Below are 110,087 nucleotides of genomic sequence, written 5' to 3'. Positions count from 1 at the left end.
AACCACCACCTCCCCTAAAATAGGAGTCCTGGCTTTTCGAGATTACACAGGTAATCTATGATCACAGCATTTGAATTAGAAAATATGTATAAAATAGAGCAAATATCACCCATGATCTCACCTTTCAAAGATAACTATATATAACATTAAGTTACCTTTCTGATATTAAAAATAAAACTGGCCATAACGGTACCATGTGTAGGTCAGTAGGGTGTTGTTTTTTTTTAAGTTTTGGATTTACAGTAAAATTTGAGAAGAAAGTTCCAATGTACCACGTGTGCCCACACATGAATGGCCTCCCCCACTATCAATACCCAGTACCAGAGTGGTATATTTGTTACAGTTAAACATACACTGACAAGACACCCAAAGTCCATAGGTTACATTGGGGTTCACGCTGGGCCTTGAACGTTCTATGGGTTTTGCCAAACATATGGTGACATGTATCCACCACCATAGTATCACACAGAGTAGTTTTACTGCACACAAATTCCCCTGTGCTCCATCTATTCATCCCTCCCTCCCTCTCCCTAAGTCCCTGAAAGTCACTGACCTTTGTACTGTACTGCTAGGATTATTACCGAGTCCAAGCTGCACAGAAGACCAATAACTCAACAGACAAGTTGATGGGGCAAGGAGTAGCGACTGAACTGGGAAACCAAGCAGACCAAGAAGATGATGAACTCATGTCCCAAAGAACCATCTTGCCTACTTTTGGATTCAGGCATCCTTTATACATCCCCTAAAAGGGGAGGGAGTGGAGTCAAACAGTTCCTGGTTCCCGGCAGCCTCTGGAAGGGATATATTAATTTCTTCTTTGTGCAGTTATTCACAGGTGGGCCTGGTCAAGGTGCTTCCAGTGAGCTGAAGAAAGGTATTTTAGCCTAATGCACGTCACCTGGGAAGCAGTGTTCCCAGAGATGGGTGATTATGTATAATGTAAGCTTTTAGGCAATATCCCTTTAGTGATTAAGTTGTAATAGAATACAAAATTTGGTCCCTATTACAGTTGTCTTTTTCAGAATGTCATATAGTTAGAATCATTCAGTTTGTAGCCTTTTCAAGTTGGTTTCTTTCACTTAGTAATATGCATTTAAAGTTCCTACCTGTCTTTTCATGGCTTGTCAGTTCATTTCTTTTTAGCAGTGAATAATATTTCATTGTCTGCACGTACCGCCATTTTATCTACCCACTCAGCAACTGAAAGACATCTTGGCTGCTTCCAAGTTTTGACAATTATAAAAGCTTCTATAAGCATCCCTGTGCAGTGTTTTGCATGGAAATAAAATGTTTCTCATTTGTGTAAATGTCAAGGAACACAATTATTAGGTTGTATAGTGACAATATAGTTTTGTAGAAACTACCAGACTGTCTTCTAGACTAGCTGTACCATTTTGCATCCCCACCAGCAATGAATGAGTTCCTGTTGCTTCACATCCCTGTCAGCTTTTGCTGTTGTCGGTGTTGTGGACTTTGACCATGCTAATAGGTGTGTAGTGGAAGCAACCAGTTTTCAATTAAACAATATAAGGTCGCAAAATCTACTGTTATTGAACCAGACCTAGGTCTGTATGCACACAATGAAGCCAATATATGATGCCAGGTTGTGGTAAACAAAAGTGCAGAGTTTATTGTGAGGCCAAGCAAGGCGTAGGGTCAGATACTGCTTCAAAGAATGGAATTCCTTGATGTCTTTCAGGGAAAATTTTTTAAAGACAGGATGGGGCTTCCCTGGTGGTCTAGTGGTTGAGAGTCCACCTGCCAATGCAGGGGACACGGGCTTGACCCCTGGTGCGGGAAGATCCCATGTGCTGTGGAACAACTATGGCCGTGCAACACAGCTACTGTGCCAGGGCTCTAGAGCCTCTAGCCTCAACTTCTGAAACCTGAGCCCTTGAGAGCCTGGGCACCACTAGTGAAGCCACCACAGTGAGAAGCCCACGCGCAGCTAGAGAGGAGCCCCCGCCCTCAGCAACTAGAGAAAGCCCACACGCAGCAGTGAAGACCCCCACAGCCAAAAGTATATAAATACATCAATCTTAAAAAAAACAAAGGCACGGTGAAGGAGAGGGTTGTGGGGTAATCAGCTCATGGACATTTTTACGATTGACTGGTGATGAAGTAATCAGGAGTCTACCTTGATTGACTCACCAACCTTCTGGTTTCAACCGGTCTGGGCTCTACATGTTTGTGGTCAACATTTAGTTAACTTCTTCCACCTGGTGGAGGTTTCAGAAAGTAGCTCAAGGACATGGTTCACAATATTATCTATAGCCCTTGAGGAGTAACTAAAGGTCCCTGAATTTGTTTAATAGTTAAACAATTATTATTTTGACTTGCTTGACTGTTTTTGTATGTTTGTATTTCTTGGATTAAATTTGCTCCTTGAACCTTGGGGAAAGCCTACAAGACAAAAGTTTTCTTCAAGCAAGAGGCAGGCAGAGGGGACTTCCATGATGATCCAATGGTTAAGAATCCACCTTGCAAAACAGGGGATATAGGTTCCATCCGTGGCAGGGAACTAAGACCCCCACATGCAACCAAGCCTGAGCCCATCTGCTTGCCGCCACGAAAGATCCAGCATGAAGAACAAAGAGCCCGTATGCTGCAACTAAAAGACGCGATGCACCTAAAGAAATATTTTCAAAATGTTTTCTCTTTACTCAAAATCAAAGAAAAGCAATATGATAACACATGTATTATCATTTTGACCTATCAGCTTGGACAATTTTTAAAAGAGTAAGGATATCCAAGGTTGGAACAACTTGGCAAAAAAAAATTTTAATGTGTCTTCATTCATTTTATTATTTAGTTTTGGCTGTGATGGGCCTTCGTTGCTACACACGGGCTTTCTCTAGTTGTGAGCGGGGTTCTCACTGCGGTGACTTCTCTTGTTATAGAGCGCGGGCTATAGACTTGTGGGCTCAGTAGTTGCGGCTCACAGGCTCCAGAGTGAAGACTTAGTAGCTGCAGCTCGCAGGCTTAGTTACTGCGCCACAGCACGCGGGATCCTCCCAGACCAAGGACTGAACTGGTGTCCCTTGCATTAAAGGCAGATTCTTAACCACTGGACCACCAGGGAAGCCCCGAAAAAAAAAAATTTTATACAATTCTAGTAGGACTATAATGCATAAAATCTTTCTGAAGGCCTTATTGTATCAAAAGTTAAAATTTTTAAATTATAGATTTTAATCTTGTACAACGATGTATATACGTGAATGTTCTCATACTGCAGCCTATATCTGCTACAAAACACTGGAAAAATCTAAAAATCTTTCGGTAGATGTAATTAAAATAATCATAATAGGTAAATGGAATTTGGGGAGACATTGAAAATGATAATGCATGCTAACTCCATTGGGCTTCTCTGGTGGCTCAGTGGTAAGGAATCCGCCTGCCAGTGCAAGAGACGTGGGTTCAATCCCTGGGTCGGGAAGATCCCCTGGAGAAGGAGATGGCAACCCACTCCAGTACTCTTGCCTGGGAAATCACATTGACAGAGGAGTCTGGCAGGCTGCAGTCTGTGTATGGGGTTGCAAAGAGCTGGACACGACTGAGCAATTGAGCACACACACATGCTAACTCCATGGGGGAGGTGTCTGACGCATTCAGAAATGAAAAATTGCAGATCACACAGATTATGTAGCGTGTGAGCCTATTTTTGTAAAAAATTATACATCTTTTAAAAAGACTAAATACTTAAATGTATGAAAAGAATAAATATGCACTCTTCCCCAGTGAGTTAAATTCCACACACATGAGTTAAATTCCCAACTGCCTCACGCAACGATGTGGAGTACTGTGTTTGGGGTTGTTTCTGAAGACCTTGCGCATTATTCTTTGTTAATTTCCTCTTAGGAACAAAGGGAAAGTGTGGAAGATTTAAAAAAACATATTGCAAATTTTAATTTAAATGTTGCCTTTAATTCTTTTGACCTTCCACTAAGGTTTCACACTCTTTCTCAGTCAGCTACCCAGCATGTCCTAGTGGCTGTTTCATCTTTCCAGCAAGTTGTAGCATCAGCTTCCTTTCCAACAAGCGCCTAACAGTAACTACATGCTTGGACGGCACTGTTATTGGATTCAAAAAGACTTTGTTATAATAGTGACTGTTGAGAGTGGAGCAAATATTCCAAACCACATAAATAAAGTGTGGTTTGTTCCTGCGTGCTTGCGTGCTGAGTTGCTTCAGTCGTGTCCTACTCTCTGGCGACCCTATGGACCAGAGCCCACCAGGCTCCTCTGCTCCTCTGTCTATGGGTTTATTCTTAGATACTGGCAAAAAATTTTATTTTTGTTCATTTGATCAGATGACATTCCCATGGGGCACAGATCCTAGATCATCCAATTTTATCAAACAACTTGTGTACTCTGTTACATTAAAATTCACTGGTCTTTCTTGCACTTTGAATGGATCCTTTATCTCAAATCCATGAGTTTGTCATGTCATACCCTGGCCACTTGAAAAATACTGGCTTCCTGAGTCCTAAAGATCTTTAAAATGTTGATACATTTTATTGCATAGTATCAAATGACCGTAATAACATCACCACTGGTCTCAACAGAAAAGCTTTCCTAAGTTTTAGGAAGCAGAATCAGGTTTTTGCCAACATTCAAATTTTCACTTGAAAGATAATTTTACCATTGAGCAACAACTTGTAGCCACTTGTTTTTCTTGAAATGACAGCTCACTTCATTCATTTTTGAGACAATGTCTGCCAAACACCCAGCCTTGGATTGACTGTAAGCCATTCAAGTAAAAATGTTTCATGCGAAAAGCAGCTAGTTCCACTCATGACTCAAACAGCAGCACAAGTGGTTTTCCTGGAGACAACACCGCCTCTCTGTGTGCAGCAGAAGCATTATACTCTGCACGTACTTCCTGTTTCATCAGACAGAATATTAAAAAGGCGAGCGCTGAAAGGTTGAGACAAGCACAATTAATCATTTTTACTGCTCTACTGAAGTCAGTCTTCAGTGAAACTGGCTTCTTTCCTGTAACTGTGTGAGACTGCAGAAAGCAGGGACTACCAGGGACTTCCCTTGTGGTCTGGTGGTTAGGACTCTGTGCTTCCGCTGCATGGGGCACAGGTTCTGCCCCTGGTCCGGGAACTACTACCCTGCGCGCCTCAGCACAGCCCAAAAACACTAAAACAGGGCAGTGACTGCCAGTGCGGTTCGGTGCCACTGTCTGGAATCCCCAGGAGGCTCCCCAGCATGTAATTTTTTAAAAGTGACCTTGACCTCCTGGATCCTCAGCAAGGGTCTTGGAGACCTCAGGGATCTGTGGGTCATACTTAAAGCACAGTCACTGTGCACTATTATCACACCTAAAAATTGCACTACTGCTAAGTCACTTCAGTCGTGTCCGACTCCGTGCGACTCCATAGACGGCAGCCCACCAGGCTCCCCCGTCCCTGGGATTCTCTAGGCAAGAACACTGGAGTGGGTTGCCATGTCCTTCTCCAATGCATGAAAGTGAAAAGTGAAAGGGAAGTCGCTCAGTCGTGTCTGAAGCTTAGCAAGGACTGCAGCCTACTAGGCTCCTCCATCCATGGGATTTTCCAGGCAAGAGTACTGGAGTGGGGTGCCATTGCCTTCTCCAAAAATTGCACAGTATTTCCTAAATACTATTCAAATATCCAGTTGGTGTTCACATTTCCAACTTGTTTCCATGAACATCATACATTTCTTCAAATTTTTCAAACTCAAGATCCAGTCGGGGACTTCCCTGGTCCAGTGGCTAAGACTCCTAACTCCCAACGCAGTGGGCCCAGGTTTGATCACTGATCAGGGAACTAGATCCCACGTGATGCAACTGAGAGTTTTGGAGAAGGAAATGGCAACCCACTCCAGTATTCTTGTCTGGAGAATCCCATGGACAGAGGCGCCTGGTAGGCTATAGTCCATGGGGTTGCAACCACCAAATTTACATGCTATCTTAATACTACCTCATAACTTATAAAGAAAATAGAAATCATCACTCATGAGCAACTGAGAGTTTGCATGCCGAAACTAAAGTTCCTGCATGCTCTAAGACCTGGCACAGCCAAATAAATAAATATTTTTTTAAAAATCCTAATGAATCCATGGCCCAGGATTAATGTCCTTTAATACATAGGTCCTTCCTTCATATCTTTTTTTCCCCTTTGTCACTTACATGCTAGAAACACTGGATTGTCTAATCTGAAGAACTTCCACATGGTCTGGACTGTCTTGATCACCTTAAATTTTAATTGTCAATTTTCTCTTCCTTCATCTGAACTCTGAACCTGAGGTCAAGGTTTAAGAAGAAATTTTAGCCAAATATTACCAGTGATTCCTTACTCCTTTCCAGGTCTTGGAATAATTCTTTTTCTGAATAAGTTTAACTTTTCCCCCAAGTGTCTTTATTTTCTACTCCTTTATTCGCATTCCTGCCATCGTTTATCAAGCACCTGCTGGCGGCAGGCACCTGTGTGGACACAGCTCTGAGTGACCCAGAGCCGTCTCCTTCCGAGCTTCCATTCTACTTGGAGACACAGGCAATAAACAAGTAAAACAGAGCCTGTCAGATGGCGTTTACTGCTAAGAAGGTCATATCTTCCCTGGTGGTCCAGTGGTTAAGACTCTGCAATTCCACTGCAGGGGGCAAGGGTCAGGGAACCAAGATCCTACACCCTACTTGGCATGCCCCCCCAAAAGAAGTTGTATCAAGAGCGTGTGGAGGGGTGCGTTTTTGAGCAGAATGGCTAGTGAAGGCTTTACTCAGCAGGTTAGGTTTGAGCCAAGACTCTCTTAGACTCCATAATTCCTATAATCATAACTCTAAGACTCCATAATCAGACCCCTACCGGTGGACATTCCTTCCTTGTATTATTTCCAGTGTCTGACCACACCGCTCCATCTGGTCCCCAATTTCTCCCAGCTAGCTGACCAGCCTCTCTCTTTTTTATAGCCAAGATAATGGGAAAGGAATGATATCTAATCACAAGCTTTTCCCTCCTCGTTTGGGGCTCTGAGAAGTGACCTTCAATTTACTTTTTTCAAGGCAAAATTACAAAGTAGGGACCCTGCAAAAATTCTTCTAATTTGTAGCAAAGTTGAATGTATTATGCTATCTTTCCTTTATTTTTTTTTAAATTATTTGGTTGCATCCGGTTTTCGTTGCAGCACGTGGGATCTTCGTTCCGTTATGCGGGATCTTTCGTTGGAGGTACTGACCCTCTAGCTGTGGGGTGCGGCCTCAGTAGTTGTAGCAACAGGCTTAGTTGCTCTGGAGCATGGAGCTTCCCAGGCGGCTCAGGGGTAAAAGAATCCACCTGCCAATGCAGGAGACGCAGGACGCACTGGTTCAGTCCCTGGGTGGGGAAGATCCCCTGGAGGAGGAAATGGCAACCCACTCCACTGTTCTTGCCTGGAGAATCCCCATGGACAGAGGAGCCTGGCGGGCTGCAGTTCATAGGGCTGCAGAGTCAGACAAGACTGAGCTCACACGCACACATGCACGTGGGGTCTTAGTTCCCTGACTAGGGATTGCAAGGTGGCTTCTTAACCACTGGACCACCAGGGGGGTTTCTTTCCTTTATTTTTAACATAAATGAACTCTGGGAAATGGAACCAACCTGAGCCTCAAAAAAATTATCTTATTTGAGTGCTTGACAAGGCCATCTTCATCCTCAGTGAACGAAGGGGTCTTTCAAGGTCAGGGGCTGAGATCCAGGGACCCTCTGTGCATTTGAGGACTGTCTGTCTCGTTTGTCATGGCCTTTCCCGCACTGTGCTTGATGTAGATGAGGAGAGAGTGAAGACTGGGGCAGGAAGTAGTCACGCTTGACACCCAGCTACGGCCAGTACCGAGCACGTCTGTCCACCTGAGGGCACCAAGGGCGGCCTGCGCATCGCGCATCCTGCTGGAGTGGGCAGCTTCCAGCATCACCCAACTTTTCGGGGCTGCCCACCTCAGTGGGCCAGCAGTGCCTCCGCAACACACCAGGGCAGGTAGCTGCTCCTCTGGCCCTTCTCTCGGGCTGCCCAGGTCTTGGGATTGTAAAGAACTCCAGCTGTTTCCTCGCTCTCTCTCCTCTTTGTGAAGAGACACCTAAAGACTACACTAAAAATAGAAGAAAAAAAGATTTCCCTGGTAGCCCAGTGGTGAAGAATCTGCCTTGCAATGCAGAGGACAAGGGTTGGATACCTGCTCAGAGAGCTCAGAATCTAATGTCCCACATGCCGCAGAGCAACTAAGCCTGAGTGTCACATCTAGGATGTGTGTACTACATCTAGGAGATCCCACGTGACGGAACGACGATCACAAGGGCTGCAACTAAGACGTGAATCAGCCAAAATAAATAAATAATTAAATAAGTTAAAAAAAGAATATCCTATTTATCCCACCTTAGGGGAAAAAAAATCATAGTCATTCTGAATCAGGTTTAATTTTGGGCACATTGGTTTTTATGGAGAATTTAGAGACAACTGCATACAAGTCAGAAAGACATAGGTTTGAATATTATTGGACACAGTCTTATTCTTTTAAAAAGCAAATATTCTGAACTTGTTTTATTTCTTCTGTTGGCCTTAGTCTTTTTTTAATATTTATTTTTAATTGGAGGATAATTGCTTTACAATGTTGTGTTGGTTTCTGCCACACATCAACACCATTCAGCCACAGGAATACACGTCCCCTCCTTCTTGTATCTCCTTCCCACCTCCCACCCCATCCCACCCCATCCCACCCCTCTAGGTTGTCCCTGAGCACCAGGCTGAGCTCCCTGCACTATACAGCAACTTCCCATTAGCTATTGATTTCACACGTGGTAATGTACATATTTCAATGTTACTTCATCCCACCCTCTCCATCCCCCATTGGACAAAGTATTATTGCAAAATAAGCAACTGAATCAAAGCTTCCTCTATTTTAAGAGCTAGATCCATAAATATTAACAGAACAGATCAGGACTCCATTTGTCTAAATACCCGTTCACAAAGGGAAAAAGCCTGAAGAAGCCAACAAGTTTTAATTCTGACAAAGATAAGCTGTTTATGGCTTCATAATGATAGTATGACTGTTTTAGGGGCTCCCCCAGGCCACGTTCAGGTTCAATTTTTCCTTAGAAGGACACAGAACTCAGTAAGCTGTTATACTCGTGACGACATTTTACTTCAGTGAAAGGATACAGATTAAAATCAGCAATGGAAAATGCACAAAGGCCAAGGTCCAGAAGACGCAAGGCGCAAGATTCCAGCTGTCCTCTCTCAGCGGTGTCGTGCACACAGCACTTGATTCTCCTGGCAATGGTGTGTGACATCATATGTGGAGTATAGCTAACCCTAAGCTCAGCTGAACCTTGGTATCCAGGGTCTTTCCTGGAGGTTGATCATATGGGCATGTCTGACTGCCCACACGGCTGACCTTAGTCTCCAGCCCCTTCCCAGGTCAAGCTGATACCCTGGGATAAAAAAAAAGAATAAATGTTTATTGTTTTATGCCATGGAGTTTTAGGTGTTTGTTATACTATAGAAACAGCTAACTGATTCAGTGGGGTACTAAACAGAGCGACGAAAGTACTTTTTGAAATTAAAGTGTACTGACACAAAGCAGACAACTGCTGAGACACACTTTCGCAACACACTGCTGTCAAGCAAACATTTCTGGTTCTAAATGTGACAATGAAGTGTCAGCAATGCTTTTTCTTTGGTTTAAAAAGTGGTTCTTAGGGGATATAAGTATACCTATGGCTGATTCATGTTGAGGTTTGACAGAAAACAGCAAGATTCTGTAAACCAATTATCCTTCAATAAAAAATTAATTTAAAAAAATGGTTCTTGCATCATTTTCCTTGTCGGCTAGATCTTTAACATTTTTAAATTAAACTATTGTTTTAAGTGTAAGAACACTTGGGACCCCCCTGGTGGCCCAGTGGCTAAGACTTGGAGCTCCCAATGCAGGGGACGTGGTCGAGGAACTAGATCCCACACGCCCCAGCTAAGAGCTCACATGCTGCAACTAAAACAGAAACTTGGTGCCGCAACAAAGGTGGGTGTGCAACTAAGCCCCGTGCAGCCAAATAAATTAACAAATATATTTTTTTTAATGTAAGGACACTCAACATGAGCTCTATCTCCGCAGCAGATTTTTAAGTGTACTGTGCAGTAGTGTTTTGCACGAGCACGGTGTGGTGCAGTAGATTTCTAGAATTCATTCATTTTGTATAACAGAAATTTTAAACCTGTAATTAGTAACCTACGGGGTCAACACATTTAAAAGACGCCATTTTCGAGCTTCCCTGGTGGTCCAGTAGTAAGAATCCCCCTTGCCATGCAGGGACACCGGTTAGATCCCTGGCCCAGGAAGATCCCACATGCTGCAGAGCACTAAGCCCGCGCACCGCAACTACTGAGCCTTCGCGCCCTAGCACCAGGGCTCTGCAACAGAAGCCCCTGCAGTAAGAAGCCCGAACACTGCACCCAGATAGTAGCTCCCACTCTGTGCAACTAGAGAAAGCCCTTGAGCAGCAATGAAGACCCAGCCTGGCCAAAAATAAGTAAAGACATAATACCATTTTCTTCTAATACTTTTATGATGTCACTTATTTACATTTAAATATTTTATCTCTTTGGTATTTATTTTGGATATGGATCCAACTTTATTTTTCTGCCTGATACCATGGGTTAATAAGTCCATCTTTACTACACTGACTTTCAGCTCAGTTCAGTCACTCAGTCATGTCTGACTCTTTGCAACCCCATGAATCGCAGCACGCCAGGCCTCCCTGTCCATCACCAACTCCCGGAGTTCACCCAAACTCATGTCCATCGAGTCAGTGATGCCATCCAGCCATCTCATCCTCTGTCGTCCCCTTCTCCTCCTGCCCTCAATCCCTCCCAATATCCGAGTCTTTTCCAATGAGTCATTGACTTTAGGTGCCACCTTTATCAAACATAAAATATTTGTAATTGGTTACACTTCTGAACTTTCTATTTCTGTTCCACTGGTCTGTCTATTCGTGCAACAATGTCACACTTATTATCACTGTGTCTTATGGTATGTTTAATTACTAGGATCCAATGCCCCCTCATTAATCCCCCTTTCTATTTGTATTTTTATTAATAGACTTTTTTTTCAGGAAAGTTTTATATTTACCAAATATTGAGCAGATAGCAGAGCTCCATATCTCCCCCAACAAGAGAACAGTTTTCCTCTATTATTAACATCTTACATTAATTAGTATGGTTCATTTGTTATAATTAATGAACCAATGCATGTGAGTGCTAAGTTGCTTCAGTCGTGTTTGACTCTCTGCGACCCTAATGGGCTGCAGCCCTCCAGGCTCCTCTGTCCATGGGATGCTCCAGGAATACTGGAGTGGGTTACCATGCCCTCCTCCAGGGGATCTTCCTGATTCAGGGTTCAAACCCAAATCTCTTATGTCTCCTGCAGTGGCAGGCAGGTTTTTACCAAGGACCACCTGGGAAGCCCAATGAATCAATAATAGCATACTATTAACTAAAAGCCATAGTTTTTCAGATTTCCTTATTTACTGACTACTTTTTCTGTTACCAGATTCTATCCAGGAGGCTACATTTAGTCTTCACGTCTCCTTAGGCTTTGCTACAGACTGAATGTTTGTGTCTCCATAAAATTGATAGGTTGAAAACTAACCCCCGATGTGATGGTACTTAAAGGTAGGGTCTTTACGGGGAGGATTACATCAGGAGGGTGAATCCATCATGAATGTGCTTAGTCTAGAAAGCTCCCTCGTCCCCTCCACTATGCGAGGACTCATCTAGAAGACAGCTCTCTGATCCAGGAAGTGGTTATCAGACGCCAGATCTGCCCATGCCTTGAGCATGACACCCCAGCTTCCAGAACTGTGAGAAGTAAATGTTATGTAAGCCAGTAAATGTTGCTGTTAATGGGTTACTGAAGTCCATTCAGCAATGGACTTCAGCAACGAAATCCGAATGAACTGAGATGGACTCCCTTGGTTGTAGCTTTTTCAGACTTTCCTTGTTTTTGATGACTTGGACAGCTTTGAGTACTGTCGGGCATTCTGATATTCCTCTATTGGTGAGTGTCTGATGTTTCTGTCATGGTTAGACTGGGGTTATAGGTTTTGGGGAGGAAGACATCAGAGGTAAAAAGAACCATTTTTATCCTATCCTATCAAGGGCAGTATATTAGCTTCCTCGGGCTGTTATAAAATTTAAAAAAAAGTATCACAAACTGAGTGACTGAAAACAACACAGACTTGTCCTTTCACAGTTCTTGATTCTGAAATCAAAGTGTTGGCAAGACCATGCAGTGTCTGAAACCCACAGTGAGGAATCCTCCATTGCTCTTCCCAGCCTCTGAGATGCCCAGGTGCAGCCCCTTCACCGCTGCCTCCATGGCCACGTGACATTCTCCTCTCCCGTCTCCGTGTCTCTTCTCCCCTTCTTATGACACCAGCCACACTGGACTAAAGGCCAGCCCTACGCAGTAGGACACCATCTTAACTGATTATATCTGCAACAACCCAGTTTTCAAATATAGTCCGCTCTGAGGTCCTGGGAAGGACATGAATTTTGAGAGGATGCTATTCAACGCAGAACAGGCACCGTCAACATGATTTGACTGTGGGTGTTGATTTTGATCATCAGGCTGGAGTAGCACTTGCCAGGCCTCTCCACTATAACATGACCCTTTTCCTTTCCCCCTTTCCATACTGTCACTTCAGAAGGAAGTCACTAGGAGCAGCCCACAATTAGGAAGTGGGAAGTTATGCTTCCTCCCTTTAGGGGGAAAGTTCTACATAATTTATTTACAATTCTTCTGCACAGGAGACTTGTCTGTTTTCCCTACTTATTAATTTAGCCAATCTATCCAGTTACACGTAAAGCCGATTCAGAAGTGTTAACTCGTCTCCCGGTGGGAAACAACTTGACCGACTCGAGGACAGTGCTTATGGGCAATTCCTTTTGCCTTTAGTCTAACTGAAAACTCCATTCATGTAAGTCAGCACCTGTTTCCTCCACCCTCTTCAGAGAGGTCGCTTTATATGTTTAGAAAGATAGATTCTCTTGTCGCAGTCTTCATTCTTGCCTGGGATCCACCAACCTCCTAAAAGATCTTTTAGAAATCTGCCTCCACTAAGGCTCACTCTTGGTGTTGTAAAGTTTTATAGGTTGTGAAAAATGTGTAATGTCAGGTATCCACCATATAAGTTATCAGAGTACAGAGGCTAGAGAAATACCTTAAGCAATCCCACAAGAATGCAATCATCCAAAAACTAAATGTGGAAAATTCTACAGAACAAGCATCCTAGTTTCTTTAACAAGCAAATGGCATGGAAAAATGGGGGAGAGGGAAACTGTTGGAGATTAAGAGAGGCTTATGAGACACATTAACCAGTTGCTCTGTGACGGCTTTCCCTAGATCTTGATTTGAACTAACCAACTGTAAAAGAGACTTTTTGATTTTTCTTTTTAAAATTTTTGGCAGTGTGACGTGTGGGATCTTAGTTCCCTGACCAGGGGTTGAACCTGCATCCCCTGCACTGGAAAGCTTGAGTCTTAACCACTGGGTCACCAGGGAGTTACAAAGAGACAACTTTTGAGATGCCAGTTAAGCAACACATTGAAAGTGGACACATGGATTCATTTCCAATGTGGCTGGGGAGAAAGACCCAAGTAGGAGTTTGCATTCCTGGTTTGACTGGGAAGGAAAACAAAACAAGAATAGCTTTATCTCAGTAAAGTTACAACACGTTTTTTCAGTTTCTGTAGAAAACCAAGCTTGGAATAGCTTCAAGAGCAGCAGCCACATCACTCCCCAAGATCCTGGGATATGCCCAATGGGAGAGTGGAGACAAAGGGATGCAACTGGTTTCCCTTCACTTACCTGGTAAATTGCTGTTCTTCCTTAGGACTCCTCTTCCAGGAATTCTTCCTGGCTTGCCTTACTGCAATAGCCCACCCCATGCCCCAAGAGCCACCCTGTGCTTTCCTTCTCAGAGCCCCATCAAGACGCACTCTGTGACACTGGAGCTGGGCCTTGTGCGATGAGAAAGCTCAAGGGTATCTGCCAAGCCCCTGAGCCTGGCTGGAGCTCTGGGTACTTGGACCACAAGAAGTCATTGCATAATCTCCTTCAAGAAGTACTGACTCAGCAAGGTCTGGCAGGGCCACCTTAAGGCTGCACCACCTTAAGCAGCCCCGCCCCCAGCACAACCAATAGCCTGGGGTGGTAACTGGCGACTGCACAGCTATGGCCGGCCTGCTCCGGCCTGCAACTTGGGGACTGTTCTCCTGGAGGGGCTACTGCTCCAGGGGGACGCAGGTGGGTAGGAGGGGAGGGGCCCCTTAGAGGGTGGGGGGCCCAGCCCGGTGCTGCCCCAGCATTGGGAGATCTCCGGGGTGGGGGGGGGGGGGCGGGGATCGCTGGTTTCACCCCATGTCAGATGTGGGCGTTGAGTGAGGGGGGCTGAAGCCCCAGCATCTACTGTGAGGGGGCCTGGAGGGTTTCAACTCCAGAGCGCCCCTTTGGGGCTCCGAAACACACACACAGTTTGAAAGAATGCCTGGGAGGCAGGAAGCTGGTTCTAGGCCAGGTCCTGTCATGGATTCGATGGCCTCTTTTCCCCGTCAGTAAAATGGGAAGAAATACTCAGAAGGGCTCCAAGAGCCCTAGGAGGCCCCGGCCAACGTTCACAGGCAATGAAGCCCCACCCCTCCCCTCCCACCAGCCAGGGGGCCCCAGATATCTCCGAGTGACCCTGCCAACGCGTGTTCCTGCCCTGTAGGGCAGACTCAGCGCCGGCTTTGTGGAGGCCCTGAAGGCAGTCGTGGGGAGCCCGCACGTGTCCACTGCGGCTGCGGTCCGAGAGCAGCACGGGCACGATGAGTCCATGCACAGGTGGGTTCCCCTCCGCATCGGAAGCCCCCGGGAGCGAGGGCCCTGGAGTGTCTTCGGCCCCCTTTTGGGCGCTCCGGCATTCTCCACCTCTCCTCTATGCCCCCAGAAGGGTGTTCTCTACCCACTGCGCAGCCTCAGGCCCTGCAGTACCTACACACACGAGCAGGACCTGAAGGTGCCACACACCCCTACACTGCTGAGGGTCTGGTTGCAGGTGCCAGCCTCCGGACGCCGTGGTGTGGCCCCAGGATGCGGAGCAGGTCGGCCGGCTGGCAGCCCTGTGCTATGGCCAAGGCGTGCCCATCATCCCCTTCGGCACAGGCACCGGGCTGGAGGGTGGAGTCTGCGCGGTCCAGGTACGCGCTGCGGCTGGCCTCCTCGGCGGCCGGGCTCTCCCGTCACACTTGTCCCAGGGGTGGCGGCCTCCTCCACCACGCGCAGCGCCCCTTACCAGCCATCCTGCTGGGAGGTTGGCCACGAGCTGAGGTCCTCCTGGAGGAAGACCTAGGGCAGCCATCCTTTGAATGCCTCCCGCCAGGGTGGCGTCTGTATCAACCTGACCCGTATGGACCGAATCCTGGAGCTGAATCCCGAAGACTTCTCTGTGGTGGTAGAACCCGGCGTCACCCGCAAAGCTCTCAACACCCACCTGCGGGACCGCGGCCTCTGGTTCCCTGTGGGTAGGCTGGGGTCTTTCCCCGGGCCTGGCGGGCTCCCTGGGAGCGGGGTGTTTCTGAGGCTCGGTGGGACCCCTCTGCGGGCCCCAAGCTGCCCTCTGCCCTCCAGACCCAGGTGCAGACGCCTCTCTCTGCGGCATGGCGGCCACTGGAGCCTCGGGCACCAACTCTGTGCGCTACGGCACCATGCGCGACAACGTGCTGAACCTGGAGGTGGTGCTGCCCAGCGGGCAGCGGCTGCACACCGCGGGCCGCGGCCGGCGCTTCCGGTGAGCGCCCTCTACGGGACCAGCCGGCGCCTCCTGTGAGCGCCCTCTCCCGGCCGCGGCCCCAGGCGAGGCGCGACAGGAGACGGTCCTGTGGCCCAAGCTGGTGGTCCAGTGGTGGGGGTTGTGCCAGGGAACGGCAGGGCTTCCCCGGCAGCTCAAGCTTAGAGAATCCGCCTGCGAGGCAGGAGCCCCAGGAGCCGCAGGTTCCATCCCTGGGCGGGGAAGATCCCCAGAGGCGGGCACGGCAGCCCCCTCCAGGGCTCTGGAGGATCCCAGGGACAGAGGAGCCTTGTCCACGGAGTCGCAGAAAGCTGGCCAGGACTGAAGCGACTTAGCAGGCGCGTAGGGGAGCAGCTGCCTGGGGGGTAGTCTGTGCAGAGGGCGGGCAGCCCAGACCTCGGGCTCTACTCCCTTCTGGCCTCTAGCCAGAGATCTGGCGACATGTAGCCTGGGCGCTCATCTGCCTTGTGTCCCCGGGCCCAGGAAGAGCGCAGCTGGCTACAACCTCACCGGGCTCTTTGTGGGCTCCGAGGGAACGCTAGGTCTCATCACAGCCGCCACTCTGCGCCTGCATCCTGTCCCTGAGGCCACTGTGGCCGCCACCTGTGCCTTCCCCACCGTCCAGGCGGCGGTGGACAGCACCGTACACATCCTCCAGGCTGCAGTACCTGTGGCCCGAATTGGTGAGCAGTCCAGGTGGGCTCCCCGGGGGAGGCCCCCTTTAAAGCTTCACTTCACCTGGCCTCTCCTTGGCCCCAGAGTTCCTAGATGAGGTCATGATGGATGCCTGCAACAGGCACAGCAAGCTGAACTGCTGCGTGGCACCCACGCTCTTCCTCGAGTTCCACGGCTCCGAGCAGGCGCTGGCAGAGCAGGTGCAGCGCACAGGTGTGTGGGGGTGCTGTGGGCACGGGGCACAGGCTGCCCCCAGAGTAGAGCTTGGTGTAACTCCCCCCGTCCCCCACAGAGGAAATCATCCGTCATAACGGAGGCTCCCACTTCTCCTGGGCCAAGGAGGCAGAGGAGCGCAGCCGCCTCTGGGCAGCCCGGCACAACGCCTGGTACGCAAGCCTGGCCCTGCGGCCGGGCTGCAAGGTGAGCAGGCTGGGATGCAGGCAGGAGCCTTTCCTCGGCCTGGCACCCTGTTGTCCAGGGTGGCCAGCCGAGGCCCTGGCAGGCAAGACTGCCACATCCTTGGGAGGGAGCCCCTTCCTTGAGCCAGGCCCTGGGTGCAGGGACCGAGCAGTGGCAGCATGGTGCCCTTAGGAGTTTGAACACAGAAGGCAGACTTCCTGGAGGAATAGGTGGTGAAGATGGGGTGGTAGCTTATGGGAAGGGGAGGCAGGGCCCCAGGCAGCCAGTGCTGGGGTGCCTGATCGGGGGTGGGGAGCAGGCGGAGCGCCCTGGGAGCCTATCTGGGCCAGTCCTCTTGTTCCCCAGGGGAAACTGAGGCTTAGAGACGGAGCAGACACATGCATGCGAGAGGCCGAGCTCCCTGAGCCCATCTGTAGCCTTGGCCCCTTACCTTCTGGGCACACCGGGAGAGGGGGGATCGCTTACGGAGCTGCCACAACTCAGGGCTATTCTACCGACGTGTGTGTGCCCATCTCCCGGCTGCCGGAGATCCTGGTGCAGACCAAAGAGGACCTGGAGGCCTGGAGACTCACAGGTTCCGCCAGCCCCCTGCGGGTGCGTGGGGCAGGGCAGGGGGGAGGCCAGGGCCACAGCTCTGTCCTCTGGGCCCCCAGGAACCATCGTAGGGCATGTGGGCGACGGGAATTTCCACTGCATCCTGTTGGTAGACCCCGAGGACCCTGAGGAGCTCCTCAGGGTCCAGGCCTTTGCAGAGCAACTGGGCAGGTAAGGGCGAAGCGGGAGGCAGGGCAGGAAGGCGGTGACAGGGGCGGGGCGAGGGAGGGGGAGCTCTCGCCGAGGGTCCCTTCCGGTTGCCTCCCAGGCGCGCACTGGCGCTCCACGGCACGTGCACCGGGGAACACGGCATCGGGCTGGGCAAGCGGCAGCTGCTGCTCGAGGAAGTGGGCGCGGTGGGCATGCAGACCATGCGGCAGCTCAAGGCCACGCTGGACCCCCGAGGCCTCATGAACCCAGGCAAGGTGCTGTGAGGGGCTCTGGGCACCTGGCCCACAAGCCCCCACAGAGTGGCACCTCCCGTTCTGGAGCCTGTTTTCAAGCCCCCAGACTCTGCAGGGGTCTTCCCCAGCTGGAAAGGTCTTCACCTGTCTTTTTAAATGCACCTGAGGCCATGGGGAGGAGAGAGAAGCTTGGACAGGCCTCCGGCTTCTCCCCAGCTCTCTTGCTGTCCTCAGGAGCCTTTGCTTCAATAAAATTGCTGGGGGTCATTCCCAGTGAAGCAGCTTCCTCTCTGCTCTGATACATCCGGGCCTGGGTGGGCACCATGGGGCACCCCAAAGACTAGGTCCACTCCTCTCCTCGGCCTCCACAGCCCAGGACAGGAGGACAAAAGCTGGGGACACAGCACCCATAGCCCAGCTCCATCTGCCTGGTGAGGGGAACGCCCCTTTGCTGGTGGGGAAGGGAAGTTCTGCTCCACGTTCTCAATCCTGAGCTCTCCCCCACCCCAAATAAACTTGACCCCCACTTGCAGCTATCTGGAGATGAGGAAGCTGCAGCTGTGAATGGCCTCCTGTGCCTGCCCACCTCTCCTCCTCCAGATTCTCTGTCCTTCCGTGATGCCCTCATCCCTCACCCGGCCTCTGCTCTTTGACCTGTTGCAGTCTGAGGAGGGGACAATGCTCAGGTTGCAGGAGGAAGGTCACTTAAGGGGACTCAGGTCCCTGTCCCAGTTGCTCTGCCCGTGAGAACCCCAGGACCTGAGGATTAAACCGTGGCCATCCTCACTTACTATAGACTTCCCCCACTGAGCCCCCAGACTGGGCTCTAGAACACTCTGATCATGTCCTTCAAGTGGCTGCTACCAAGCACTGGAAATGGAAGTGATTTTCCTGGTCCCACATCTGTCCACGGTGTGGGATGTTTCTCTACCAGCTTTCTTGACTCTCAACATCAGGCTCTGTCCCCCCTGAGGCCTGCCCCAGGCTTGGTCACAATTTCCAGCCAGAGCTCCTCGTCCAGGGTGCCTGGTAGTTGTTCCCCCTAAGCCCACGCGAGGGCGCCTGACACCACAAAGTTCAGACACCAGTACCGCCTGGGGTGTCTGCTCCCCTCGCAGGGACTTACAGCTCTCAGCTCTGGGCCCCCCATTTCCCAGCGTACAGCAGATGCCTGGAGCCCAGGAAACAGATCTCCAAGCTCCCACCCACCTGCAGGTCCCAGGAGCCTCTGGTGCAGGCCCACCTCCCTCCCTGGTAGCCTTGGCCCTCAGGAAAGAGGCTGAGCAAGGGGTGCAGGGGAGCCAGCATCACCCTCCAACTCACTTCACTCCTATCCTCCTAAGACCCTGCCTCCAACCCCATCACCCATCAACTGTTCAGGCCCCCAGCAGAGGCAGCCCCTCTAACTGAGACAAGCTTGGTTCGAACGACTCCTCTGCTAACACCAGGCTGAGCCCCGAGTTCGCTCTTCTGACATTTCTGTCCCTTGGATGTACATGTCCCCCCACTCCCCAATAAAGGAAACAGCAACACTCTATCCATCAGCCACATGAACTCACTGGTGCCTCCCCTCCACGCAGGCTGCCTCCTGCCAGCAGTCCTCCAGGGGCAGCATTCTGCAGGGCCAAGGCTCCTCCCTGGTGTGCCACCCCACCCCCCAGTGCCTGGCAACTAGTAGGTGCTCAGGGAATGGCCATTTCCCCACAGTTCTTTATAAGGAGAAGCTCCAAACATGCAGGAGAGTTGAAAGAACAAGTACACTGTTCACTGAAGATTCAACAATGAATATTCTTACCTGGTTTGCTTCATGTGTATCGTTGGAAAATCATTTGGAATTGAGTTACAAATTTTTTTCACGTCATTCACCTATACAATTCAGCATGTTTCCTAGAAATAAGGACCTAAAAACCTCCACATGATTAAATGGCTACTGTGCGTGCTAACTTGCTTCAGTTGTGTCTGACTCTTTGGGAGCCCATGGACTATAGCCTGCCAGGCTTCTCTATGGTATTCTCCAGGCAAGAACACTGGAGTGGGTTGCCATGCCCTCCTCCAGGGGATTTTCCTGACTCAGGGATTGAACCTGAGTCTCATTACGTCTCCCGCATTGGTAGGCGGTAGTCCCACGAGTGCTGCCTGGGACTACTAGATGACTAGTTTTAGTGAGGTGCCCTTTGCCCAGGAAGCCACCCTCTCCAAGTGTGCAATCCACTTGGCAATCCTCCAATAGCAACCCACTCCAGTATTCCTGCCTGGAAAATCTCATGGACAGAGGAGCCTGGCGGGGTACAGCTCATGGGGTCACAAAGAGTCAGACATAACTTAAACAGCCGAGTGTGCTGAGCCCTTGGCAGAGGGAGTGGGTGGAACCCACCTCCTAGTTCCTGCCAATCCCCGCTGCCCTCAGAAAGGCAGAGCTCGGGAGAACCGTTTGGCTGGAGGATGACAGACACCAGTTCCATCTGGGAAGTCAGGACCCCACCCCACCCCCACCCAGAAGCTGGCAATCTGGGGCTGAATTCAGAGGACACGGCCACCAGCAGAGGGCTGTAGTGAGCCGGGTGGGAGTGAAGTCCCTGGGGGTGGGATAAACGCCAGCACAGGAGCCTGGAATAGCACCCGGGGCGTGGGCTCCAGCCCTCCTCTCACCCAGCTCACCCAGGGTGCTGCCAAGGCTGCCAGGTCTAAGCCACCGAGGTGGGCACATGGTTCCCCCCTGCCTGCAGGCCTAGGGGTCAGGCAAGGAGACGTTCAGGGCCAGCTTTGCTGGAGGAATTAAATATAGAACAGGGAGACACAGTTGCCAGGCAGAAGCAGGAGGTGCTGTGAACAGAACAGTGCTTTCTGTGGCGACAAAGCCATGAGAGAGCCTGCTATGCGTGTGCCAAGGCTTCTGGGCAGGTCCTCTGACCCTCACGGTGACCTCTGAGCTGTGACTTTGTTCCCACTTCACCTGTGGGGCATCTGAGGTTTAGATGGGAGTCCTTTCCCCAAACATGGTTCTGCCAGGCAGAGAAGCCCCATCCAGACAATTTAGAGCCCAGGTTCCTGCCACCATGGCAACTGCAGGTTTCTGGGGTCACCACCCCACCAGCTTGGACCCAAACTCTCTCTCGAGTTTTTCTCTGGAACGCTGGACATGCTGGGGCCTTGGCTCACAGCTGCCCACCAGCCTGCAATGCACAGAGCAGGTGCTTCAGCAAGCATCTGACAGAACACGACTGTAGGGCCTTGGTGGGGTCAGAGCCCACACGCAGGGGGCTGGAGGCCGGCAGAGCACGTGTCCCCCTCCTGAGCTGCCCTCGCAGGCTCTGCAGTGCCTCTCCGGGAGCAGGTCTGGCGCAGAGACAGAGGCCAGGTGGGCACTGGTACCCCCTGCCCTACGCTTCCCACCCTGCCCAAGGTGTGCCAACTCTGGTGAGCCCAGAGTGGCTGGTTCTAATTCAAGGGCTCTGAGCTGGCTCAGCTCCAAAGCAAGGCCTCTTTCTGGGCCTCAATGAAGCATGCCCGTGAGTCAGCATGGAGACTCGGCCGGAGCAACAGGAAGGGCAGGGTGCAGAATGGGGAGCCAAGTATGGTGGTAGGGGGGGAGGTAATGCCTGGAAGAACGCGAGTCCCTGCAGCCTCCACTGGCTGCAAGATCCTTGCCCAGCAGATTTTTCCAGAAAAGTTCTGTCACAACCACGCCACGGGTGACGGCAGATAGATTCCATGAGGCTTGAGCGGGTTTGTAAACCTGTGGGACTCCAGCCTGCCCTGCCCTGTTCCCTCACCCATGAATCCCTGCTGACACACTAGTAGCCCCAACACTAGCCTGAAGGAAGGCTAAGGCGGGTGGGCGAGAGACCAGGGACAGAGACCTTCAATGCTCACTTCTTGGTTGTGTAATAACACTTGATTAAAATGAAGTCACACAGTGCATCTTTTATTAGACATTATTTTAATACCATATCAAAACACCTTGACTATTGAAGAAAGCCTTTTCCCCCAGCTTTGAACATTTTTTTAAACATTTTATAAGGTTTTTTTTTGTTTTGGATTTTAATATATAAATACAGAAACCTATCTTGCCGGAACTGATGTCACACGTGAACATCAACAGCTAAAATGTTCTCAGACAGAATGCCTGAGCACAGGGGCAGCTGCACATACCCTTTTAGTCTTTTGTTTGTCTAAGTTTTCTGGAAAAAAGAAAACACACAGGGGTCTAGGAAAAACGTTCAGGCATTTTTGCAGGACACTTGTGATTGTTAAATCCTCTGAACTGACCAGAACCAGGAGGGAAGTAGGAAGGAGAAATGGGAAGAAGGGAGAGAAGGTCCTGATGGACTCGTTTTTGGCAATGAAGTCAAGATATTGGGGTCCCCAGGGGAGAAAAGTGCAAAATCAAGCCAGAAAAATGGGCGGGGGGGATCGAACTAACAAAAAAACCAAGGCAGAGTGGTTGATGGAGAGGCTGCTGGATGCCGGGCACAGGAGGGCTGTGAGCTCGCTCCGCGCCCTTGGGACTTGAGTGGCAAGAACCCGGCTCTGTTCATTTGTCACTGAGTGGGTTCTGGCCGGGCAGCAGACAACGATCTGTAAACATCACGAGGGAAAACACCAGTCGACACTAGACTTTTTGCTTTTTTTATAATTTTTTTTTTTGTAAACACTTTAGAGACAGACCCACAATGCCTTTCAAAAGTGAAAAAGAAAATGCCCTTTCCCTCCTGGGATGAGGATGAGGGGAAGGATAGTGGGTGATTCTTTCTTCTCTCAAACTGGCTCTCATCCAATCTGGTGTCCTCGGGGAGAAAGGGGGACCATTCTCTGGAAGTCAGTGCAGGAGGGCGCCCTGTTCCCACTGCTGTCCCCAGCTCAGCTCTGCCCCAGTGTCTGAAGCCTCCTCTCAGGAACGGGGCCCTGGCTGTCCCTGTGGGGACCGGAAGATGTCAGTCGCGCTTGGTGGGCCCGAGGCCGGCCGTGTGTGTCCTGCGGAGGCCAGGCTGGGGCGCCCCCTGAACCGGACGTCATGCTGGGAATCGGGACTTGCAGCCGGTGCCAGGCTCCATGCCCTCTGCCTCTTTCTTCCCCTCGCGTTTTCTTCACCCCACGTCCTCAGTTTTTGAGGAGAAGGTAAAAAGAGCAAGTGTCCCTGAATAGTTTGACATCGTCAGCTGTTCTGGGGGTTTACTTGGGATAAATGAAACAAACCTAACAAAGAACAAAAGAAAACAAAAAAACAAGAGAAAGAGGGAGACGAAGAGAGAGCGAGAAAGAGAAAGACAGAACGGAAAGAGGGCCCTGAACCCCTGGGTGTGAGATGAGGTGGGTTTTGGTTCCTCTGGGGGTGTCGTCTGTTTGACGGAAGGGACAAGTAGGATGGAGACAGGAGAGGACATTCAGCAGTAAAGAAAGGTGCCCGAGGGACACACGGGCTACACAATGGTTACAGGGTGGGAAATGCCCACCACCTGATGGGTACTCCCCTATCTGGGGAGGAAGCTGGCTGGGCTGGTCTGCAGTACAGTCAGGGACCTGGGCTGTGGTGGTGGGGCCCCAAGTCTGACTCATCTGAAGGGGGTGAGGGAGGGGGCCAGAGGAGGGAAGAACCTGGTGAGGTGACTGCTGACAAGTGCTGCAGGGACAATGCGAGGTCCTGTTCAATGACCGTGATGTCCACGTGGGAGTGCAAGCGAGATGTCCCCATCCCCAAAGAAGCAGGACCCCCCACCCCCACCCGGGTGAGGACCTGCTCCACAGCCCAGGGAGCACAAGGCACAGCACTGGTCCCAGGCTTCCCCCACTCAGCACTTTGTGAGGCTCCTGCTGAACCTCCTTCAGGGAGATTTGCCCTCAACGTCTGGATCACACTGATCTTTTCCCAACTCCACCTCCACTCTTCTGGACGACCATGCAAGAGTGGACTCTCAGGCTTCCCAGGAACCACTCCCACCTCACAGAAGCACTGCTGCTTAGACCCTCTTCCCTCGACCCCTTTCAGTGGGGAGCGGGGGCGGTGTCTGAGGGCAGCTCAGCAACGCCCTCCCCACTCCAGGGCCCCAATCACTGGCTCACCATTGAGAGGAGTCAGCAAGCGAGCCCAGCAGGGTCAGTCCGCAGGGTGTTCTGGACAAGATCTGTTCACTTCAAACCACGAGTCTATGCAACTGAGCGGGGAGACGGCAAGGGGAATGCGTCACCGGCTGAGCAGCGGTCTCGGAGCAGGATTCCTACGTCTCACCCGCGAGGACCCGACACCCACTGTCTACTGGCAGGAAGGAGCAGAGCACTCAGATGGGTGCTGGCTCAGCCGGAGGCCCCGTGCCGTGAGGCGGGGTGGCGTGGGCCTAGGCCCACAGGAAGCGGGGAGCGCGGCCTCGAGAGGGATGAGGCCTCGGGGGCGTGGAGCACGGGAACACGGCACAACTACCAGAGAGACGGCGAGTGCGGGGGGCTGCGAGGGGCGGCCAGGCGGCCGTCTCCAAGGCTTGAAGGGCAAGGAAGGCTGGGCAGCGCCCTGAGCGGGCCGTCTCCTGAGGCTCTCTGCCCGGCTGTGGCGGGCAGCCAGCAGCCAGCCCTCCCGGGAGAAGGTGGCCCGGGGGGTGGAACTCAGGAGCGCCAGGCAGAGGCCGGCAGTGAAGTCCTGGAGTCACAGAAAGGGCTGGCCAAGCCTGTCTTTTTGAAACAGGAGCCACACTGGCTATTTGCATATGTCTCCCCGAGAGCTAGAGGGTCCCGTCCCCAGTTCTGGACGCGGGCGGCCTGGCGCTGGGCCCGGGCCCAAACCCTCCCCGGCCCTCACTCGCGCCCTCCCCGCACCAGCCGCATCCACGTGCGGCCCCGTGGCCGGCGGCCCTAGCCAGGCTTCAGGAAAGCCTGCATCAGGAAGCGGCTCCGGGGCCGAGGGGCCGAGAGCAGTGGCGGCCCGAGTGAGGCGTCTTCTCTCCAGTTGGAAACAAGACAAAGGCCGGAGCTGGAGCCCGAGGACGAATCTCGGCCCTATTATGGAGCGCCCCGCCCCACAGGTAGTGAATATGGGCGGGGCCTGGGAGGAGCCTCCGGGCCGATGGGGCGGGGCCTGGGGCCGAGGGCGGGGCCTGGGGCCGAGGGGCGGGGCCTGGGGCCGAGGCAGCCAGCAACGCCCTCCGTGCAGGCCCCGCGGCACAGACCAGGGTCTGCACACTGCGCAGCAGTGGGGGCTCGTGGAGACACACGCAGACCCAACCTTCCAGGGGGCCGGGGATCCACAGGCCTCCCCGGCTCTGCGCCCCGCACGTCCAGACGTCCCCGCGGGCTGGCCTCTGCTTCGACGCCGCCCAGGGTCCTCCTGAAGGCTGGCTCTCTCCTCCCACCACAGGGAAGGAGCCCTCTGGGGTCGGTGTGGCTGAGCCGGGCCTGCCAGCTCCCTCGTACCTTTTGTGATAAATGCACAGGCAGGGCAGCCTGGCTATCGTGTCCCCCTGAAGCAGCTCCTCCAGGCAGATCACACACTCACCCGCGTCTTTAGTCAGCACGTCATCTGCAGAGAGGGGACAGTGGGAGAGGACGGGGGTCAGTCACCAGCTGGCCGGGCTCTGAGAGCCGGGTGGGACGGCGTGGGCCGCCTGAGTGGGTGAAAGCCTGAGGCGGACCTTGACGTGAAGGTCCTCACTGCAGACGCCAGACATGTAAACCACATGCCAACTATCTGAGGACAAAATGGGATTAATCACCAAATACACAGCCCAGGAGACAGAGGATGAAAATGGACGGGAGAGGGAGACACCGGGAGCTGGGCAGCAGGAGACAGACTGGCTCCCTGGACAGACTTTCCTCTAAACATACACACAGGCCAGGGAAAAAAAATGGTGATGAAGAGAGTTGGGCTAGGCAAGAATGAGGGGGAAAAGCAGGCACTCTAGCCAATATAAGTGCACACAGGATTATTCACAACAGCGGGTGGGAAATGTCCACTAGCTGATGGAGAAATGAACCGTGTGGACCCACGCAGTGGAGTATCGCTGAGCCAGGAAAGGTGAAGGGCTGATGTGGGCCGCAACACGGACGCACCTCGACAACATGGTGTGAATGAAAGAAGCTAGACGCAAAAGGCCACCGGCTGTACGATTCCCTTCATGCGAAATGTCCAGAAGAGCAAAGTTTAGAGACAAAAAGTTAGGTCAGGGGGCACTGGAGACTGCGTGCTTCATGACTAAGGGATTTTCCTCCTTTTTTTGTGGTAACATGAGATGTACCCTCCTGATAAAAATATAAGAGTACAGTACACTACTGCTGCGGGCATCATGTTGCAGAGCAGACCGCGAGACTTCTCCATCTCACGTAACTGAAACTCTCTACCTGTTGAAAAGCAATTGTCTGTTTCGCTCTCCTCTGCCATCCACCCTTCTGCTCTCCGGTTCTATGGAGTCGACTGTTGATGCCTTTAGATCCTTCATTTAAGTGGAATCATACAACGAGGTCCTTCCGGGGTGATGAAATGTTTGCAACTAGACAGAGACGGTGGTTGCACAATGTTGTGAATGTCCTAAATGCTACGACACTGTTACTTGCGTGTTAAACACGTTTTAACTCAATTAAATAAGGGAAAATCTTTGGCCACCTCATGTGAAGAGCTGACTCATTGGGAAAGACTCTGGTGGTGGGAGGGATTGGGGGCAGGAGGAGAAGGGGATGACAGAGGATGAGATGGCTGGGTGGCATCACCGACTCGATGGACGTGAGTTTGAGTGAACTCCGGGAGTTGGTGATGGACAGGGAGGCCTGGCGTGCTGCAATTCATGGGGTCGCAAAGAGTCAGACATGACTGAGTGACTGAACTGAACTGAACTGGGGGAAAAAAAAAAAAAAGGACACCTTACGCTCCCACCAGAAAAGAATGAATGGAAGGAAGCTGCTGCGCATGGCCCCAGGTGAAGCCGTAAGCACAACAGCACAAGCAGAGCTGGGGGCAAGGCCAACACCCTCTAGGACGTTCCTGTGACATTCTGGACACTGGCGACTCAAGTGAATAAGCCATGGTCTCAGGACTCAGGAAACTCACAGCCCAGCAGGGGAGGGTGAACAAGACGGAAATGAACAGCATGGGGATTCCTGGAAGTCTTAGGACACACACACATCCAGATGTGAGAGGTGTGGGAAGCGCCTGGGCGGGGTGGGGATGGCTCAGGGAGTCCAGGCGAGGGGACAGCCTCTGTGCACCTGGGGGGAAGGACGCTGCTGCAGAGTCGTGGGGCCACGGGGAGAGGAGAGACCAACTTCCTGAGGACAGGCTTGGGACCTGCATTCTGCTGTGGGGCCTGGGCTTTCGCTGGTTCACTGAGGGGCCCTCGAGTCGTGCTCTGATCACATCTGGTCTTCCGAAACCACTAGAAGTGACTGGAAGAGCCCTCGGTGGGCAGCCCGCTCGGGAGGCTGATGCAGCCTGGCAGGAGAGGGGAACTCAAGGCCAGCGCCAGCACTGGGGGCGGGAGGCTGACAAGAACTGAGGCAGCTGGGCAAATAGAGGGGTGGGGCACAGGCGGGCGCTCATCATGAAGAGAGGGAGCCCAGGAGGAGGGGGCCAGCTTGGGACTGAAAGATGAGCTCAGCGCTGGGTGGGAGGTGCTGAGCGGGAATCTTTCCGGGGACACGGCCACGGAAACCTCCCGGAATTCGCACAAGTCCAGATCTGGGGTTTAGAGGAGAGATGTGGGCCACAGCGGGAGGTGGGGGATACAGAGCTTAGACAAACCCAGAGGGCAAATGACTGAACCAGGTGAACTCTAGTAATTGAAAGGCAGGTGAAAAGAGGTGAAGTCAGCAAAAGGCGACCTAGACGTTCTCAAACCCACAGGAGAAATATCCAGAGGGTGGCTTCTGGATATGAAAACAGCAGAGCCTGAAGCAGGAGAATTCCTCACTCCTGAAAGATTTTAATTGATCGTGGACACGGCCAGTGATACACACGGAGATTTCACATGTGTGTGTTCAATGAGCCTCAGGGTCTTACAAGCCAGGCAGGACACCTGGTTTATTCCTGACTGGCAAACAGGAACAATGCAGCCAGAGAACCAGACACCTTGCTGAAGTCAGAGGGCATGAATGGGGAGCGGGCTGGGGACCCTGGGAGCTTGGGGAAGCAGGCGGTGCCCACATGCAGCACAGAGCCCAGGAAGCGGCATCTCCCCACTGCTGAAGGGAGGAGGAGCCCAAATCCGGCAACAAGTCTGAGTGGGTTGAGTAAAACTTCCTGTCCCAATCCTCAGGGTGCTAGGAATCAGCAGCCCCCAGGTATCCCTGAGTGCCCAGCAGGGGCGGGAACACAGCTGAAGCTGAAGTCTGGCCACCACCCAGATCCTACAGGACTTCTGCTCTCTCATGCTGGGAGCCCGCCGTCAGCTGCCAGGGGACCTCGCCGCCCAAAGGAGAGGACCCTGAACCATGCTGAGATTACTATGCAGATGGACTCCGATGCCTCTGGGCTGGGCACCCCGAGGTCCCCAGAGCAGGGGGGCTTGACCAATCCTGGTCAATGAGAACACAGAACCAAGCTGTTCTTTCTCTTCAAGCCCCACAAGCCCCAGCTTCCTGACACCACGTGCAAAGCCAGGGTCTCTGGCTTGGGAGGAAGCGTGGAAGTGGTGCTGACAGGGCCAATGCTCGGCTCTAAGGCAGATCAGAGACGCAGCCCAGGGTGGCGGGCAGTGCGTCCTGCTGCCGGGGCGGGGGTGAGAAGTGGTGGCACACTTCTGCCCGTCCCTGACAGCTGCCGTTCATCAAAGAGGAGCGGCTGAGGAGGAGAAGAGGGAGCCCTCGCTTCTCTGGGGCCAGCTCCAGGCCACCAGTGTCACACACACAGCCCGCTGAACCCCAAAGACACCGCGGGGTCAGGGCTGCAGCTTAGGCTGTGGGTAGCAGCCAGGATCCCCACGCTGCTCCTTCCACTTGGCCAACCTGCTCCCGTCCTTCAGAGACCAGGCGACAGTCTCTCCTCTGGAGCTGGAAACCAGCACCCACCTCACCTATGGCTGCAGCCCTCCCTTCGGGTGGGGGGAGGAGCCTGTCTGCAGGGAGCACAGGCCCAACGTCACCCAGTGGGACTCTGGAGGGGCACAGAGGTGGGTGTGGACACTGGGGGCTGAACCCACGTCCCCGGGCCTGTGGTGCTCACAGCCCTGGTGAGCAGGACGGTGGGAGCCAGAGGGACAAGCCTCACACACGTCCCAGACAGGCTCTACCCGGCCTCACCTCCAGGCCAGGTGCCCAAGAGCCAGGCACTGCAGCCTCCTGAGGGCCGGGAGGGGGCAGTGCCACCCACGCCAGGCTATGTCAGCTCCCTTCCTGGGGAATTTCCAGGTGAAGGGGAGACTCCGAGTGGAGCGCTCCCCTACCAGCAGCAGTGTCCCACCCCAGCCCCCGGACTGCCAGCGCTGCCCAGGTGGGCTGGGTTTCCATCATGACAAGCAGACGGGGGTCCTCAGGCCCAAGGGGCTTCATTTTACAGAGGCTGCCCTGGGGCCCTCTCCCCTCTCCCCAGGGCTCCCTCTCACCCACGCCTCATGCACCGGCAGCCAGGAGCCCTCTCCTGCCATCCCCCTGCAGGAAGGGCACCTGCACAGACACCCCCAGACAGACCCCAGGCCATCAGACTCAGCCACTACTAGCATCAATAACAGCTCCCAGCAGCGGCCCCACTAGCTTGGGCAAACTCCTAAGCCAGGACCTGGCTGCCCAAGGCCCAAGAAAAGGCACTTCCATCCCAACCACGGGGTCCCTGAGAGCAGAGACACAGGCCAAACAAGCACCATGGACACAAGTCTGCTGGCGGGGGGTAAACGAGCAGGAGGCACACCTACTTTGAGGGGAGCCAGAGTCCCTTTCGTTTAGAGAAACCTTGTGTGACATTCAGCATTTAGCTGGAGGCAATGACCTTTGGCAGAGAGGAGGGGTGGGCAGGCAGGACCTAAGAAGCAGGGCAAGGGTCTGTGCCCCAGAAGAAAGCTAAGCAGACAGGAGCTTTTAAAGCTGCTCTGACAGCCACCAAGCTTGCTGAATACTGCTGGCAAAAGAGCCTGCCACACGCCAGGCTCTCCCAGAGCCAAGGAGCCCTGCTGGTCGCGAAATCGGGGCCTCCTCGGTCCCTGGACTGGGACCCTTCTGTTCATGGCAGAACCAGGCTCCTCACCTCCAGATTCATTCTACTAGCTGACCAACATGAAGGTCAAAACCTGAGTGTGTGTTCTTGAGGATGCCAGTCTCAGAAACACAGAGAGACACTGGAAAGGGAGAGAGATTACAAGACCCCGTCAAGCTGGCCACATGTATCCAAGCAAATGGGTTCCCAACTCCATTCTCACCCTTGAGGCGTCCATTCTGGGTTCAGAGCTGCCCTCAGAGGAGAAGAGAGGGCAGGAGGGTCTGTGCTCTGGGGTGCATGCCCACCGCATCACTGTGTCATCCCGACTCACGGGCCAGGTGCCCGTGCGGGAGCACCAGCTCCTGGTCTTTACGGTTCTCCTGAGCACTGGGTGAACCAGTTAAACTAGTCGTGCCCTTCCTAAACTGGCCTTTTTTAAAAATAAAGTCTGGCAGGCGGCTACTGGAGGGCTTCCAACCCACGGCTCAGGCCAACCCTCATAATAAGAAAAATACTACTTTCTATCAGTCTCATTTAGGAGGTTTCTTCCCCCCACCCCGCCTCTTTGGTGGTTAATTTCACCTTATATAACTGCTATCAATTTCCTTAAAATTTCCCCAATTGGTGCTAGCATCTACAGAAAGGGTGTGTGTGTGTAGATGGGGAATCTCCCGGGAGTGACCAGGAATTTCAGTGAATCTTCATAAGAAAACAGCACATACCCACTAAGAAAGTCTCAGATCATCCCCTTCCCAGAAAGACTGAGAGTTTTACACCTCACAAATGCCTTAAATCTCTTCTTTTTTCCCTTTTTGGTAGAAAAGACAAAGTAGGATGATAAGAAGTCATTGGTAAAATATGACCTAGAGGTCTGAACTGGGATTTTGGCTTAAGGCCCCAGAAGGCCTGTGCCATATCTCAGAACAGGCCCCAGACCAACCCTGGAGACTCTCACTCCATATACAGACCCCAGGTGGCAAATGCCTTCTTCATACCTGTAAGGTTTAGGTGTCCTTAGACAAAGACTGCCTGTGTTAACAGTGCACGCAGAGGGGCGAGGCACCTTCTTTGCCTTAAGAGAAATTCCACTGATGGGACCAGAAGCAACATGCTGCTCTTTGCCTTGGGTGATTAAGGACTGGCTTTTGCAAAAGAGGTCCTCCCATTCACACTCACACACACACATTCTCTCATGCACCCCACCCCCCTCCCCTGGCCCCAAAGAGATGGCTTTTCAACTGTGTGTATGTCAGCTGCTCAACCGTGTCTGACTCTTTGCGACCCCATAGACTGTAACCCGCCAGGCTCCGCTGTCCATGGGATTCTCCAGGCAAGAATCCTGTAGTGAGTTGCCATTTCCTCCTCCTCTTCCAAATGCAGGGATCGAACCTGGGTCTCCCACATTGCAGTCAGATTCTTTACCATCTAAGCCACCAGGGAAGCTCCCAAGTGAAAGTCGCTCCATCGAGTCCCACTCTTTGCAACCCCATGGGCAGTAGCCCACCAGATTCCTCTGTCCATAGAATTCTCCAGGCAAGAGTACTGTTCCCCCTTCTCCAGGGGATGTTCCCAACCCAGGGATCGAACCCATGTCTGCCACATCGCAGGTGGCTACTTTACCGTCTGTCTGAGCCACCAGGGAAGGCTTTTCAACTAGAGGAGGGAGAAAATGGGAACAGACCAAGAACAGTCACAGCAGGCCTCTGGCTGGCTGGCTAACCTCTGCTCCCTCTGAGGGGACGCTCAGTGTGAGTGTGGCTGAGTGAGGCCAGGAGGCCACACAGGGCAACACGGGCACACCCATGCCAGGGCAAGACACTTGGGTTTGATCCCTAGGAAATGGCAGCCCACCCCAGTATGCTGGCCCGGAGAGTTCCCTGGACAGAGGAGCCTGGTGGGCTAGAGTCCATGAGGTCCCAAAGAGTGGGCCATGACTGAGGCGACCGAGAACGCACCCAAGTCTGTGCATAGCACGCTAGGCAGGTGTTCACTTTCATTCCGTCCACGGGGTGTCGTGGTGGGGGACTGGGGTTTCATGGAGTCCCTCGAAGTACTCATGCTCAGCCCCAAGGTGGCAGGTCAGTTCTTAGTCCCCAAAGGTGCCCACACATCACATCTATTCTGCCCCGGACAGTCAGGCTTAAGCAGGTCGTGCAAAGCTCGGCCAGGACTCCCCTCCCCCACAGAGAGCTGGTGCTCCCGCAGACCTTCCGCTGTCAGCTGTGTGAGACCAAGGCCTGTCTCCCGACCAGAGGCAAGAGGAGCTAAGCGGGTGGCAGAAAGGACGGGGCGCACTAGCCTCCTGAGGGACTCCCTCCCTGGCCCACTGCCCTTGCCCTTCCCTCTTGGAAGGCAGGGTGCAGAAGCTGCCCAGAGGCCACCCCCCTGCCTCCTGCCCCAGCCAAGCCCTCACCGTTGTAGGAGAGACGAGGTTTGCTCAGACACATTATAAAGTGCATTTCCATCTCATCAGAAGCCACGGACTTGGAGCAAATGGGGCACTTGAAACCTGAAAGAGAGAACAGAAGGAAATGTTTTGTTTTGTTTCCCCAAACCAAGCATATCCATAATAAAGGTGGAAACTCTTGTGTGACTCTGGCCGTGTGGGCTCAGAATCAACACAGAGAATGACGGTCTAGACACAGCCCACAACTGACTTCTGCATTAAGGCAACCAACATTTCATTTTTTTGTTATAGCCTCCAACTCCCATTTTTTTCATGGAGGCTCACCCTTAGCAGAGACACTACTTTGCCAACAAAGGTCCATCTAGTCAAGGCTATGGTTTTTCCAGTGGTCATGTATGGATGTGAGAGTCGGACTATAAAGAAAGCTGAGCCCCAAAGAATTGATGCTTTTGAAGTGTGGTGTTGGAGAAGACTCTTGAGAGTCCCTTGGACTGCAAGGAGATCCAACCAGTCTTCTATAGGAGATCAGTCCTGGGTGTTCGTTGGAAGAACTGATGCTGAAGCTGAAACTCCAGTACTTTGGCCACCTCATGCGAAGAGCTGACTCACTTGAAAAGACCCTGATGCAGGGAAAGATTGAAGGCGGGAGGAGAAGGGGACAACACAGGATGAGATGGTTGGATGGCATCACTGACTCAAAAGGACATGGGTTTGGGTGAGCTCCGGGAGTTGGTGATGGACAGGGAGGCCTGGTGTGCTGCGGCTCATGAGGTCGCAAAGAGTTGGACACAACTGAGCGACTGAACTGAACTGCACACCCTTGCCATGCCCCTCGCCGATGCCTACCAGCCATCTCTGGCACCAGACTTGAGTTTTCTTTGCATTCAGATCCTTTCCCAAGGGGGTCTAGTGGGCAGTGGGGACAGGGAGTCATTGAGCGAATCAAGGTGACTGAACAGTCTGTCTTTAAATATCAAAGAGTTAACATCCTTCCTGGGGAAGGAACCCCTACAGGTGTGGGCACCTCCACCCCTCAGCCTGCGCACCTCCCCTCCCACAGCCCCCGCAGCTGTCCTTGGAGAGTGCGCGCAGTGGGGTGGCCCTGCAGAGCACTCCCGAATGCCGCACATGCCTTGGCCATATGCCTCCAAGAGTGACAGCTGTTTCACAACCACAGGCGACTGACCCTGCCGTTTTATTCTCCAGGAAGTTTATTCATTACACACCTGGGGAGTTTCATCAAAGCGTATCAGCACTGGGTATTTTGGCAGAGAACCTTTTGAGCTGAACTCCATTATGCATTGATCGCTTTTTTATAAATTATCTTTTGACCGATTTTTACAGATAAATACAGATTTTTACAGATAAATACAAATCTTTCCAATTTTCCCCATTTTACTTTTATTAAAATTACTTTTCAAAGGGGGAACTCCCTCCCCGGCGCGCCAGTGGCTGAGACGCTTGTGCTTCCAGCGCAGGGGGACTGGATTCCGTCTCTGGGCCAGGGAACTAGATCTTGCATGCTGAAAGTAAAGATCCCAGACGCCTCAGTGAAGACATGGTGCAGCCAAATAAGTAAATATTGTAAAACAAAACAAATGGGAAATTCCCTGGTGGTCCAGTGGTTAGGATTCTGCTTCCCCAGGTTTGATCACTGGACAGGGAACTATACCCTAAGCTCCACAGGCTGCACAGTGGAGGGAAAAAAAAAAAACCTACTGGTTTCAAATAGAATACTTCACTTCCATTCTACTAAAAAGACTGAAAAGTCATCTATTTATTTGTCCACATCAAATTTTAAGTCTCCCTTATTGCGACCATAACCCCTACTTTCCCAGTCTGGAGTTTCCAGGTCAAATACAGACGTCTAAATACTGGGGTGAAGATTTGACCCTTCTGTTAATTTTCAGCCTAAGTGTCCACACACAGTTTCACTGGACGTGGGAGCAGTATCTACCATGAGGAGAGGGTTCAAGGCAAAGAGGAGCTCACAGCTTCCCCAGTGTCCTTCCTGAGGGGGCCCACTTACTCTGCAGGGCAGCCCCTGACCTGGACAGCTGGCGGTGCTGAGCCAGGAAGCGGGCCGGCTCCCAGGCAGGGCACAGACTCTTGGCATGAAGTCTTCTCTGAACCCTCCTCTCTTCAGGGACAGGGCTCTGAGCTCCAGAACCAGACAGAACACCCACAGTCCAGCCCACTCCGGGCAAAGCGGACCTCAGACTCTGCGGCACCGACCCCATTCCCCCAGCCCTTTTCCTCAGAGATACTCAGCATCTACGTGCGTTGGCTAAAAAGTCCTGGAAGTGCTGTCATCTCAAGGACTCTGGCTGAGCTTTGAGAAAGGGCTGTATTTTCTGATCTCTGGGTGGTTATGCATCCATTAAAGACAACACCAGAACACAGAAAGGAAACTTGAGAGGGGAGGGTCCATCCTGCGTCCTAGCACAGGTGAGTCATGAACTCGAGTCTGGAACGGTGAGAATGCTCTTCTAACCTCGTCCTTCTGTCTCCCTGAGTCTGCCCTCAGGCCTGTGCCCTGCAAATACACCAATACTTGTACTCAGTAACATTTCACAGAATGACCAGCCACTGGGAGACTAGTTGTTCACCCTTCTTTCTCACTCAAAAGACCAAGGTTTTGCGACGCTTTAAGTGACTACAAGATGCTTACACTTTAAACTTGCCAAGTCAGGACCCTGCCTGCAGGCTGAGGGCGCAGGGCTGAGGGGAGGCCAGGATGGGCCTGACAGGCCCTCAGATACCACGTCCTGATGCGGCCACTGGGAGGTGGTACAGGGACTGCTCACTAAAGAAAAGCCCTTCACCTTGTACATTACTCACATCTCTGATTACTTAGCACAGTCATTGTTACAATGGCATCATTCAAACCTTTGCACCCCACCGTGATTCCCTGAGTATCCGAGAAGGGTCAAGTCACAGCTACGATGCTGGGAACAAGGGACGCCCCGCAAGAAAGGTGTAGGAGGAAACGTCACTGGGCATTTATGTCCTCAGAAAAAACAAGCTGAGATTCACAGGTTTAGGCCGATCCTCTCGTCGTACAGATAAAGAAAGAGACCCTGGGAGGCCAACAGTCAAGCAACTGAGGGGCTGAGCTGAGACCAGAATCAGATTTCTCAGCTACCAACCTAAAGTCCTCGCCGTTGGAGAAGAAAGAGTTGACTGCAGGTGTGATATTGTGATTTCTAATCAGAAGCATATATGTGGCCTTTGTCCTGTTTCTGGCCCAGAGCTAAACTAAAACCCTCGGAATCCATTAACGTAAGGCCAGCAGCATTTGGGCTTTTGTCGTCACTTCCTGAAACAGCTCCAGAACCAAAGGGGAGAGAGTTAAAGGAGTGTTTATTCATAAGCATCCCCTTTGAGGTGACTTTTGGAAAGTCCCTAGATGATAACCTAAGGATGGGGTCCGGTTGCCAAGAGAACCAACCACGTGATTAGAAGACTGGAACTTCCAGCCCCACCCCTGACCTAGAGGCTCGACCAGTCACCAGTGGCCAGGGATTAATCGACCATGCCTATGTGACGAAGTCCCCATCAAACCTCGAAGGAGAGGGTCTGGAGCTCTCTGGCTGGAGGTCTGGGGAGAGCGGTGTGCCTGGAGCCAGTGTGGCTCTGCCGTTCCCCGCCCCCACGACCCCAACGCCCCCACCCCGCCCACCCCACCGCCCCCATCCGCCACTCCCCACCCCGCCCACCGCCCCCAGCCCCCCCACCCTCCCAACCTGACACTGTGCACCTCTCTCGCTGGGCTGTTTCTGAGTTACATCTTTGCATAATAAACCGTTCTTCTAGTGAGTGAAATGTTTCTGAGGTCTGGGAGAGGAAGGGGGCATGGGAAACTCCAATTAACAGGCAGCTGGACAGAAGCGGAGGTGACAACCTGGGCTTGTGACTGGCCTTGCAAGTGGGGGCTGTCCTGGGGGGCTGAGCCTGTGGGATCAGATGCCATCTCCAGGTAGATACCCTCAGAATTAAGTTAATTGCTTGGTGGTGTTGGGAAACACACCTCAGAACAGAGTTTTCAAAAAGAGGCGGGCTGGGAAATACTAGGTCTTGGAGGAAGCGCCACTATGGTAGGAGAGACCTATATTCTAATGAAAGCAGGGTCAGTACCACTTCCGTCACCCACCTCTGCATTTGTGTGTGTGTGTGTAAGGCTAAAAAAACAAAAACCTCAGGGTCTGTTGTCATGTGAGTGGGGAAGGCCAAGATGACCCGGGTTTTCCAGCCTCAAGACCTTGGCAAGTTATCTACTCTCCCTGGACCTCAGTTCCTCATCTGAAAAAGAGACACATCTACTTCCCTTTGGAGGATCAAATAGGAAATCTGAAAGCGGGCTAAAACGGCGCTGACCAAGGCACACCATCAGCAAGCCAGGCAGTGAGTTCGAGGAAGAACGCGGGGGACGGCGAGGGATGGGGGAGACGGGGCAGCAGGGCACCCTGGCCACAGGTCATGCAGAAGGGAGCTGGGCCCGTCTCTTCAGAGCACAGGACTCTGGAGCACTGTGAACGGCGCTTCCTGTGCAGCCGACAGGGAACGGCACACACCAGGCCCCTAGCCTCTAAGGCACCGACTCTTGCAGGTGATCACGGACTGCACTTCCGCTCATCTGGGCAGCTTTGCAGGTCTTCTCATTTGCTGGGAATATGAGGCGGGTCAGCATTAGCGTTAACTCTGGTTTGCAGACGAGGACACCAGGGTAGGTCACCTGCCCAGGTAACGCAGCCAGAGGGCCAGGGCTGGCACCCAACAGCCAGGGAGTCTCGCCTCCCAGCAAGCACTGTGTTCCCAGGACCGTGGGACAGGCCGACCGGTACAGGAGGGTCACACAGCAAAAGGGATGTGAGATGCTGCGCGCGCGCACGCACACACACACACACACACACACACGCGCGCGCGACATCCTCAAGCATTCACCTCAAGGCTCCCACATCGTCCCAGCAATGCCCTCTGAAGCAACCGTGGTCCTGGATAATCCCACACACTGTACCAAGTGATAAGTTTATTTTCCCCTGGGAGTTCTATTAATACGGAAGGACCGAGTTCTGCTTTCCTCCTGGCACTGAGCCTGTAGCATTGGCTGTAAGATGCTGAGTTTGCAAACTACCTTTTAAATGGAATGTGAAGGGCAAAAGGTGAAATATGGAGAGCCTGGGGGGTGGGGGGACTAGTGACCCCCTGCTCCCTTCCTGAAAGGTCCAGGTGATCAGGATGGACACTGCTGCTTGCTGCCCCAGGCACTGCGTGGGACTGCGCAGTCATGGCTCAGCACCAACAGCCCTGCGGATGACAAGTACTGTGATCTTTTTCATGTGAAATGGCTGATTTTTAAACGCCTCTTTAATTTTTATTGACTGCCCTGGGTCTCCATTGCTGCAAGGGCCTCTCTAGTTGCCCTGAAGTCGGGCTTAGATCCGCTGCAGCACGTGGGGGTCTTAGTTCCCTGACCAGGGACTGAACTCCGGTCCCCTGCACTATGATCTCTATGAGCCATCTGACAAGTTAAAAAAAAATCTAGGAAATTTTGATACCACTTTGAAAAAGAAGTCCCAACTGAACTAAAATCAGCCCAGCAAACAAAGATCAAACAGTGGTCCCTGCAGTCATCCAACTGACATGATTTCCGTCAGCTTCATGCGACCTCATCAGCACTCAGGAAATTCGGGAAAGAGATGCTCTCTTGTCCTTCACGGGGAAGCAAGCTCCAGGTGGGACTCTTGAGGACTCTGCCCAGCGAGCCCTAGAAGCGGGGTGAGCAGACAGCATGCGCCCACTGCCGCCCCCTCTGTCTAATCTCTCTTCGGAGGGCCCTGCCCGCATTGTGTCTTCGTCTGCCGGAGAGAGGAGGCACTGCTAGCTTGGGCTGGCCAACCACGTCTGCCAGCAGCTCCCGAGCCTGTCTGCCCCCCAAGGCTGTGGCAGAGGCAGGGGCCCAGGACAGAGCACCGCCGGGGACTCGTCTCCGCCCCAGGCCTGTGCTGGGGGGCTCCACCGAATGAACACTGCTACAGGGCTCTTCCACCCCCCCAGTCAAGAGGGAGATCCTTACGGAGACCCCGTCTTCCTTCTTCCTCTTGGCATCAGATCAGCCCAGGGTTACGTAGAGGTGAAGGCCAGAGCCCAGTTGCTTCCTGTCGTTCGACAACCGTCTGGCCTGAGTGGGAGGAATCCTCGCTGGACCGAAGATCGGAGCTCCCGGGACAGGACAAGCCTCCACCTGGTGAGGGGCTGTCCCCTGCTATCCTGGGTTAAAGGGAGGTGGTGTCAGTGAGCCCCCCTGCAGAGAACCAAGGGGGAGCCAGGAACACACACGTGGTCATGCACGTCCAGCATCTTCCTGGACAGGGTTAACTGGGCCCCTTGGACTTGACCCAGTTGCTTCCATCTGACCGTCAGAGCAACTGAGGAAAGACTGGGGAAACCAGCTCAAGTTACAACTCCCTCGTGCCTCTACAGCATTTATCTTGCAATACAAAGGAAAGCTTTTCTCATTTTCCAAAACTGCAACCTTCCCCTTTAAGACCTGATTTCTTGGGCAGGCAGAACGCGTGCTCTCACGTTGCCCCAGTTCCCTTCCGGACCCTCCCTCTAAGCTGATGCGCTATTTTAGCCCTGCCCCAGTTCTGCCTGTCTCTGGGATCACCTAAAGGGAGAAGACGCAAAAGCAGCAGCCAGGGAAAAGGAAGCCAGGCAGGCCCTCCATCCTGGTGGGGGGCTGAAGGAATTCCTCCCACCGAGGGGCGCAGGACGCACCCCCCACTCTGTCCCTACCAGCCAGGGCCCGGTGTCCTGCCAGATTCCTCCCTCTTATATTCTTGTGGTGCCTAATGTCTGTTAAATGAGACTTGACCGCATGAATTCTATTAAATGGGATTTATTACAATGAAAGGCCAAGGGGTAACGCTGGATGACTTACTTTTCTATACCGAAGAAACGTGTCCCCGAAGAGCACATGAGTAAGTATCACATTTTTAACACACACTGACTGTCTCTCTCTCCCTCCCTCCATCAGAGAAACAACTGGAAACCAATGCAGTTTATCAGTGGTTGATGTCTGGGCCATTCTCTCCTGCAGAACATCCTGGACTAGGGAAAGGCCACCAGTTTTGACTGCTGCCTCTTTCGACACACCTCTTCTGGACTCAGCCTCTAGACTCCGTTCCAGAGTCTGGGGCTCACCTACTGTCCCAGGAGCCAACAGAATTCTCATAGCAAGTATCAGGAGACAGCCTAAGGATAGATACTTGAAATCAATTTAATACCAAGTGTGTCTCTGTGTATGTACTTAATGTATCTGTTTTGTTGGTTAATTTTGTGTTTACTGGGTCATGGGGTACACAGATATTTGGTTACACATTATATCTGGGAGTTTCTGAATGAGATTAACATTTGAGTTCAAAGAGTGAGTAAAGCAGATTGACCTCCCCAGTATGGGTTGGCATCATCCAATTTGTGGAAGCCCTGAAGAGAATACAAAGGCAGAGCAACGGAAATATATATATATAATATATCCCAGTGATTTGGTTTCTCTGGAGAACTCAAATACGTTTCTTTATTAGCATGTCAAATGTTCAAGTTTAAAAGACTGACAGCAACAAACGTTGGTGAGGATATGGGGCAACTGGAACGCTCATATTCCTGGAGGGAGTATAAGACACAGTCATTGTGTGAAAAGGTCTGGTAGTTCTTTGTAAGACAAAACACACACTTAGCCTAACCTAAGAGGTTGTTGTGCACAGTTGCTCAATCACGTCCTACTCTTTGTGGCCCCAGACTGTAGCCCACCATGCTCCTCTGTTCATGGAATTTTCCTGGCATGAACACTAAGCGCAGAGAGGAGCTACCCCACATCAGACGTCAGGGGCAGCGGCCTAGAGTGCCAGGCTGCAACGGCGCAGGAACGGCTGAGAGGAGCTACCCTGCATCCGAGGTCAGCGGCGGCGGCTGGGAGGAGCTACCCGCGTCCGAGGTCAGGGGCAGAAGCCGAGAGGAGCTAGCGGCCGGGAGGAGCATCCGAGGAGTGGTGGCCATGTGGGCGCAGGAGGGCCTAGAGGAGCCATCCCACATTGAAGGTCAGGAACAGCGGCGGTAAGGAGATACCCCTCGTCCAAGGGAAGGAGCAGCGGCTGTGCTTTGCTGGAGCAGCCGTGAAGAGATACCCCCACGCCCAAGGTAAGAGAAACCCAAGTAAGATGGTAGGTGTTGCAAGAGGGCACCAGAGGGCAGACACTCTGAGACCATACTCACAGAAAACTAGTCAATCTAATCACACTAGGACCACAGCCTCCTCTAACTCAATGAAACTAAGCCATGCCCGCGGGGCAACCCAAGAAGGGCAGGTCATGGTGGAGAGGCCTGACAGAACGTGGCTCACTGGAGAAGGGAATGGCAAACCACTTCAGTATTCTTGCCTTGAGAACCCCATGAACAGTATGAAAAGGCAAAATGATAGGATACTGAAAGAGGAACTCCCCAGGCCAATATGCTACTGGAGATCAGTGGAGAAATAACTCCAGAAAGAATGAAGGGATGGAGCCAAAGCAAAAACAACACCCAGTTGTGGATGTGACTGGTGATAGAAGCAGGGTCCGATGCTGTAAAGAGCAGTATTGCATAGGAACCTGGAATGTCAGGTCCATGAATCAAGGCAAATTGGAAGTGGTCAAACAGGGAATGGCAAGAGTGAACGTTGACATTCTAGGAATCCCTGAACTAAGATGGACTGGAATGGGTGAATTTAACTCAGATGACCATTATATCTACTACTGCAGGCAGGAATCCCTCAGAAGAAATGGAGTAGTCCTCACGGTCAACAAAAGAGTCCGAAATGCAGTACTTGGATGCAATCTCAAAAATGACAGAATGATCTCTGTTCATCTCCAAGGCAAACCATTCAATACCACAGTTATCCAAGTCTATGCCCCAACCAGTAACGCTGAAGAAGCTGAAGTTGAACGGTTTTATGAAGACCTACAAGACCTTTTAGAACTAACACCCAAAAAAGATGTCCTTTTCATTATAGGGGACTGGAATGCAAAAGTAGGAAGTCAAGAAACACCTGGAGTAACAGGCAAATTTGGCCTTGGAATGTGGAATGAAGCAGGGCAAAGACTAATAGAGTTTTGCCAAGAAAATGCACTGGTCATAGCAAACACCCTCTTCCAACAACACAAGAGAAGACTCTACACATGGACATCACCAGATGGTCAACACCAAAATCAGATTGATTATATTCTTTGCAGCCAAAGATGGAGAAGCTCTATACAGTCAACAAAAACAAGACTAGGAGCTGACTGTGGCTCAGATCATGAACTCCTTATTACCAAATTCAGACTGAAATTGAAGAAAGTAGGGAAAACCGCTAGACCATTCAGGTATGACCTAAATCAAATCCCTTATGATTATACAGTGGAAGTGAGAAATAGATTTAAGGACCTGGATCTGATAGATAGAGTGCCTGATGAACTATGGAATGAGGTTCATGACATTGTACAGGAGACAGGGATCAAGAGCATCCCCATGGAAAAGAAATGCAAAAAAGCAAAATGGCTGTCTGGGGAGGCCTTACAAATAGCCGTGAGAAGAAGAGAAGCAAAAAGCAAAGGAGAAAAGGAAAGATATAAGCATCTGAATGCAGAGTTCCAAAGAATGGCAAGGAGAGATAAGAAAGCCTTCTTCAGTGATCAATGCAAAGAAATAGAGGAAAACAACAGAATGGGAAAGACTAGAGATGTCTTCAAAAAATTAGAGATACCAAGGGAACATTTCATGCAAAGATGGGCTTGATAAAGGACAGAAACGGTATGGACCTAACAGAAGCAGAAGATATTAAGAAGAGGTGGCAAGAATACACAGAAGACTGTACAAAAAGATCTTCATGACCCAGATAATCACGATGGTGTGACACTCATCTAGAGCCAGACATCCTGAATGTGAAGTCAAGTGGGCCTTAGAACGCATCATTATGAACAAAGCTAGTGGAGGTGATGGGATTCCAGTTGAGCTGTTTCAAATCCTGAAAGATGAGCCTGTGAAAGTGCTGCATTCAATATGCCAGCAAATTTGGAAAACTCAGCAGTGGCCACAGGACTGGAAAAGGTCAGTTTTCAACCCAATCCCAAAGAAAGGCAATGCCAAAGAATGCTCAAACTACCACACAATTGCACTCATCTCACATGCTAGTAAAGTAATGCTCAAAATTCTCCAAGCCAGGCTTCAGCAATATGTGAACCGTGAACTCCCTGATGTTCAAGCTGGTTTTAGAAAAGGCAGAGGAACCAGAGATCAAATTGCCAACATCCGCTGGATCATGGAAAAAGCAAGAGAGTTCCAGAAAAACATCTATTTCTGCTTTATTGACTATGCCAAAGCCTTTGACTGTGTGGATCACAACAAACTGTGGAAAATTCTGAAAGAGATGGGAATACCATACCACCTGACCTGCCTCTTGAAAAATCTGTATGCAGGTCAGGAAGCAACAGTTAGAACTGGACATGGAACAAGAGACTGGTTCCAAATAGGAAAAGGAGTACGTCAAGGATGTATATTGTCACGCTGCTTATTTAACTTCTATGCAGAGTGATTCATGAGAAATGCTGGACTGGAAGAAACACAAGCTGGAATCAAGACTGCCAGGAGAAATATCAATAACCTCAGATACGCAGATGACATCACCCTTATGGCAGAAAGAGAAGAACTAAAGAGCCTCTTGATGAAAGTGGAGAGTGAAAAAGCTGGCTTAAAATTTAACATTCAGAAAACTAAGACCATGGTATCCAGTCTCATCACTTTATGACGAATAGATGGGGGAACAATGGAAACAGTGTCAGACTTTATTTTGGGGGGGCTCCAAAATCACTGCAAATGGTGACTGCAGCCATGAAATTAAAAGACACTTGCTCCTTGGAAGAAATGCTATGACCAACCTAGACAGTATATTAAAAAGCAGAGACATTATTTTGTCAACAAAGGTCTGTCTAGTCAAAACTATGGTTTTTCCAGTAGTCACGTATGGATGAGAGAGTTGAACTATAGAGAAAGCTGAGCACCGAAGAATTGATGCTTTTGAACTGTGATGCTGGAGAAGACTCTTGAGAGTCCCTTGGACTGCAAGGAGATCCAACCAGTCCATCCTAAAGGAAAGCAGTCCTGAATGTTCATTGGATGGACTGACGCTGAAGCTGAAACTCCAATACTTTGGCCACCTGATGTGAAGAACTGACTCCCTGGAAATGACCCTGATGCTGGGAAAGCTTGAAGGCAGGAGAAGGGGACGACAAAGGATGAGAGGATTGGATGGCATCACCGACTTGATTTTTGGTCATGGACAGGGAGGCCTGGCGTGCTGCAGTCCATGGGGTTGCAAAGAGTCAGACATGACTGAGCAATTGAACTGAACTAAACCATGTTAGATAAATGTTTGCCTGGGTATATGATTCTTGAGTTGCCCTCCTTTCTTCCTCAGTGGTCTGCAGATAAAATTCTATCATTTTTTAGCTTCCTGGAGTTGCAAATAGAAAATCTGACGCCAGCGTGGTTCTTTTTCCTTTGTAAATGGTATGTTCCTTTGGCCTGAAAGCCGGAAAGATTTTTCTTTCCATCCTAAGAGTTAAGCAATATTACTAGGATACTCTTAGATGTATCTTAGTTTTTTCCCTTCACGGTAGGTCAGGAGTGCTGTTTACCAAATATTTCCAGCTTTCCTCCTTCCGGCTGTATGGCAGGAACATATGCGCCTCCCTCTGAAGTTAACAGTGGGATTGTGATTTGCTTTGGTGAATAAAAGAGAAGTGCTATGTGCACTTCCAGGCCAACTTTAAGTGCTATTAACAGTTCATGATTCAAAGGCTCTGTCAGCTTTTGTTCCTGGACAACAAAAACCAGCAAAACCCCCTCCTCCCGTACCTATACCGGCCACCGCATCATGCGGGGAAAATAAACTTGTTGAGTTAAACCACTGACCGTATGGACTGTCTGCTATTACACTTTAACCTACTTCTAACCTGTCCTCACTGATACCCCCTTCCTCTCCCTTGTTCTCCTCTGAGGGCCCCTACTACTTGCATGTCAAGCGCCTTGGTTCCATCTTCCAGCTGGGTCTCGTCTCCTCTTCCGTAACTTCTCTACCTTAGCATCTGCTCAGGAGTTCAGCCTTCATGACTCCTCCAGGCCCTGTCTGTCCCTGCCTGCTGGAAGAGGTCAATGGTTGGCAGCAGAATCAAAGCAATGAGACATGCATTCTGGTTAGAATCCTCTCTGCCCAGATATCCATAGTTCCCTCTTTTAAATATACAGTCTCTTTGTATCAGTAACAGTCCACATACGTGTTATTCTCAATGCCTCTGCGTTCTACAGTAATCAGATATTGTGTTTAGCCATCTTCTTCTGTGGGTGTTTAGATTCCCAATTGTTGCCTACTATAAAGATTCTCTCAGGGTAGTGATCTCCATTCTCTACTCTAAGCAAGGAAAACAAACCAATGTATTTTTGCTGTTTCTGGATTCTAGGCTGACTCCTAATAAGGAGTCAGAAGAAACAGGTTCGCTTTATCACTAGACAGGTGGCCTTGTACCAGCTCCTCAGTAATATATGCATAGGATAGCACCCTGCCTTCTTTCCAATATAGTTCTAAAATCCAACCAACAGTGGATACGCAAGTGCTCTGTGCAGAGCAAAGTCATGTGAAATATGAGGCGCCCATTTTACTTGGCTGCACCTAGTGCAACGTGAATATACAGAGACTTGCTAGTAAATCTGCCTATTTGGGGAAATATACAAATTCTTTGGGCAAAGAAGTGAAAAATGAGCTGATCCTACGTAATGTATTTTTGTGAGCTCTAAGATGCCATCAATTTTTTTTTCCAATTGGAGTGTAATTGCTTTACAATGCTGTTCCAGTTTCTACTGTACAACAGTGTGAATCAGCTACAAGTATACACAAATCCCCTCCCTCTAGAACCTCCCTCCTAGCCCCCAAGGTCCCACCTCTCCAGGTCGCCACAGAGCACAGAGCTGTGTTCCCTGTTCTGCACAGCAGGCTTCTGCTCATTATCTGTTTTACACACAGCAGTGTATACATGTCAATGCTATTCTCTCGACTTGTCTCCCTCTCTGCCATCATTTTAAGGGGCACCATTATGAACCTCCAAGAAAGAGAAACAAGCTGTCAGTCATAATTTGAGTGATATGACACACCCCGATTTCAGAGTTAGATTGTGTTCAGTTGTTAAATTGTGAAGTGCACGTGCCTTAGAATCAATGGATGCATGAAAACACATACGTAAATATTTTTAAAATATACAGGCTGAGTCCCAATCAGTACCTCTATCCCGTTCATTGGCTAAAAATGACAACAGGCTCAATGGAGTGCCTCTCATGGGCACAAAGGCAAGAGCTGCAGGCTGTGCATGTGGGCGTGAGCCCGGTGACTGCAAATTCGCCCACGGCCACGGCAAGGTCCGGCTGCGCTCCTGCCAGGTGGGGCCCGACACCAGCGCTCCAGCCAAGAGAAGAGCGGGAAAAGCATTTGCCAGGAGCAGGAGCTATGCTGGTAACTGGTCCCATTCCCCTTGACCCTCTAACCCATTTCTTCCATAAAGAGGCCCTGGAAGGACTATCTAGGAGAAGGATTACTGGGTGGAGGGAAGCAAGAAGGGGCATGACAGTCTGATGACCTGGGCCTAAGCAAGGACAAATACAAAAAGGATGAAAGGCTCCGTGTGAGAGTGTTCCAGTCACCAGCCACTGACCAGGAAACACTACTGTCAAATGATAACCCCTCACCACATGGCTAGCATGCTCCGGCCAAACTCAGGGGCGGCCAATCATGACTCAGTGTGGATGTGGTCTCCAGATGAACATCTGGCTCTTAGTTTGGAGATGTCTTAATTAAAGGATAGCTCATCTGTTCAAAGAGGAAGATGGCCCAGGACCCAAAGGATCAAGGCAGAATTCCTTCAGATTCTTGGATATTAGGCTTATCTATAAGCTAGGCAATAGGACAGACAAGGCTGGCCGGGAAATGTCCAGTTACTCAGCCAAGTACCAAGCTCTCCTCTCAGTGGCGGTCCTGCCTCCATTCCAAGTCCCAGCATAGCACAGGCCCACATCCTCTGGAGGAGCCAGCACCACAGCCGTGGTTAGAGGGGGCTCTCTGGAGTCTGGGCAATGCTGCAGTGCACCTGTGGAACAGGCAGGACTGCTCACGCTTCTCCTCTTTCACTCAATTGCATCAAGCAGGGCCAAGGAGCCCCCTCCCTCAGAAGAGACAAAGGGAACGTAACATCCGGGTTTTAGGCAGAAAGGGCAGTTTCCACCCCCAGAGATATGGGGACTGTCTCCACAGTGACAGCAGACGCGAGCCTCGCTTCTTCCGGTTCCGAGGGGGTGCTGTCTGAGCAGGATACGCACCATGCAGGCCTACCCTCACACCTAACAGGTGCCCTCCGCTGACTTTCCCAGAGAAACGTGACTATACTTGGAATCACCCTATTGTCAGCCCACACTCTTCCAAGTCCTGGGATCCTGACTGATATACTTAAAATTCCCAACTTTAAAGTAACTTTTAAAAAATGGTGTGTGTGAGAGAGAGAAGGTGGAGTTGGAGGAGAGAAGGAGAGTTAGCAAAGAGAAAAGGACAAAGATGGAAATTTTTGCACAAAACCCATGCAGGACCAAGAGTTTATTTCTGGGTTTCTGAAGGCACTGTCCATCCCGATGCACACAAGCCTGATAGAGATTTTTCACTTACAAGAAAGGAAACGCTTAAACACACCATGAGATCATGTTCAGCCAGCATCTGACTCACCCGGCGAATGGACATGACACCCTCATCTGAGTGACCGCTCATTCTGAAAAACGCCACTTGCCTAGCACTGGGGAACCTGCGTCTACTCATGCTGACAGCCCTGTCCTCCGTGTCACTGGAGGTCTGCCGGAAGACCCCTCCACAGGCCCCAGTATCGTCTCAGGACGCGGATCTCACGCTGCTGTACACGCTCCACAGAAACCATTCGCTCAGGTCGGGCCCTGCCACGCGCCCACACGGCAGGCTGAGCTGGGTTATCTGCAAGGATGAGTGCTGGCTGGCGTCTCGCCTGGGCCTAGAGACCTGGCCCCTTCTCAGCAGGGCGTCCGCTGCTCATCTGCACCTCCAACACAGAAGGAGATGCAGGCAGGAACTCGGCGGACACGATCCCGCCGGCCACAACTGTGCTTTGAAATGGCTTCTAAAGAGGAAGAAGAAGCCAGAAGAATAGAAGGAGGCCGTTTTGAGAGCTCAAGAGCAGTGGCGCGATCAACCCTGTGGAAGAGAACTGTCAGGGCAAGAGAAGACCTTCGTGCTTCAGCCCTTGATTTCCTGTCATCCGCAGCTTTGAGGACCAGAGAGAGAGGTGAGGAGACGGGAGAGAGCTACGAGGTACTGACCAATGAGTTAGAAAGGATTTCCCGGGACCCTCCAGACACAAAGCGCGGGCAGGAAGGGCCACCAATTCTAAGATCCCTGAAACAGCGAATGACCCCTATCAAGATGTGTAAAGTGTGCTACTATACTGATGGCTTGGAGTCTAGGAGACAAAAATGGGAGAGGTCGGTGTGGGGCAGCAAAGAGGGCAAAGAGGGCAGAGACTCCAGTGTAGCAGCAGCAACACGGCAAAAGCGCCTCATCTTGCCTCATAACAGTTCCAAGGTTAAAGAAGTCAGAGATCGCCTAATGATACATAATCTGGCTGGCTGGCAAGCGAAATATTAGTAACATGCTGTAACATGAAAATCAAGTATATGTCAGCGGACAAACTATTAAGCCGCTAAGCAGTCTCTGTATTGGACCTTACACATGAATGCTGATGAGAAATGGGAAAGCCATGCAAACTGGAATTAAATTCTTTCTTCACTTTGGTCTTTTGCTGTGATAACCACGATTACATAGGTTTTGACATTTCCTTATTTCACTGAGTCAGCACATCAACTTCCCCAAATACTGGTATCAGGAACATAATACTAACAAATATCACTAACTGAAATCCATGGAAGATATGAGAATTAAAACACGAGCAGCCAAGCAGAATGGAACAAGGTGGTTAGGACTCAGAATTCCAGCACTCAAGTCATGAATTTTGGAGCCCAGGGGAAATTCTGAGCTTCCATTTTCTCACCTGTAAACCAGGAATAATTTTACCAACCGAGCCTCTGAATGAGAACATATGTGTAAATAGCTATAGAAGTGTTTGGCTGGCAGAATAACAGTCCCTAAAAGGTGTCCACACCCTAACCTCTGGAAGCTGCAAATGTTACCTTTTTTATATAAAAATATACTTTTTATTGTAGTACAATTACTTTATGTAAATATTCTCTTGTGTGGAGAAAAGGGCATTACAGATGGGATAAATTAAGGATTTTTAAATGGAAGACTATCCTGGATCATTCGGGGGGGCCCAATGTGGTTACAGATTCTTTACAAGGTAAAGGAGATAGCCCGGGAATCAGATGTCAGAGAGACGTTTGAAAATGCTAGCTGCAGGCTCTGCAGACAAAGGAATGCGCCAGGAGCCAAGGAGAGCGGGTGGCCTCCAGAAGCTCCAAAAGGCAAGGAAATGGCTTCTCTGGAACCGCCACAAGAAATGCAATCCTGGCGAAACCTTGGCCATTTCAGGAATTTTATCCTCCAAAAATGTAAGACAATAAATTTGTGTTGTGATCATTTGTCACACCCGTAACAGGAAACCAACACAAAATATAACAGGAGGCCTGGTTATTTTCCCAAAGGAACAACTTGTTACAGGGGAGCTTGACAGGAAGTTACTGAGGCATGGTGTCCTGTCTCGGGCGTCAGTGAGGACTGCACGGCCAGCCGCGCCCACACTCACGCGGGGAGCGGCCACGTGAGGCAGGCAGTCTGTCTCCTCGCTCTTACTCCAGTCACTAAGCGTAACAAACAAGGCAAAACATTACATTGCCTTTACCCTCAAGGAACTGACGATCTCCTTGGGAAGAAGAGACAAGCAAGTTTTCCCTGCCAGTTCCAGAGCCTTCAGGGACTGATGGCCTTGGGAACGTATGTGACGTGTAGCCTCTTGACCTGGGTGCTCCTGGAACAGACGTCAGAGGATCCATCAACCTCCCTAAACAACATGACAGGAGTGTTTTTCTTGGGTATGAATGTAGATTTAGACTGTCAGAAGGGTTTGGGTTTAAAACCCCAAAGTTCAGAACCATTTGGACAGCAACAGAGAGATTACAAATACATGGAACCAGGCCCTCCAGGGCTCTTCCTTACGATCAGGGTCTTTACAACACGTCCCATTAAGTGCACTTTCCCTGTCCACCGAGTCTGCACGCGCGGGCCAGGCACCCGGCCAACACAAGCCTCTCTCAGGTCCACTTCCACCATTGCAAAGCAGCAACTGCCTCACGTACCATGGAAAGCTCCTGCAAAGAAGCTGTCTGCAATGGTCTTCACTCCCCCTGCTTCCATGCCTTCCTGCGCTACTCTAAACCCCCAACTGCCCTCAGCAAGGTTAACAACGACTCCCAGGCGGGGGTATCTGCAAGCTGCTTCTCCAACCATCACCGGTGTCTGAGAAAGCGACTCTCCTGCTCCTGTCCCACGGGGCTGCACTGGCTTTCCGGCCCCCGTAAGGACCCTCTCCCTGATGATGTCTGTTCCCCCACACCATCTCAGACGACCCTCCTGAACACCCAGCCCTCTCCAGCAGCACCCTGTCTGCGCTCCCGGCCGTCGCGCCTGCGTCACTCCCATGCCACCGCATGCTCCCTGGAGGCCCCTCTACTGCTGTGTCCCCAGGGGGTGGGCTCCTGAAAACATCCGTCAGGTGAACAAACACCGCACTTTGCGGAACTGGGTGAGAAGGCTCCAGCTGTATGACCGGGGGCAGACAGCAAGGGGAGGCTACACCAGACTGTGAGCCGGTTCCCAGCAGAGGTTCACCCGCTGCCACCCGGGGCTCCAGCAGCTGCCACACCGCGGCGAGCGCCACGTGGGGTCACAGTGGGCGAGACGGAACGTCGGTTGGAGCCCACTGCGGTCACGCCGCTTCCTGCCCACGCCTGTGGTCCCCGTGAGGGCACCCAAGGTAATCACACGGGTGTGTGCACAGGCTGCAGGTGGCCTGCCACCCAGCACTGTGGGGTGCAGCGGATGTGGGGCTTTGGCTGCCACCTGGGCAGGCCTTGAAAGCTCTGGGGGCAGGGAAAAGGTCAGCCCTGCCCCCACGCTGCCCCCAGACCAAGCCTCGCTGAGCTAGAACTCCCTCAAGTTCCCACTGCTTCGAGCAACAAGGACAGGCAGAGGCCCCCCACCTGCTGCCGCCCCCTCGGGGCAGTGCCCAGGGGCAGCAGAAGAGCAGCAGCTGGTGACCTGGGTCTTCTACCCCGGGGTGAGGGCTGCCAGGAACCCAGGGGCCATTTCCCAGACAGGCTTGATAGTCTGATAGATACATTTCCTTTTACAAAGCCTTTTTATCATGGAGAATTTCAGACAAACAGAAAACAGGATATAATGAGCTCCCAGGAACTCACCACCCAGCTTCAGCAGTGATTAACTCAGATCCAGTCTCTTTTTCCCCTGGGGCGGCCATGTCTTGGTGTGTGGAGACAATCACGGTTTAAGCCTGGCGTCCTAACGGAACTACTAGCCCCGTTGTATCCGTCTGCGGTGCAGGAGACTTGGGTTCAATCCCTGGGTGGGGAAGATCCCCTGGAGGAGGGAATGGCCACCCACTCCAGGATTCTGGCCTGGCACAACCGAGTGACTCTTACTTTCACTTTCAGTCTCAGACATGCCGAGGCCTGGACAGCAAAGTAGACAGCACCTGACCTTTACCCCACCCACCTGGATTATCTCAAAGTCAATTTCAGATAAGTCTGTGCATGAATATTTCAACATGTGTTCCAAAAAGTAATACAGCTCAACACTCCAGGTATCGACCTGCCCACCCTGAAAGGTTCTGTGCACTTGGGTCCTCGATACCCACTTTGTGGGCTGACCACAGAATTCCAGCTCATGCACGGGGCAGCCAAGCGCACGGAGAAGCCAAATGTGCACTGACTCAAGCTGGGGACTCTGCTGGGTGGCCCCCTTCCACTGCCTCCAGGCAGAGGTCAAGAAAAGCCGTCGACAATGGGACAACCCCAGCACCGTGGATCGTTTTCCACGTGGACACCGAAGGGGCAGAGTGAGTCTGAACTTTTCAGAGTAAAGGAATTCATACTTCACACCGACCCACAAGAGAATAGAGCCCCAACCTTTGTCTCTGTTTCCTGGATGGTATCGTTGCAAGGTTTCAGAGGCAGGCTAAAAGCTGGGGCAGTCTACACAACATACTTTCTTAACACTTAGGAAAGAAAACGGAGAGAAGTGGGATACAATCACTTCTTTTGAATCTTTAGAAGAAATGACAGGAGAAAGTTCACTGCTCTATGACCGAGTGAGCCCATTTCTGGTAGGTTTCCCTGAGAAACCCTCCTCCAGGCCCATTAGAAAAAGGCTCGGAAGTTGCCCACTGCACCCAGCAGGGCGGCAGGGAGCTGCAGGCAGCCGGGATGAAGAGCGGGACAGGTGAGTGCCATGCCAGTGTGGGCTCTATGCCGTGTTTGTGTGCAGCAAGCATCAGCAATGGACCGAACGCGCACACAGCAGAAATCTGAACCCAGTGCCAACTGGAGAAATGATACAAAAGGATCTGGAGCAGCAAGCCATTTAAGGTAAAAACATATATGTGGTCACTGAAATCCAAAACAAAAATAAAAACACAGCACACGATGCAACAATTCCTAATGCAACAGTGAGAGAATACATACGAAACGCATTTGCATGGTTGGCTACAAGGGCAGGAGAACGGAGAACAGGAATAGAAGGAAACTGACATACGCTCAACGAGAGCCAAGAGGACAGCCTCACGCAGACCAGCGACAACATGCCACAAACTGAAGGGCAGCGTCATTAACGCACCCTCTGCACCAGACAGAGGTCTAAGGAGAAAGGGGGGAGGCTCATGGTTAACAAAAGCTGGCAAATGATGAACCTGAGAAGGGAAGCCTGGTCTCCATTTCTGAAGTGCCTTCTTTACCTAGATAACTGGCTGACATGGTCCAGGACCGGGCAGGGAGAGAGCAGAGGGCCTGAAAGGGCACCTCATTCCTGCTCACTGCTGGCGCTTGGGGAGGGCGTATGGATGGCAGTGCCCGAGCTCATCACTGAGGCAACAGGATCCTGGCTCAAAGGCAAGGGCAGGGGGCCCATCTGCTGCAGGCCTGGGGCTGCAGCTCCCAGAGGCTCCAGCTTCCGGCTGGACGACTCATGCCACAGCTCGCCTTACAACCTTTACCTGCAAAAGCAGGGGGCGGACAGGACAGTCAAAACCTAAAACTGCTCCCTGCTCTAATTCTTGGTGCCTGTGTGTGTGTTACAACATTGCTAGTCCTGTGTGTCACTGTTAATGCTCAATTCTGTGCATAAAACACAGTCTCCAGTGGGGGGGACACTGAAAGATGAATCCATTTTCAACAGTTACGCGGTTGCTGTGGATTTTCAGGCCAAGGATGCTGTGGGTGGGGGGCCAGGCTGCGTTGCTGCTGGCCAACCTGGGGAAACATTATTAGGGTCCCCTGTGCCTCTGGACTCACTGCCCAATGGGCCATCTGGTGGATTTAGAATCCAAAAAGGACATCTGGTTGACTCAACTCTGAACAATTATTTACTTTGATTACTGAGTTTTTTGGTGTCTCCTCACACTTCGTGCCCAATCCTGGTGTAAAAGCATATGGATTAAAAATGATCTCCAACGAGTTCATTCTCCTGGATTTTTATTTTTTAATCTTAGAAGTCAGAGGACTGGGTGCACAAGCATTCATAGTTAAAAAATGATGCTGAGGTTTCTGGCTTCAGAAACTAAGACGACCGTGGTTTTCACAGATATACAAATCCTAAGGAGATTGGCCAACAGAAAGCGGGCAGGAAAGATGACAGCTCAGCTGGGATGTGACGTGAGCAAGACGGAGGTAGAGCCGATGGTGTGCCTGGTGCAAGGAACTGGGGTCCCGAGAGAAGACCTACCCTGGAGATATGGATTAAGGCAGACACAGTTAGGGAAAAAACCCACGGAACAGATACGCCCCGTCTAGGAGACTGTGTGAACATTCAAGTCAGAGCCTTGAGGGAAAATAACACTGATGGGACCACACTGAAATACACGGGAACATATGGCGGAGACTGGAAGTAAAATGGGACAGCTAAGAACACCTTATTCATAGTTTATATCCTTGGGATCCGGAACAAAAAGCAAAGACGCACATGACGCTCCCAAACAGTAGATGCCTATCCGCCGGGCAATCTTCCTGCCTTCCTCCTTCTTGCTCCTCTTCAACTCCCTCTTCCCAGCCCCATCGTCCCCCTCGGGCATCACCTTGATTCCATCCATTTGCTGAATGAAACCAGGGAGGAGGGAGTGGACGTCCGTGTTGGTGAGAGAGCTTCAGGTCCATTTCACAAAGAGGACAAAGGTCCAGACAAATACGGAAATAAACACACGGTAAAAAGGCGAGTGTGCTCTTACAGCCTTGGTCACCAGGGACAACTCCTAAGCACAGATTAGGGTGATTATATTTCGTGCCCTGGAGGGAGGCAAGATTCGAGGCTGGAGACCTGGAGCCTGCTGTGCAGACTCCAGACCCTAGAGCCACCCTTGGCATCACTCATCCCTGAAGCTGGTGTTGGAGGCCCTCGCACACTCCTGGGGCACCCTTCCTCCAAAGGTCTCACGCTTCAAAATGAGATCTCTGGGCCTTTTAACTTTTTGGACAGAGAAGTGTGTGAGCTTGGCTTTAATAGGCAAGACCAATCAACCACATCATCCATAAAAAAGGAACAGCAGGCACGGATCAGAACCCAGCTTGGCCTCCTGAGAAAGGATTCGTCTTGGGGGCTGCTGCCTTACTGCCTGCCCTCCGCACAGAATGAGACCCCCTGGTCTGGCGAGCCACTTCCTTCTGTTCCACTGCCGGGGATGGTGTCATGTGTGAGGATTTTTTTTTTCTTCCCAGTCCCTTAAGCACGTTACAAAATGTCCACCAGTCCTAACTGCCACCCTCCTCCTGCTCAAGGCTTCCCCAGTGTACTGCACTCCTGGAGAAAGCTGACTCAACTCTAAACTTTGGGGCCCATTTTATGTGACAGAGAAGGGTTTTATTTTTAAAATATATTTCTGGATTATATGTTGAGACTTTTTTTTTTTTGGTATCTACACTATTCTGAAATCTACTTTTTTCATTTTTAAATACATTTTCTTCTATGGAAATGATATAATCTCCCTCATCTGTTTCAAAAGCGGTTATGCAGTATCCTACTGTGCGCGCGTGCACAGTCGCTAAGTCATATCCAACTCTTTTGAGACCCCATGGACTACAGCCTGCCAGCCAGGCTCCTCTGTCTGCAGTCTCCCAGGCAAGAACACTGGAGTGTGTTGCCATATCCTCCTCCAGGGGGTCTTCCCAACCCAGGGACTGAGCCTGCGTCTCCCACACTGGCAGGTGGGTTCTTTACCACTAGAGCCAACTGCGAACCCCAGGAGTCTACCAACTGGAGACATAACTTTCCCTGGTGGCTCAGACGGTAAAGCATCTGTCTATGATGCGGGAGACCCGGGTTCGACCCCTGGGTTGGGAAGATCCCCTGGAGAAGGAAGTGGCAATCCACTCCAGTACTATGGCCTGGAAAATCCTAGGGACAGAGGAGCCTGGTAGGCTACAGCCCATGGGGTCGCAAAGAGTCGGACACGACTGAGCGACTTCACGTTCACGTTCAGACTAAATTTAGGGTGTCTTGGCAGCACCTGTGCGGTTTCATCCTTGGGTGAATTTCACAGAGTGAAACTGCTCAGTTAATACACAGATACTTCACAAAAACTATAGCTCCAAAAGAGTACAAGGGAAAAAGGTAAAGTCCCCAGGTTCAACTCCGCGGAGGTGATTATCGACGATTACATTTCAAGACCTGGCGAATGGCTTTATTCTACCCTCACACGTCTGTCAGTGGAGGCTGACTGACTGGTTACGCCACAGGTCTCTTCCCTGACCTGTTTCAATCTTTCGGTGCACCCACTGATTGGATCACACCACACGATTCCCGGCACTCAGGTCTGAGCGAGGCCTTTTTCTTGTGTCCTTTCAGTTCCCAAGGGTCATTCCATTCTCCGCTCTGCAGACCTTTTCCCTGGGAGCAACCATTTCAACCTACTTCACACACTTCCTCTGGTTTATAGGTGTTCTTGCAAAATGCGGACTGATATTTTGCATATTATTTTTTTTCTCTTTATCATCCTCTTCAGCCAACAAATAGGCTAGTATTTCTCCAGTTTTGGAAAAATGCCTTGATTCCGCTTCAACTGACAGCTATCTCTCCATTTCTTCTCATGGTTTTCTATCAAAAACACTTCTGCAAGGTTGTCTATATTCAATAACGCCTTTCTTCCCTCTCACCCCAAGCCCACTCCAACCAGATTTTTGCCTTCAGGGCTGCACTGAAACTGCTTTGTCAAGGGCACCATGGCATGCAGGCCACCACACCTAGCAGTCACCTTGCGGTCCTGTCCGCCTGAGCTCTCCCGGGAGCAGGGCCAGGTCGGCGCGCCCACCTCTGTGACTCACCTTCTCCACTTGGCTTCTAACCTGGACTCTCTCGGTTTTCCTCTTACTCCGCTGGTTGCGCTGTCTACTATTCTATTTCCTCTTCTTCCTCCCAACCACAAGCACAGACATAATAATGGTCTATGCTTCCAGGCTCAGTCCCGACTCCCCTATTATTCTCTTTCTACATCCTCTCCCTTCTGAGTCTCAGGTTTTAAATACCATCTGTGTTTTTTGCCTTATTTGTGCTTTACAATACTCCTCCTGGCTCCTGTGACACAGAGATACTCTATGCTCCTCCCTACTTTTCTATAATCCCTTATCTGCAAACCTTGGGGCCAAAGGAGTTTTGGAATTCAGACTGTTCCAGACTTGAGAAAGGTGTTATCATGTGATACTCCTAGTTAAAGTCTAGAACAGCACATATTACACACATTAATAGTTCTGAAGTGACCCACCAAGGAAATAATTAAGGTAAGGGTCACCAATGGATAATAAAGCCATCAGGTATTATCATCAGAACACTAAAATAATTTGGACATTGGAGAACAGGATATTTGCAAGTCACCAATGAATTGCCCAGAAAGTAACTGGCTAACTGCAAGGAGGGAAGAAAAAAAAAGGGGGGTTTTTACAAGGGAAATTTCTGGTAGTCACCATGTTAACCAAATTATCAAACTTAACAGAACTAGGGTGGAAAAACCTGACATTTCATTATGTGTTTCCTTACATCACATATATGAAGTACATAGCAACAACACCTGGATTCTTGCCAAAAATGTTCAAATGGAAATTATTCCAGACCTCACTTTCAGCTTATAAAGAGATGCAAGGGATAGTTGGTATCTAGAGAAACAGGTTAAACGACACCGTGAGAAAATCAGACAAATCCAGAATGCTGCTGCTGCTAAGTCGCTTCTGTCGTGTCTGATTCTGTGGGACCCCATAGACCGCAGCCCACCAGGCTCCCCCATCCCTGGGATTCTCCAGGCAAGAACACTGGAGTGAGTTGCCATTTCCTTCTCCAATGCATGAAAGTGAAAAGTGAAAGTGAAGTCGCTCAGTCGTGTCCAGCTCTTCGTGACCCCAGGGACTGCAGCCCACCAGGCTCCTCCGTCCATGTATTTTCCAGGCAAGAGTACTGGAGTGGGGTGCCACTGCCTTCTCCAAATCCAGAATGAGGGCCATTCTATATGTCAGTTGGTTTTGGTCTTTACAGGAATTCAATGTCTCTCTCTTTCACACACACACACACACACACACACACACACACACACACACACACTCTCTCTCTCTCTCTCTCTCTCTCGCTCTCGCTCTCTCGCTCTCGCTCTCGCTCTCTCGCTCTCGCTCTCTCGCTCTTCTGGATCAACAGAAATGAATGAAATATACTAACCAAACATAATGGCTGGAATCCTGGCTGGATCTTAGTTCAATAAACCCATCTAAAAAAGTAAATTTTTGGTTTAAGGCCAAATATCCCTCAAATTAGAATCACATTAAGGTGTGAACAGAGAGAGAATGAGTTAGGACCAGGAAAAGAAGTCAGCTATTCTCCCAGCAAAGCTATAGCAGGAGGAAGGCCCCTCCAGCAGAAATCAATGATTCCTTGCTTAGTCCTTCCAGAGTTTTGTTTCTGCCAGCACTATGGTGTTTACTGCAGCCTGTCCTGCATCATATTTTTTTTTTGGATGTATGGTTGTTATACGTTTGTTTCTCCAAAACTAGATTGTTCCCAAGGACAGCAAACATGTCTCAATTTATTTCTGTATTTTATGGAGTGACCTCAATAGCAGGTGTTCAACAATGTTCACTAAACATTAAACAAATAATGCTCAAATGCTCAATAAACACATGCTGAGTGGGGAAAAACATGTGGGGGATAACTGGACAGGTATGAATGTGGGTACTATATGATATTACAGAATTATTGTTAATTTTTTAAAATGTTGACTACTGTAAGTTTTCACAGTAAGTTTGATGAAACATTGCAGTTAAATGTGTGATATTCACATTCAGCAGGACAAGGAAATGTACAAAACATTTCACCTCAAGTTTTCCTGCCTTGTGGGTTATGAAAGAGCTTTTAGTTTTCAGAGCTTCTTGGATTTCACATTTGTGGATAAAGGAGAGTGGGCCTCTATTAATTCTGTGGTGTTACCACTTTCATTTAGGCCTTTAATCCTTTCAGAATCCACCATCGTATGTGATATTACATGGTAAACTGGTTTATGTTTTTCCAACTGATGAGCAGTTTTCCCAACACTGTCTACCAAGCAATTCATCCTTTCTTCATTGATCTGTGGTGCCTTTTGATTGTTTTTTAAAATATTCACTTACTTCTTTTGGCTGCGCCAGGTCTTACTTGCAGTGTGTGGGACCTCCCCTCTTCATCCTTGCAGCTTGCCAGATGCAGGACTTTTAGTTGCAGCATGTGGGGGCTAGTGGCCAGTGGGCAAACCCGGGCCCCCTGCACTGGGTTGAGTCTTGGCCTCTGGACCACCAGACAAGTTCCCTGGGGTACCTTTTTATAGTATATTAAGTTCCCACATATACATGGGTCTATTTCTGAGACCTTTACTCTCTTTCATTTTTGTCTATCACCTATTCTGGCATAGATACCATACTTCTTTTATTACTACGGCTTGTTAGCTTGTATCTGATGTTTAAGTTCCCTTTTTCTTTGTAAAAGCTGATTTTGCTATTTCAAATGCATTTAAGAATAAAAGCTGTCCCCCTAAAAATGCAGTTTAATGGAACTGCAGCTCTGGCAGCCTCTATTTTCCAAAGATGGCTACACCAGCACATGCTTTATCCCACACACTCTTTCTTCAACGATATTAACATTCTCTTATCGATATACGGGCTTTATGTTCCCTTCTCTTCTACCTAGAGTGACCTTTGCAACCTGCCTGAATCAATAATGTGCAGAGGTGATGCCATGTGACTTCCAAGGCTGCGACAAAAAAGGCCCCTGGTTCTCTCTTGGGACAAGGGAATGTGGAAGCCCTGAGCCACCTAGTAAGAAGCCCCGCTGCCTGGAAGGCACCATGCTGGTGAGATCACAGGAGAAGCCTGCACCCAGAGATGCCCGAGGATCCCCAGCTGTTCAAGCCCCAAATGCTTGAGTCTTTCCAGACCAGGCCCTGGCGCATGAGTGAAGCACCTCTGTGATGGTCCCATCCACAGCTACCACCTGACTGCATACTCATACAAACCCAAAAGACGAAAGTACCTGCGAGAGCTGCTCCCCAATCACTGGCTCATCAAAGCTGTGAGAGAGACTGGGTTTCAAGCTATTCAGTTTTGGAGTAATTTGCTACTCCATAGTTACTGGAATAGCACTGTTTATAAATCAGTGTGAAAGGCAGGTTATGATCTGTACAATAACAGATCTCATGCAAGAATACAGACTGTCTTCCCATTTGGCCTTCCCATGGAGGTTCTATATATGTTTGTTTTTTGTTAAATACCAGAAACTATATGGTTTCTTCTGCTATTATTTCTTAAATTTCTAGTTGATCCCTGCTAGCACAGGGATATAAAACTTAAACTAATAGATTCATCTTGTATCTGATTACATCATGTGAAAATGTTTTTTTCCTTCCAGTTCTTACACTGAATTTCTTCTTTCCTTAATCTGTTGATCAAGATCTCCAGTAAATCAAACCATTTCTTCAGTTAAATACAACGTCTGTTATAGAGTTCTGTTCTATAACTTCTGTCAAATTAAGTTCTTTTAATCATTATTTTATTGAGTATTTAAAACAAAAAATGCTGAGATCCCAGTTTCCTTCCTTTCGTCTATTGATATTACAGATTTTTTGATGCTGAACCATCCCTGTATGGTGGGGTGGGGCGGGGGCAGGGAACAGTACTTGTTTGTACACGTTTTCAATACACTATTGAATTGGATTGCTGACCTCTTATTTGGGGACTTTGGTAATAGGAATGTCAGTTTCTTCAAGTACAGAGCCTTCAGACTTGCACCCCTACTGTAGGGGTTCTGGAACTAAACAGGCAAGGAAGTCTGGAGCCTCCGGGTACAATGTGGATTCTCATCTGATCCTCCTACCTCTGGCTTGGTACCTCACTCCCACCTTCCCTTCTTTGGGGTCTGCCCAAGTCCATAAACTCCCGCTTAGTTTCTCCAGAGACAATACCTCCCAACTGCGGCAGAGCTGGAAGGGCTACCGGATGGAGAAGGGGTGCCAAGTGGCCCTTATTCAGACTTTCTCTATTTTCAAGGTTAACGTAAGTCTGGTGAACAATCTGTGGAACGTCCATGTGATGGGCTAGTGGACAATTAAAATTTTAAAAAAGTTCTAAATATTAATATCTGTACACAAATTTCAAAAAAGTTGCAGAACGATACGTAGAGTGTGACACCCTCAGAAAACAAAGACACCCACACATGCCTGCAGCGCGAGCTTGGACATATGTCTGCAGACACAGCCGTGTGTGACAGGGTCTACCCGCTTACCCACAGACCAGAGGCTGCCACGGGAGAAGGGACACAAGCTTCTACTTTCAACCCTCTGCAGTATTTGACCCTGTGATAAGGAACTCAAATTACTTTCAGAGTTATAAGAACCAAAGCAGACTTTTTTGTTACGTCCTCCCACTCCCTAACCCCCACCCCAATTATCCCTGGTACTCGGTGAAAATCACAGTGATTGAGATTGCTATTTATTAAGAGGGCAAAACCAGTGGTCCAGGCCTGACAACGACTCGCGCTGAAAAACCCAGGGTGAGTCTGTACGAGGGAGCACCAGGGGCCTGCAGCACGCGGCAGTACTGTAACGGTGAAGGAGCAAACAGAACAGGCTCCGTCTTGGGCCGGACTGTGGACTTTGAGCTCTATGCCCAGTGTCTCGGAGAAGGCAATGGCACCCCACTCCAGTACTCTTGCCTGGAAAATCCCATGGACAGAGGAGCCTGGTAGGCTGCAGTCCATGGGGTCGCTAGGAGTCGGACACGACTGAGCAACTTCACTTTTACGTTTCACTTTCATGAACTGGAGAAAGAAATGGCAACCCACTCCAGTGTTCTTGCCTGGAGAATCCCAGGGATGGGGGAGCCTGGTGGGCTGCCGTCTATGGGGTCGCACAGAGTCGGACACAACTGAGGCGACTTAGCAGCAGCAGCAGCAGCCCAGTATCTACGGAAACAACATACCAACTGGAAAACCAGACCCCGCCCCCGATGGAAGAACCCCACGGCTCATACCTAGACTCTCCACTGCCTAAAAGAATACCCGAATTATCTGTGTAACCAAATAGAATCATAAATTCTATTATACTTATTGGGGTATGACCACAGGCCTATGGATAACTGTCCACCTAGGCTGAAGGCATATGAATCACAGGTTAACTTTGACTTTATCTTTCTTTTCCTTTGTTCAGACTAGTTTCAGGGAATCTGGGGAGGTGGGTTTGGGCACGTATGCTTAGTGTATATACTACTACTACTACTAAGTCGCTTCAGTCGTGTCCGACTCTGTGCGACCCCAGAGACGGCAGCCCACCAGGCTCCCCCGTCCCTGGGATTCTGCAGGCAAGAACACTGGAGTGGGTTGCCATTTCCTTCTCCAATGCATGAAAGTGAAAAGTGAAAGTGAAGTCGCTCAGTCGTGTCTGACCCTCGGCGACCCCATGGACTGCAGCCTTCCAGGCTCCTCTGTCCATGGGATTTTCCAGGCAAGAGTACTAGAGTGGGGTGCCATTGCCTTCTCCGTAGTGTATATAAGGTTTTCACAAAAACTGGTCAGGGTCCTTGGCTAGGAGGAGACTCTGCCTCGGGCCTGCCGTTGTAATAACCTGCATGTCATTATCTGCATCACCCTTCTGAGGGAGCTTGTTTCCTGGAACGCGTGGCTACAGTGGGACTGGTACAGTTCCTCGCTCTATGAAAGCGCACTCCTTTCTCCCCTATGAAAGCGCACTCCTTTCTCCCCTATGAAAGCGCACTCCTTTCTCCCCTATTTGAAGGCACAAGAGCTACTGAGCAAGGGCCACAGGAGCCAAATCCCCCTGCAATCGCATGAGATAAGGTGAGAAACACCCCATGTCTCCAAGAAGAGCAGCTGCGTCACCTCAATTCACCGAATACCACACTCCTGGGCGACCAGCTCTGAGCTCCGCGCACCAGCGGGAACTCCAAGCACCTTATGTGGGGTCCTCTTTGGGGAGTGGACAGAGGACGCACAGTGAGCTGAGGGGAGGGTGGGGCACTCAGTCCTTCCAAAGAGCCTCTTTGGCTCTCACCAACGCAAGACACGCGGGTGCCAAGCGCAGCCTGGAAAGGTCTCCATGCTCTTGCCGCAGCAGCTCTGCACCGGCTGCTCAGGGGTCTCCATCCATCCAGGAGGTGGGCAGGAGGGGAAGGGGGAGAGGAGGGCAGGGAAGCAAGAACAGAGGCACGCGCTCCTGGAGCCGAGCCTGGCACAGGTGCTGGGCGCTTTATTTGCATGACTACACTTAAGCCCTTGGACCTCTGTGCTGGGCACTGCGATTAGTTCTAATTTACAGGGGAGGAAACTGAGGCACCGAGACATGAAGCCAGACAGAATGGGGCAGCGCTGAATCCCAGCCCAGGCAGGCTGACCCCAGAGCCACACGGAGAACCGGATGCACAAGTGGGACGGGGGGCCCACCAAGGCTCTGGCTGTTTCCTCCTTGTCAATCAAGGAAGAGCAACTGAGTCTGGGATTAAAATCAGGCCTTCTGTCCAAGACTGCCCAACGTGAGACTCGAGGTAGGGGAGAAGTTTTCATGAATAACGCTCCTATACTCCCTGGGGTGACCTGGAAATACAGAGGTTTCCAGAACTATAATGGTATTGGGGAACGGACCCATGTTTCAGCAGAATCCTGAGATGGAAGACAACCTCCATTTCTCCTCCAGCTCTCCCCCCGGCAGGAGGGAGGCAGACACACACAGGCAGGTCACAGCCCGCCTGTCCCCAGCTTTCTACCGAGGACAAAAGCAGTGACTGGGCCCAGAGCTTCCCCTCTTCATTCTTCAGGAACGGGGCCCTCCCTCATCTGCGGAGCTGGTGGCAGGAGGGCCGCCTTGCTGACAGCCACACAGCTTCAGAGCTCAGAAAGGGGCCTCACAGGCATCAGAACCCCCTCTCAAACCACCGGCCTGTTGTCTCCACTCAAGGGTCGCTGATGAAGATCTTAGGGCTGAGATTTAAAATAAACATACGAGATCCCACCATACATATCCAAGGCAAATGGTGAGGCCAGCGGGGTGGGGTGGGAGGAGAGCTGGAGATGAAGGGAGCCTGGCTGTCAATGCCTGTCCCAGGCCAGGCTGGGATCCACCCGGGCCTCCAGGAACGCGAACACACCTCAGCACCCAGGCTGGAGGCTCCTTCCGCCCTCCCTGAAGGCAGGCCTGTGTATCTCCTGGCTCCCAGGGCCAGCCTGCAGCCTCTGCCGGGGGAAAGGGACTACGCAGGAAGCTAAATTACGTGCATTCTTATCAGGGTTATAAATCGTGATGTTCCTGAGTCTCCACTTTTTCACCTGTGAGGTGAGGAAACGGGCTTATGCCTCTAAGATTCGTTCTTAATTCTAAGGCTCACGAATTTGAAATTAGCGACAACTGGGGGTGCTCTTCAGTTCAGTTTTTTCTTGTGGGATCAGATCTTAGGTCCCCGACCAGGCAGTGAAGGCGCGGAGACCTAACAGTTGGACCGCCAGGGATTTCCCAACACCCTTGGTTTCTACTGCCCCTGAAGAAAAGCAGTACTATTTTCAGGTGAGCTGAAACAGTTAGGAAGCCTCAGGCCTCACACATGGTAAATATTCTAAAATACTTTCAGAATTGATATTCCTGTTTAAAAGAAGAGAGAGCCCCTATTAGAAAAGGCAAGGAAATATTTGTTTTTCACCTGCTGACTGCTAAACCTCAGAAGATTCCCCTGAGAACCCTCCACGGACCCCTGCACAGCATCCTTCCCCCAGCCCTCCCTCACAAAACCTCCAACACCTACAGCGGCCTGGGGAGAGACACCAAAGAACTCAGGTGCGTGCGGCCAAAGCTGCTGGGAAAAGGTAAAGACTGTTCCATGTTAGCACTCCCTTCTACTTAAGCTCTTTTAATCGACCCTTTCTGATAAATAATTCACCTCACCTTGGCAACTGTCAACTTCAGTTGAAGGTCAAAGCATTACCCTTGGGCCGCTGTTGGAGGGAACTTCTCCAGCTGCCTTCGGAGAGGCCTAGAGAGGTTCTGAGGAGAGAGCAGTTATTTCCCACATGACTAAGAAATGCATTTTTCTGGAGAGGCATGGGGTGTCTGCCTGTCACCCTAACCTCCCAAGTGCTTAGGAACAACTACAAGGCACTACCTTCTTCTGAGATGCTCTCAAACAAACAAGGTTCCAAGCGTGTTATTATAAATGAGATGTAACGAGGCTGTCAAAGCAGCTTCTTTAAACTGTCTCGATTCTTCTGAAGCTGCTGAACAGACATTTGCTTAGATCCTTCTGAGCAGGGCAGCAGCGAGAACACTGACACTCTGTCAAGTCAAAAGTATAATTTTATGTTTCACAGATTAACTTGAGAGGAAACACGATGTAAACCAGTGTCTTCCAGTGTCTCAGCAGCCAGGCTCTTCCGAAGGGCAGTCTCTCACGGTAATACTGCACTTAGGCCAATTTTTCATTAAAAGGCCTCAGCCAGGTCAGAAGCTGTGACAAAACGAATTCCTTGAATTGATACTTTAAACCGAGCTGGTGACAAGTGATTAATTCTGTGAAAGAAAACTGGGGGAGTGAAAGTTATACTCAGTACAGGGATATTCCCCACGTCCTCCCTCCCCGATTACTTCTGACTAAATCCATCACAAAGCCCTCAGTGTGAACACAAGAACCATCACTGCAGGTCTGAATTCACTGTGTCCCCCTGAAAGGTCGTCACCCTTGGGCAGTCTTCCTGAGATCTTGCCTCACTTTCTTAGCCTCCTCCTTCATGTAGTTAAGAAGCTCCAGCACCCTCAGAGTACAGAGGAGAAATGGAGAGAGAACTTCAGAAGTCTTCCCCCAGATCAAGAGGGCAGCCAAGACTAATACCCAGGGGTCTGGACTCCTAAACTCTCCTGAGGCTGGTGTGATAGGGAGAGTTTCATGGCCCTGGTGCTCAAATGAATAGACATTAATAGAGTTTATCCCTCTTGTTTTGGTCCAGGTAGGATCAGCCTAACTCACCCAGCTGTCTAGTCAAAGAGACCTTCCCCAACTGTCTACATCGCTGGACTCTGTAAGCACCAAGGAGAGATGGGAGAAATGGTGGGGGGCATGGGGGTAGGGTGGAGAGGAAGGAAGATAAAGGTGACTGTCAGGGGTCAGATGAAACAAAGCCAGCCTGAAGGAGAAGGGGGAGCTGTCAGATCTACCAGCCTAAGATCTTCAGTCCATTTTAAAGCTGATTCAGGCAACTTCTAGTCAGCACGGGCAGAGTAGAAAGACTCAAGCTCTGGGCTCCAAACACTTCTCTGCTCACAGCTGGGAGGGTCAAATAAGACCTAAGGACAAACATCAAGAACCAGAGTCTTCTGATGGCAGAAAAACTGGTTTTCTCTGATACCAGAGGTTTATCGTGCTCCATCTTGATTTATGATGCTGTTCTTTCTCAAATCCCACAGATATCTGAGCCAAGCCTGCAAAAGGGAAGGTAACCGCCAAGCGTCTATATTGAGTCCAGCATCCGAGCCCAAGACAGCCGAGAGTGGGACCTTCCAGCAGGGCCAGGTTGGGGACGTTTCCAGGGCTCCCTTCACAGATCCCAAACAATACACAGCTGGAGATCAAAGCCAGGATCCAGTTATTTATACTCAAACGGGGAAAACCAACTGGGCAGCGGTAAGTAGAGACTTGGTTTATTTAAAGGAGAAAAGGAAAGGAAACACTCTGGATCCAACCAGCAAAAGCTGTACCCAAAGCAAGCCTAGTACTGAGAGTTACTGCGATCTAACATCTTAGCATTCTTGGGCTTCTCCCGTGGCTCAGCTGGTCAAGATCCGCCTGCAATGAGGGAGACCTGGGTTCGACCCTTGGGCTGCAAAGATGCACTGGAGAAGGGAACGCTACCCACTCCAGTATCCTGGCCTGGAGAATCCCATGGAAAGTCAGCCCATGGGGCCACAAAGAGCTGGACACTGAGTAATGTCACCTTCACTTTCAACGTCTTAGACATTATCAAACTCAGTCTAAACGTTTCCGTCCAAAGCAGCGTGACGAGAAGTACACGCGAAGGGCTGGGACCCCCATCGTCCGACAGGGCTCCGACTCCCCTAACTGCAGCCGCACCTCTCACTCTTGCGTGAGGCCTTGGCTGCTTTCCTTCCCGTAGCCTCTCCTGCTTGCGGTGCTGCTGGGCCAGCAGGCATGGAGAAATAAAACCTGGGCTTCACTGTTTCTGTGGTGCTATTCTCAGAATGCCCCTTGCAACACGGCCACTGAGAAGCCAAAACAGGAAAAAGCTGCCCACCCCTGCTGACAGCAGCCCACCTAAGGGGACGTCCCCGGCTACCACCAGGTCCATACCCTCCTGCAGAGAAAGGAAAGGAGGGCAGGCAGGTCAAGTTTCAGAGGATTTACAGAACCAGACACACGAACAAAGGCTCTGCCCTTCGGGCCCCACGCGTGCTGAGGCGCCAACAGTGGCTCTGCCCGCCCCACCCCAACACGCAACGCAAGGCTAACCCTCAGTTCCCAAGGCAAGCAGACAGCACCGCCTTCCTCGCAGAGCAGCTGTGGATGACCGTCCTGAGGCCTGGGGTGATGAATCCCTTGTTGATGAAGTTTTCATTTGCTCCTGTAAAGTTATTTTCAATCCTACTTCCTGAGACTTCTGACTCTGGAACTTGAACTAGAAGGTTCAAAACTGACAGAGACCCAGAGGAATGATAAGGAATGAAGCTACCTCGATGCCCTGAATCAGCCAACCTCTGGGGCTAAGGGAAGGCTTCTAGTCTCAGGGCCCTCTCAGTCAAGGACCAAATTAAATCATTTAAAAGGGGGTTTTCTCTGGTGGTCCAGTGGTCAGGACTCCCTGCTTTCCTTGCTGAAGGCCCAGGTTCAATCCCTGGGTGGGGAACTAAGATCCCACAAGCTGTGTGGCAGAGTCAAAAAATTAAAAAATAAAATCGACACTTTCCCAACGAAAATCCTTTTAAAAAAATCTCCAGATATTGATCAAACCTGGTGATTCTTGCTGAGCAAACAGAACTCTATCGCCAACTCTATTTGTACTGGAATAACCCACCAGAATCTGTTTAGATCAGAAATCTGCTTGCCCCGAAAAGAAACAGAAGCATTTGGGTTACACAGGAGTCAGAGGAGTGGGGAGATGGAGGAGGAGGCTGGCAAAATGGAATTTTTCAGAGACCCTGGAGCCATCGGATTCTGAATGAAGGAAAACACCAGGAGACTCTGAACGAATCTGAAAGAAAAGACAGAGCGTTGACTCTAAGGAGAAACGGCATGATGACAAGAACCCCACGTCTTGAGTTCCAACAAGCCAAGTAACTGAACCGGAAGAAGCCACGGGACTGGACAAATGCTCCGGGGAAGGAAAGCTGGCCCTCTTTTTCTGGCAAGAGGATGGCCAGAGCCAGAGAGCTCTGGGTTTTCTAGCTGCTTCTCAAGGGAATCTCCAAAGTGGACGGCTGAACTCACTGGTATTAAAGGTCTCGTCCATGAGATAAGAACATGGTGATTCCTCCTCCCTCGCGCTACATGGGAACTCCGGCCCCTTTAAGTCTGTACAGGGACACAGTCCCCGTTCTCATTAGGGTGCCCACCCTGCCTTTTTTCTTTAACCCAGAAAGGTTAACGCCGACATCGGAAAGAACTGTCTACCTGGCTTTGAACTCTGCCCTGGCCATAACCATTGCTAGAACTGACGAGCAGCCCGTCATCAGAAAGGAAGGGCTGCTCAGCCCAGCGCCTCTTTCCAAGGCCTCTGACCAGAGCCGCCGAATAGCACGCGAACGCACATTACAGCCACTGTGACCCACGGAAGTAGACCGTCCTTCACAGTCAACCTCCAACTGCGCCGACCGCTGAGGACGAAGATTCTGGCCCATCTTCACGGATCCTTCTCTTTCTTTCTGTTACTGGCCACGTGGCACATGGGATCTCAGTTCCCTGACCAGGGGCTGAACCCGCGCTCCCTGCACTGATGGTGCGAAGTCTTAATCACTGGACAGCCAGGACAGTCCTATGGATCCTTCTATTTCAAACAGATATTTTTTTAAAGAAGGCTTTTGAAGTGAAATGGTAAGGGGGACCTATAAAAATAACCACCAGCTATTAGTAGCTGAAATGGCTGCAGCCCTCAGAATTTTCTAAAGCAACAAATAGTCCTGATTACACATAAATATAACCTGCCAGCTCAGCAAGGATGGATCTAGATTCTGAGCGCTCCGGAATGGTTCGGGGTCAATTCCAAGAAAAATGTCTGTACTGAGGAAAGACCGGGGCAGAAACTCTTCTTGATTTCTTCAAAGCTTGTGATACGAGAGACCCCATCTGGCCCTTCGAGGACACGTACTGTTAAGAGACGAGGCTGACTCTCCCAGGGCAAGCTCAGTTCGCTAGGAAGGGCAATAACCACCCCTATGGACAATGTGTTTATGCTGCTTTTCTTCTGTAAAATCAAGGTCCTTTGTCTCCAAGCTCACTTGAAGAGGTCATGAGCGTCATTTCCACGCCTTTCCAGCAGAAGTGTCTCCCCACAGGCCAGAAGCAAGGGCTTTCTGGTGCCAGGTGGCAGCTGCTGAGTCCACAGTGCCTCTGGCTCTGTGCATAGAGGAAAGGCTCTCCCCGCAGCGGGAGCGGCCGTGCCATCATGAAGCCCACAGCCTTCCCAAGAGGAAAGTGGGCCTGCAGCAGGCCCAGGGAATGGCAAGTGTGAGGACCAAGTTCTTCCCCAAGAGACACCAAGAGCCTGAAATCAGGGCCCTGGTTCTGCACACAAAGGGCAAAACTCTCCAACCGCAGGTGAGGGGCCGGGAAAGCCGACAGAGTACACACCAAGGGCCTTCACTCCTGTTAGCCAGCGCTGCCGTTCGTTCAAGCCAGAAAAACGGCTCCTGTAGAAAACACCGACGTGGAAGCAGCAGGGAAGAGGCCAAGCGACGCTCCCACACTTGCCCACCCTCTCCTCGCACCACCGCAGCCCAGGGCCCCTCCTGGGACGGCAGCCCCGCAGATGCGCGAGGACCCCGCCCTGCCGCCACCTCAGCCTTCTCTCTGCCTTTGCTCTGGGAAGCGGGACGATCAGAGGAGCAGGCTCATCCGGACGCCCTCCTCCTTTACTACCCTTCTGAAACAAGAGAGCTACACAGATCAGACCGGGAAGAGACTCGGGCTCTCTCGTTCCGACTTGACCACTACGAAAGGCCACGTATGAGAGAGCAGGAGGGCTGAGACCGTCCAGCAGACGGGGCAGTGAAAGCCAAGGACCATCGCCAAGAGCTGGTCTCCCGCTCCAGGAGACGTGACGGTCCACGTGAAGAGGTGGGGCCAGCCCCCAGGGGAGTTTATCAGGAGAGGAACCAGGGCGCGATGTGGTAGCGCCATCACAGGACGCAGACGCAGGAGACGGCCAGGGACGCGCAGGACGCTGCTACACCTGACCGGTAGATTACGAATTACTTCTTAAAGAAGAAAGCAATGGTTCTAGATCTTTAATTAGACACGTGTGATTCAGAGGTCAGAGTCAGGGCTGAAAGCCCAACATAAGACCCGAGAAGCCCCCAGGGATCTCCGTGCCGGCTCCACTGTGCCCTCCCCACACTTTCTCTCTGCCTAGGATCTGAGACCAGGGGCCCCAAGCCAGCACCCAGCTTGTCCCCAGGCTCACGGAGGCCAGCAAGGTGGAAGGACAGCCAGGGCATCAGGAAGGCAATGGGGGGTCAGGTGCCCCCAGCTTGTCCCCAGGCTTACGGAGGCCAGCAAGGTGGAAGGACAGCCAGGGCATCAGGAAGGCACTGGGGGGTCAGGTGCCCCCAGCTTGTCCCCAGACTCACGGAGGCCAGCAAGGTAGAAGGACAGCCAGGGCATCAGGAAGGCACTGGGGGGTCAGGTGCCCCAGCAGGACCGGGGCTGGAAGTCCAGAACCAGACCCTGAAAGTCCCCTGCCGCTCACAACACTTGCTGGGTTTTCGTTTCCTTCCTCAAACCAGGAACCACATTTTTGGATCAATACGGTTAACAAGACCCTTCACACCCTGGAAGGCAAAAACGCGCCCATGAAAACGCTGTGCCTCTGAAACACACAGCAGGCCGATTATTCTCCACATGGGCAATGCCGTCTCCACCAGGGACCCCAAGCCCAGAAGGAACCAAGTGGTCCTGCTGAGTGCAGACGGAGCACAAAGCGACTGTCAGCCAGGAGGGAAGGGTGGAGCAAACCTGAGAGAGGAAGGAGGAGACACAGACTTAATCCAAGCAAAGCCAAGTTTTGCCCTGGGCTTGGGAGGACACTGGCCACTGAAAGGAACGTAACAGAAGAATGTGAGCTACCAGGACGAGCCAGACAAGCCAGTGGACGACGCTACAGCAGAGGCTACGGCCTGAACAGGAGCCCACGAGCCCCAGACAGATCCAGAAACCCCAGAAGAAATACCTCTGGAGTCCAGATTTTCTTGAAAATGTGACAGGTCATCTCAACGCAAGAAATGAAAAGGTATCATCTGAGGGCATGAGGGAAATCTCCGTTTCTGTGAGTCAAGTCTGCTTATTCAATATGTCCCTTGCGTTTTGCACGAGGCATCCCTGTGATGGGAATTACAGACGCAAAGAACGGGAAGACCTCCAGGCCCAAAGGTAGCTGCCTTGACGGCTACAGTTTTCCTCTCTCCAGCTGGAGTCCTCAAGTTGGAGAATATAATTCTTTTCTGACCCTCGGTTCCCATTTTACATGTATATCTAGATAATCGGTGTTTAATGTTAAGGTTGTAGCCACCCACCTGAACTAATTTAGTTTTAAAAGCTGGGATGGACAGTGAGAGAAAGCCTCGCGATTTCCTCCGGGATCTACGAACATAGGTTCAGGAAGGCCACTGGCCGACCTGGAGCGGGGCTGTAAGAGAGGTGCACTTCCTCGGGAGGGAGGTTCCGCCTTCATCCCCAGCACGCATGCCTCGTGGAGCAGTGGTGGGACGTCCGGCCTTGGGAACACATGTGTCTTAGCCCTGACGGCAGCAAACGAAAATGCTTTTCCCATCTGCAGGCTCAGATTCCCCTCATTTTCACATGGGTCACCAACTCTGCCTTAATTTTAAAAGCTGGTGCCACAAAGGAGCAGAATCATGGAGAGATTAAAACTGCGTTTAACCTTATTTACAAAAGAGCAGCAGAGTCATGGATGTAGAAAATGAACTTGTGGTTACCACGGGATGGGAACGGGAGGGATAAACTGGGAGACTGGGGCTGACATACACACTACCATACACAAAAGAGATAACTAGCAAGCACCTGCTCTGTAGCAGAGGGAACTTCACTCAATACCCTGCAATGGCCTATATGGGGAAAAAAATCTAAAAAAAAACAAACCAGTGTATATATGTGTGCTGCTGCTGCTGCTGCCAAGTCGCTTCAGTCGCGTCCGACTCTGTGCGACCCCACAGATGGCAGCCCACCAGGCTCCCCCATCCCTGGGATTCTCTAGGCAAGAACACTGGAGTGGGTTGCCATTTCCTTCTCCAATGCATGGAAGTGAAAAGTGTATATGTATAGGTATATGTATAACTGATTCACTTTGCTGTATACTTAAAACTAGCACATTATAAATCAACTATACTCCAATAGAAATAAAAACAAAACCCTGCATTTGGTGAAATGCATCAGAACAATAAAATGGACTGCACTGATGAGTTCATGATAAAGCAAAGGTAGGGAAATGTTGATCGTGGAGTCTGGCTGGTGGTTATATGGATGTTCACGGCACAGTTCTCTCAACTGTGCTGCCTCTGGTGGGTCCGTCTGCTTGAGGATGGAGGTGGCCTTGAAGGAATGAGGAAATTGCTCACATATGTGAGATCAGAAGACCTGGCCTCACCTTAAACATGCTTGCTGGCCTGAAGGCTGCTTGTCAAGTCACCAAGGACTCTTTACAAGGGCATACGTCAGAACCAGCCTCCTCAAAGTTGGGGACCTTCGCAAACGACTAATGCTTGGGCCTCATTGTAAGTCCTGACCCACAAGCTGAGGCTGGCAGAGTGGTATAATTTTTTTATCTTGGTGGAGGTTTGTGTTGTTCCTGTGTATACACTGTCAAAACTCAGTGAACATATATACTTCACATGTGTGCATCTCACTCTGTGTAGAATTTCACGCCAAGGGAAACTGTGAACAAACACTAAAACCAGCTAATGGTATGCACGTTGAAATATTCAGAGGGAAGCATGCAGATAACTGCATTTACTTTGAGATGCATCAAAAAATAAGACTGCGTGGCGAGATGAAAAGAAAAGAAATGTGGTGATAACAAGCAGAGTAAAAAGACGTGTTTCGGGTAGGTAGTGGTGGTTGCAGTGATATGACTATACCAGCAGAACAAGTATTTTTTTGGAAGTTCCTCAAGCGGGTTAAACAAGTTGCGGTGGAATACTACGCAACAACAACAATAACAACAAAAACAGGAATGAATTACTGATAAACACAACCTGGAAAGGGAACTATGCTGAATGTAAAGAGTTAATCCTAAAAGTTATGTACCTGTGTGATTCATTTATACAGCAGTAACAAAATCACCAAATTACAGAGACAGAGGACAAGTCGGCACAGTTGCCAGACACTAAGGAATGCGGCGGGGTGGTGGTGGAGTGTGACAATAAAGGGGAGTATTAGAGAACTCAGTGGTGACGGAACATTCTATGGCTTGATTGTGGTGATGAGCACTCCAGCTGACACATGTGATATAACTACACACACACACACACACACACACACACACACACACACACACCACACCCATGGCGCATGTCAAACGGTGAAATGTGAATAAGGTCTGTGGGCCGTCCCAAAGGTACCAAAGCAGATGTCCTCATTTTGATATAATGCCACAGCTACATAAGATATACACCACTGCGGGCAACTATATGAAGGTGTATGGGATCACTACTATTTTTACAACTTCCTGCAAATCTAAACAAAAGTTCCTCAGACAATTCCATTTAGTCTAATCACTGACTATAGAGAAGAAAAATCAAAATGCTATAGAGTTCTCTCAATCACAAAAAAGTTTACCTTCTAATTCTAAAACTAAACTTAATCAGGTACCAGAAATGTTTGTCGAAACTTCTAAACCAACAGTGTCTGAATACACCCCCTTCCTTCCCTCGGACAGGCATTCTTGGCATTACATGTAATATCAGGATTGAGATCATCCACATGGGTAATCTGGGGGAAAAGAGGTAGGTCAAGTGGACCAACAGAAGAGGGAAAAAAAAAGATGCTAGGTTACAAGGAGCAGCTGCAAATGTGCAAACTAAAAATTACAGGGAAGGTTTAAGAAAACTGAGTGTTTCACAACCAAGCCAAGGTTTGTCAAAAGGGGTTTCTCTTAGCTTTCAGAGTTCCCAAGCCATTATTTGCTAGTAAATTTCATGAGAAGCAGAGGGGGACATGCTCCAGACACAGCTGTTTCCATCTGTTGTTGAAAATAAGATCCTGCCTAAAAAAAGAAAATGTTAAAAAAGTCATAAATCCTCCAAACTATAACCTCAGCAGAGGAGTGAACCATGATTCTTAAAATGTGATAACTTTGCTCCTGCTTGAGCACACTGAAAAGGCAACCATTCTGACACATTTAAATGCTGATGTGCTGATGCCCCTAAGAACTGGAAGATTAAGCAAAACAGGACACACTTGGAGCTTCTACAGCTTAACAGCTTCACTGTCCTTCCTGCTGCTTTCCACCACTCCATCCCTTCTCCAACCCCCAACCATTAAGAAAAAATAACCCGTAAGATTTTTGTAATCGGGATTAACAATAAGCTGGAAGCGAAGATTCTGGGATCTGTTAAACTGTGAGAAAGGTGACAACTTGAGTCACTTGCTAAAAGTTCACAGAATAAACCTAAGCCTTAAAAATGATCTAAAGTGCCGAGTCTCTCAATTGTGAAAATCAAAACCAGGGGAACTTCCAGTTACAGTAATATGATAAACCAGAAAACCCTATTGCTGCAAATACCTGATATTACTGGAGAACAAAAAGAAAGAACTGGAAATCCCCAAGCACCAGAAACCAAGAGAACTGAAAAGAGAAAGTGAGGGTGGGGAGGAGGCTGGTCTCCTCATGGTGCAGAGAAAAAAGGCCTCTCCTGAGCTCTGCAGCTGCAGGCCTGCACCTCCTACTCTGGCGCCCATGAGCTCGCAGTCAAAAGTTACAACACACACGGGAAAACCACCCACCAAGGACAGGGCACCAACACAGTACAATCTGACAGATACTGCGGATACGTACACCTTAACTTTTAAATTGCTCAGGAAAAATTATACATGAGAGAGGTAAGGGCGTGAGAAGGAAGAGAGTTCAAATATGACAAAACATTAATTGGCTCGATCTAGGTGAGGGGAATGAACATAGGTGTTGGCAGTCCTGTTCTTTAAGTCTTCTGTGGGACTGAAATTTTTCAAAATAACAAGTTGGGGAAAAGAAAAGCATCATCTTCCACCTTTATAAACTTTTATGCTTATAAAATGTGCGTATCAAGGTGAGTGAATACGGTAATGAGTGTGGGGTTAGAAAAGAATGGAAGAACTGGAAGCGATTGATGGAAGATTCAATGTGGTTTCAATCCAACTAACTTATAGAAAAAAAGCAGTCCCCAGGAGATCATTTGAGGGAGAGTTAGTTCATTTACTTCAGGAGATCTCATTTCCATACTACTTAAGACAGAGCTGATAAAAGTATGCATTTGTGTCGGATCATCTAAGGAAATGTAATTGCCAACTTCACCAAAAGATCTAAGAATAATGTTTTCACTAGATATTCTACAGCCATGAATCCCGAATACTAAATTAGCAAAAGCCTTCCTATGTGAATGTGGAAGTGATTTTTTAAGAAAGAAACAGCATAAGAGGATAAAAAAATAATTTCTTCTACGGATTAAAAGACTTGTGGGACAGCAAAGCAGAACCTGGGACAGGCAACTCTATGCAGGAAGTAGACTGCTTAATGCTGGGAGACTTGGTCGGCGGGTGGGAGAGAAGACGGGAGGCATGGAGCTTCTTTTGGGGGTTAAGCTGATGGTGATGATGGCTGCACAATTCTGAAAATACTAATAGAACTGTATACTTCAAATAGATGAACTATATATAAACTGTATCTCAATAAAGTTGTGAAAATGCATATACTAGAAAACAAAAATAATGGAAAATCGTTCGCGAGAGTGTCCAACTCAAAAACCTAGGAAAGAACTATAGAGTAAACCCAAACAGAAGGAAAGGGAGGACAAACGTGCCAAAAAAAAAAAAAAAAAAGCACTCGGCAGAAAACAACCATGGTGTTTAGGCAGAAAAAAGATTAGTGGTGGCAGGGTAACTTGGAGAGAAGCTAAGCTTCTGAGCACAAGGCCACACACAGCACGGCGCAAGCGGACCGACAAGGAGCCTCCCGCCTCGGGACACTCGAGAAAAGCACCACCATCGCACCACCCACACCCTACCCCAATGCCATTAACTTGCTAGAATTTGACCCGTCCGTACACCGCCTCCATGGCCTCAAGTTGCTCTTTCCAAATTAGCCCTTGGACGGGGCCCAGGTCATCTCTCTGGACCCTGCTGTGAGGAGAGCCAGGTATTCAAGTTTTCTGAGCTCTAACTGATGAAAGCAGGCCCTCATTGGTTTGGAAAGTCTCCAGCCTCCACTCCTCAGAGCAAAGACGGCTCTGAGAGGACCTTCTCGAGCCCAGGGAAAGCATCTACAAGTCACAGCAACGAGCACTTTCAGAGGCGAAAGTTTACGAACATTCCCCTTAAAATCCCTCTGTGGTCAGGAACAAATCAAGGACACCCGCTGTAACTACTTCCGTTCAGTGGTGTGTGAGCCAGCTGAGACAGCACAGTGTTAAAGGCTGGAGCGTGGCCCTCCTAAGTCCCATGTGGAAGTCTGAACGCCCAGTAACCCTTAATATGATTGTCTTTGGAGTCGGGGCGGTGAAGGGGGTCACTAAGGTAAAATCAGGTCATTAGCATGGGCCCTAGTCCAACATGAGTAGTGTCCGTATGCCAAGTGGGACCAGCGCGCACACACACAGGGAAGGCCATGTAAAGACGCAGACCATCCATAAGCCATGGGGCGAGGGTCAGAAGAAAGCAACCCCGTGGACATCTTGATCATAAACCTCCAGCCTCTGGAACTGTAATAAACTGCTGTCTAAGCCGCTCAGTTGGTGGTGCCTTGCTATGGCAGCCCTAGCAACCTAACATGGTGAGAAAGAGACAAAAGATACAAGGACAAGAAGGGAAGAGACACCACTGTAGTATGATTACCTGCATGAGGAAGGCAGGCGAATCTACAAACGGCGAGAACTAAGAAATGCTAAGAAAAGCTGCCAGATGTGAGATCCACACGCAAGAAAGTCAACAGCACTCCTCCCAAAGCGCTAACGACAGTTAGAGAACAAACAGGTACCTTAATTAACTGTCCCTCACTGTGCAAATGGGTAAAGAAACTGAACTATACTTATCCACAGATCAAGGGGACACTACAAAACAGTTATCTCTAAAATAAAGAGGCTGGATTTGCACAGATATATCTCAAAAACACAACTCTGAATTAAAAACAAAAACAACCAAAAGCAAGTTACAAAGAAATGGATACATTCTATCTATTCATTTTTAATACCCACAAATCATGGAGATGCATGTAAGTACAAGCAGATAAACCCACAGGCAGGGTGTTTATGTTAGACATTTCATCTTGGTGACAGGCACACAGATGTTTGCCATATCATTTTCTGTACTGTTCTATATATTTGAAAGGCTTCATTTTTTGGATAGAAATAGACTCTTTGAGGTCCAGATAAATGCAAACTTAAAAAACTTCTAAGGAGTTCATGATTTTGAAAGACCCACAGTACTCTTCTCTACTATCTGTACACATATGCTTTCTTAGGAGACTCTTAAAGCTCACTCCCATACTGTTCCTACCCAGCAGGAAGATAAAACCAGCAGAGAAAACAATTTAAGGTTTCAAGACATCTCATTTTTAAGTCAGAATAAAAACCAACTTTAGGCAGTGCCCTTGCTCGTGGCTAGTGTGATCGCCGATAATCTGAAAGGTGCCAGGGATATAAATACACCACATTCTCCACTTGGGAGGCTCAGTGAGGCCATTAAAGAGAATTTTCAGCCAAGCCAAAGGATTACAGGCACCAGGTTCATGTCAAATCAGGACCATAACTGGGATACCTTGGATGAAGCCAGGGACTGATAATGTCAAGGAATCTTTATAGCTAGGTTAAAAAAGAAATCTTGGACCCAGGAAAACCTGCACTGGCCCCTCCTATGCTTATTAGCAGTCACCATTCCCGGCTTATCCATCCTCTCTCTATGCCTAGGATAATGACTTCAGTGCCTACTTCCCAGCCTTTTCCTAAGGGGGGGAAAAAAAATCAAGAATGCCTAATAAAAAACTGTAATGCAAAGGGCAGAGAGAGTTCATGCGTTTAATTTTAGGTCAGTTACCAGGTTTTTCTTGAGCTCTGGCCAGGGTTATTCTGGTACTGGCATGGAGAAACCAATTTTGCATGGGTGCGGGTTAGATTAAAAACAAAGAAACAAAAGTCTCACAACAGGCGCTCAAACTACACATCCCTCATGGAGTCCCTGAGGCCTCCAGACTGAGCCAGCCAGGGCATCTGCCAGAGACCCTGCTAAAGACGAGGGTTTCCCATGGTACAGAGGGGGACAAGGGAGGCAGCTCATAGAACCACTGTTTCAAATCCTCTGCCACTGCCTCCTTCAGACAAAGTACTAAGCAAAGGTGGAGAAAAAACATCTCACAATGCTGGAGAAAAAAAAAAAAAATCCCACTTTCAACAGGCCACTGGGTGACAGAGAACATGTTAAGCTCACCTTGAAGAATAAAATATGAAATAACAGATAACGTCCTTAAAATATCGTTACTGCATATGTCACTCTTGGTTCATTCATTACATATACAGCCCTTTTTTCCAAGGGAAAACAGAATGTCCATCAAACAATTTGATCCTCGCAAAATCAGTGGCGGCAAACTGACTCACCAGGATAAGGGGCCTGTTCTTTACCCAGCAAGGCTGATGGTTAAACCATGCAAGAGACTTCTAAGGATTAAATTCTGAAAGTCAAGATCTGGGTTTTAAAACATGCAACGGTGCCTTCTGATTCATGCAGATTCTTTGGAAACCAGTACTCCATTCGACCCCGAGATCCTCCTCTCTCCTATCTGCTCCGTTCTATACTGTCTCTCTGAGTAGAGCATAAACTCCATGAGGGCCAGAACCACGTTTTATCCATTTTTGCAGATCTATTAGGGCCTAGAAGGATACCCTGCCTATAGTCAAATGCTCAAACAAACATAAGCTGGATTTAAGCAAATCTGGCCCAAAGAGGCCTGATGAAAGGGAAGGAAGATAAAAACTACTGTCTGGAAGGCAGCCTGTTCAAAAGAACTACACATTTAAAACATTAAAAGATGAACAGCCATCCTCTGCAAGACACAGATAAAGTGTTCCTCTAAGTTAAATTGAGGAAGGGAAATACCAGTTTCCTCTGGCAAGCTTCTGAAAAGATAAAAGCATCTCTGCTTTGAGTGATAATGTGTTACAGGCTTAGGCAACAGGTGAAAAAAAAAAAAAAATCTGATAAAACCATGAAGCTGCTGGTAACTCAATGAAGGGGGAACCGGAACTGGCCGGGCCACTTCACAACTCATGGCTGCAAAGGGCGGCTTTAACATAAGGAAGGCTCAAAAAGAACAGAGAAGATAAAGCCATTACCCTCAACTTGTCCTTTATTGCAGATGCTCTCTTACCCCTATTAAGCACTTATGGAGTGCCAGCTACTGGTGAGACATCCAGGTGAAGGGAAACACCCCAGCTATCACTGTTCTGGAGCTGGCCTTGGCTTGTGTTCTCATTAGCTGCTCAACCTGCCGTACGCCTAAGCTGGAGAGAGGCCAGCACAGCAAGCGTCTCTCAGGAGTCATTCATCATAACCTATCAAAGAGCAGAGTCAGTGTCACTTTCTCTCTGAGAAGTCACAAAGACTCCTGAACGAAAAATATCAGGATTCAAAAACAGAGGACTGTTTTGCAGAAATCGAGAAGCTGATCCTAAAAATCTGGATGGAGATACAAGGACCTGCTACTGCCAAAATGACTTTGAAAAAGAACAAATTGGAAGAACATCCACTACCAGATTTCAAAACGTCACCATAAAGCTGTACGTTAACTGGGATAATGGCAGACATATAAGTCAATCTAGAAATGCCCCTTTACATTTACAGCCAGTTGATTTTGCCAAGGGAATTCAGTGGGGAGAAAGAACGGCCTTTTCAACAAATGGTGCTAAGATCACTGAATGTACAAGTGGCTCTTGAAAAAAACCACAGAACTTGCACCTGTACTTCGCACTACACCCCAATATTAACTCAGAAGGGAGCAGAAACATATGTAAGAGCTGAGACTATAAAACTCCCAGATGAACACACAGGAGAAAAATCTCAGTGACCGTGAACTAGGCAAAGATCTTTCTACATATGACATCAAAAGCATGATCAATAGAAGAAAAACCTTGATAAACTGGACTCAATCAAAATCTGAAATACTTGCTCTTTAAAAAACACCATAAGAAAATGAAAGGACAACTCACATATTGGGAGAAAATATCAAATCGCATATCCAGAATACACAGGGAATTCAGTGTACAACTCAATAAGACGACAGACAACCCAACTGAAAAACCAGATAAACAAATGGGCAAAGATATGAGTAGACATTTCACCAAAGAACATATATGAATTGACATGAAGCACATGAGAAGAGACTCAACACCATCAGTCACCGGAGAAACGCAAATTAAAACCACGCTAAGACGCCACTCGCCATCTACTGGAATAGCTATAAACTCGTACGGCTGACGACGCCAGGGGTTTTGAGGATGTCGCAGAATTGGCATACCCCCCACCCCAATCCATTGGCTGGAACGTACAGCCACTCTGGAAGAGTCTGTCAGATTCCTAAAAGGTTAAACAAAGAACTGCCACGTGGAAACACATGTCCACACAAGAACCTATGCATAAATGTTCACAGTAGCACCATTCATAACTGCCTTAAAGCAAAAACAACCCAAGTGTCCACCACCTGATGAATCAACAAAATGCGGTAAATTCACACAATGGAATACTACTTAGCAATAAGGAGGAACAACAGCCTCAATGTGGATAAACCTAAAAGAAGGAAGCCAAATGCAAAAGTGCATACTGAATGATTTCATTTACAGGAAATTTCCAGAGAACACCAGTCCAGGGCAGCAGGTCAGCGGGACTGAGCAGGGATTGACTGTAAGCAGATAGAATGTTTAGGGGGATAGAAATGTTACAAAATTGGATTTCAGTGATAGCTACACAACTCTGTCAGTTTACTAAAAAAATCTCAAAATTGTACACCACATAAAATTCGTAAGCTTTAGCATGAAACATGTAAGAATCACCTGGAAACCTGTTAAAACCCAGATACCCAGATAGCCTCCCATCCCAGATATGGATTCAGCAGGTCTGCGATGGGACCCATGAATGTCCAATTCTAAGAAGCTCCTGGAACATGCATGCAGTAAAAATAGATCCCAAAGTCCCATCAGAGGTCTACTACACAGAATCTTTAGGAAAGGAGGCCCAGGCATATCTCCACCTCTTACAGGCACAGCCGTCCCTCAGTACCCGTCCACGGGGACTAGTTCCAGGACACGGCACCCCTTCGTGGATACCCAAAGCCACGGACGCTCCAGTCCCTCACAGAAGATGCACAAAATTAAACACAGCCTCACCCATACACTTCAAACCATCTCGAGATTATTTATAATACTTAATACAATCTAAACGCTATGCAAACAGTTGCCAGGGAGTGGCAAATTCAAGTTTTGCTTTTTGGAACTTTCTGGAATTTTTTCCCAGATATTTTCGATCCACAGTTTGTTGAATCCATGGATTGGGAACCTGGGGACAAGGAGAGCCAACTGCACGGGAGAAGCTCCTGCTCAGTCTCATGGTTCAGCACTTCATGAGCTATACCACTCTCATACACAATTAATTCCAATGGCTTGAAGTAGTTCCAAGAGTAAATCTGTGTGCTCTTATTTTGAAAACGACGAAGTAAACGTCCTATATTTTTACATGGTTCAAAATCAGATGGGGTTCTGCCTTAGGCCTTTCTAAATAAAGTAATTTGCAGAGAAGTAAACTGTATTCATTCAAGGTATTCTAAATATGGCTCCACATTTTTAAAAAATTTCTCCTTTAAAAATGTTTAGGCTACTTTTCGGGTTGAATCTGTTTCAAATCTGTTTAGGTGCACGATCACATGTTTTTCTGAATTCTTAACAAGGATGTGTAATTGATCTATAGGATCACAATTCTGACTGCCATGGATAACATTCAACAGCACTGGTGCCATTTTTAATGGTTCAGTTCAGTAACTAGTGGAGTCTAATGCTCAGCTATCACAGAAGACCTGGTTCACACTGGGAATTAACCATACTTTTTAAAATCATAAAAACAATAGCACCCAACATCAGTGAGTGCAGAAACGGGAAATTTTTACAGAGGACTGTGTTCTAGGAAAGAAAAGAAAAGCACTTAAATTATTTTCAACTTCTCTTCTAGGGAAAAAAAAAAAGCGCTTAAATTATTTTCAACTTCTCTTATCGGTATGGCTCAAAAGCGTGGGAGTGGCCTTGCACACGGGATACCACATCGCACAGGCCAGAAGCAGCCAGAGCGCTGAGCACAGCACACGCGGGACTCCCTCAGAGCGCCTCGCCTCACTGTTTCAGATTCTGACTGAGACGGCCTGGGGTGGGGCTCAAGCTCTCCAGGGCAAGGATTCCATGTTTCTGAAGACAGTCCCAACAATGCAGTCCATCCCACAGGCTTCTCTGCAACGGCCCCTCTCCTAGCCCTGACTCCTGTTACTGACCCACAGAATATGGAGGGGATGACAGCAAGTCACTTCCCAGGCTAAACCGTAAGAGAGCTACAGACAGCTGTGTGTCCCCTGCCTGGAAGGCTTGCTCTCGGAATCCAGCTGCCATGTAATGAAACCCAAGCTAGACAAGAAGTGGGAAAGCCCCACAGAAAGGGAAAAATCCTTGCCTCCCAGCCACGCCAACCAGCGTCCCTGCGGTGTGAGTGAAGGGATGCCCTGCTCCAGCCCAGCCCCGTCACTACCTACCACCCCAGGAGACGCCCCGCCTGCGGCCACACAGATGAGAACCTCCCGGCTGAGCCTGCCTCAGTTCCTGCGCCACAGCATTGTGAGCAAGGAGAAAGCGGCTGTGGGCTCAATGAAGCCGTCACATTTGGGGGTAGGTCTTGCTCCCTAACAAGAGAAAACAAAAACAGGTTTCAAGTTTGCTCTCAAATGTTCTTGGTAAATGGGCAGACATTAGTCAACATGAACGGACTTGGTCTCTACACCTCAGGGGTGAGAAGAGCCTGAAAGCCAGTTTCCAGGAAAGAAAATAAGTGACCATAAGCAAGACTCAATCTGCTTCAAAGACTTTTCCAAATCGGCTGGCAAAAGATTTTGCTGCTTCCCAGTTTTTGTACTGAAGAATCAGTACATGAGTTTCGTGCTTTTCTAAAGGCCGAATCAGGCACAGTACTGCCGTACACACCAACCGTGATTCCACTTATCTTAGGAGTTTACTGAAACAAAACAAAAGACCCTAAGGTTGTAGTCTTCTACAGTCCATCCGTTCGTTTCTCCCCTCTACATACCAGCACGTGCGGTGCTCAGTCCCTTCAGTCGTGTCCGACTCTTTGCGACCCCGTGGACTGTAGCCCACCAGGCTCCTCTGTCCACGGGATTCTCCAGGCAAGAGCACTGGAGTGGGTTGCGTGCCCTCCTCCAGGGCATCTTCCCGACCCAGGGATCAAACCCGGGTCTCCTGCACCTCCTGCACTGGCAGGCGGGTTCTTCACCGCCAGCGCCACCTGGGAAGCCCCGTTATACCGGAACCCCCTGTCAATCTTACAACAGGGAAGTGAGTTTAAACCCGATCGTATCTGAGATGCGAAAGCGGACGCCCAGTCAGGCTTGGTCTTTTCCCATCTAACAGATGGGAGGTTTGCACTGAACTAGCACTCGGGAAATGTCAGGTTCGCGTTTACTCTCTCTTCCCTCCCAAATCAATGCAGCTAAACCTGTAAAGTATTGCAGAGCCCAAGGGTTTTCTTGAAGGCACTCTAAGCAAACACAATAAAGAAACTGAATCACATACGGCTCAGTTCATAGCGCTCAGGGAGATTAAACATAAGTATCCAAGTACACTGAATAAATCTTACTCATCCAAGTACCATACAGGTATTACCATCCCTTTTAAGTGGTTATAATCTCAACATCTGAGAAAGAAAATTAGTGAAGTTGCTTCCACATTTCTGAACAGGTTGACCAAAATTCTTTAGACAACAGAGAAGATAACTTAGCTGCCAGAGAACAGGCCGTGCTTGTCCAGAGATAGATCCTTAAAAGGAGAAGTGCAGAGATGCGCTCTGAGCCTAAAGCAGCTATGCAAGTCTTAATGATCCCAACTCAAAGCTGGCTAGTGAACGCTTCAGTGCTGGAAAGTAGTATCTTAAGAGAGAAGAAGGCTTTGGTTGAAACAGGACAAAGTCTTCATATTCAGAAGAATGCCAGCAGGTACAGAGCTTAGTTCTGCTAGGGTTTAGGAGACCAAGGACTTCCAATAGGATCCTTCTTGCTTCTTACATAAGACAGCAAGTTGAATCTTCTCATCACTGCCATTAAATTGACACTAGCAGCCTCCTACTAATTATAGCCCAATCGTCACCAGCCTCTTTTATACTCAGATCTCCCTCACTCTTCTATCCACTTGAACCACGAACCAGAAAAATAAGACTGCATGTGCTTTTCAGGTCGCAGTACGGTTTGCTCGAATCCTATAATTCTGCTATATGAACTGTGAAATCGCAGTTTTATTATTTAGGGCCTACTCACTCACCCCTCCTCTCTCAGTGGCTGAACCTGAGACCTTGAGGCAGACGTAGAGGACTCAGAAATCTTCTGCTGGAGGCAAATGAATGGAAGAATACCGCTGGGAGGTTCTTACCCTGTACATTAAATGTGCTGTGCTGTGCTTAGTCACTCAGTCGTGTCCGACTCTTTGCAATCCCACGGACTGTAGCCCACCAGACTCTTCTGTCCACAGGATTCTCCAGGCAAGAATACTGGAGTGGGTTACCATGCTCTCCTCCAGGGGATCAAACCCAGGTCTACTGCACTGCAGGCGAATTCTTCGCCTAGGGAGCCACTAGGGAAGCCCATACATTAGATACTATAAAAGAGACTGAAGGTATGCTATGATAAGTTAAAGATGTTCAATGCAAAACCTAGACTAACCACTAAAACAATAAGCCCATATGTAAAAAGCTAACAAGCCCAAGTGCTAAGATGACTGTGCTCAGTCCCTCAGTCGTGTTGGACTCTCTGTGATCCCACGGACTGTAGCCCACCCGGGTCCTCTGTCCACAGGACTTTCCTGCAGAGAATACTGGAGTAGGTTGCCACTGCCTCCTCCAGGGGATCTTCCTGACCCAGAGACTGAACCCATGTCTCCTGTATTGGCAGGCAGATTCTTTACCACAGAGCCACCTGGGGATCCCAAACAGCCCATAGTGAAGATAAAATAGAATTAAAAAAAAGGAAAAAGCCAGAATATATAAAGAACTTCTACAACCACAAGAAACAAACAGCCCAAATTTTAAGATGGACAGAAGATGTGAACAGAATTTCTCCAAAGAAGATATATAAATAGTCAACAAGCACTCAAAAAGATGCTCAACGTCATTAATCATGAGGGAAATACAAATCAAAACCACAGTGAGTTGTCCCCTTATACCTGTCAGGACGTCTATTATCCATAAGAAAAGAAATAACAAATGCTGGTAACTGTGGAGAAAAGGGAATCCTTCTATACTGTCAGAGGGAATGTAAACTGTACAGTCACTATGGGAAATTGTATGGCAATTTCTCAAAAAATTAAAAATACCATATGGTCCAGCAATACCACTTCTGGGTATACATAAACTGAAAACAAGGTTTCAAAGAGATGGATGTATACCTATGTTTATAGCAGTTTATTCACAATAGTCAACAGATGGGAGCGACCCAAGTGTCCATCAATGAATGAATGGTTAAACAAGATGGGATACATCTGCAACAGAATATTAGCCAGCCTTAAAATAGAAACAAACTCTGGTACTTGCTATAATGGATGAACTTTGAGGAGATCATGTTAGGTGAAATCAGCCAGTTACAGAAAGACAAATAACATGATTTTACTTATGTGAGGTAGCAAGAGTCGTCAAAACTCAGCAACAGAAGCAGATGGTGGTTGCCAAGGTCAGGGGAGGGAAAAATGGGAGCTGCTGTTTAAAGGGCACAGAGTTTCAGTTTCTCAAGGTGACAAAGTTCTGGCTAACACACTTAACACTGCTGAACTGAACCCTTAAAAATGATTACGATGCTAAATTTTTTGTGTCTGTTTACCACAACTTTTTAATTTTAGAGTGAAATTCTTAGAGATAAATGTTTAAAAATGTGTGCAAGACCTTTACTCTAAAACTGTAAAACACTGCTGAGAGGGATTAAAGATCACTTACATAAATGCAGAGAAATACTATTTTCACAGATTTGAGGTTGCAGTATTTAAATTTATTCATAAATTTCACTTGATCTCAATCAAAATTCCTGTAGGCTTTTTTCCTGGAAACTTACAAGCTGATTCTAAAATGTACACAGAAATTCAAAGGATAGCGAATACTCTAAAAAATTATTTAGAAGAATCACACTGCTTTGATTTCAAGACTTACTATACCACCACAATAATCAAAAGCGTGTGGAACTGGCGTAAGGACAGACATACAGAGCAGGACAGAATGCAGAGAAGTAGACCCACCACGTAAACGATGGTGAAGTTTCTCTCCCTTATTCCTTTCTTTTTTTGCACTAACACGGGTTTACAACATGGTGCAAGCTTCACGTGTACCACTGTATATTTCTACGTCTGTGCGCTATAGCGTACTCACCAGCAGAACCTTGGTTTCCGCCCACGTCCGCAATCAATCCCGCTGACCAGTTTCACCCCCCCCCCCCACCTCTGGCAACCACTACTCTTCTCTATCTATGCACGGATTCTCGCCTGGTTTCTTCATTTTGTCTGTTTGTTCTTTGCACTCCACATTATGAGTGAAATCAAATATTTATGTTTCTCTGACATTTCATTTAGCATAGTACTCTAGAGTCCATCTATTGTAGCAAATGGCTGAGTAGTATTCCATTGTATATACACATTTTCTTTATCTGTAAATAGAATCAACAATCCAACAGGGGAAAGCATAGTCTTTTCAACACCTGGTGCTGGAACAACTAGGATGGAAAATGAACTATGAAAGCAAAGATAGGGCTTGCACATGGAAAACTACAAAACAGCTGAAACAAATCAAGGAAGACCTAAAAAACAGAAAGACATCCCATTCAAGTCCATACATTAGAAGACTTTAGGACTATTTAGATGTTAATACTCCCCAAATTGATCTAAAGATTCAATGCAATCCCTAACAAAATCTCAATTGCCTTCTTCACAGAAATGGATAAAATGAGTCTAAAATTCAAATGAAGCTGCAAGCAACCCCAGTCTTGAAAAAGAACAAAGCTGAAGGGCTCATACTGCCCAACTTCAAAATCAACTACAGAGCTGTAGCAATCAAAACAGCACTGGCACAGGAGAAGCACGCAGACCAGCAGAACAGAGAGACAGAAGTGAGTGCACGCGCCTGCGGCCAGTCGGCAAGGGCACTAAGGCCGCTCGACTAGGGAAGATTCGTGTTTTCAACAGATGGCGCGGGGACAACTGGGTGTCTCCATGCAAGAAGGATGAAGGTGGACCTCCACCTCACACTACAGATAAAAATCAAGAGATCAAACACCTAAAACTATAAAACTCTTAGAAGTAAACACAGGTAAATCTTTCTGATCGGAAATTAGGCAACAGTTTTTTTTAAAGTATAGGAAACAAATGAAAAAAAAAAACAAATCGGGCTTCATCAAATAAAAAACTTGTGCGCCTCAAAGGACACTATCAAGAAAATGAAAAACCAACAGAACGGGTAAATTTTTGCAAATCATGTATCTGACAAGACATTAGGATCCAAAATACATACAGAAAACTTACAGTTCAACAACAACAAAAAACAATCCAAATAAAAAGTTGTCTAAGGACATGAATGGACATTTCTCCGAAGAAGATATACTAAGAGGCAACAAACGAGAAAAGATGCCCAACATTCTTGGAAGTGAAAGTGGAAATGAAAGTCGTGCAGTCATGCCAGACTCTTTGTGACCCCATGGACTATACAGTCACAGAATTCTCCATGACAGAATCCTGGAGTGGGTAGACAGTTCCCTTTTCCAGGGGATCTTCCCAACCCAGGGATCGAACCCAGGTCCCCTGCACTGCAGACAGAGTCTTTACCAGCTGGGCCACCAGGGACATCCCCCGACACCCCTGGGGAAATGCAAATCACAACCACACTGAGATACCACTTTACAACCACCAGGATGGGTATTATCAAGAAAACATAATAACATGTACTGGACAAGATGCAAAGAAATTAGAGCCCTCATATACTGTGGGGGAGAATATGAAATGGAATATTTCCTTTGGAAAACAATCTGGAGTTTCTAAAAAACATCAAACATAGTAACCATATGACCCAGCAATTTCACTCCAAGGTATCTAACACTGGTGAAATGAAGACATATCCACACAAATACTTGCACCTGAATGTCCTCAGCAGTACTGTTTTTAATGCCCCCAAAGTGGAAACAAAGCAAATACCCATCGACAGATGAATGGACAGACAAAAGGTAATATACTCACACAGTGGAACACAGTGCTGACACACACCGCAACCTGGGTGCACCGTAAAGACGCCAGGCTAAGTGAGAGAGTGACATGCACAGAGTCACACCCTGCACAGTGCCACCCTCATTACACGTCCACAACAGGCAAATACACACAGTGGAAGGCAGATTACTAATCGTCTGGGGTTGAGGTAGACTGAGAGAAGTTGAGTTACTGCTAATGGTTACGGGGATCCTTTCGGGGCAATGAAAATGCTCTAAAATGTATTATGGTGATCACTGCACAACTCTCAATACACTAAAAACCACTGAATTGTACACTGAAAATCTGTAATTGGTGTGGCATGCGAATTACCTCTCAATAAAGCAGTTAAAAAAATAGGTCGAAGGAGAAACTGAGCTAGACAGGTAAATTTCGGAGTTGTCAGCATATATACAGTATTTATAACCAGTATTCTCAAAGACTTCTCCAGGGTTTTGCTGTACAAAAAAAATGAGAAGTGGCCCAAGGACTACGCCTCCATTTTCTTCAACACTGGAGGGAGAGTGATCAATGAGAGGCAACAAGAAAATCAGGTGAGTGTGGTATCCTGGAAGCATGTGAACCAAGTGTTTCAAGGAGATCAACCTGTGGAATGCATCTGGCTTTCCCAAGCTGAGTACTGAGATGCAAGCACTGACGGTGCTGACATGAAGGTTCTCAGAGACCTTGAGAAGAACAGTTTTGACAGAGAAGTGCGGACAAACACGCCTGATTAGAGTGGGTTCAAGGAGACTAGAAGGAGAAAAATCAGAGAATCAAGGAGAGAGAGGTTTTTCTTAGTTTTTTGGTCGTGCCCACATGGGATCTTCCCGGACCGGGGACCAAACCTGCGCCCCATGCACCTCTGCCTGGCTCTGAGTAAGCCATAAAGAAATGTCTGCCATTAGCAGCACTGCTTTACATACTACTTAAAGATTGTACATGTTCCTAATTTTTAAAAACTGCAATAACCAACAAAAAACAGACTGTTATAAAAGGAACAGTCTACTCAGTAGGGCGAAGTTCAAAGACTCAAGTATGAAGCCTGGCTCAGGCTCAAGTCATTACAGAATTCTTCCAAGTACTTCCACTCTGCTCCTGTTTCTCCACTTCCTGGGAACATGGGAGAAATAACATGTGCCGTCCAATAGGGCTGTGAGCTCACAGGAACTCCATAAACATTAACTGTGCTGTTGGGTAATGGGTTCAACTTCAACTGAAACTCAATTTCTAAGTTCTGTGCCAGCTTCCTGCTCACATAGGTGGCCTTGATAGTCATATGGAATAGCAACATCTTTAAAAAAAAACAACACCCTAGGAAAGGGTGTTTTTTTAATTTAGGAACATTCCACAATGTCCATTTAAGAGAGACCAGACTTCTTCTACAGTTCAAATAAGATGCCTGGTTACTGGTCATTTTATTGCTCCACATGTCACTGGAAGGAGGAGGAGAATCAGTTATTCACCTGCCTGTCACCTGACAGACTCCTCTGTGGGACCCCCCCCAGGGTCGGGTCCCAGTGGGTTGCTGCAGGCGCCACTGGCATGCTGCCTGTATGACAGTCTGTTTGCAGAACCCCGAGGAAGCAAAAGCACCCGCCGAGTGCAGAGCCCTGCGATTAGCTGCCTCACACAGGCCTGGCTTGACATGTTTCCACCCTGGCCCCCACCTGTTGTTTTCTTTTATGGCAGCTCAGATTGTGCATCCAAGGTAAAAATTTCTTATGCTCTAAGTCCAGCTACTGGCAGAACCAATTATCACATCAGAAGTAAAAATGGGAAGAAGCCGTGAACTTGGGAACAAGCTGGACATACTCGGATTACTTCAGAATTGAAGGCTGGGAGAGAGCGGGGCCCTGTGAAGCCTGCTGCCTGGAGTTGTCTACTCACCAAATGCTCTCGGTGCTTGGTGCTGAGCTCTGGTTCTTTCTAGTCTATAATTTAATTGCTCTACCGAGAACAAAGTAAATTTACAGGAAGGGCTATGTGATCTTTTCCTGTGACATCCCATTAACAACTTACAGTTAAGGAAGTCTGACCAAATGAGAGGCACGGTCTCTAGCAAAGAGGTAAAAGGGTAAAAGCTCTTTGGGGGCAAACTTCCTGGGCATCAACCTGTGACATTATGAGTTCACTCAAAGAAGTGCAACAGCTGGAAGGGGGAGGGGAAGAGATCCACTTTGAATAGGCTCCCCCTCCACAGGCACAGGTTTCTGGAAATTACAACAGAGACAAAAACAAAACAAAATCCAGGAGTGACATGGGACAATGAAGAAAAAATTAAATGAAAGACAAAAGTTGTGAAATGAGATAAGCAGAATGTGATTTCTAACATATTAGTCCACAGGGGCAAGCAAAAACCTGGAGAAACGCTTACCAACGAGATCATAGAGAGCTTTCACTTTCTGTATCAATGTTTGTAGTCCGATTATTTCCGTGACAAGGGGAAAAAAGGCCTAGGAAGAACCTATGCTTCCAGATTCGCTTGAAAAACAGAAACCTGCTAATCTAGAGGCCACAAGTCTGTTCACTTCCGTTTCTGCCAAGTGCCTGTTAGTGCATCCTCTGCAGCTTCTTCCATCCTTTCCAGCCTGTCATAGGACGCTTCCCTCTTTTACAACCTTTTTCCTTCCAGAAATGCCATCTCTGAATTCTTTCTAAACCCCTCCCAGTCATCTTACAAGCCATCTTTTTCTTTCAGATTAATTTCTTCCAAAAAGTCACCTCTAAGCTAGTTTTGCCAACCCTACAAAATCCACCAGGATGAACTAATAAGTAATGGATTCTTTCCCATAAAAATCACCTTTATCTTCACCTCTAAAATTAACATCCTTTTCTCATATGTGTGTTCACTAAACAACTTTTATTTAGGTACCTAGCAACAGTTAGAACTGGACGTGGAACAACAGACTGGTTCCAAATAGGAAAAGGAGTACATCAAGGCTGTATATTGTCACCCTGCTTATTTAACTGCTATGCAGAGTACATCATGAGAAACGCTGGTCTGGAAGAAACACAAGCTGGAATCAAGATTGCTGGGAGAAATATCAATAACCTCAGATATGCAGATGACACCACCCTTATGGCAGAATGTGAAGAGGAACTAAAAAGCCTCTTGATGAGAGTGAAAGAGGAGAGTGAAAAAGTTGGCTTAAAGCTCAACATTCAGAAAACGAAGATCATGGCATCTGGTCCCATCACTTCATGGCAAATAGATGGGGAAACAGTGGAAACAGTGTCAGACTATTTTTTGGGGGCTCCAAAATCACTGCAGATGGTGACTGCAGCCATGAAATTAAAAGACGCTTACTCCTTGGAAGAAAAGTTATGACAACCTAGATAGCATATTCAAAAGCAGAGACATTACTTTGCCAACAAAGGTCCGTCTAGTCAAGGCTATGGTTTTTCCAGTGGTCATGTATGGATATGAGAGTTGGACTGTGAAGAAAGCTAAGAACCGAAGAATTGATGCTTTTGAACTGTGGTGTTGGAGAAGACTCTTGAGAGTCCCTTGGACTGCAAGGAGATCCAACCAGTCCATTCAAAGGAGATCAGCCCTGGGTGTTCTTTGGAAGGAATGATGCTAAAGCTGAAACTCCAGTACTTTGGCCACCTCATGCGAAAAGCTGACTCATTGGAAAAGACTCTGATGCTGGCAGGGATTGCGGACAGGAGGAGAAGGGGACGACCGAGGATGAGATGGCTGGATGGCATCATGGACTCGATGGACGTGAGTCTGAGTGAACTCCGGGAGATGGTGATGGACAGGGAGGCCTGGTGTGCTGCGATTCATGGGGTCGCAACGAGTCGGACACGACTGAGCGACTGAACTGAACTATACCATAAGCCATGCATACTCCAGATAGAATTTAAAAAATTTCTCAACTACCATATCTAGCTCATAATAGGTACTCTGCAATCAACCAGAACAATGCTCCTTCTCAGAATAGGAAACCTCAAGTTCAAATCCTAGCAAACAACAGGCTTAGTCTCACATGCCAACTCCAGCTAGTTAGTCTGAACTGGGCACCTGAGCACTATGTTGAGGATGCTGAGTGCTTGCAGCCTCCATAATAAAGACTGAGTATGTTTTGGGATTTTTTAAACACTTATTTGGCTGTGCCAGGTATTAGTCACAGCATGTGCGATCTTTAGTTCTGGCATGTGGGATCTAGTTCCCTGTCCAGGGATCGATTCCCGTCTGCATTGGGAATGCAGAGTCTTGGCCACTGAACCACCAAGGAAGTCCTGTAAGTATGTTTTCAGCAGTTCTTTTTCACAGGCAAAAAACAAGGTTAGGGTCACTGGCTCTTTCCCTCTCTTTACAACCTGCTGGGGCCAGGCTAGTATGACCCACATTGTTCTTATTTTTGGTCTATCTTGAGTCCAGTCACTGTGAAATGTTGCTAAATTTGAAGAAGGTGTGGGTGTGTGTATGTGGTGGGGAGAGGGGGTGGAGAAAGGAGGTACCTCTTTTCTTGAGAATCCTGAAGGTTCTACTGCAACTCAAAGGAAAATGAGATGGCAATTTAAGGGGGTGGAGAAAGATGGTTTCATTACCAGGAATTTCCAGTCTGATTCAAACTTCAAGTAATAAGACCTTGGTCTGGTTTTCTCCATTCACAATCCATCTTCCCTATTCTCAGTTTAATCACAACTGCATAAAATCAATAGACCCATGCAGTAATCCTTTTCCATGTTCCCCAAAGTTTATTGAACATTAGGTTCATTTCACTTCTCTACTTAACTCTCTCCCCATGGTATCAAATTACAGGTAAGACAAGTAAGCTTGGGTTTACCACTTCACCCCGTAAATCATTCTCAGAGCGCAACACCCTTTCTGTACTCTTCCCACATACTGATAGTACAGAATGGGGATGACTCGAAGGAAAGACTTCCAGGTTCTGATTATCAACAAGTTGACTTTGTGAAACTACATTTACCCATTCTGTCTACCGTAAGAATACTATGGAAGAGTTCAGAACAGCCCTGTCCGGGACAACTTTCTGCTACAATGAAAATGTTCTGTATCTGTGCTGTCCAGCTGTAGTCGTCACTAGCAATCTGTGGCTACTGGGCACCTGAAATATGGCTAGTGGGACTCAAAGGAAATTCCAAACTTTACTTGATGGTAATTTAAATAGCCATATGTGACTAGAGGCTACTATACTGGACGGTGCTACTATACCGGACAGAAGAAAGAGAATATATCCAGCCTCATGAAGAAAAAAAATGGAAAGCTCTAAAAGTTTACCCTGTAACTTCCCTCTGCATACCCCGAGGACAGAGAAAGAGTTAGGTCCTCTACTGCCATAGAAACAGACCCCCGCCAGCGCTGTGAGCCCCCAAGAGGCACAGCGCCGAAAGTCTGCCCTATGTGACTCAGGAGGCACTCTTCCTCTGGGAGCAGAGAACAAAATGAAGATGGGCTTCCAGTTTCCCTAGCGTTCACTCAACAGTATGATGCCACTGATAGGGCTTTACGGAACTTCTGAGCAGGAAGAGAGAAGAGAACACAGCTAGCTAACCCCACTGATTTTCTGAAAGAGAAAAACTAGAACCAGAAAAGACGATTTACTCGTGAAAAAGTCTTTTTACACAATTGAAGGGAAAAAAGTAAACAACCTACAAGGAATTTAAAATGTAGTCCAATGAAACATAAAACTCAATGAGCAGGTTAAAAAAAAAGTAGGTAAGAAAGAATTACTGTACTGAAAGGTCAATCAGTGCTTAGTTCTGTTTGACTCTGCGACCCCATGAACTGCAGCCCGCCAGGCTCCTCTGTCCATGGGGATTCTCCAGGCAAGATTACTGGAGTGGGCTGCCATGCCCTCCTCCAGGGGATCTTCCTGACGCAGGGATCAAACCCAGGTGTCCCTCATTGCAGGCGGATGCTTTACTGTCTGAGCCACCAGGGAAGCAATAAGAAACAGAGCAGCATACAGAAATAAAGAGTTGGAAAATATGGAACTGTTTAAGAAACACAAAGGCTAGAAGAAAAAGGTCCGATACATGACTTCTAAGATTCTCAAAAGCAAAGCCGGGAGACAATAAAACAAAGGCGAAATATGAAGGGATGCATGGCTGAGTACTTCTCGCACATTTTGAAAGACATGAACGCTCATACTCAAAGACAAAAAGCAAGCAAGAAATATAGAAACAGATCAAACCCTGGACACACAACAGTAAATCTGCAGAATACCAGGAACAAAGATTATAAAGCAGTTAAGAGAAAACACAAGTTAACTGCTTCGAGCTGAGAATCAGAATTCTCAACTGCAAAATCAAAAGCTAGAAGATAATGAAGTGGAATAACATGGCCCAACTGCTAAGAAAAAAATTACTGCCAAAACAGATTTTTATACTCTGCTAAATTATCACTCAATAGTTACAGCAAATAAAAACTTTTTTTTTTTTTTTTTTGCAAGCAAAAAAGGGAGTGTTTAGGAACTTCCCTGGTGGTCTAGCAGTTAAGAATCCACCTGCCAGGACTTTCCTGGTATTCCAGTGGCTAAGACTCTGCGCTCCCAACACAAGGGGCCTGGGTTCGATCCCTGGTCAGGAAACTAGATCCCACATACCACAACTAAAAAGATCCTACACTCCAAAACTAAAACCTGGCAGTCAAATAAATAATTGTTTAAAAAAGAAGAATCCCCCTGTAACGCAGGAGACATGGGTTCGATCCCTGGTCCAGGAGCTAAGACCCCACATGCTACGGGCTTTTAGCACAGCTGCTGACCCTGTGCTCTGGAGCCTGTGTGCCACACCCACTGAGCCTGCACACCACAACGACTGAAGCTAGGCAGTGCCCAGAAGCCCATGCTCTGCAACAAAAGAAGCTGCCGCAGGAAGCCCATGTCCCCTGCAACTAGAGGAAGCTCATGCGCTGCAACGAGGACCCGGCATAGGCAAAAATACATAAATAAAAATTTTACACAGTGTTTAACATATTCTCACTGAAAAAATGTAATGCCTACCTCTACAAGAAGGAAATTAACTCAGAAGGATGAAGTACGATGAAAGAAGGGACAGGAGGCAAAAAATGTGCTAAGCAGGTGGGTGACTCCAACCAAGCAGACATTATCAAATAAGAGGCTAATTCTAGAGTATAAAAACAGAATGAAGTGGAATTAGAATACTGAATCTCAACAATGTTTAAGACAAACTGCGGGTTCTTTTTTATTTGGGAAGAGAGAAGTGATATTAATTTAACATTAGATTATTTTCAAACATGCAGGCCTAAAATTTAAGAGGAGCCTCTAAAAGAATTGAAAGCTCCCAAATGGAGATAAAGAAAACTTATATAGTAGAAGGAAGGAAAGCAGAAAAACGCAAACAGAAAACATGCTATATAACACAAAATAACTATATATAGTAAGATATTAAATTAACATATAGTTGTATTCACAGTATTTTTTAAATGAATTAAATTTGCCAATTAAAAGTCTCAGATTAGCTTGAAAAAGAATCCAACTATCTGTCATTTAAAGAAGATACATCTAAGACATGAGGACACAGGGACTGAAAATAAAAGGACAGGAAAAGATCCCAGCAAACAGTTACAAAAAGAACACTGACGTTAATACCAGACAAGACAGACCAGAAGAAAAAGTACCCGAAATAATAAGGAAGAACAATCTGAACAAATGCAAGGGAAAATCTGATACAATAGCCATTTGAAATACTTAATCTAACAAATTAAGAACACAAGGGAATTCACCTTTGAGGGATCGAACGCTATCCAACAAAAACACAGACAAAGCTTTTAATGCAAGAAGCACTTTCTTCACTAGGAGGAAAACAAGAACACGCATGGTTACAGAGATTCAAATAGGCTTTTTAACACAGGAAGCTGTCAGCAACCCTAAAGTAGGAAAGAGGACTGACACACGGAGGAATTAGAAAAGAAGAAACAAAACAGCTATTGTTTACCAACCTGGCTCGCCTGGGTTTTCTCTGTAGATGCCTTCCATTAAAACTATCAGACCTACAAGAGTTCAGCAAGTCTGCTGAATATGCCAGAAACCTGAAATTGTTATAAAAACATTTCAAATGTTACTTACAGCAATAACAAAAACTATAAGGTGCCTACGGATAAATCTAATGAAAAAAGATTTGAGATCTTTAGATAATTACTCAGCTTTACCCAGAGACATTCAGTAGTTTCTTTTACTGATCACTTACTACCCTCTGGGCACTGTTTTGAGAAAGATGGATATGTCAATAAGCTCAAATTGATACAAAGTACATATGAAAGATATAATTATTTTAAGTCTCACTTAACCTTAACCACCACCCCACACTGCCTCTCCCAAGAAGAGGTGTCTCGTGCGTACTGGTGATGCACTGGTAAGCATAGTCGTCTTCCAGGAAGGGGTGTCTCACTGCAGGCATCCCCCATACAGGAACCTCTGACTCGAAGTCAAGGCGCCAAAAGACATTCTCAGGTGATACTGAGGCACACTTGACCGGAATTACCCAGCCTCTAGCTGTCTTAAGACTCAACTGAAAGCAAGAAGCCCCTCTTTTAGCAGAGATCACAGCACAGCACACACTGGGCGAGCAGAGACTGGGGCCTGATTACATCAAATCACATAAAGACACAGACCAACTCGGAAGAAAGCAGATCTCCGTGTGAGGCCTAGCCGCCCCTTCAGACATCACCCCACTTTAACATCATGTGGTTCTCCCATCCCTAGCAACAGACCAATGTAGATTCCTTAGACTTGAGATGCTTCGTGTATTAGGACTTTAAGCTGCTTTGCAAAGTCAAGAACTTGGTGGATATTCAACTGCTTAAGTCTTTTCAGTAACATTTGAACATTCTGGCTAATGGAAATGCAATATTTATTCTGCATTTTGCCACTTTTCTATAAGTCTGCTGTTGCTGCTGCTGCTAAGTTGCTTCAGTGGTGTCTGACTCTGCGACCCCAGAGACGGCAGCCTAGCAGGCTCCCCCGTCCCTGGGATTCTCCAGGCAAGAACACTGGAGTGGGTTGCCATTTCCTTCTCCAATGCATGAAAGTTAAAGTGAAGTGGCTCAGTCGTGTCCCAATCTTCGCAACCCCATGGATTGCAGCCCACCAGGCTCCTCTGTCCATGGGATTTTCCAGGCAAGAGTACTGGAGTGGGTCTCCACTGGCTTCTTCTATGAGTCTGAAATTATTTCAAAGTTTAAAAAAAGTAAAAAAAAAAGAAAAATTCTTTTATCTGTTAGGTCCATTCCCATCAGGTTCATGGGTAGACCCAACTGAACCAATTGAAAGACGGCAATTGATAAACTCAACGTAAAACTCCAATAAATATCCTAACAGTTCCTTCCCCACAAAAGCTGTCAAAGCTGATTTTAAATTTTATATGGATGCAAAAAGCACCAAAAATAACTAACCAGTTTGTGTTGTTTTTATTGTTGTTGTCTGTAACATACAGAACTGTTTATTCTGCTGCTTACAATACAAAGACATAGGGAAATGATATTGTTTGTGCAATATAGTAGGGGAAAAAATTTGTAACTGCCCACTAGGGTCAGTTTGCCAGATGTCCTGTCACTAAGAAAAACAGCTATAAACAGAGCAGTTCCTGGTACTCTGTAGTTCATTTTGCTGATTCTATCCGGATTCCCTTCTTTGTCCCCTAGAAAGCTTTATTTAGACAACACAGCTTTGAAAGAGAATAAATAACAAGTTGAAAGGATTTGCCCTTCCACACAGCAAGACAAAACTACAGTAATTAAGAAAGTATTAGCACAAGGATAGACAACTTGGCCAATGGAACAGAACAAAAAGCCCAGGATCAAACCTATGCCTGGAAGGAAACTTGATTATCTGGATAGAGGTATTTGGAAACTTGATAAAGGTAGCTTTGCGAATCAGTAGGAAAAGGCTTTACCATTCTTCACTTGCTGTTGGGAGAGCTGGCTATCCATATGGAAGAAGGAAAAGATATCCTTATCTTATCCCATTCAAACAACTTAATTCTCCATAGCTTAAGGACGGAAATATGAAAGACAAAAATTCAGAAACTTTCAGAAGATAATGTAAGATATCTCTTCTGACCTCAGGGAAAGACAACCTTTCTTAAGACACAAAATGCATAAGCCATGAGGGAAAACATTGGAATATTATATTAAAGATAAATTAACCATAAGAAAGCGCAAAAAGAATAAAGAGGTAACCCAAAAACTGGGAGACAGACATCTGTATAACATATGCTTCAGATGTGTATCTGGAAACAAACGAAACAAAAACACAAATTCATATTAAAAGGAGGAACCATCCAATATAAATATGGATAAAAGACATGAACAAGCATGATAATTAAAAATATACTAGCATATTAATTTATATGTATATAAATAACAAAAATCACAATGATACACCATCTCGCACTTACTAGAGCTTGCCAAAAATTCAGGTATAACAATATCCGGTTTCGGCAAGAACATGGAACAAGTGAATCTATGCTATCTGGGGGGTATAAAATTGGTACCAGCACACTGGTCATCTACTGGGTAGTATTCAATCAAGAGTTGGAGCCTCTTGATGAGCCTATGACCCAGCGATCTCATGACTAAGACTGTACTCTAGAAAAACTCTCACTCAAATATGCAAGCAAACAGCAAAATATTCTCGAAGTAACTGAAAATAACTTTAATATCCACTGATATCCAAGAGAATGGATGGATAAACGGTGATATCTGTGCGATATTCATACAATAGAGAAGAGCAGCAAAGATGAACGTGTTAGAGCAGCAAATAGTGCAGTGGATTTACAGATCCCAAATCCAACCTTGAGGTCTATCTACAGACAGAGATATAAAAAGACGAGACACCATGAAGTTTAAATTGAACACTGCAAATACTATTTTAGACAGAAACAGGGAGTAAAAAGCAGCCACATATATAGGCTGATCAACAGGAGAATCAGGGCAGAGGTTACCTTTGGGAAGGGAAGGAGAAACCTATGACTCGCATGAGGTCCATACAATTACATCTATAATGTTCTATTTACTTATCTGCTTGGTAGGTTACCACATTCTCTCTTGGATGCCTGAAACAGCTCATTTTTGAAAAGATTCCAAGAGACAAGAATTCCTATTCAGAGCCACACTATTTGATTTCCTAAAATATGCAAGTGAAACCAAAACTGAAATAGCACAAACCCCTGTGACCCTTCCATCTTGCAGTCACAGGACTGGGACTTCACAGAGTTCATCTAGTGTGAATGGACAGGAAAAGGAAGGGTCAGGCTCCAGCCTGGATCCCATGACAAGATGTACCCTGGGGACCCTCCAGGGAAAGAGAGGAAAGTTATTCCGCTATTTAATAAAAGCGATAATCATTTTTTAGAAATTGTTTGGAACTCCTTAGGGAAAAGGTATTTTGTAATCATGCCATCAATTAAAAATATTGAGCCCCACTATACCATCGAAGAGAAATTTGAATTCTCAGAACAGAGGTTCCTACTGGTTTTTCCTTGTTTGAGCAAGTTGGTTAAAGTCATCTCTGCAGGATGCATCTATGATCCTAGAGGCCTGGATACATTCAAGGCCCACAACTCCCCCTCCCAGTTCCCTGCTTCTGCCCTTCTCTCTTAGTTATTGCTGGCTCTCAGGCATCAAACGCTGGCTTCCTGTTCCCCCTCACTGAGCTCTGGAGACTTGGAACTGGTAAAAGGCTTTGAAGAAAAGTACAAAGCCAGGAAAACACGGAATGGAGACAGCTCTGCCTTTCCAAAGGAAAGCAAATCTCAACAGTTGTAATAACCTTTCAGACTTTCCTTCGTCTGTAGCTTACATAAGCCATGGTTCAGACACGAGGACCGAAGAAGTACTGTTAAGTCACTCAAGCTGGAAACGGTGAAAACTCGGGTTCCGGCGGGCAGAGAGGCTGAAGACAGGCATCCTGGATGCTGGTGGTATAACCCTGGTTTGTTCTAAGTCTCGGTGTCTCTTGCATCCCCTCTTCACCATCCCACAAAGACACTGGCTCAAGGGTTCACAGAGTGTTATTCTAAGTGCTTATTAGACCTGAAGTCTTAAGAGCACAGACCCTGTGCGAATCCTCTCTGTGTGAGGCGGTCAGCGCCAGGCGCCATGCCACCATTTCACAATGTGGAAAAAGCAGGCATGCTTGTGGCTTTTATGAGTCTCATCATTAGGACCACAGTCATCCCTTAATCCAGAAATAATTGTTCTAGTACACAGTCTCAGGCCCTCTAACCCAAGGAGTCTGTTTCACAGTCCTTTTACACTACAACGCTGTTTTAATGGAGAGTCTGAATGCTGAAACGCCAACCTCATTGGTCAGGTCACCGTGACAGTTCTCTGAGCACAGGCCTTCCCCATTCCACTCTGCTGTCCTGCACTTTGAATTCAGGGCTTGCTGTCAGCACGGAAAGCACCAGAGTTCTGATATGGCAGCCCTTTGGCTATGTTCGACCGAGGGATTTATCTTCGACAACCTACTCAAATCCTCCCCCAACAGCTACCAAAAATTCCCCTGGTGAGAAATGCTATTATGAGAAGGAGTGGCTGCTCTGTGACTCACACTGTTTCATTAAAAAGATTTTTTTTCCCCAAACAAATGTTCAGTAGAAGAATCCAAAGGTTTTCCAAAGCCACAGCAAAAACAGAACAACTCATAATACTATTTCTCAAAGGTCTGCCACTTCATAGGAGATTCCTATACCTCAAAATACTGGAGATACTTAGATTCACTATTCTTTTACGTTGCATTTGGCCTCTGCATTTGAAAGGAGGTAGGAAATGGGGTCTCACAGAGTTGGACACGACTGAAGCGATGCAGCAGCAGCAGCAGCAGCAGGAAATAGATGGATTAAACACAGCCAACATGACTGGGCTTGTTCAGATATTAAGATGGAAGGCAGCTAGCTTGCAAGCCAATCCTGAGCACAGGCCTTGAATTTAACCAGAGTTCATCAGGGCAACTGGCTGCAATGGTATCAATCTTTCAGCCATTCCTGACCAAGACTGAGGAAATCTAACATTACATTTCGTCATGCTAATTACAGTAGTGGGCAGTGTTGTCACAAAGTTTCTTTGAAAAGCTGACTTAGCTGGTGCTGTACCTTGGAGGGCATTAGCAGTTTGTATGATCTAAAGAGAATAAAACAATATTACAGAAAACTCATCTGTATTCATGGTGGACCAAATGCTCCATCGGTTTAGACTGGAATCCCTAGGGCTCCCTCAAATCCTTGCGGGACTCCTGGAGCACCAAGGTGGGAATCAAGATAAAGAATCCTAAGAGCTTTCCCTAAGGAAAAGCACCACCTCAGCAAGGGTAGGGGATTAGGGGTGTCCTACAAACACTGGAGAAATGTGGGCAAAATGACCAGACTGGCTGAGGTCTCGGGGGCCTCAGCTTTGCACTCCCCTCCTACCTCTGCCTCATGGTGTGGGCGACTCCAGATCTAGCTTCTCCACATGCTGAAAATCAGCTTCGACCTTAAAAGACATTGTACAATACAGAGGTGACTAATTACAGAATAACTATTTTTGAAGCATGGTTTATTTAATTACATTTTGTAGAGGGCTGAAGGTATGATCAATAAGCAAGCTGGAGCCACGGTAAACCGAGTGTAATTCCCCAAGACCAAGAGGCCAAATACACGGAAATGCAAGGAGAGGTTTCTCCAAAGATTATCCTTCAGAGACTAAGGGATCACCTCAACAGCCAAAGTCTATACAAAGTCTTTCAGCATGGAACATCCTATATTCTTTACTTTGGGTTAAAAAAATTTAAAAAAAAAAAAAAAAAAACCTCAAATATAAAACAGATTTTAAAATTTCTGGGGGAGAAATAACATTTTGGTCACCAGCACTGCCTTCAAAAATTACTTAAAACAGCACTAAAGTGTCAATGTCGTGGAGCTCACAGACAAACACAAGACCAAGGAGGAGAAACTCTTACTTACATTTCCTTAAGTACATTTTGGCTTAGGATAAATTTCACAGACATGGGTTAAGAGTGGTGAAAACAGTGTTCAGTGACCAGAAAGAAAAGAGGCTCTAGGGATGACAAAGATACTGAAGGCAAAGATAATTTCAAACAAATGTTTTCCTTTTGCAATTTCCATGGAGGAGAGGACCGCTCATGTTGGCACGTATGAGGAATTTCTTCTTAGTAGGCACTTGACTGGAAACGCAAAGAACAGATGACCTGCCCCAGCGCAGACAGAGGGCTGAGGAAAGAAGGGAGAGCTGAGCCAAGGGCAGGGAGGAGGCCATCCCTGTAGCACCTCATGGGCAAACACGCGAACCTGCCTGTGAGTTCAACAGGGGAACGAAGAAGGAGGCCAAATCTGCCGCGGGCTGCAGTATTCAGACTCTCTCTCAGAGGAGTGAGGAAGCAAAAATTCTTAGAAAGAACAAAGTAATGCTACTCACCTTCACCATAAGTATACATGCCCAGCACCTAGGGACACTGGAAGCAATCAGTCTCAGTTGAATAAGTCAATGTCTCAGTTCAACAGATCTACACATACAGGTCCATACTTTGTCAATTAAAAATTAAAATGAAAAAGGTGTTTTGTCCACATCAAAGTCTGGATTTATCCTAAGAGCTTGACTTGTCTAGCTTCCCGGCTGGGGATAGAAGAAAGAGGATGTAACTCAGGAAGCCCTCCTGCAGCACAAGCAGCTAACAGCACACAGGCCTCAGGAGGAAAAACCAGGGGAGGAGAAGCATGGAGGAGGGGACCCTGTCCCAATCACCTTCTGTTCGGAGCAACTGGGGACCAGGGCAGACTGGCTCAGGCCTGCCTGCAGGAGAAAAACGCTTGGTTCCGCGTGAGAGAAAATGGGCAAAAACTGAACAATGCTCTTGCTGGATGGCTACACCCTCTGGGAGCAACAGAAGGCAAGACCTGTGTGGATCCCACTCGGGAATCTAGTTTAGATGCTGAAAGAGATGAATGCGTAAGAAAAGCATTCGGAGTTCTCTGGGGAGAGAAAAGTTAGATCCATGGTCGGGGAGCCTTTCCTTTATAGCGGGTATTCTGACTACATTTTTAGAATCATTTGTGACAAATTCAGGTTCTACTGAACTCTGGGAGCTGCATTTGTTAACGAGGCTCTGGAGAATACTGGGCAGAGTCAAGTTTGCAAACCCTGTGAACCATTCACAGAAATCAGGAGAGCTCGGCGTTCGCATCTGCCTCCTTCTCACTACAGATTTGGGAGTGCACTATAAATTCTTACCATGCCTCCTCTAACTTTACAGGGCGCAGCCAACTCCTCCTTCCTCTTTACTCCCAGCAGAGCAAGGCTGTACTCTCAATTCCAGCAACTCCAGGGAGATCTCAAGGTAAACAGTCTCACCAGTCTGTAAAGTACCCCAGCTGCTGCTTTAAGATTCAACTTGGTTCTTCATTTGCTCCACACTTGAGGGTTGCTCTTCAGGTTACTCACTCACACCCACAACTCACCCCTCATCCATTCAACCTATCAAAATCAGGAACCCAACTGTTGGTTTCAAGGATAAACATGTGACCTTGTGAGGGAATAAAGGTTCAGAGGTGAAAACTGCCAGGTCTCATACTCAAGCCTACACCCACCGTCATCACTAGGAACCATCTGATTGAGACAGGCCAGGACAAAGCCTGGAAAAGAGACAGACGAAAATTTGTAAGCATTCATTACAAGACTAGTAACAGGATTTAAGTTTTGGACTAACTTCGAAATGTTGGTACCACAACCTCAGTGACCCAGTCATTAAAAACACCCCCTACTTAAGGGTTAGTAAGAGCGAGACCAAGAGCCCATTTAAGTTACCACCACTTCCCTATGACATTTCCCCCAATTTTGAAGCTGTCAAAATTGAAGTTTAGTTTTAAAATTGGGTTTGCTAAAATATAAGTGCCCAATAAACTTAGGTTGACTATCATATCTGTAAAATACAAAGCATGTTCCTTTTCCCAAAAGCAACTAGAGTTGCATTTCTGGTAAAGAGTGGCTTTGGCTCAGAGAGTATTCCTTGTGACCTATTTGGGGTGCTGCTGCTGCTGCTGAGTCGCTTCAGTCGTGTCTGACTCTGTGCGCCCCCATAGACGGCAGCCCACCAGGCCCCTCCGTCCCTGGGATTCTCCAGGCAAGAACACTGGAGTGGGTTGCCATGTCCTTCTCCAAAGCATGAAAGTGAACAGTGAACGTGAAGTCGCTCAGTTGTGTCCGACTCTTAGCGACCCCATGGACTGCAGCCTACCAGGCTCCTCCACCCATGGAATTTTCCAGGCAAGAGTACTGGAGTGGGTCGCCATTGGTGTGTCTCTGTTTAATGGCAAAATGTACACATCCCATAACAGAGTGAAACCACTGTTTTTTTGCAACACCTTTCAAACCCCAATGAGGAAGAAGTAACTGTGACCTTTAAGAAATGATCTTCTCAAGGGAACTCTACTTTTCTTTTATAGCAAACAAGCCCTCATGGTAACAGAGAACTAAAAACTCTGCTTTGTAAAAAGTCTTCCAAAAAAAAAAAAAAAACCCACTAGTCTTCATTAAGAATAGAACTTTGGCAGGGCAAGGACTCATCCTGCTACTTGGAGGCCACAGAATGGTTTTCCTTCTCCAGAATCCATGGCAAGGACCATTACATCCAGCACACCTAGAGTGAGGCACAAAGAGGCTTTCTGATCTACTCCAATGGGATTGGCAACTCTCTCTATTTAAGAATAGAGAAGATCAAATCACTTGAGAACCCCAGAGTGCCAGCAACAGAACCCATGAGATATCCTGCTGGCAGGTTCAAAGACTTAGCAAAAGTCACCTTCTACTGGCCCCTTTGATGGCCTGGTGACAAGACAGAACAGTTTAGTTTCCTGAACACACACGTGTATACACATATATGCCTAAGAAGGTGGAGGGAAATCTTATGACCGGCCATTTATACTCAGGCCCAGGAAACGGGCAACCTCTTCCTTCCAACATGCTGGGTCTCTATATTTCCCCCCTACATTTGGCAATCTGCATTCTGAATTAAACAGGACTATAAAAGGATGACCAGACCTCCAGAATACCACCCAGACAACCACCAGAGGAATGAAAAACCTTATAGCAAAACACATTTTAATGTGGAAAAGAAGGGACGCGAACTCTATTAGGTGGCTCTTCTCAAACGGCATTTGTTAACTACAGATGGCCCCCTCAATACAGGTCAGATTTCAGCAGAGGGCACTTGCTTTCATTCTGGACAAAGAGTCCCCACGATTCTAAGCCTCTCTCTGCCCAGCACATTCTGAGGAGGTGAAAGAAGGCAGAGAACTACAGAAGTGACCCCTGTAAGATAAGAACTTCCCACTCCAAGTTACTTGGCTTTCGTAAATAGCCTCTCGTGAGGCCACAACAGTGACCCGGTAAGGTGGGCAGAGCAGGTATGATCTCCATTTTAACAGGTGAAGAAACGGTTAACTTTGAGGTGAAATGACTGACTTGCACAAGGTCACAAGTCAGGCAGTTAAGGAGCAGCCCAAGCAGGAGAGGAGCCCAGCCCTCTGACAAGCAGGCCAGTGAGATTTCCACTTCCTTCTGTTTTAGGATGAGAGGAAGCAGAGGGTAATGGCTAAGAGGTCAAATGGATTCTGATGCTGGCAGGCCTGCACTGCAATCCCAGCTCTGCCTCCCATTGTCCGGCCTTGTGGGGGTTCCTTAACCTCCCTCTACACCTCAGTTTCCTCACCTGTAAAATGGGAATAAAAACATTTTACCTCCTACTGTTACAGTGATGAGTAATGATATGATGGACATACAGCATTCAAATTCATTCACTCAACAAATATTTGTGCCTGGCACACAGAGTGTAGGAGTTACAACAGTGGTCAAGAGGCATAGTCTTGCTCTCATGGAGTAAAAATTCAGATGAAGTAAACAGAAAGAGTAAATGGATAAATAAAGTGTGTTAAGTGCTATTAAGGTAACAGGTGAGTGATGGAAGAGACTCACAGGAGGGAGGCAATTTTTAAGTGTGGTCCCTGAGGAGAAATTTAAGTTAAGCCTCAAGGGATCATAAAAGGTTATCCATGTACAAAATGGACGGAAAAGCATTCCAGGCAAAGGGAGCAGAGGGTGCAAGCTAGGGTCACGACCCCGGTGAGGGCCAATGTGACCGCCATGTATCCTCACAGGATTTGGGGAACAACCTTTACAGGCTGTTATCTGTATTTTTAAAATAACCAAGACAAGACTCAAAAGAGGTGAGGTGTCTCGTCCACGGTCCCAGCTCCTGGGACCCTAGCATTCTGCCCCTTGACACAGTGTCAGCTCAGTCCCTCTGAGGAAGCCTCGTGCTCACTGAACTCCCCTACTTGCTTCACAGACAACTGTTTTTTGTGCCCATGAAGAGATCCAAAAGCACCTTGGAAACACAAACGACATCACAACAACTTCAGACACCTAGTCAACCGTGCCCTGAAACCCTTACTCCTCTGCTCCTCAGACACGAGAGTGAGAACTGCTGGGACCTTACCCAAAGGCCCCACGATGGAAGCAAGTTTCTCGTCTCACAGCAAGCGAGCAGCGAACAAGAAAGGAAAGGGATGTCCTGGAAGGAAGGGCTTGTGGCCTGTTTCAGAAGGCGAGAGAGAACCACCACTGCAGAAGAACAGAAGCATCAAAGTTCCTCTCAAATGCGCTGCACAGGAAAAATTAATTATTTCACTTGCATAAAACAACAAATCCCTAAGGCAGTGGTTCTCAATCAAGCCCCAACCAGGAGCGCTCTGAAATTTGTGGGGGCGCTGAATGGGCAGAGCCCGGCATGTTCAATGCCTGCAAAGGCCAGGATGGCCCTATGATGACCATATTACCCGAAATATTAACAGCAGCCCCCCCCCCACACACACACACACACTTCAATGTCAATCCCTCAAGGGATTAATATGCTTCAACTTTTCCTGTAGTCCCTGGTTCAGCAGCTCTTCCTAACCTCTAGCTGGAAAAAGGAAAAAAAAAAAAAAATTAAGGTTTTACAGCTGAAGAGTCTGAATTTTAGAATCCAAATGCAAGCTCATAACTCTGGCATGGAACCTGGTGGCGGAATAAGGAAAAAGAACTTTCTGGTAAAAGAAAAGAAATTTGAGTGGAAAAAGGGAACTCCTACTCTAAGATTACATTCCTGCAACACACAAAATTCTACCTGTGACTTTTGAGAACTGTCTTATAGTGCTTTTCTGTTTAAACTCAGACACTAATGACAGCTCTCTTAAAAACTTAACTACAATCACCTCAAAAATACACCTGACCCTTTCTGGACCAAATTTTATAAGGAAGATTACTAAGTTTAAGATGTCTAAAGCTGATCAAATGATGTCTGAAAGTGCCAGAGGTAATCACACCCTACATCAGGGCAGTGTCCAAATTATATCTAGAAGTCTGTTCAGGGATTAAAATTCCATCCTAGCAATTAAAAGCCACTTTCAAGGATTACCCTAAATTAGTCACTATTCCTCCCTAAAACTCATTTCACAATCAGTTTAAAGAATTGAAAAAAAAATTAACATTATTTCCAGAAATAGAGATCCAAAGTGTCTCCCCTATTTCACAAGAGCAAGCAGTGATCCAACAGATAAATCCTCCATAGAGCAATCTTTCTTCTACACAGTATCTAAATTTTCTGAAGTCGCCCAAAGGAGTCTGAATATGTTAACTTCTTTTCTCCAACTCGCCAATTAGTAAATAGCGGCCCCACACCCCTTCTGACCAATTTTCTGGAGGCCTAACCTGGTTTCTCAGGTTAGCTAAGCAGACAGACCTGTTTTCCTCCAGAAGCTCCTGCCAGTGTCTCTTCTGCCCTGCCAGAGTCTAGGAAATCCTCCTCCAGCTTTTTGCTGACCTGTCACCAGAAGTTCACAAAATGAATTCATCCAGGTCCTTTGACTCCTCCTTTCCCCCTGACATGTGCCAACAGCAGTGCAAGAGAATTGCCATGTCTTGGTCACAAAAAGATGCAGAATACCCAAGCACTTTAGCATGGAGGAGAAGAAAGATGGAGGGATCCAAGAGTCACTGAGCCAAGGCTGCTACTGCATGCAGCACGGGTAACCAGAGCCCCGGTCACGCAAAGCCTCCCAGGGAGGCTCCCTGGCTGCGCCCTCCGACCAGCAGGCCACACCTGTCTATGGCAGCAGCCTGTCGGCCGCTCCATTTTAAACAATTCAGATTTCCAGCACAGCCGCAAAACTGGGCACCCACTTCTCCAGCAAGAGCAAGTGCCCTCATCCAAACCCCACTTGGCCCCAATCTTCTCTTCACATCCTTTGTCTGAGATGCTCGGTCCAATTGGATCCCTTCTGTGTTACCGGTGCACCCAGCACAATGCAGCAGTAACAGAAACGAAGCACGGAGGCCGACTTGCGACCAGCCAGACTTCTCTGAGGACGGGGAGGCCAATGAATGAGACTTCAACAGGCATCCACAAGTGAACCAACGCCTGAAGTCCTCACACACCTGGCTCTCCTCGGCCTCTCAGAAAGCCTCATTTCTAGAGTGGGTATTCCATTCATCCCTTGGCTTCGGGAACCAAGAGGACGACAGCCAGATCCAGGTAGCGCACTTTACCTCCAGACCTTTTGCGTGCACGCGTGCGAAGGTGAGGGGCACCTCGGCGCGCCCTCCCTGGCACCCCACCCTCCGAGGCCTCCGGCGCCCGCGGACTCACCACTGTGCGAGCTGAACCACCGGGGTGCGATGTGCAGAGGTAGAGCATCCGCTAGCGAGGCTCGGGAGCCCAGGTACAGCATCCCGTCTCTATGGTGACCGCCACCCGTCTCCTGGTAACCATTGCCGTGGGCATAGGTGGAGTCGGACGTCGACCCTCCGCTGCCGGGCGCCCTCTCGGCATCGCCGGCCCCCCGGGAGGCGGGGGTGTAGAGGCCAAAGGGCACCCCGCTGGCCGTGCTGGGGTCCATGCCCATGCCCGCCACGGAGCTGACCGAGCGGCTGCGGAGCCCCATGGCCCCGCCGCCCGCCCGGTAGTGCCCGAAGTGGGGCGCCCCTCCCGGCGGGGGCACGGCGCTGTCGTCGGTGGAGACCCCCGGGAAGGGGCCGCGCGAGCGGGCCGCTGTGCTCTGCTTGCCGCCCATGCTCGCCCGGGCCCCGGCGGGGCGGGAGCCTGCAGGCCGAGACCCTCCCCCTGTCCTCAGCGGCGGGGGCAGGGCTGGGCGGGCATACGGGGGAGCAAAAAGGAGACCGGAGGGGAAAGGAAAAAGAAGGAAAAAGACAGGACCCGAGCAGGACCCAGACTACGGGCTGCAGGCGTCCCGAGCCCGGCGCATGATTCCCCTCACGGTCCGGAGAGGCGAGGCGCGCGGGCTCGGCGCGCCCCAGGCCGCCCCCGGGCTCCCGAGGGCCGGGCGCCGCGGGGAGGAGGCCGCCCGCCCGGCAGCGGCCGCCGGAGGAGGAGGGCGGGGGCGCCGGCGCGTGCCGCCTCAAGACGCCGCGGCCGGGACGGCGGCCCGGACCCCCGAGGCCCGGGCGGGCTGCGGCGCCGGCGGCCCGCGGAGCTCGCGAAGCCGCGCTCCCGTCGCGCTCTCGGCCCTGCCGCGCGGGCCCCGCCGGCCGCGCCGCTCGCTCCCGGGCTGCGCTCGCCGGCGCTCCTCACCGCCGCGGAGACAATGGAGGGCGGCAGCGCGCAGGCGCGGCGGCGCCCCCGCCCCCCGCCCCCCGCGTTAACCCCTTCGCGGCCAGGGCGGCGCCGGGCGGGGACAGCGGGGCGTGGACGCCTCGCCCGCCCCGCCCGCCCCGCCCGGCCGGCCCTGCCCTGTCCGATGGCCCCGGGGCAG

At 48.7% G+C, this 110,087-nt stretch overlaps 2 protein-coding genes across 8 annotated transcripts; one reads left to right on the top strand and one right to left on the bottom strand.

Moving 5' to 3' along the window:
• LDHD (lactate dehydrogenase D) lies at positions 14,171-18,203 on the top strand. Of its 4 annotated transcripts, none has more exons than XR_001919421.1 (11): positions 14,171-14,302; positions 14,766-14,878; positions 15,093-15,234; positions 15,417-15,558; positions 15,665-15,824; positions 16,308-16,507; positions 16,584-16,699; positions 16,792-16,919; positions 17,403-17,493; positions 17,573-17,684; positions 17,782-18,203. XR_001919421.1 is itself a non-coding variant. In XM_018061713.1 (11 exons), the coding sequence occupies exons 1-11, from the start codon at positions 14,231-14,233 to the stop codon at positions 17,945-17,947; spliced, it is 1,455 nt and encodes a 484-aa protein (XP_017917202.1). In that variant the 5' UTR covers positions 14,171-14,230; the 3' UTR covers positions 17,948-18,203. The 4 variants fall into 4 exon arrangements, 3 of the variants coding, with proteins under 3 accessions (XP_017917202.1, XP_017917199.1, XP_017917201.1); XM_018061713.1 differs by having other exon boundaries at positions 16,584-16,712; XM_018061710.1 differs by having other exon boundaries at positions 16,584-16,712; positions 17,265-17,493.
• Positions 21,822-109,684, bottom strand: ZNRF1 (zinc and ring finger 1). 4 transcript variants are annotated; one of them, XM_018061709.1, is made up of 5 exons: positions 108,965-109,684; positions 32,431-32,526; positions 25,316-25,421; positions 23,978-24,069; positions 21,822-22,495 (listed from the first exon to the last, which is right to left on the bottom strand). In XM_018061709.1, the coding sequence occupies exons 1-4, from the start codon at positions 109,386-109,388 to the stop codon at positions 24,012-24,014; spliced, it is 684 nt and encodes a 227-aa protein (XP_017917198.1). In that variant the 5' UTR covers positions 109,389-109,684; the 3' UTR covers positions 21,822-22,495; positions 23,978-24,011. The 4 variants fall into 4 exon arrangements, with proteins under 4 accessions (XP_017917198.1, XP_017917196.1, XP_017917197.1 ...); XM_018061707.1 differs by having other exon boundaries at positions 21,839-23,113; XM_018061708.1 differs by having other exon boundaries at positions 21,839-23,054.

Source organism: Capra hircus, chromosome 18 (genome assembly GCF_001704415.2).
Source record: "Capra hircus breed San Clemente chromosome 18, ASM170441v1, whole genome shotgun sequence".
In the NCBI taxonomy this organism is placed as follows: domain Eukaryota; kingdom Metazoa; phylum Chordata; class Mammalia; order Artiodactyla; family Bovidae; genus Capra; species Capra hircus.
Note: the sequence above shows the minus strand (reverse complement) of the source record. Positions and strands in the feature narration are given on the sequence as shown.

Bases quoted from the DNA above. Each gene is read 5' to 3' on its own strand.
- LDHD (XM_018061710.1), top strand. From the start codon at position 14,231: ATGGCCGGCCTGCTCCGGCCTGCAACTTGGGGACTGTTCTCCTGGAGG. The intron at 14,303-14,765 runs GTGGGTAGGAGG...CCTGCCCTGTAG, and splicing joins ACTGCTCCAGGGGGACGCAG to GGCAGACTCAGCGCCGGCTT. The intron at 16,508-16,583 runs GTGAGCAGTCCA...CCTTGGCCCCAG, and splicing joins AGTACCTGTGGCCCGAATTG to AGTTCCTAGATGAGGTCATG.
- ZNRF1 (XM_018061709.1), bottom strand. From the start codon at position 109,388: ATGGGCGGCAAGCAGAGCACAGCGGCCCGCTCGCGCGGCCCCTTCCCG. The intron at 32,527-108,964 runs GTGAGTCCGCGG...TCTCTCTTTCAG, and splicing joins GTGGTTCAGCTCGCACAGTG to GTTTCAAGTGCCCCATTTGC. The intron at 25,422-32,430 runs GTGAGGGCTTGG...CCCTCTCTGCAG, and splicing joins ACCTCGTCTCTCCTACAACG to ATGACGTGCTGACTAAAGAC.